At 42.3% G+C, this 125,234-nt stretch overlaps 1 protein-coding gene, 1 non-coding gene and 1 pseudogene across 2 annotated transcripts; all 3 read right to left on the bottom strand.

Annotated features, from left to right (window-relative positions):
• Nucleotides 1-18,461: 18,461 nt before the first annotated feature.
• ARHGEF38 (Rho guanine nucleotide exchange factor 38) lies at nucleotides 18,462-98,983 on the bottom strand. Its single transcript, XM_075286158.1, has 14 exons — nucleotides 98,782-98,983; nucleotides 63,732-63,919; nucleotides 60,119-60,242; nucleotides 55,771-55,918; nucleotides 47,373-47,390; nucleotides 44,891-45,090; nucleotides 43,140-43,270; nucleotides 33,376-33,480; nucleotides 33,092-33,214; nucleotides 27,943-28,263; nucleotides 23,767-23,907; nucleotides 21,687-21,885; nucleotides 19,655-19,917; nucleotides 18,462-18,647 (listed from the first exon to the last, which is right to left on the bottom strand). Exons 1-14 carry the CDS (start codon nucleotides 98,981-98,983, stop codon nucleotides 18,462-18,464), a joined length of 2,349 nt encoding a protein of 782 aa, XP_075142259.1.
• A 14,810-nt stretch (nucleotides 98,984-113,793) lies between these two features.
• LOC142190902 (U6 spliceosomal RNA) lies at nucleotides 113,794-113,900 on the bottom strand. Its single transcript, XR_012714550.1, has one exon. It is a non-coding gene; the product is annotated as a U6 spliceosomal RNA (small nuclear RNA).
• Nucleotides 113,901-115,722: 1,822 nt separating this feature from the next.
• LOC142195471 (ubiquitin-like FUBI-ribosomal protein eS30 fusion protein) lies at nucleotides 115,723-116,205 on the bottom strand (annotated as a pseudogene).
• Between the last annotated feature and the right edge of the window lie 9,029 nt (nucleotides 116,206-125,234).

The raw sequence follows: 125,234 nt of genomic DNA, 5'->3' as shown, positions 1-125,234 counted from the left end.
AGAATATATGAAAACAAGCTCTAAAATAGTCACTTTTTAATTTTGGTATTGACATTGCTGATGCTCCCACTCCCTGCCAGGTCTTTTTCACTAAGGCAGAACAATCATCATATTAGACCAGTGGTGCCCAATACGTCAATTACGATCTACCGGTCGATGGCAAAGGAAGTATAGGTTGAGTGAGAAAATAGAAAGTAAAAAAATAGGGCACTCACCAGTAAGCGGATCTAAAAACAGCAAACTTTTATTTCATCCTTTAAAAAACAAGGTCAGCCATTTCGACCATCAGGACAGAGAAGATGGAATGATACAAAAAATATGAGCGACGATCGTTTCGTGCAGGGGAAGCACGGGGAAGCCTGACGAAGTGCTAGATGCACGAAACGATCGTCGCTCATATTTTTTGTATCATTCCATCTTCTCTGTCCTGATGGTCGAAATGGCTGACCTTGTTTTTTAAAGGATGAAATAAAAGTTTGCTGTTTTTAGATCCGCTTACTGGTGAGTGCCCTATTTTTTTACTTTCTATTTTCTCACTTGTAAAATGTTGATATATTCATAATAGTGATCACCACCAGGGATCTTTTTGCTGAGCCCATATGCGTTTTTTTTACCTCAATCTGCATATAGTGCAGCTCTGTCTCAGCTGCAGTAGTGCCACTCTTTTTGTTTTCTTACATGCATTATGGAAGTATAGGTCGATCGCGTGACATTTATTTTTTTGTTTACTTTTTTTTTTGTTTGAACCAGCACAGGAGAGCTGCCGCTCTCCTTACACTGGTTCAGACGTTTACTTTTCAGTGTAGGCGGCGTCATCACGCCGCTGTCGCTGATATGCAGACGTCTGCCAGGAGAAAAGGATGCGTCAGTGGGAGCAGCAGCAGCATCGAGGTCGGTGAGTATGAGAACTTTTTTATAATAGGCCGCTACCTGCTGGAGTATCCTCAGCAGGTAGCGGCCTATTTACCAACCTCCCCAGACCTGTTCACTGCCGCCCCCCGCTTCCCCTTGTACTATAGGCCGCGGTGGGCAGCAGTGAATAGGGCCAGGCCGCGATCCCACTACCGCTATTATTATATTCAGATATAATATATTTCAGACTCCCGAGTATAATAATCGGAGGCCCAGGGGAGGTGAGAGAACATAATAAACACTGTTACTCGCCTCTCCAGGATCCGATGTCAATCTGACAATGTTGCGGCAGAGGCCCCGCCCACAAGAAGTGGGTAGTAGATCTTTTGACTTGGCCATTTTATAAGTAGCTCGCATGCGGAAAAAGTGTGAGCAGCTCTGTATTAGACACATGAAGACAGCAGAAGACAATCATGTTTTGTATTTTATTTCTTAATGTTTCTTATTCCCTATTCATTTGATTTATATTTGACCTCTATTATATATCGCTAGTTTGATCAAACCCCAAAGTGATAATCCCTCGTGGGGCACAAGAAAAGGAATGTTGCAACTTTGTCGCAATGGTTTCATTTTAAAATCAACAGATCCATTATTGTCAATAGGGTCAGTCGGACTCTGTGTGTTCCCACTATTTTAGCAGTACACCTCTTCATTGTTCTGGTCCTCCAACGGAGGTGACGCTAGTGTAAACCCAGTGTAAAGTTTACACAGTGTCTATAATCTCCTGAGACAACTCTCTCCTTAGCTTTCTTTGGTCCATGTTGAGTGTGGTACACACCATGATACTAAACAGTGCAGTGACTACTATTCACCCCTTACACAGGCAGTCTGACTGATTATAAGACACACCATAGTTTAACATGTCTCTATGGTCAAATTATTTTCCGTCTTTTATGGGGGTTCCTTCATGGTTGCCCATTCCAGTTTCATCAGTTTGTTTTTCAAAAATGATTCTGTTGAGCCAAAATTGAAAAGCAAAGTCTGATTTTTATTAGTTAGTATTTAGTAAATTTAAATGTATTAAGATTTTTGTCAAGTTATTTCACTGGCAATTGTTTTTTTTTTCTATACCTATACATGGTTTTTCTTAAAGAACTAGCTGGTACCCGCGACTTCGTCTGCGGTGATTGTAGCAATGGGTATATACAGGCGCGGGTAAGGTTTTCGTACTGTGTATAAGGTATGGGATATGAAATGTAACTTTGTATCTTGTTTTTTCTGTAATTCAGAGAATACGTGAGACTTTTGTGTTGCAGTTACTTTGTATTTGAGCTGCTATACGGTGTTGTGAGAAACTTTACATAGTGACTTTGGGACAGAAGTATTTGAAGTTAACCCTTTCTCGCCGATGGCATTTTTTGATTTTCGTTTTTGACTCCCCTCCTTCTAAACCCCATAACTTTTTCATTTCTCCGCTCCCAGAGCCATATGAGGTCTTAATTTTTGCGGGACAGATTATTTTCCTGATGCCGCCATTAATTATTCTATATAATGTACTGGGAAGCAGGGAAAAAATTCAGAATGGGGCGGATTTGAAGAAAAAATGCATTTCTGTGACTTTCTTATGGGCTTTGGTTTTACGGCGTTCACTGTGCAGCCACAATGACATGTCCCCTGTATTCTGTGTTTCGTTACGATGCTGGGGATACCAAATTTATATGGTTTTATTTACATTTTGACCCCTTAAAAAAAATCCAAAACTGTTAATAAATTATTTTTTGAAAAGTCGCCATATTCCGACAGCCGTTACTTTTTTATACGTGCGTATACGAGGATGTTTAGGGCGTCTTTTTTTGCGGGACCGGGTGTACTTTGTAGTTCTACCATTTTCGGGAAATGTTATTGCTTTGATCACTTTTTATTCCAATTTTTATCAGAATCAAAACAGTGAAAAAATGGCGGTTTGACACTTTTGACCATTTTTCCCGCTACAGCGTTTACCGAACAGGAAAAATATTTGTATAGCTTTGTAGAGCGGGCGATTTCGGACACTGGGATACCTAACATGTATGTGTTTCACAGCTTTTAACTACTTTTATGTGTTCTAGGGAAAGGGGGGGTGATTTGAATTTTTAATCCTTTTTTTTTATATATATATTTTTTTTACTTTTTTTTAAACTTTTTTATTTGCATTTATTAGACCGCCTAGGGGTATTGACATGGGTGGGCGGTTTCGCGGATTGTCAGAGCGGTGGGGGTCGGCAAACATGGCTGCTCCGGAGCATTAAAGAGCGCCTCCTAGAGTATCGTTAAGGTGAGGGGCAAAGTGGTAAAGTATATGTGAATGTGATTGTGTGGGGTTAGGGGCGAGGCTGTAGAGGGCAATAGGAATTTTGTGGCTTGCTATGGTCCAAAGTGTGTGAGATTGCAGAGATGGTGGTGTGAGTTTGGGGTTTGTGGGGGTCCTGGCACAAATGTATGTGCGCTATTGTGACGAAAAGTAGCCTATTGTTTAATCGGGTGTATTAACTATGTTTGTGGAAACTTTCAGCCAAATCGGTGGAGCGGTTTTTCCATGATTGAGGAACAAACATCCGAACATGCAAACATCCAAACACACAAACCCACAAACTCACAAACTTTCACATTTATAATATTAATAGGATATAATGCAAAATACAAGGTCTTTTTCTAGTTCCATTGAAAAAGACACAAACGGTATGACTGCTGGAATACAGAGAGGAGAAAAATGTTACAGGTCCTTAACGTTAAAAAACCTTAAGGATTTTCCAGGCTAAAGATTTAGATGAGCTAACCTTAGGATAGGTTGTTGGTATCAGATTCTTGGGGATCAGACACCGGCACCCCCACCTATCAGATGCTCACAGCTACAACATACACAGAGAATGGGGTGAGAAGTAATTGGTTTAGTATTGTGTGTAGGGTACTGAGTAACTGCAGGTTATCTCACATTTACTTTACTGGTAACAAAGCTCCAGTGACTTGGCGTGGCCAGGTCCATTCTCTGTGTATGTTCAGGCAGCCATGATTGCTGTGATCAGCTGATCGGTGGCAGTTTCTGGTGTCAGACTTCTACCAATCTTTAGCCTTGAAATTCCCTTTGAGCCACTAAGGGAAGAAAATGCAATGATAGCATTGGAGCTATGTGCCAACTACACTGAGTAGCCAAAAGTGATGGGAAGGTACCGGATGCACCATTAATAGCTGGTCGCCTCTCCGCGAGCCCTGATAACTGTAGCAAGACAACGAGGCATGGACTCCACGAGGTGTTGGAAGAGTTCTAGAGGGATATTGATCCACGCAGTCTGCACTACAGCCCACAATTGGTCCTGTGCAGTTGGCGTTGGGTCCATGGAGTGGACACTGATAGACAGAACATCCCATAAATGCTCTATGGGGTTGAAGTCAGATGAGTGAGCAGGCTAATTGAGGGTTGTGAGGTCACTGGTGTATTCATTAAGCCAGTCCCATGCCACCAATGAGCGATGGCATGTGGCATTGTCCTGTTGTTACACAGCATCCCCATTAGGGAACTCCAACACCAGAAAGGCAGGTGGTCTGCCATAAGTTGCACGTATCGAACACCAGTCATTGATCCCTGCACCTAGACAATGGAGCCCAATTGCGACCATGTGAACATGGCCCAGACCATGACAGAGCCACCTCCCGCCCCAGACACGTCCCTGTTGACATGCAGGATCCATGGCTTCATGGGGCATATTCCACACTCTCACACGCCCATCAACTCTGTACAACTTGAATGGTGATTCATCAGACCATGCCACATGCCGCCACTGTTCCATGGTCCAATGAAGATGGTCGCAGGCCCATGCCAGTCTTTGAGGTCTGTGTTGCGGCTTCAGCAAAGGGACACTGGTCGGGTGTCGACTGTTTAAGCCTATGCAGTGCAGTTCTCAGCGTACGGTCCTGGTGGAAATAGGGTCCTGGCGCCCCACATTCAAATTGGCATAATTTGACCCACAGTAGACCGTCGAGAGCCCCATACAACTCTGCGGAGGTGACGTGACGTTTGTTCATCAAACACTTGTTGTCGACCGGTGCGCCAGTTTACGCAGCTGCCAAAGTCGATATTGCAGGTCCACCCGAGATACTGTTGACCCCAGAAACCCAAATTCCTCGGTAATCTCCAAAATTCTATGCCCTGTGCGTGTTGTACCAATTATCATCCCACGTTCAAAGTCACTTAACTCTTGATGTGCTGCCATGTTCACGAGACACCCATCTGCATCAGACTGCTCTGATATCTTGGTGACAATAGCGCCATAGGCTGCATCGCGTCACACTGTTTGAGCGTCATATCCGACGCAACCGGCACTGGGACACGCCTTATAGTATATACTTACATTTGACTGTATACTGACATAAATTTAAAATAAGTGTGTTTTCAGGAGGGTTATACAACTTGAATGAAGACGTAGCAAAACAATTTATAAAAAAAATCAAATATGACAGCCTTCTATTCTAAAATATGATTGTATAAAGTTAGAGCCCAAAGCCTGAGGCTGCACTACTGAAAAAAAGAGTGTTCAGATAACAGTTGTGCGGATGTGGGGGACATCAGTTTATTTGGTAAATTGACTTCACACTAGGTTTCCATGACAGCAGCAGCTGACAGAAATCAGAACAGGAAATGTTGTCTGTAGAATCTCCGGCTTTGAGCATGTCACCTCAAGCAATCAGATCTCATTATAGAAGAAAGATATTAAAAAAAAAAACAACTGTTTTCACATTTAATGTATACTAAAGAGCCAATTTTCTATTTACCACTGCTAGTTATTTTAACCTCTTCCTGACAGCCATTTTTGCTCTTGTTTTGTTTTTTTTTGCAGGACAAGTTTTTTTTTTTTTTTTTTTTTTTAAATTGAGTCATTTAAAGGGAGTCTGTCACCAGAACCCATAATATCAATTCAGCTCTGAAGGTGGATAAGTTAAAGGGATTCTACCACTAAAACACTTTTTTTTCTAGTTACCACGTCGGAATAGCCTTTAAAAAGGCTATTCGTCTCTTACCTGTGGAAGTGCTCTCCGCCGCGCCGTTCGTTCAAAATACCGGTTTGTACCAGTATGCTAATGAGTTCTCTCGCTGCGATGGGGGCGTCCCCATCGCAGGAGCAGCGATGGGGGCGTCCCCATTGCAGCTCGAAAACTCACCGCAGCGCCGCCTCTCCGGTCTTCGGTGTCCTCCCCTTGCTTCTTCAGCGTACTGTCGGACGCCTGCGCAGTACGCTCTGTTCGACGAAGATTGCCGAACGTACTGCGCATGCGCGAAATAGCGGTCCCAGCCATAGTGCGGGCATCGCACTTTCGCGCATGCGCAGTACGTTCGGCAATCTTCGCCGAACAGAGAGCATACTGCGCAGGCGTCCGACAGACGCTGAAGAGGCAAGGGGAGGACACCGAAGACCGGAGAGGCGGCGCTGCGGTGAGTTTTTGAGCTGCAATGGGGACGCCCCCATCGCTGCTCCTGCGATGGGGACGCCCCCATCGCTGCGAGAGAACTCATTAGCATACCGGTACAAACCGGTATTTTGAACGAACGGCGCGGCGGAGATCACTTCCACAGGTAAGAGACGAATAGCCTTTTTAAAGGCTATTCCGACGTGGTAACTAGAAAAAAAAAGTGTTTTAGTGGTAGAATCCCTTTAAGGTCACCTGAATTATCCAGGAAGATGAGGGGTGGGAGGGGCTAAAAATGGATGGGATCGATTGACTTGGTGAGATAGGATGGGAGGGGCTAGTATTGGGTGGGATCGCTAGTCAGTGAGCGTGGGAGGAACTAGCCTTAGTGAGAGAGTGAGGATAGGAGGGGCGCTTACTGAAACGGAGGGAATTGTAACAGAGTGAGAGGGAGTTAGTGCAGCAGCTACACAGGAAGTCTGCACAGCAGGAAGGTAACACCATGCAAACAAACACAGAGAATGCAACAGCAACCAAAGACACCCAGAAATCACTCCAAAAGCTGTTAGGTATATGGTACTACTTATTACATCACTAGCACTAACACACCTTTCTAAAAAAAGATTTTATGTCCGCAAAACCTCTTTAGGCTAAGGCCCCATGTTGCGGAATCACAGCTTTTTTTTTTGCAGAATTTGTTGCGGTTTTTTGAGCCAAAGCCAAGAATGATTAGAAAAGGAATAGGGAATACTTATGAAGTTCTTATATGTTTCCCTTCTACTCAATCCACTTCTGGCCTTGGCTCAAAAAACTGCAACAAAAAATGCTGCGTTTCCACAACATGGGGCCTCAGCCTAAATGTCCCACGCAGCAAGCTGCTGCCAAGAAGAAGTGCAGGAAAACATTTTCGGATCACTTTTAATAGAAAACCTGCAGAGTTTTTCCTCTGCGGATTTTCTGTTTCTGTTATACCTATATGGAAACTGCCATAGGTTAAACTGACATGCTGCAATGTGCAAAAACAGAAGAGATTTTCAAATCTCAACATTTCTGCTGCGGATTATTTTTTGTAAGGTGTGGATGGGATTAACCAGAATCCCATGCACTTTGCAGTTAATGTGAAATGCACAATTCACTGTGAAGGATAAATAACATTACATAATTTCTGGAAACAGTGTTATCAATTATGTGTATTTTTATGCTTTATTGTTATTACTTATTATTAAGTGTTACTTATGAGATTTTTGGGTTTTTTTTAAACTTTTTATTCTTTAATAATCTCCCAAACGTGATACCTGATAAAATAAAGCAGTGTTTTGATTCATGTTATATATACCGCCCAACGCCGAGAATCTGGCCATGGAAACCTCCATGGGAGACCAGCAATTTATGGCCTTGCTGCTGCAGAAAGTGCAGTCAGAGGGGAATGGCTGGCATCTCTGCTCTCTGCAAGTTGGCACCAGTTCCCCTCTTTCTCCACAGCCTCCAGCAGCCCCTGTTCATCCAACTCGGACAGCGAGTTCCCGAGTAAGGCACTCCCCATGAGCTCTGCTCCTGGCACAAGGGGCCTCTAATTCCAGGAAGGGCGCCACCTGGCTGGAGCTGGGTGGTGTGGGAGTTCAGCCACGTGGAGGACTTGTGATCGCCATCCCACTGCTATGCAGACAATCTTTTTAGCTCTGCCCCCATTGGCCATTTTATAGATCCCTGCTATGGTCTGTACACACCACTACCTCCTCATTGCTGGTTAGCACAGCTATACTTTAAGTGCACTAGCGGCTGGGGCAGTTTCCCAGCTGCATGAGCGTGCCTCTATTATGTCCTGAGTACCAACCCCAGTTGTTTTACCTCTTCCTCCAACCCTTGGCAGGTTTGCCAGGTGGTTTGGCCGTGTGGTTGCTAGACCGGCTATGGAAGAGACAAGACACTCTTCTTGGCCTGTGGCTGGTGTCGATGGCTCAGAGTGGGTTTCCATGCCTAACCCCCCACCTGCCAGCCTTTTGACAGTGATCGGGAGTTGTTGTTTTTTTAAGCTAGATTACATATCCAGTACTCCTCATGCACTTTTATGTTTTTTTCCATAGATCATGCTTCCTGGACTCTAGTTACTCTGTATCCCATTCCTACAGGATGTATAGGGCTGATTCTGCTTGAGTTTGGTCTCGTAGCTGTCATCATAGATGTCACGGTATTGGTCTGGACGCCTCCTCAGGCATCGCCATTCTCGTAGTCATTCGGTTTCTAGGAGTCATCTTTGTAGTTATAGCTCCCATTCTTCAAGGCGTGTTCAGTCGCTTCCGTAGCTCACAGCTGTCTTTGAGGTCTACTTAGGTTGACTTATGCTTACCTATCCTGTTTAAAATTCTCCAGTGTGTTGGAGGTTACCACGGGCAATGAGCTTTCTGGGGTGGCATTCAGCCTTATGCTATTAGACTTACCCAACGTGATTAAGGACATTGCAAAAGCGGAGAGAAAAGTGCTGCTTACAGGTCTTTTCTCTCCACATATTTTATGCGGATAGGAAAACGGAATGGCCTGAATGCAGATGTGAATCGGGCCTAACTTGGAGGCATTTTTAGATTAATAAGATTGTTTTTCAGTCAGAATCTAGACTTCATTTCACAATACTGTACTAGTTATGAGTAAACTAGTTATGAACTAGACATAATACATACAGACACAAAGAGGTCAGAATATAAACATTTATTATATATTAGCATCTATACATAAATCATATCTGTAGTAAATTTCTATCTGTACATTTACAGCTGCAGGTATATGACAAAATATACAAATCATGCCCCATTTTTAAACACGCCTTTTGCTGTCCTATGGTTTACATCTCAGCAACCATCTAGCAGGATATATGAATAGTGAGTGAGTGTTGTTACATTAAACTGGCTACTAAGTCCCATCTGTAAAATGTATCATCTCCGTTGTATACTGTATATTCATAACCTTTTTATCTTTATTAGATTTTTCCTTATTTTGCAGTTAATTTTTGAGCTACTGCTGACAGATCTTTTTATAGCTCCGATTCTATTTATGGCCTCTGTCATGTCTCGCACTTTTCTTTTTTACTTCTTGGTAGAATTATATATTTGCCACCATCCCGCTGCAGGTTATCATGAGTGGCGTCAACAAGACTATACTTAGTTGCTTTCACAGTCACCTAACATCTTGTCCCTATGAACGAAACCGGGACAGGAGCATTGGCTTATCCAGCAGTAGTATCTTGTAGTCAATCTCTGACGAGGAAAAGGAAATTTCTTCTAGACTGTACCGAGTAATACTAAAAAATATGTAAGAAGAGCAAAAATAAATATGCTAGATGTTGCATTTGCTGACTATAATATAGCTGATGTTTATTAAAGTTGAAAGGGGTTGTGCCATCAATACAAGTAGCAAAAGTAAACTGAATATGTATTTTAGGCTAAGGTCCCATGTTGCAGAAACGTGACATTATTGCTCAGGAACTTTGGATCTGCATATAAAAGGACACTGGCTGGTGACGGTTCATACAGCTTTATTTATTAGTAGAATTATAGGAACCTTTTTCATAAAAATGGCTGGTCCACTGTATAAGCTTGTAAATTCTTGCCTGCAGGGTCTTCACTCCTGTTGTGTCAATTGATTTAGGACATTGTAATTTCTCATTTTGACTGTACATGAACCCTATGATTTGTAAAGTGTTTTGCAATATGTTCGTGCTATATAAATGAAAAATTATTATAATATTAACCACTTCCCGTCATCCTGTAATAGTATGGCAGATGCCAGGTCGTAACCCCCCCATGTCACTGCATGAGAGTGTTTCTGTTAAGAAATGTGTTTGTTTTGTCTTTAAATAAGAATACTTTACAAAGTTACTCTGCAATGCAAATTGAGCTTACCTATTGCCATTTGTATTGATGCCACAGCCCCTTCAAGTCCCAAATACATTTATGCAATGACAAATTTCACAGAATTTCTGGAATATTGCTGCGTCTCAGCACACCGCACATACAGTATGTGTTACAGACGCCAATGTGCTTCATTCTGGCAGTTACAGTGTTACGAAAACCTCAGTGTACATGCATCTGCTTTTGTCTCACACATGAATAATCTAAAAATATTGCAAATTAATTATTAAGCTTCTGACCGAGACTGCAAGTCAAAAGTGTGTTAGGAGGCCCATTAGAAGGCCAAGAGTCTTGTAACAAAGCCGCTTCAGCTTCATGACTTTGCCCGAAGAGTTATTTTCTAACCACACAGGCAAATATCAGCGACACAGCACAGCTTTACAAGTAATTAATGTGTAGCTCAATAGGTTGTTTGGCCTTTGCCTCTGCCGCAACCATGGCAACAGTGATAAATGGTGACCGCTCGCTTCTTAGACCGCACTGTTAATCATGGGCTACACGTCTGAACGAGAAATTGTCAGGACGAACAACACAGTCTGCCAAATATAGCAGGTCAAGTCTTGTCTGAATAGGAAGCAAGCAGGAGGGAAAAAATTAACTCATATCATCAAAAATTACATAGACACGCTATCTTACTCCCTCATAGATGTGACTTCACTGGTATAGCTGCCATCTACTGCCCTAAGATACACTTTATAGTCTCTCTGCCAGCTTAGGCTCTGTTACCATATCATCCAGGAACATACCGTATTTTCCGGACTATAAGGCGCACGTAAAAACCTACGATTTCCTCAGAAATCGTAAGTGCGCCTTCTAGTCCGGTGCGCCTTATATATAGATGGAAGCGGCGGCAAAGTCTGCGTGCCGCTTCCATACATACATACATAAAAGGCACCGTAAGTGTGCATTCACACTACGGAACGCCAGCGTGTATCACAGCCGTACACGCCGGAGTTACAGCAGGGCTGCCGGACACTTCCCACTCATTTCTATGGGAGCCGGCATGCGAGCGCTCCCCATAGAAATGAATGGACTGCTTTTTTCCATTCATTTCTATGGGGAGCGCTTGTATGCCGGCTCTCATAGAAATGAATGGGAAGTGTCCGGCAGCCCTGCTTTAACGCCGGCGTGTACGGCTGTGATACACGCTGGCGTTCCGTACTATGAATGCACCCTTAAAAGTTATATTAAACTATCCCCCCGTTTTAAAATAAAACCCTGAAACAGAATGTGAAACTTACCGAGCGGTGCAGGGCGGGCGGGCGGGCATTCAGGCCTCCTCTTCCTCCGATGTCCTGACCACTTCCTCTGGCGCTCGCGAACTGATAATGGCCTGGGCGCATGCGCAATATCATAATGCTTCTACTACGGCTACTGCACATGCGCCCAGGCCATTATCAGTTAGCGAGCGCCGGAGGAGGAGGACGGAACATCGGAGGAAGAGGAGGCCTGAATGCCCGCCCACCCTGCACCGCTCGGTAAGTTTCACATTCTGTTTCAGGCTTTTATTTTAAAACGGGGGGGGGGGGGGGGGGTAGTTTAATATAACTTTTACGGTTGGGCTCTATCAGCATGATTTTGCTGATAGAGCCCCTCCTCGCCTGCCGAGCGCTTCCAATAGAAGCGGCTGGCACGCAGGGGGGTTAAGCAGCCTCTGGCAAAGTCTGCGTGCCGCCGCTTTCAATAACATATAATGCGCACCGGACTGCGCCTTATAGTCCGGTGCGCCTTATATATGAACCGAGACGGACTATAAGGCACTCATGGGCAATGCGCCTTATAGTCCAGTGCGCCTTATAGTCCGTAAAATACGGTACATCAAACAGAACCCCACTGACCTGATGTACGCCAATTGAGTGCCCTTTTGGCATACATCTGTTATATACTGATATATACCTCCTTGGGAATCCTCCATTGACTGAGCAGTGCAGTATGAAGGAAGGCTTGTCAGTCAGCTACTCTCCACCAATCTGCTGACATGGTCTACTACATCTACTGGATGTCAACTTATAAAACAAAATATATCACCCTGGGGTGGTATAACATATGATGACTTGTATGGTGGACCATAAGTTTCTTAAAATCCATAAAGGAAATGCATCCCCCAGAACATGTGTGTAACGGAAACTTTATGACTGAGGCTGGGGCCTCACAGGCCAGATTTCGTGGCGATTTTGCGGCGTTTTACAGTACTTGCAAAGTGGAGGGGATTCATGAGAATCCCATGTCCACTTTGTGGTAAAAACCGCACCGCGGACACACTACGATTTCCAAAACTGGTTTTAGAAATTGCAGCAGGTCAATTATGTCTACGGAAACACCAGCAGCATTCCAGTAGATATAATGGTAATAGAAAGTCGATGGAGGAAAACTTTAGACCTTAGCCTTACTCTCAATATCACCATATATCTATAACACTCTGCTTTAATACTTAACACAAGCACCACAAAAGCAGGCATCTAGTTTGGTTTCAATCTGTGCACTAGAGCCATAGCTCTTTCTTGCAATTTGAGCTGTGTTGGGCCGCCTTACATGGCCACATACATAAAAATATAAATCCTTCAACAATCATTTAAATAATGACAGCAAATAACCATTTATTGTGGTCGATGGCAGACTTCTGTCTGTCTAAAAACCGATGCATCATATTGGAAATTTTTAGCCACTGAATGGATGAAAATATAAGTGTATAGCATGATCAGCCAATTATTTGCTATTCTGTACAGTCCCAGTGCATTTTCTTCTCCTAAACTACCCTCAGAAGCAGCAGTTTAGTTTGTTATGTTCATGTCAGGATCATTTATACAAACAATCCCCCCATCGATCGATCAGCAGCATCACGGCTGACTTTTATCTTTGTGTGTAGACTCTCTCTAGACTAGATTGAGGAAAGTACTTCTATCTTTAATAATAGAAACGTTTTACTTCTTTACTAAGTTCACGTCCCTTCTATTTTGGTTATTTTACTTTTTGTAGAAGCCATGAGTAAGGGACATACACTAGAGATTTACTCATAATATCTTATATATATGGCCACCTTAAGAATAAAGCTGACTAGAGATGAGCGAACAGTGTTCTATCGAACACATGTTCGATCGGATATCAGGGTGTTCGCCATGTTCGAATCGAATCGAACACCACGTGGTAAAGTGCGCCAAAATTCGATTCCCCTCCCACCTTCCCTGGCGCCTTTTTTGCACCAATAACAGCGCAGGGGAGGTGGGACAGGAACTACGACACTGGGGGCATTGAAAAAAATTGGAAAAAGTCATTGGCTGCCGAAATCAGGTGACCTCCATTTTAGACGAATAGTGGATTTCAAATCCGGGTCATATGAGAATGTGAACTTTGTGACTATGAGACAGGGATAGCTGTACAGGCAGGGATAGCTAGGGATAACCTTTATTTAGGGGGGAATGTTATTAAAAATAACTTTTTGGGGCTCTATCGGGTGTGTAATTGTGATTTTTGTGAGATAAACTTTTTCCCATAGGGATGCATTGGCCAGCGCTGATTGGCCGAATTCCGTACTCTGGCCAATCAGTGCTGGCCAATGCATTCTATTAGCTTGATGAAGCAGAGTGTGCACAAGGGTTCGAGCGCACCCTCGGCTCTGATGTAGGAGAGCCGAGGGTGCACTTGAACCCTTGTGCACCCTCAGCTCTGCTACATCAGAGCCGAGGGTGCGCTTGAACCCTTGTGCACACTCTGCTTCATCAAGCTAATAGAATGCATTGGCCAGCGCTGATTGGCCAATGTATTCTATTAGCCTGATGAAGTAGAGCTGAATGTGTGTGCTAAGCACACACATTCAGCTCTACTTCATCGGGCTAATAGAATGCATTGGCCAGCGCTGATTGGCCAGAGTACGGAACTCGACCAATCAGCGCTGGCTCTGCTGGAGGAGGCGGAGTCTAAGATCGCTCCACACCAGTCTCCATTCAGGTCCGACCTTAGACTCCGCCTCCTCCGGCAGAGCCAGCGCTGATTGGCCGAAGGCTGGCCAATGCATTCCTATGCGAATGCAGAGACTTAGCAGTGCTGAGTCAGTTTTGCTCAACTACACATCTGATGCACACTCGGCACTGCTACATCAGATGTAGCAATCTGATGTAGCAGAGCCGAGGGTGCACTAGAACCCCTGTGCAAACTCAGTTCACGCTAATAGAATGCATTGGCCAGCGCTGATTGGCCAATGCATTCTATTAGCCCGATGAAGTAGAGCTGAATGTGTGTGCTAAGCACACACATTCAGCACTGCTTCATCACGCCAATACAATGCATTAGCCAGTGCTGATTGGCCAGAGTACGGAATTCGGCCAATCAGCGCTGGCTCTGCTGGAGGAGGCGGAGTCTAAGGTCGGACCTGAATGGAGACTGGTGTGGAGCGATCTTAGACTCCGCCTCCTCCAGCAGAGCCAGCGCTGATTGGTCGAGTTCCGTACTCTGGCCAATCAGCGCTGGCCAATGCATTCTATTAGCCCGATGAAGTAGAGCTGAATGTGTGTGCTTAGCACACACATTCAGCTCTACTTCATCAGGCTAATAGAATACATTGGCCAATCAGCGCTGGCCAATGCATTCTATTAGCTTGATGAAGCAGAGTGTGCACAAGGGTTCAAGCGCACCCTCGGCTCTGATGTAGCAGAGCTGAGGGTGCACAAGGGTTCAAGTGCACCCTCGGCTCTCCTATATCAGAGCCGAGGGTGCGCTTGAACCCTTGTGCAGCCTCGGCTCTGCTACATCAGAGCCGAGGGTGCGCTTGAACCCTTGTGCACACTCTGCTTCATCAAGCTAATAGAATGCATTGGCCAGCACTGATTGGCCAGAGTACGGAATTCGGCCAATCAGCGCTGGCCAATGCATTCTATTAGCCCGATGAAGTAGAGCTGAATGTGTGTGCTAAGCACACACATTCAGCACTGCTTCATCACGCCAATACAATGCATTAGCCAGTGCTGATTGGCCAGAGTACGGAATTCGGCCAATCAGCGCTGGCTCTGCTGGAGGAGGCGGAGTCTAAGATCGCTCCACACCAGTCTCCATTCAGGTCCGACCTTAGACTCCGCCTCCTCCAGCAGAGCCAGCGCTGATTGGCCGAATTCCGTACTCTGGCCAATCAGCACTGGCTAATGCATTGTATTGGCTTGATGAAGCAGTGCTGAATGTGTGTGCTTAGCACACACATTCAGCTCTACTTCATCGGGCTAATAGAATGCATTGGCCAATCAGCGCTGGCCAATGCATTCTATTAGCGTGAACTGAGTTTGCACAGGGGTTCTAGTGCACCCTCGGCTCTGCTACATCAGATTGCTACATCTGATGTAGCAGTGCCGAGTGTGCATCAGATGTGTAGTTGAGCAAAACTGACTCAGCACTGCTAAGTCTGCATTCGCATAGGAATGCATTGGCCAGCCTTCGGCCAATCAGCGCTGGCTCTGCCGGAGGAGGCGGAGTCTAAGGTCGGACCTGAATGGAGACTGGTGTGGAGCGATCTTAGACTCCGCCTCCTCCAGCAGAGCCAGCGCTGATTGGTCGAGTTCCGTACTCTGGCCAATCAGCACTGGCCAATGCATTTCTATGGGGAAAAGTTAGCTTGCGAAAATCGCAAACTGACAGGGATTTCCATGAAATAAAGTGACTTTTATGCCCCCAGACATGCTTCCCCTGCTGTCCCAGTGTCATTCCAGGGTGTTGGTATCATTTCCTGGGGTGTCATAGTGGACTTGGTGACCCTCCAGACACGAATTTGGGTTTCCCCCTTAACGAGTTTATGTTCCCCATAGACTATAATGGGGTTCGAAACCCATTCGAACACTCGAACAGTGAGCGGCTGTTCGAATCGAATTTCGAACCTCGAACATTTTAGTGTTCGCTCATCTCTAAAGCTGACCATATACGTTAGATGTGTATTGACTAAACCTACTGATTATGATGGCGAGAAAACCATCTGTTGCGTACAAAGGTCTCCAGGCTCTCCCAGATGTTGGGGAAGATAAGGTAATGATCAGATTTGCTATTAGGCCTTTGCCCCTCTCTGATTCAGTACACAATTCGGTACCCTACTCAGTGAAGCCGAGCGTGCTTATGCAGGGGGAATCGGATGAGTGTTCTTCCGACAGCCATCTAAATTGCATGGCCAGTATTCTAGTAACAGTAGAGGCAAACCTCAATGCCTTCACCATCTAAATTGAGTAGTTTTCGTTACCGGCCAGGAACAAAATATTATGAGTATGTTTTCCGATAAATCTAGGATTTGGGGTTCAAATAGTATCAGTAAGTCTATGAATCCTGATCACTTCAGAGATGTTTAAAGCAAAACTCTGAGCACATTATTCGTATCCGTAAGTGGAGTTACTAGGCTCATGTGACATACCAGGACTATTAAATCTTTCATTCTGGCTTCTCAAATGCTCTGTTAACACCACTGCAAATGACAAGTTGACTGCATGGAAGGAGCCACAATAAACCTATCTTCTGACATGACTTCCTGCTCTGCAGCCACTGGCTCAAAGAAAGTCTGCTTTCCAAATATATGATTTTTTATTATTATTATTATTATTATTTTATTATTATTATGCAGATTAGCTGAAGAGTGCTTTGGGGGGGGGGGGGGTTCTTTCTCCTGCTGAGACTTCACTCTCTGCTCTGGATAACCATCCCTAACTGATGCCTAACTTCACCCCCATTTGCTTTTGACTTGTTCTCCCCTGAGCTCATTGTGTTGGTCAGCCATGGCTAGAACAGTAGTGTACTATGCATGTATGATGACACGAGACTGCATCCGAAAGAGCAGGAGGCATAATGAAAATCTGATGACGAAGGAGACGTCACTCAAGCAAAGGGTAATAGATTTAGGTGGCCGATAAGGGTAGCAAGAACAGAGAGCAAAGCCCTAGCATCAAAAGAGATTACCCTAAAGCACTTTTCAGCTAATTTGCATATGAATAAAATGCAGATTTTCATGAAAATTGAACCACAATGCAGAATCAGAAAGGCATCTTTTGAACGTGTAGAAGCTGCCCTGCAATGTGCTGTCATTAGTTTGATGCCTTTTTTCCTGTTAACAGACTCCCTCTGAGCCTCACCTCAGAGATTTCCTCCTCTTTACACTTGTATATAATAATGAAAAGTACTTTAAAGGGAACCTATCATATTGAAAATGTAGTCCAATGCACAGGCTTCATGGTATAGACCAGGAGGAACTGAACATATACAGTATATACTCTCTATATATTTACTCACATACATGTATATGTATGTGTGTATACATAGCCCACATGACTACTAAGTTCAGAATAATCAAAGAGTTAAATGTTCACTAAATTATCAATATACTTTTTATACATCAATACTAGAAGTGATTATATGAGAAAATTCGTAATATATGTTATCAGAGAAAAATGCTTCTTTCTCCATTTATCAGGGTCTCCCCTTGCCCCCTCAACCTCACAGAGGTATCACACAGGCATCAGATAACATGTCTGTAGAGGAGACACAAACAAAGGCTGATGAAGCTAAATGGAAAGTTGTTATCTCACCCCAAGTGCTTTAGTCACATCAGTACTTTTCTCTAATGCCCTATACAACCGTACTGTAGCTTCTGAGTGAGAGAGAAAGCTAGTGAGCAGATTTCCACCATTTTCTGTGTGCATTGAATTGAAGACATCATAGTAGCTTCTCTCCACTCAGCAGCCATCTTAATCAATCAAACAATACATCTCTTAACGTCTTTTATATCCTATAACATGCATCCTATCAACTGCACTGTATTTTGTATGTAAGAGTACCACTCCACCCCTCCCTTGGTAAAATTAGATTTTTAAAACAAACAACCCCTTTAGCTATTCCCCTGTGAAATGTAAAAATGCAGACATTGAAAAACATGAACAGCAGCTTTTTTGGAGTAGATTAGAGACGATTTTTGTCTACGGTCTGATTTACCTCTAGCTGGATAGCGCTTATGTTTGGATTGTTACGTACATACATCATATTTATATAATACATATTATACTGCAATCATGGACATCATATATTAATAAATCATATACGTGCTTTAAAGAAAAATAGCTCTGCTCAATAGAGCTTACAATCAGTTAACCTGTCAGCGGGTCTATGCATTGACTTCAGTTACCGTGTCAATGTCACATTATTTTATGCTTTGCAAACCTAAAACACAGTAAATAGATCCTTCATATTGGACATATAGGACACTTCTGAAGAGGAAATCTAAGCATCCACTGTCATATAAGAGAAAATAAGACGTTGTTAAGCGTATGTCATCTTCCCAAGATAATTGGCTGGCACATAACCTCTTTGGCCATGTGCTTCTCCAAGCCACCACTCCTTGTTTCCACTTAGGTCACAAAACTGAAGGATTCTGACCCTCTGATTCTCCTCAAGAGTGAGTTCCTGTTGACTACGAGCTTCAAAAGCATATACAGCATAGAAAATCTGAAATAAAGACACAAGGGAAAAAAAATTACATAGATGGTTATATATAAAAATTAAGAATTGAAAAGGGATACAGCATTTTTATTCTATTTTTTGTATATCATTGCCATCTTGCCGGTGCTTCTCTTCTGCTGTGTTAACAGCATTTAGTGATATGCTTTACTGCATCGTAGATAAGTGGTGATTAATGATATGCTTTACAGCACATTAAATAACCTGTGACTTTATCTTTTTAGTAGCACATGCAATGATTGGGCACTATGAGTGTTATCTGTATTAGGTGTGAACTTCTATTGCAATCCTGTTTAAGATGTAAATTAGGTGACTGCTGCCCAGTGGCGTAACTAGGAATGGCAGGGGCCCCATGGCGAACCTTTGACATGGGGCCCCCCCGATCGACGCCGAAGACCCCGACCCCCCCCCCCACATTCCTGCACGCACTATTATGCCCCATAGTTGCCCCTGCACACAGCATTATACCCCATAGTGGCCCCTTCACCCAGTATTATGCGCCATAGTGGCCCCATCACCCAGTATTATGCCCCATAGTGGCTCCATCACCCAGTATTGTGGCCCCATCACCCAATATTATGCTCCATTGTTGACACCCATTAACAATTATTATACTCTGGGGTCTTTTCTTTTAGTAGTGATGTAAATTAGGGTACACTAGTCAAGTAGGCAGTAACACTGCATGATATAGAGCACACTGAGACCCCTGAGAAACCACAGTTACCACCCATTTGCATCAACACTAGCAGGACCAAGGAATGGCTGAATGGATTTGAATAAACAAAACAACAAAATCCTCGGGGTGACAGCATTTATTGAATGATTTATATCTTTGGGCTTTTCAGACCTGGGGACAAATTATAATAATATCATATATAATATCTCTTGTTTTAACACATATATTCTTTTAAAGCTCGAAATATAATCTTTTAATACAAAATATAAGATGTCAATGCCATATTGGTCGCTAAATAAATTAATAAAGAGATATTTACATGACAATCCTCGCTGTTTTGGTAGCTTTCTATATCCGATTCATTAATGTCATGTTTTTCATCGTCTCCATTGGAGGATGGGCTGCTGTCTCCTGCACTTCCTTGTGATGCCCGACTGTTTCTATCCCGAGAAGGCCGAGAGGAGACAAACAAACTTAAGTCATCAAAGTCTTCTTCACAGAAAGCGCTGTCTGATGAGTCTTTCTGTTGCCGTCCTGGGTTATAGGGTTTTAGGAAGGATGAGTACACATAGCCTTGTAGAACTGTAAATTGGTAAAAAAAAAAAAAGATTGTAAGATTTAGTACCACTGTACAGTCTATCATCACGTAATATCACAATATTGCACAGGGCAACATATTAAATACAAGATTGACAAAAATAAAATAAAATGGGAAATTAGTAGATAACACCCTGTGCTCAGTCAGATCAAATATTTAACCCCTGGGAAATTGGTCCCTCCTACTAACCCAAAGCCAGATAAGGTTAAGATTAGGATTGAATCAATAGACTTTAACAACATAAGGAACTGAATCACAAATATTCACTACATATAGCTATGGAAAGGCAGTTGGAGCCAATGGAGGTGACATTTCCCAAGGACCTCTTGTCTCAGCATGTGCAGCATTCCCTCACTAAGATTTCTGTTACTCAAAAATCAAGTTATATGAGTTTAACACCTTACATTGGCATATGCAAATTTACCTTAACTAGCCAAGGAGAGGAAAGGAAAGGGGGGGCAGCTTCATCCAGTCAAGTAGTCATTACACTACATCTCACCTTGTGCTGACTGACATGTCCCTCAATGTCAGAATTTGTATATGCCAATCAAAGTACTTAAAACCTTATCATGTGACTTTTAGCAGCAGAAATCTTAGTGAGGGATGCCATAGGAAAGGCCATTACTTGAAAAAAAAAAAAAAAAAAAAAAAAAAAAAAACACTTGACAGGTTTCCTTTAAATAGAGACAGACTGATCTTTTTCAGGTTCCTGCTACAGCAGAATATTACTGGAGCCTGGGGAGGTTCACTGCCCTAGACTACCAATAGCCCCTTATCTTTAAGGCATTGTATGGAAGTATTTGGACACTGAATGGCAGTTGTGTAAAATGTGTGAAATCTACAAAATATTGAGTATTTATGCATATGTATCCTTAATTAGTCAAGTAATTTGAGTTGGACCCACATTGCATTTTGCAAGGGGTACTATTAGCACCTATATAGCACTATCACTGTGATACTGATATGACAGATAGGAATATATGCATTGCACTTATATGTAAGATTAATCAGACTGAGAAGCTATTCCTCTGTTTCCATGTGGCTTTTTCAGGTATACGTCAATTATACATAAACTGTACAACCAATAATGGAGATTTTTTTTTTTTATTTGCTGTTAAGGTTATATCTAAAGTACAGAATCTCATTGAAACTATGAATCTATTTTTCCCTTTTTGTATCCCATATTTTACACTGTTCACCAGGCTGACAGCTGACGTAGGTGGGATTTTTACAGGTTAGCAATTTAAAAAAAGAAAAAAAACAAACATTCCGCTTTCTGTTTTTATTCCTTGAATAATCCCTTAACATTCAGTAATATGATATTGACCCTCGTGCCAAGTTTCAGTAATATAATGACCTCTTTGTGGATGCTACAATACAGTGTCAATGCTGGGAAGTCACATGCAGGGGTCTCCTGAACCAATAATTGGGTGATATTACTGTGTAACATCATTGCTTAGAACATCACACAAATAAGTACAGGACATTGTTTTTCTTATGTTTTAGTAACCATTTTTTTTTTTTTAACTTTGTGACTTAGTACAAAAAGCACAGCCCTCATACAGACATTTTATGGATGAGGTGGTAACTTTACATGTAAGGGACACGGCTTAAGATGTTTGCTTTTGAAGTCATAAAAATAAATATTCGGAGAAGCAATTTTCTAGTTGCTTAGTAAGAAGGAAACCACTGTGCTGAGAGTGTGGATCACACAATAGAAAGTCAATATTTGATTGAGTGTTCTTCTACTTACTTCCTGTGTCCACAAACCACCTGCTAGTACTTCCTAAAGGGTCCTTGTATTCCACAATAGCCACCAGCTCCCCCTCATACAGATCTATATCAAGGTCCTGGGAAGCGTTGCACTTGCGCTTTGCTTGGTAAATTTTGTCCGCACCATAGGTAGACAATAGCTTGCACCTGTGGCTCTCAGTCTGTCGAGGTAGTTCAGGCTTAATGGAAAACAAACAGGCAGGTTATTGACTGACTGAAGGGTTTGCAAAAAAATGCTAATGTAAATTGTCAGTTTATAAAGTGCTTTATTCTGGCTGAGAGCTTAAAGTATGGTTAACCATTCCATTACCAGAAGACGGTGCCATAATGTGACACGACATAGATAAAAGTGTTAAAGGCAGAGTAGTGTGGGACATGGGTAGAGTATCTGGTAATAAATTATTAAATACATAGTTTACTACAGTTGAAACAAGTGCTAGGTAGAATAGGAAGACACCTGATTTTCAGGATCTTTCAATGCGGCACAAAGGCCAGTGTCAGTCTTAAACTGGGGTTACATGGGTTTTTTTGGGCTGGATTTTGACGCGGAATCCGCGTCAAAATCCGGCTCGAAAAAACCGCCTCCCATTGAATTCAATGGTGTTCTTTTTCTGCGAGTGGTTTGTTCCTGCTTGCAGAAAAAAGAAGCAACATCCCCTTTCTTCAGGCGGATTCCACGGGTGACCACGGACGTCTGTGGCGCAACGCTCCCTCCCAACTAGCCCATTCATTTGGCCCTAATCCGGAGTGGAATGCTGTGGAGTGGAGTGCACTGGCATCCAGTCGCAGCTAGCCGTTTTTTGGACCGGATTGTGACGCAGCCTCCGCGTCAAAATCCGATCCGAAAAAATCCCAGTGTGAACCCAGCCTTAAAAGGGTACTGCCACTTTTTTGAAATGAGGACCCACGGATGATCAGCTGATAGCTGAAGGTTCAGCAGCTGGATCCTCTGGCATTCAGCTCCTCTTTTTTTTTTTTTTATTTAGATTGTGAGCCCCACATAGGGCTCACAATGTACATTTTCCCTATCAGTATGCCTTTGGAGTATGGGATGGAAATCCACGCAAACACGGGGAGAACATACAAACTCCTTGCAGATGTTTTTTTGCCCTTGGCAGGATTCAACACGAGGACTCAAGCGCTGCAAGGCTACATTGCTAACCACTGAGCCATTGTGTGCCCCTCTGCTTTTTGTTTATTGACTAAGGAAAGCTGCAAATGAATATATATTTCTCCTGCAGTGGCCGCTGCAGGGAAAATGTGGTATTACATGGTGCACATTTCAATGATTGAGCGTCCATGTAATACCTGGCACATTGAGTCCTCCAGAACAGAAGACATCCTTGTCATGGTTCTCTTTCTTGATTTATTGGGCTTTCTTGGGTTAAAATACTTGACCTATCCTTGGTATAGACCATGAGTATACAACCCCCAAGACCACTCCAGATTAGCTTATCAAAGCAATACCAATGCTCTGTAAACTCCACTTTAACTTCCCAGGCCATGTGATACCACTGTCTTTAGCCACATGGCCTGTATGTAACTCAGTTGCCTCCCCTTCCACTTCACCAATTTGATATTGATGACCTATCCTAAGGATAACTTTGGTCCTTCTGCTATCCTAAGGGTATCAATATCTTAGTCCTGGAAAAACGCTTTAATAAAAGGACCCTCTTTATGACATCCATATGCCTTATTATATCCTAATACAACCCATTTAAAGATTTAAAGTTTAAACTTGGTTAATGTGTGCTACAGGCGATGTGTTTGGCAACTCAATTTAAAGGGGTGACCTACTTTGACAGTGTATACTAAGCAACCATTTTAAATGATAAACTACAGAAATACTAGAAAGCTAGAGAACAAAAATCTGTAACTATTATGGCTTAATTCAATAGAACAAATAATACTGTACATCTTATTCTCTCTTTTTAGTAGTAGTACCTACTTCTGACCTTTAGGTGTCACTACTGCTTTTCATGAAGGCAGTATAACACGTATACACCCATACGCACACTTGAGTCGACACCTATCATGATGTTTTATACAATGTCGCTTACCAGTGGAGATAATGTCTTCTTCCTCTCAAAGCTCAGCTTTCTCTCGATAAATGTGCCATTATTATTTTCCTTCATAAAGTTTAGATTCTGAAGTTCGTCCATGATTCGTTGCTGAACTTCATTCACGTTGGCAGCAATAAGCTGTCAGTAAGTGATAAATAACATGAGTTACACGCAAAATTCTTTCAATCCAACATTTATGTCCAGAAATCCAGTGTTACTTGGCATAATCTAATATACCCACCAATCTGCGCCTAAAGATGTTATGTGTCCTGGTCATAGCTGTAGTCTACACATTTAGAAGGGGTGCAGAGCTAGCAATTGCTGCTGGGCCCTGGAGTCTCAAAGGCCTCTATACAACCTTAGAAAACACCGCTTTTATTATATATATTTAAGGTAAGTGTGGGCCCATTATATAGAAATATAGAAGACTGATTGCAAAAAAAGACCACATGGTCCATCTAGTCTGCCCTTATATTATTACCATGTTATTTTAGGCCTCATGCACATGAACGTAAGTTTGATCCACAATTTTAGATCAAAGTACGGACACATGCATCTCAATTGATCCAGACAAATAGATAGTTTTTGCGGTAGTATGCCCGAGCTGAATTGAAGAGCCGCAAATTTTGTAGCAGGTCCTATCCCTATCCGCAATTACTTATCTGTCATCTCATCGGAATGTTTGGGTTAATGAAAACCATAGATGGCACACATATACCAATATGTGTGTAATCCATGCTGTTTTCACTGATCCTGACCTGTTCCTGTGCAGGAGGCCTTAGGATAGACATGTGTTTATCCCAGACATGCTTCAATTCACCTACTGTAGATTTCCCAACTACATCTGCTAGAAATTAATCCAAGCATCAACTATTCTTTTAGTGAAATATTTTCTGACATTGCTTCTGATTCCTCCTCCAACTATATTTAGATAATTGTGTCCCAGTGTTCTTCTGGGTTTTTTTTATTAAAAACATTTCCCTCCTGAACCTTATTTATACCTTTGATATATTTAAATGGGTCATCCAAGACCTGAAGATTTTTGATACTGATGACCTATCCAAAAAAATTAGTATTAGGGTGCATGCACACTGAGTAACGCCGGGCGTGTATGAGAGCCGTACACGCCGGCGTTACAGCAGGGCTGCCGAACACTTCCCATTCACTTCAATGGGAGCGCTCATAAACGCCGCTGTTACGAGCGCTCCCATTGAAGTGAATGGGAAGTGTTCGGCAGCCCTGCTGTAACGCCGGCGTGTACGGCTCTCATACACGCCCGGCGTTACGTAGTGTGCATGCACCCTTAGTTTGGTTTCTGTCCAACACCCAAACCAATCTGCTGATGCATTCACTGGAAGTCATATACTAATTATATGGTCAGGAGCGTCCCTGGTCCTATTCAAGTGAATGGCAGCATGGCTGCAGTTCCAGGCGCCACTGCTATACTGTATAAGCTCTGTACAGTGTATGGGACACCGTGCACCCTAGTGGTGCCACCTGGAACTGCTGCCCAGCTCGCAGTCACTTGCATAGGAGCATGGCTGCTTCCGGCTGTATACTTTGATTTAGGGAAGAGCCTGTAAAACCACACAAGGAGTAACAATGCAAACTTTTCCCTTACTGCCGAGATAGCAATAACTGCTCCTAAATTCTGACCCCATGGGGTGGGACTTATAGGAACAGCTGAGCATTGCTAGTCTATGCTGCTTCCTTAATTCCTATTGAGGAGAATGGGAGCCACAGAAACAGGACGGCTCAACTGTGCTATGCTGTTTCCATAAGTCCCATCATAGGGACGAGGACTTAGGAGCCGTCATCCTCATTCTCTTCTATAGGAGTTATGAAAACAGTGTAGAGCAGCACTGCTTCGCTTTTCCCAAAAGTCCTTCACTAAAGTTTGCTGAGATAGGAATAACCCTTTATGTTAAAGCATCGGTTGCCTCAGCAATGACTGTGGTTGTGCAATGATGGATATCCCATGTGGCACCAATCTTAATGAACCTTGCCTACCAGGTTGGCCTTAGTAAAGACTAATACGCTCTATTAAGCTTATTTGCACCATTCTGTATCACTGCCACTTTAAACAATACCCTTTTGGTGTAAAACAGAAGAAGAATGAAAAAACCATGGCGCTAGGGCTGAGGGTAAGTGAACTGCCTGCCGTCTGTGCTGCTTTATAACTAGTGCCATGTGTGATATCTTGCATGCAATTCCAGCCACATGCACATTATATGCACACATATAGTCTCTAAAGCGTATTCTGCAAGCAGCTTCAAGTCTGTCTCCTGAAACTGATTTTCGTTTCTGGGATGATGATCTGCTATGAATAAATGTCAAGTAAAATAAAAGGATTCACGCTCCACGGACAGAAGATATATGAGCAAGGTGATTGGCTGTGGCTGTGTGGATACAGAGGTGTTTGGAATTCAGCTCAGCTCTGTGGGGATTGAGCAGGATATAAACTGGAAGCTGATAAGCTTGAGGCAACACAGATAAGCTCCTTCTTTTTGTGGCTTATCAGTATACTAAGACCCATGTGACTGCTGATACCCCTTGCATCCTATTGTTTATCTCCCTTGCTAATACAAAGCCACAGAAGGCATTGTTGTGCTAATTATCATTCCCTGCCCAGGTTCTCTGGGATGCAGGGAGTTAATCCAAGCCTGGAACCCAACAGATGTGAACATACTGAAATGTGTTTGAGATGGCCAACATGCTGGAGATGAGAAACACATGCTGGCTTGCTATATTGGTTTATTTCTATTATCACTGGAAATTTACTTGCAAGGCTTATAAAAGTGAGACTCACCAATGTCAGCATGTATAAAATCCATTCCCGTATTACATTTCGGGACCCTATTGAGATGGTGTATAAATATACTGTATTTTTGGAACTTGGCCTTTTAAAGGGGCACTCTCACTATTTTAATTCAGGAATATTGTGATACTGCTAACTATGGGGTGACAAGCCTTCCATGTACACACAATGATACAGGGCAAATCTATGTGTGCATTACTTTCAGAATCAGAAAAAATCAGAAAGCCGACACATGAGGCCTCCATTTTTATTTTAGTATGGAAGTCAATTAGGACAGAAACCAAAGGAAAGTCAGAGGAGCTTTAGGGTGACTTCACACGAAGGAAAGAGCCGCGTGATGTGGCACATATACGGCCGCAAAATAACACCGCGTCTACGATCCTCACTCCCATTGAAATGAATGGGAGCTTTTGCGGAATGCAATCTGCCGACATGTGTTTACGTGCCATATTGCGCTCCACTTTACTCCGTGTGAACCCACCCTTACTGTGTAATGTTCTGATGTACTGAAGTAGTGTGAACTTAGACCATGTGTTCGCCACTGGCCATGATTGAACAGCATGACATCCGTACACCATCCATGTTTCCACGACCCCATTCATTCAATGAATAGGAACCACGGAAACATGGCCACAAAACCGAACAGGAATATAACTTGTCCTGAGTTTTGTGGCCTGGACTGTCGCCCACACACTGATCTGTGTAATTCATGGTCGTATGCTTAGGCCAACAGAAATGAATGGATCAGTGTGCTACCTGGTAAAAACCTGAATAGCACACTGAACTACACCACGGTTGTCTGCAAGGGGCCTTAGCTTGAGAAAAAGAGAAACTGGAGGTCCATTTTAATCTCAGTGAATGTAGGAAATGTTAAATGAGATATTCTATCCTAAAACCAATCCACCAAATAGATTATACTTGGTGTATTGGTGGGGGTCCAGACATTGTAATTGGCAGAATGGGGAACCCCAACTGCAAGACCACAACTAGTAGGACTTTTAATGGAGCTGCTGCCAACATTTGTCTACTCCATTCAGTGCTCAGTTGCTCCTGTCAATGACACACAGCGGTCCATTGAAGCTCCTCTTAGTTCCAGTCATGTGGTTGGGGGTAACAGAGTACCCCTTTCTTATCATTAGTCAGGGTCCCATTCTAGCATTTATCCAGTGCAAATATTTTAGGATGGAATATCCTTTTAAGTTCTGCAAAACAAATGCTGGTAGTTCTTCCTCTAAAATGCATTGTCACGTGTATCTGATAGCCCTGGTAGACAACGTAATGTGCACAAATTGATGGCATTAATAATCTATGAGCATAATTACAGGATTAACAGTAATACAGATTATGTTACTTACAGGAAAGTGGTCAGAATCCTGTGAGTATGAGTCCATTGCAGCAGCCATGACATCTCTCACAAGAGTGATAAAGAAATATAGGCAGTTGACCAAGATGCTTCTTGCTGCCTTGTTAAACACTTGCAGTTCCTCCACTAGCTGCGCATTAAGTGCTTCATAGTCCTTTTTGGCCTGATCCAGCTGAGAATCCGCCGGTTTCTGGAGGTAGCTGTGGTAATCCAGGAGTTTATCATAGCGTTTCTGTATCAGCTTCTGAGGCATTGGGAACATGGCCTGCAGAGCACTTAGTGGCGTACAGACTAGTCGCTCCAATTTTCTTACCTGCAATACAAAAATGATATAAAAATATAAGATGTAATGATAAATACCATTTACCATGACACTACAGGGCTACCATAGGATTTCCAGTTATTCTAAAAACTAATATGTGCCCAGGATCTCATACTTGAGTGGAACAGCCATGGGTTAACATAATAAATGGAGAAAATACGAGAAATACATTTTCTAGAACCGTGAGGGTCTTGAGCATTGCAAGTTGTATTAAACTTCAAGGAAAGTGTGGACATTATTTTACAACTTTTAAAACTATAAAGGATACTTAAAATTACAAGCTACAAGACATACAAGATGTCCTAGCAAAGGCCCGAAAATGAACGATAAGAGAGCATTGCAATGCATTGTGAAATAAGGGAACCATAAAATATTGTAAATGCATCCATTTTACAGTGAATGAATAACAGAATTGAAAATGTCTAAAATACATCTAAAGTTCAAATGCATACAAAAGCAAAATATGGAAGTTGGTCATTTTTATTGTGTGCTCAGCTACTCTGTATCCTTCAACTATCAACCACATACTGAACCCAATTGTGTTTATTCTTTGGCTTTATTTTCTATTATTGTGTGCGGGCTGTGAAGGGGCCAGGCTAACCATGGCCATCGGGGGCATGTTTCGCCGAAATGTAGGAAAAAATGTGAAACACAAGCTGACAAAGGTTTAGATATGAATGGGCCATAACACTATACCCATATTATTTCAGATGAAATATGATCATTTCAGGGGTCATGGCTGTTGACAATAACTGTTCTCATACATTTTATACAGATATAGAAGTAGAAGATTTATGAAAATATTATCTAGTTTTTATTCAAAGTACTTAAAGCTGCCCATGCATATTGGAATTAAGTCAGGTGAACTTGCCAATTTTGGCAGGATCGGCTGATTTTAAAAAAAAAATGTTTATGGGGGTGTCATAATCCTCCCCCTAACAGTAGATTAGGACAGATAATGACATTTTTCCATAACCTGTGGGCAAATGCATCTAACATAACTTATAGCTTCACAACTGGCTAAGCGCCTTAACACATGTTCTCATCCCTAAGTTGGTGGGTAGTCATGTAGGCCTCGGAAAGCTGCGATATACCTCCGGCAAATAAATGGACAACCATAAAATAAATGGAAGTGTTAAAGGACTTTACACAGGAAACTGAATAAATGTCTAGTTGCTGAAGGTTTGTCTACTGGCACAACTAGTGAAGAGAATGGAGGACTGAATGTTCCCATGAATACTCCTATGTTCCTATGTAAAAAGAGCAGTGTTGCACAGTGCTCTATTCACATCTATGAGACTGCTGAGATTGCCTTGGCCCAAAAGCATATACTGTAGAGAATAAGTGTCATTAGTGGTACAACCCATTTAAGTCTACCAAAAAGGGACTAATCTTTCTAGGATATATGTAATAGGGATTTTTGAATGTGTTATTCTCCTGTTTGGAGATTCTCTATGACGCTATTTGACTTCAGACTTTAAAACTAAATGTTAAAAGCAGTCTGTTAAAGTAACCCCAGTATCTTGTAGTGCTCATTACATACTTTCCATATATGCCATTGTTATTCAGAATTGCAGTTCCATTCTTGAGAAAATTCGGATTCAAATTAGATAACAAGGGCTTTTGGGGTGTTGTAGAGTACCTCCCTTAACTGCAGCATCAAAGAATGGCAGGTTTAGCTGCATGGCAGTTAGGGTATGTAATCCACAATACAGAGTGAAGCTTGGGGAAAATAAGAAACACCTCGAAACCCTTTCACATAATTTACATAGAAATAAAACAACAATTTTCTTAATAATGGAGCTGCAGTGCTGAATAACAAAGGCATATTTGGAAAAAGTGTAGAGAACACTACAAGGTTCTGAGATAACTGTGATTGCCATTTTCCTGCTGAAAGACCAAACACGCTGTTTACAAAGCTTGCTCAATATAGTTAGATAATATTTCTTACCATGCCTGTCTATCATATATTAGCATGTTCATTAAAATGTAGATCACTGTGTACATTTGATTGTGTGTATAGGTCAGTAATAATCACATTCATCTAGATAGGTCAAGCCTAATCACATTCATTGGACTCTCAAATTATCTATGTTCTTATGATTTGTGTGTATCATTAATTCAGATCCCTATCTAGAAATCAGATCTGCCTGTTCATTAATCTAGCTTTATATTTATCACCCCAAGAATAAAACACAGAGATTCTGTCTAATAAAATGGTATCGTGAGTGGATAAATGATATGCAAGTATGATGAACTGCAAATCTGCTTTGAGACTACGTCTTGGGAGGTGGGGAGGATGTAAATTAGGATTGTAACTGACTATGTCAATTTCCAGCATGGTGCAAATGCCAACCAAGGTGGTCAACTTCTACCTTAACAACAAGCTGTTGGCCAGAAGGGAGCTAAAAATGGAAAGAAAAAGGCATTTGGGAGTGGTAATAGAAAAGCACTGAAGGAAACTCAGAGAGAACTCCGGGCCAAATTGATACACTGCAAACTAACTTACAAGGGAAGGGTGGAGAGTAAACTACACCTGAATGATATGAAGGAGAATAAATGGACTGGAATGGAAAAATTGGCCTGGACTGCTGGAAACCAAACTATACTAGTGCAAAGTTATCCGATAATCTAGTTGGTCAGATTACCTCACAGACTCCTCAGCAGGTCAAGTTATGATCTACCTTCTGAAGCATTGTGATGAGTGGCTTTTGGACGCTGGCACCATTCCTTTGCACTGCCTATATGTCTGACTTCTAGTACAGATCAAGCACATGTTTCTTGTAGAATTTCTAAGTCGACTCAGCTTTAGTTGGATGTGTTACTAGAGGGATTAATAAGGAATACAGGGAAGTGGTGGGGTCCTTTGTAGTTCAGAGCAAGGAAAATGGACTTATTCTGAATATGTGCAAAACCTGTGAATTGCTATTGGACTTTGGAAAGGCCAGGGCGGTGGTTACTCAAGTCTGTCATCCAGATAAATCCCAATTAATCCTTAAACCTCCTGGCCCTCACTACAAACTGATTTAGCATGCAGTTCCCAATGAACATGCAATGTTCTGCGGGAGAGAGGTGGAGGGCTTCTTGCTGCGCTCTGGCCCCATGGTGTGCGGAACTACGTTCTGGTGATGGAGACGCACCCTTCCTGCCGGCTATCCCAGGCCAACCTGGGCTCCTCGGCACTGCACTTGGCTCAAGGGATGACTTTCAATAGATCGCAGTGAGGTAGCTGCTCTGCTACGCACGAAACCCTGACCCATAATCAGGTCATCTACGAATGACTTAGCAACGGGTTCCCAACGAACATGAGATGCGAGGCACTATGGGAGAGAGGCAATACAAACTGATCTGGAGGCAGGCAGAAGGTATACAAGAGAGGGACTAGCAGGCTGTTTTCCTCCATCAACTGTGGTCTTTGAAATATGTTAGGAATAGGGGGTATCTAGAAAAGACTTGGCCCTTTCACACAGTATAATGTCACATAGTGGCCCGTCCACACAGTATAATCTCCCATAGTGGCCCCTCCACATAGTAAAATATTCCATAGCAGACCTTCCACACAATAAAATGTTCCATAGCATCCTCTCCACACAGTATAATGTTCCATATTGGCCCCTCCACAACCTGGCAGTTCTGTTCAGACTTAATACATTTGAACTAAAACTGCTATTATTATACTCTGGGGTATTATACCCGGGGAGGTGACAAACATAGAAACCAGTGTTATCTCTCCTGGGCTCCGGCATGACTACCTGCTGTGTTCGGCCCTCTTCAATGACAAATATTCAGAAGTGGATTACACCAGCGTCATTATGTGTCATGATGCCAGCCTGACCCACATGACCTTTCTGATGTCACTAAAGATGCCCAAAAACAGCATGGAGTTGTGCTGGAGCCAAGTAGCGGTGTGTAACACTGGTTTTTATGTTTTCTCATCTCCTGTAGGCCTCTAATCATTATACTCTGAGGTCTGAAAAGACCCCAGAGTATAATAATAGCAGATTCAGTTTGAATCTTGCGAGGTTTGCCCAACTAATACTGTTGCTGCAGGGAGGTGGCATTACTTACCGCTCCTGCTCATGGCTGCCTCTGCTTCCCCTTCTACCCTTCAGGGGGCCCCGCGCGGTCAGCGATGTGATATGGGACGCATGGGGCCCCCTGGAGAGCAGAAGGGAAAGCGGAGATGTCCGTGAGCAGGAATGAGAATTGGTAAGTAATATAGCCCATTACCTGCTGTGGAGGGGGAGGTAATACTAGGTATGTGGAGGTAATACTAGGACGGGGGGGGGGGGGGGATAAGAAAGATGTATAAACTGATCACTAGGGAAGATTCCATTTCAGGGTGTCAGTTTGACAACTGGGAAGCTATCGCAAAGCAGAGGTCCCTGGGAACTGTCAAGCTGATCAAGGAAAATACAACAAACCCTATCCGTTGTATTCTCATGGGTCAGCTTAGCTTCTTCAGTGGTAGATTCTTATAGCTTTGTGTGGCAAAAAAACTGCTTAAAAGGTAATTTTTCCCAACAGCCATCTCATTCTTCAACAGTTTATGTTGAACTCATGGGGCAGTCAAATCAAAAGATGAAGTGGTGCTCCCACTAACTGTGGACAGCTGTCTGATACTAAGACTCGGTACCGAAATCCAATCTGTATGTATTCTATGGTAACCCTACTCCTGTACTGTGAGTTGTTAATGTTACATAGTGTTACTCAGCAGTAAATTGACAATCTTTAGAAATATGAATTGGTCATCTAGTATTGTCATTTTATCTAAGACCCTAATTGCTGAGCAATGTTTATGTTAAGAGGGTAAACTCACCAGTTGCTCATACTGTATTCCCACGCTGCTTTGCAGGTTTAAATCTTCATGACTTTCTTGGCTGTCATCACGCAATAATTCTTGTAGCCCAATAACATTTTGGTCAGCCAAAGGCAAAGCATCCTAGAAAAATACAAAAGATGGTCATGTAACAGTGATCCCGAACATCCTCCACAAAACCACTGTGCCAGAGCTATGGCTAGGCATCTCTGTTCTGCACATTGAAATAATGGGAGAAACATAGTATCTCAAATCATAAATAAATGGCACACATCATAACCCACCTGCATAAGCTGCAATGTACATGAAATGTTCTTAACATAGGATCGGACTGTCTTCTCTAAAGCTCTGAATATCTTTTCTTCTTTGTCAAATATCTGGTCTTTCACCTGCAATTTATTACAATGTATCAGCACGATCACATATTTTGTATACATCATTTTTTAATACACATGCAGCATCAACTTCTCAAGCGAAAGAAAAATTCCGTCATACTCTCTTAAATGTGAATTGTTAGGCGGCGTTAACACTGCCGCTGCTGTCTACCCTGGGGTGTCCGCTGTAAACCCTGGGGAAACTGGACAGCAGATGGCTTGTGAGTGGTCGGCTTTAAAACCCATTCATTTAAATGGGTTTTAAAGTTGACCGCCCATGAGCCTTTTCAGCCTCTCCACCTGGAAACCGTTTTTTTTTCAGCGGACACAAAGTCCTACATGCAGAACTTTGTGTATGCTGAAAAAACGGTTTCCAGGTGGAGAGGCTGAAAACATTCACGGGCGGTCAACTTTAAAACCCATTTAAATGAATGGGTTTTAAAGCTGACCACTCACAAGCCATCTGCTGTCCAGTTTCCCCAGGGTTTACAGCGGACTCCCCAGGGTAGACATCAGGGGCAGTGTCAACGCCACTTTAGAAGTAGATTACAATTGTAATATACAGTGAAATGTTCATACCTGTGCTACTCCAAACTAATTTGACCATTCAGACAATGGAAATCAAACTCATATTAATGGGATTCTATCATTAGAATCACTTTTTTTTTTTTTTTAGCTACAAACACATTGGAATACCCTTGAGAAAGGCTTTTCTTCTCTTACATCTCTTTTTCTGATCCGTGTCACCGTTCCTGAGAAATTTGTTATTTCTTCCAAATGTAAATGATCTTTCAGACAGCACAGGGGGCATTCACTTTTGCTCAAACAGCACTGGGGGCGCACTGGGGACATTTGCGCGCTCTATCCAAATATTCCACACCAAGAAGCATTAGATGCGCTTGCACACCATCTTTACAAATATGGCAAGTTGGTGGAGCCAGTATGCGAATATATAGTCTCGGTTACATCATATCTTCTTAAACACAATTTCTTTTTATTTCAGGATATTTTTTATCAACAATTATGTGGAGCGCCAATGGGCGCTCCATTCTCTCCATCGCTCGCCAATCTCTTTCTTTCTTTTTGGGAAGAAAAAAGAATTTTTTCTGACACGAATCCATATTTGTCTTCCCTTCTCTGGTATGGGCGCTACATCGACGACCTACTTATAGTGTGGGTCGGAGATGTAGCGCCCATACCGGAGTTCATCAATTATCTTAATGGTAATCAGTATGGCTTAAGTTTTACTTTCTCCCATGATAATAATTCCATCAACTTCCTCGACATCACATTGACTGGATCAGTGGAAGAGGGGATAGTGTACACTTCCCTCTATAGAAAACCCTGTGCTGGAAACAATATCCTCAAAGCTAGCAGTTCTCATCCCCTACATACCCTTAAAGGTATTCCAGTGGGTGAACTTACTAGAAGTAAAAGAGCTTGCAGTAGATCCGAGGAATTTAAAGAGATTGAAAAAGTGACCTTGGATAGATTGAAAACACGAGAATATCCCACCTGGATGCTAGAAAGAGCAAGTAAGAAAGTATCCAGTAGAGATAGGAGTGAACTTTTGTGTGATAGAGTCAGGGAAGGAAAGGACAGGAAGGAAAAATTGACATTTAGCACACCATACAGCCCACAATTTCATGTGATTAAGGGGTTAATCAAAAAGAACTTACCTATTCTTAGTATTGATAAAACTACAGAAAAAATTTTAGAGGCAGGGATTCAATTTGTAGAAAGGAGAAGTAGAACAATAGGGAATATGATAGCTCCTAGTTATTTGCCCGGTGAAGATAGTCTTAAAATGAAGGGAAAAAAAGGCACAACAGGCTTTTCAAAATGTGGCAATCCAAGATGTATGACCTGTAGCAAAGCTTATGTCACTCGGGAAATAGTCATTTGTGCTTCGGATTTCCATATGAAAATTAAAACACAATTAGACTGTAATTCAACATCAGTGATTTATTGTATCCGGTGCATCGGATGCAATAAGGACTATATCGGATGCACTAGTAGAAAAATTAATGTGAGAGTGCAGGAGCATATAAGGGATAGTGGTAAAAGACACACAGAACATATGTCTGGTGTTGCACGACACTTTGCAGAAATACACAGTGGTCAAGTGCAGACATTGCGATTTTGTGCGTTAGAATGGGTGAAACCATCAGTAAGAGGAGGCAATTTAAAAGAAAGATTACTACATCGTGAAGCCTTCTATATCTGGAAATTTAATTCAAGGATACCCAACGGTCTTAACATCAGGACAGACTTGACTTATATATATATTAAAATAGGTGCATATTCTGTATATTCTATGACACTCTTCCTTCTATGTCTACCTTCTTCTCACTCCTTTCTGTATTTCTATATGCCCATTACCTCCCTTCTTTTTTAGCTCAGAAGGTGGAGCTTGATATCCCTCCTACCTTCTGGAGGGAGTGGTCTATAACTTGTCATGTGATCCTTGTGTATGTTTACCTTTACCCCGGAACATGTTGAATCAAAATTCAGAAGGTGGAGAGGGAGGATTATGCATACGCATTGGGACTATTTAAAGGGATAGGAGGCATACTGAAGATAGGAGTATAGATAAGATATTTTCATCCCTTTTAAAAGAAAAGGTAAGCTCACTGGATAGATTGTTTAAGTTTCCTGGGTTGTCAAGGTTACGCGCTGAAACGTCATAATTGATATAATATGAAATATATAGTATATGGACACTGGTGGAAGAGGTGAAATATACATATTTATTATTTATTATTTATTTTGTATGGTTTTTATTACTAATGTGATATAAATGAATCGTATATATTTTAGTATAAGTTACGGAGGTCACGGGGTACCACACAGGTGATTCCAATTAACATAATGGTATATATGGAGAACAGCAGCATTTGTGTAATGTCTATGCCATGAATAAGAGGTCTCTGCCTCGAAACGCGTTGGCGTTTTTTATTGCCATGGGCATGTGATTTTTTCTTTTTTGTCCTTGTCTGTTCGTGAAGTATGTTTTTCTTTTTTGTCTGCTGATATGTTTTTTTTTTTAAACGAACCATTAAAAGTTAATTTTTATTAAAAAACGAGCCGTGGACGTTGCGGATCAACTTTATTATATTGTTCAGACTGAAAGCCAGACCCTCTCGGACTCGGGATCTATGTGATCGTGCACACCTTGGGACTCGTATGTACTGGTGAGTCTACAGCTTTAAATCCTTCTTGTATAGCACTGGGGGCGTCCCCTGTGCTGTCCGAAAACTCTTCAGCAACGCCTTTGTCTTCTTCTGCCAGCCACCTCCCCGGCCGCATCGTCATCTAAAAGCGCTGACTGCGCATATCCATCAATCATTTTCCTGTGACCTCTTACACGAGCACCTGGTCAGCCACAGGAAAATGGCTGACGGACATGTGCAGCCAGCACTTTTGGATGAAGATGCTGCTGGAGACATGGTGAAGAGGTGGCCAGCAGAAGAAGACAGAGGCGTCACTGGAGAGTTTTTGGACAGCACAGGGCATGCCCCAGTACTGTTTGAGCAAAGGAGAGCGCCCCCTGTGCTGTATGAACACTCATTTAAATATGGAAAAAATACAAAATTTATCAGGAACAGCGGCGCGGATGAGAAAAAGAAAGGCAAAAGAAAAATAGTTTCTTAGGCCAGGGCCCCACAGGACGTAAACGCCGCAATTTGCCCGCAGCAGAGACGCTGCGGGAAAAATTGCGTCGTTTTACAGTGCAAGCAAAGGGGATGGGATTCATGCCAATCCCATGCCCACTTTGCGGAAAAAAACGCAGTGTGGACACGTTGCGATTTGCAAAGCCGTTGTGGCTTTGCAAATCGCAGCATGTGAATTATATCTATGGAAATGCTGGGGGCTTTCCCATTGATATAATTGTAACAGAAAGTCCGCGGCGGAAAACTCAGCGAACTTACTGTTTAAAGCGCTGCGGAAAGAACTGCAGTGCGTACACGCCGCGGTTCTTTCCGCAGCGCTTTAGCCCTGCGATTACGGCACGTGGGGCCTTAGCCTTAAGGCTATTCCGACGTGTACTTGCTTAAAAAAAGCATTCTAATGATAGAATCCCTTTAATCCTTGCCATTTTGGATCTCACGTATATCTAATAACAGGGGTGTGTTCTTCGGCACTTAATCTGCTGTAAATTTTAAAATGCAGTATTGAAAATGTTGGAGGAGATTTATTAGTTCTCAGTTTATGGCATAAATGATTTCAATATTCTACGCTAGCAAGGAGTTTAGGTGCATGCAGTGTTGGACTGGCATGTCTAGGACCCAGCGGCTCTGACTCTACCACTACTGGCATCACGCCTTTTTCCTAGTCCCAAAGATTTATCATCATTTACACCAATTTTCTGGCATAAATTATGCCAGATTTCTATGCCAGCAAGGATCTAATATGGAATTCTGCTCAAGTTTGTCTAATTTATGAGGAGGCGTGCACGTCACTATAAATTAAGTGCAAACTCCAGCAGGTGGAAGACATTGTTCTTGATAAACCATCCCTTCTATTTTCTATATTACTCAGAAGTGTCACAATCTGTTTTCATTGTGGCATCTGAGGGGTTAAATGACTGAGATTGTTGTCTCAGCCATTAGAGCAGGTACTATCGCCGCAGCATAATGGTACAGTGGTTAGCAAGAATAAAACTACAACTGTCAGCACAACCTGCTGGGGGGTTGTAGTTCTCAGCAGGGCCGTATTGGTGGTCCCAGTGCAAAGTTTCACAAGTGGACCCCTCTATCACCACCACTTGGACATACCTGGCCCACCTAAGTTAGAATGGCCACCACATAATATAATTCCTTCTTAGTGGCCCCATACAATATAAGTGGTCATGCCCCTGCACTTATAAATAGTAGTCCTTCCTTATAAATATATCCTATTCACAGCTAACTGCCCCTTATCAGTAATATTTATAAGGCAGTCATTATTTATAAGCAGGGACTATTATTTAAAAAGATGGCATTTTTCTTTATAAGGGAGGGCTAAGATTCCTTGCTTATAAATAATAATGCCCCCTTATAAATAATACTCCCTGCTTATGAATAGTGCCCCTTATGAGTAATTGTCACTTCTCATAAATAATAGTCACCCTCATCATTAATAGGCCCTGATTATAAATAATAGTTCCTCTTTATTTAGAAGGGAACTATTAATTCTAAGGGAAGAACTATTATTCATACGGAGGGCAACTATTTATACGGGGGAATTGTTATTTTTAAGTAAAGGAACTATTTTATATAAGGGAGAAGTATTATGAGGGGGAAACCTTTTAAGGGGGGCTTTTTTAAGAGTGAACTATTGTTTATTAGGAGAAAAATTTTATTTTTAAGGTGGGCTATTATTTATAATATTTTCCAATTATAATAGCCCTCCTTAAATAAAAATAGTTCACCCACTATAAATAATACCCCCTTATAAATAATATGTCCATGTTCAAAAATAAGTGCTCCCTCAGCAGTAATTGTTCCCTTTATTTTAACCCCACCCCCAAAAAAAACAAACAAACAAACAAACAAAGAAACAAAACAATAAATCTTATACTCAAATTAGCACAATTACCCAATAAGTGGACCAGTTTACACCTTTTGTTGCACTCTGGTGCACGTACAGGGCAGGTAACACGACACAGTGATGTCATCACCTATGATCTCTGAAAATGCTCCCACTCTTCCTTGACCCTCTGAGAACTGTAGGGAAATGGTGCACTTGCATTGGGAAAGCTCCACTTACAACATAGTATGCCGATACAGTTGAAGCCTAAACCTACAGTTCTTAGAGGGTCAAGTCAAAGTAGGAGCATTTTCAGAGAGTGGAAAGCGAAATGAAATGGAGGTAGACTTCTGACTCAGATTCCTCTTTATTTTCCAACCCTCCAGATCCCTATGGTGGAAAGCCAAAGCAGAGCTTCACCCTCTGATCAGCCCATTAAAGGCTTATTTAAAAAACTAGCAAGAGACCGGCCAAGACCCCTAATGGAGTGGGGCCCTCCAGGGGATTCACCAGTACTCCGATGGGCCTGTCAAAGCCTGGGTGCAGGAACCTGTGGGTTTCTGATGGGTACACTTTTCATATACACCTCAGAAGAAAAAAAAAACAACTATACTCACCTGTTTCCCAGATAGCAGAATCTGAGGTATTTTATCAAAGCAGCCAGTGAGTAGCTGAGTGAGTTATTTCTTTTAAAGAACATTTTATCCATGGGCATGTCCAACACAGTCCAGTCATAGTAATGTGACCACCGCCTACTTTTGACGTCAACGTTAAATAACCAATCGCAGAAGGCACATGTCATCAGCCATCTGGGTGCACTCATCATTGTGGAAGGCACGATGGATCAACAAATATGCATCTATCCTTGCGGACCATGTTCACCCCTACATGCAAATTTTTTTCCCTCAGGATGATGGCATCTACCAGCAAGACAATACAACGTGTCATGAAGCTCGCAGTGTACGTGCGTGGTTTGAGGAGCACCAGGATGAGTTTACTGTACTCCCTTGGCCAGCAAATTCCCCGGACTTGAACCCAATCGAGACTCTGTGCTACCACCTCAATCGGGATGTTTGTCCCATGGATGCTCAACTGAGTAACCTAGCGCAGCTGGCCACGGTACTGGAGTCGGCATGGCTCATCATGCCAGTGAACATCATCACAACATCCCCTCTCTTCCTGCACGTCTCACAGTGGTCCGCTCTGCCAAAGGTGGTTATTCTGGATTTTGACAGTTGGTCACATTAATGTGACTGGACTGTGTAATTGTATTTTGGTATTTGTATTGGTAGACAGTGGCATATGTCACCTATTTGTATCTAGTGCGGCATTAATTTTTTTCTAGAAGCCTCAGTATAACAGCATACGCAAGCATGATTTTGTATATAGTTTAAAAAAATATTAAAGTTATACCAATGTATACTGAATGGAAGCCTATGGATACAGTTCACATATACTGTATGTCGAAAGGCCTTCCCAGTGTATATGCTAAAATATATTGCTAGTGCAGTGTGTACCGTATGTGTCCTTAGTTTAATTAAGAAGAAACGCAAACAGTTGATGATGCTTTTTTGGAGCAAATATTGCTGCAATTTTTTAAAACCACAGCCAAGAGTGAATTCAGCAAGGAGAAATACCTTCCTTTATATTTTTCATTCCTTTTGAATACACTCATGGCTTTGGATAAAAAAAAAACACAGCAAACTCAGCACCAGAAAAGAAAATCAACAAGATCTCAATGGTCGAGATTTATTAGGACTGGTGTTCTGTTCTCCAGTCTTAATTAAGTCTTGAATGGCACGAGATGCCTTTGATTTTTATTAAAAAAAATCCATCTTCTCCATGTGCAGGGACTCCAGGGACTGGCATAGATTTCAGGTATATCTCATGCCAGCTGCTGTAAATTTGTTGTGTCATAAAAATTTGCGAGTGAAGCGAAGAAGGAATAATGTGGCTCATCGTTCTCACAAGAAAGAGTTGCCAAAGATGCGCCATTTATATCCATCTACTCCAAAAAAACTGTTGTAGATGATTTAGTCTGCATAGTCAACAGGGGCATAACTACTAGCGGCTGCTACAGGGCCCATAGCATGAGAGGGCCAGGCCACCTAACATACAGTATATGCTAAGGTTGGGGGTTGGAGGAAGGGCTGGGCAGCTGCAGCTGGGCTTTACCAACAGCACGCAGGCGAATAGAGGGAGAAGGAGCTATAGCTGAACGTCAGACCCACGCTATATTGGGGGAGGGAAGCTTAGACTGCGCACAGCATTATTCCATGTCTGTTATTACAATCAGGGGCCAAACGCAATAAAAATGTTGCCCTTCTCCCATCTCAGTTGCCTGAAAACAGTAGCAGTCAGCTTCCCATACACATCAAACAACCTGGTTGCTAGGTCCTTCTGCTCCCTCCGGTGTCAGCAGTGTTAGGTGGTTTACATGCTGCATGTGTCTAGGAGGTGACAAATGGAAGCATGACTACAGCGTCAGAAATGTACTGCTCCGCAGGAGAATGTGGCTGCGGTTGTACTACTTCATTGTGCCCCCACCCATATACATATACAGCCCTGGCCAAGTTGTTCTTCCTCCTTCTTCTGAATGAGAACCACCATGAGTCATCATGTGTTTATTTTGCATTATCATTGGATCACCGAGTCCTGCTTTTAAACATCTTTTGTGAGACATTAGGATAAGGAAAAAGTATGTTTTTGTAGCCAGTGGGTAACAGTGCCGCACCTCCCATGAGGCGACCTGAAGCGACCGCTTCAGTCAGCGCTATGTCAGGGCCCCAGGGAGGGCGGCATTTTTGCTTAGCTAAGCCAGTCCAGGACAAGCTGTCCTGGACTGGCTTACCACCGAGCGGTGGATTGGGGAGGCCCTCCCTCCAGCGGCCTCCCCTCACGCTCAGGCAGAGAGCAGATCCTTTCCGTGCCTGCGAACACAGCTAAGCCCCGCCCCCTTCGTGTTGCCACGCCCCCTCCGCTCCGCCGCCTCCTTCGGGGGTGGGGGGGGCCCCGTATTTCTGTCGTTCGCCTCGGGCGGCGAAAGAGGTAGGTTCACCCCTGGGTATGAAATATAAAAAAACAAAAAACTTGAGAGTCTTCAGTAGTTGATAAGGGCCTTGTGAATTGGTGAATTGTTTACTTGTATGTACCAATGACCATCCACCCTCCCAGCTAACATTCTATTCTTATGTGTCTCTTTTTACATAAATATGCATCCTTCAGAAATTGTTTTTAACTATACCTGAGGAAGAGGCCGAGAGTCTCGAAAGCTTGTAATCTGTCATTATTAGTTAGCCATTAAAAAAGGTATCAACTACTGAAGACTATCAAATTTTTTGTTTTTTTATATTTTATATGAGACATTAGGATACAGAGATCATGTTACCACCTGTACGAATAAGTTCTGCCCCTGGTACTTAAAGAGGACCTTTCACCATATCCGGGCACAGGCAGTGTTATATACTGCCAGAAAGCTGACTGTGTGCTAAATTCAGCGCACTGTCGGCTTTCCCGATCCGTGCCCGGTGTAAAGCGCTATCGGTCCAAGCTGTGTGAGCAGAGGGAGGGGGCGTTCCTGGCTAACAGTCAGAAACGCCCTTCTGACCATAGAAGAGCTACGGTACCGGGCCGTAAGCTCTTCACACCGGGCACAGATCGGGAAAGCCGACAGTGCGCTGAATTCAGCGCACTGTCAGCTTTCTGGCAGTATATAGAACTGCCTGTGCCCGGATATGGTGAAAGGTCCTCTTTAAGCCACACTGCTCACTTACCGATCCCAGGTCCTGCATAGGGCCTCCTCTGTTTTCCTTTCGGCCTTCACAGGGCACCGCACATTAAATAAGGGCAACTACTGTGTAGGGACCAGTAAAGGGAGCAGCATACTGTGTGGGTGGCCAGTAAAGTTTGATATTATAGGATACTGGGCAAGGGGATCAATAAGGGGGTTATTATAACATGTGGAGGTGAGTAAAGGGAGGCGTTATACTGATGGAGGAGAAAAGTTTGCTATCTGGGTTGTAACTAATAAAGTCTGGGCCCAATAGCAAAGTACTATATGCCCCACTGACTGATGTTTTATCACAGGGAAACTTTCTAGATGGTACATTGTTTGATGCACTATGCCTTGTGTAAAAACTCTCAATCCTGTAAGTGGTACATGCCTGTTCTCGGCCAGTCAATATCTTCAGGTGGCTGGTCACTCTCTTTGACTTCTTTGTAATTGAGTGAATACTGAGCTTGGAAAGTTTGTCTTTCAGAGATTCCTCTTCATCTACCCTCCTGTACTTCAGCACTGAAAAAAATATCAGATATCAAAAGGCATGAAATATTACCACACAGATGTTAAAGGGCAAACTTCTTCTGTAATGTTATATTGACATCAACGTCAAAAAACACCTAGGCTGGACTCATAGAAGAAGATTAATCAATTGAGAATCAAAGGCTGGCGGGAGAGGGAACATTTTTTTGGCTGCAGACTTTAGGAAAGAGCTGCAAAAACTGTGAAGAAGCTTGTGGTGTTGTTTCTTTTGTGCTTTGCTGCTCAACAGACTCGTAGTCAAGGTATGAGACCAGAGATGAGCATATAATGACACTAGAGATATAGGCAATTACAATGACTATATTATCACAAAGATTCAGGGTTTGGCATTGCCATGGCTAAAAATAAAGATGTGACACCATACATATGTCTGGCAATGGGATAAAGATGCAACAGGGGGTGTAGCAGCAGCAACTAACGCCTAAAAGGCCAGTATTGTATACAACACATGGTAGGCTGGGTCTACTACAGTTTTGACTTTGGATTCAAGAGCTTCAGGATATGCTCACGTATTGTGAATCCTAAAATATCACAGCAACATTATTAGTTATGTATATTTGCAAAAAATGTTAAATTTTTAGCTGCCTTGTCCCACCCCGCTCTTTGTGCCACCCCACCCACATGCAGAAAGTCGTGCGCAGTACAGGGATGTGGTGCATCTCTGGCACAAGAAAAGGCCTACTTCAAAGATGCGCCACATTATTCACCCATCTGTGATAGAAAACTGATGCTGATGGGTTGATAAATTCCCCTCTTTGTGTTACCTGTGATTCTCCATTAGAGCTGAATCATCACAGTGAACAGAACATCTTTATGACATATTCAGATCTGCAGCATTTATCTACAGTAGTTTTTATTTTAGGGATTGTATATTCCATATGTAACTATTAAAGCTACATTTACTCCACTTGTGGAAAAAAATACATAGTAAAAAATTGAAGTTTATTTTTCCAGGAGTTATCTTGATGACGTTGAAAAGGTTGATCCCACAAATAATGCGCCATCTACAGAAAGTCTCTTTTAGAAGATGAATTCTGAAATGATGCTAAATGTTCTTATCTGGATAAAACACAGCTCCATGCTGGGGTCAGTATATAATACAGAGTCCTGGCCAGAAAATGAATGATTTACATGAAGCCCTTCATATCAAACATCTGCTCAGCTCCTTCTATTTATAATGCTTCAGATTGCAGGGATTTTCCCGATGTCTGGTTCTCTTCAGGAATTACAATATTTCTGCAGGGCCCATTCAGATGCATGGGGCAGTTACAGAAATGTTAACAAATATGCCATGTGTGAATGTACCCTTATGGCACACACTTCAAGTTATGACTTTAAATGACTGACATAAGCCCACTCCTATGTCTTTAAAAAGCTGTCAAGATGTTGGAGCAGAGTACTGTAAAAAGAGGTAAAGCAGATGCTGCAGAAACTCTCTCATATCAATCAGAATTGAGCAACAGTGAGATTTAACAGTGGAGCAGACAGCTATCTGTAACATGGTATAGATGTGCTGTATACATATTGCTTTATTTCTGTATGTAAATGAACATGGCAATAGAAACTCCATATAATGTGTAATGTGTATTGTACCTAAATCCTTCCTCCTTTTCAGCTCATTGATGTTGCCATTCATGTCTTTGATGGCTGTGAAGGCTTCCTGTAGTGTCCTGTAGTCTGGATGACATGACGGAGTGGAGTTCAGCAGTTCACACAGCAACAGGGGATATTTCATTACTCTCTGGATAGGCTTAATCATCAGGGATCCCATGTCCAGAAGATTTGGTTTGCCTCTGTGAATGAAAATAGGCACATGTATACTACTGACCAGTCATTACTAGTATATATATATTTTTAAATATTTTTATTTTTATGTATTTAAAGAAGTACAACGTGAAGCTGATATAGCAGCCTGAGAGGATGGTGGGCACTTTACAGAAATAAAGATGCGAATGGGAATTCGGAGGATTTGTCAATAGATTCGAGACTATGTGGAATACGTGAAAACAGATGCCCCATGGAAGCAAAACAGCTGTGAAATAAAATGGTGCATGTATTTATCATGGACATTTTTTTTTCAGTATTCACGTGCAAGAGCCCTAACATTTCTATCTTATTTTACTCCACTTTTTTTTTTTATCAAACCCAACCATTGGAGTCAGATTATGACAATTTTTGCGCCGTTTTAAAGGGATTCTATTATTCAGTTGGAATTTTTTATGACTAAAACATCGGAATAGCCTTAAGAAAGGCTATTCTTCTCCTACCTCTCGTTATCTTCTCCACTCCGCCGTTCGCCCGAAATCCCGTTTTTTGTCGGTATGCAAATTAGTTCTCTCACAGCACTGGGGGCAGGCCCCAGCGCTCAAACAGAACTGGGGGCATCCATAATGCTGCAAGAGAACTCTCTTCAGCGCTGCCTCCATCTTCGTCAGCAATGGCCTCTTCATCTTCTCCTTCCGGCGCGCAGTGGCTAAAATTCAACACATGCGCGGCCCGCTGGCAGAGCCGACTTCACATGCGGGCGGCCATGCGGGCGGGCGGCACAATACACTCCTGTAGTTCTATGGAGTCCAGACCGTACTGCGCCTGCTCGCGTAAGCGGCAGCGCCGCACCTCCCATGAGGCGACCTGAAGCGAGCGCTTCAGGCGGCACTATGCCAGGGCTGCAGGGAGGGCGGCATTTTTGCTAACCTAAGCCAGTCCAGGACAAGCTGTCCTGGACTGGCTTAGCACCGAGTGGTGGTTTGGGGAGGCCGCTGGCGCAGCGCTGCTCCAGCAGCCTCCCCTCACGCTCAGGCAGAGCGCAGGCAGTCTCCGGGCCTGCTCTCTGTCGGCGAACGGCGCTAAGCCCCGCCCCCTTCGATTTGCCACGCCCCCTCAGCTAAGCCATGCCCCCGCTCCGCCCCTCCCCCGGCGGGGGGGGGGGCGGCTTTCTGTAGTTCGCCTCAGGCGGCGAAAGGGGCCGGATCACCCCTGGTAAGCGGCCACAAAAAAAATGGCTGCCCGCATGTGAAGTTGGCTCTGACCCACTGCGCGCCGAAAGAAAAAGATGAAGAGGCCGTTGCTGACGAAGATGGAGGCGGCGCTGGAGAGAATTCTCTCGCAGCATTGGGGACGCCCCCAGTGCTGTGAGAGAACTCATTTCCATACCGACAAAATCCGGGATTTCATGCGAATGGTGCCGCTGAGAAGACAACGAGAGAGAGATAGGAGAAGAATAGCCTTTCTTAAGGCTATTCTGATGTTTTAGTCATAAAAAAATGCATTTGAATGATAGAATCCCTTTAAAATGCTGTACTTGATAAATCTGAATTACAGAGAACTAGAGAGAGCACAGAGAAGGGTGGCCAAGATTATTAGGGAAATGGTTGGATAGGAGTACACTATAAATTACCAAACTTGGGGTTATTCAGTTTAGAAAAAAGACGTCTACAGGAAGACCTAATAACAATGTACCAATACATGTAGGCATGAAGAGACAGCACAAAAAACTTTCTACTCTTAGGTTGGTGACAGTGACAATGGGACATTGTCTACACCTAGAGGAGAAAACATTTCACCAGCATAATTGAAAAGATTCTTTACTGTAAGAGCAGAAAGGCCATAGAACTCATCAAAGGAAGCAGTGATGGTGGATACATTGTGCATGTTCAAAGAGGTCTTAGAGGTCTTCTTGAAAGGAAAAATATTACGAGTTATGGGTTTTAGATTTTGGTAAGGACTCAGGGTTTGATACTGATTGCTGGATTTGGAATCTGGAAGGATTTTTTTTTCTCCTGACATGGAGAAATTGTCATCAGCCTCATGAGGTTTTGTTCTTTTTTGCCTTCCTTGGGATCAACACTGTATGGTTATAGGTTGTACTTATACAACCTGTGTCTTCATCCATCATCATCTACTATGTAAATATGTTTGCATTCTCATGACCAAAAACTACAGTGGCCTTGGGAACTGTTGTCCTTTTGTGAAAATATAACAGCTCAGCAAATCCACAAAACTGCCCCCTTTGACCTTGACCCAGTACTATCATATGTAAAACTTCTACAAAAAGGATAAAAAGAAAAATACTTACTGCTCTTCGTATATTTTCCTGTGGAGTAAAACAAGAAAATGTAGAGGGTTAGAGTAAATAACTGCAACATTCTGTCTATGGATAGAAGACACAATATCATGACGTCATGTCATACAAACATGCATTCCTGGTTACAATGAAAGACTATTTCTTATTGCTGTAAGCTGTTACAGGAGGCCACAATGTCACCTACAGTAGTATGTATACTGAGATGGTTAGGGAACGGCCACCACATATAGCCGAAGCCCTGACCCCTCTGCGGTATCTAATACCCATATGATTTTTCAGTTAAGACTGAGGACAGGCTGATGATATATAGTGAACCTACAGATAACTTCAAGATATACCATTATATGAGAATAACCTTGAGTACAGTTTATAAAGTGTGGAGAGGACTACGTAAAAAACTGGGTCTTAATGTATTACACTCCCAATGGCTTCAACTAATAAATAATCTGAATTTCAAGGTCTCACATATTTAGATAGTGGTACCAATTGGGGGTTAGAAATTTAAGAGACATGTGCAAGGACAACTTGCTCCATATGCGATCCTGGGCAGAATTGGGGGGTTTAATGCTATAGGGTATGTCAGAAGACTTCTAGAAGATGAACCCATAGACCAATAAACGTTTTTTTTTTTTGTGGAGAAGGGAGTCCTGTCACTCAATTAGGATGATATATTCCATTGCAAAATAGTATACGTGGAAATTACCCTCTCTGGGATACATGAGATTCTCTTATGCTAGAGATGGGCTACTTGGATACAACGATTTGTATTATAACTAATTTAATAGTTATTTGTGTATCTATAATTGATACATTGTATATGTTCACAAATGTTTGTATTTCTTGTTATACATTTTATTGACTGAGACAATAAAAGAAAGACCATTATAAGAACCCTGTACCAAGTTAGGAAACATATTGCTTTGCACTAGATAAGCTTAATATGCCAGTATAGTAGTAGACAGTAAGCTACCGGTAAATACAAGATATCATGTCTATGGTTAGACTAGGGGATTTAAATACAGACAGTTCTCGGACTTTGGTAAAGTACCAAATGTAGAACTCAATTGTATGATATGTTAGGAAGTGATTTAAAAGGAACCTAAGAGTTGGTTAACATCTGTATTGGTATTCGTTCTGGGGAGTCTGCATGTGGACCCCCCGAACGGACTACCAAACGCAATTGCAAGCGTTGTGCAATGAAAGCTAGAATATAATGGGGTGCGTGTGTTTGCTGCGAGATCTCTGCAGGGAACATGCAGAGAGGAAAGTACTTCACAATCTACTTTCCTCTCCACATGTTCCCTGCAGAGATCTCACGGCAAGCACACGGACCCCATTATAGTCTATGGGGTCTGTGTGCTTTCACTGCACAGCACTTGCAAATATATTTGGTAGTTCGTTCGGGAGGGTCCCCATATGGAATCCCCGAACGGATTGCCAAACACAGATGTGAATGAGGGGTTGCACCATGAAAATACAGTGCAATCTGCAGTCAGCATGCTATAGAGTAGGGGGAAGTAAGTAGATTCCCACATAGTGTTGTTATTATAACTTACCATTTATTCATTAAGACCTCTGCTTATTCTGGGGTTAGGAGTCTAGTGGGCGGTTCTATTGGGTAATTCACAGCTGTATATTGAATGAAGACTGGGAATCACTAAGACTACCCACTGGACTGGATGCTCAAGAGCCTTGTTAAAGCGGAGGCAGAGGTCACTTAAAGGCTCTGGAGCTTCAGGAGGCCCAACGGCCTCTCTACAACTTAAGAAGACACAATTATTAAAGATAGCACATGGTAATATGGGGGCCCCATTATATATTTTGCATTGGGGACCAGGAGCTTCAAGTTACACCTTTGCCTGAGCCCAAAATCAGCAAAAGGTATAAATGAAAAAAATCTAAGTTCTACGGAATCTTTTCTCACAAAACTATATATCAATTTGCTCAGCTCCTCCTCTATAACATGCTTCAGATTTCAGGTATTTTCACGGTGTCTGGTTCTCTTCAGGAATTACAATATTGTATGTACAGAATAAAAACTGCATATGGCTAAGACCCCACGTAGCGAAACACAACCTAAAGGCGCTTTGGAAAAAACCTTGGCGGAAATAAATCATGTTTTTTTCTGCAGTGCTTTTAACAAATTCTGCAGAGTTTTCCTGCAATATGTGAATGGGATTAGCCAGAATCCCATACACTTTGCAAGTACTGTAAAATGCAGCGTTTATGCTGAGGCCAAAACGCTGTGTTTTTGAAACATGGGTCTCCATTTTTCGATGAACAACAGTTACCTATCCACAGGTTAAATACACAGTGTCTTATTGCTGTGAATCTCATCGCTAGTACCCTGCCAATCATGAGAAAAGAGATCTCATGTCCACAGATCTCTGTCCACTCTATGGGTCTGATAAAGATAACTGAACACATAGCTTGGTTATGTTTAGCAGCCCATACAGAATAAATGTCGCAGTACTGTACATGGTCGATCAGTGCTCCGATCAAACAGGGAACATGAGATCACTGATCTCATTATTGTAGTGGCCAGGGTCCGTGGTATTAATCACCTTTCTTCGTCTAAAATTCCCTTCAATCTTTCAATGTTTCTCGCTACTTATGTAATTTCCTAATCTGTTTTTATCTCTGTGCCAATATGTCTGTGTTATGTAGAAAAATCCTTCTGAAAAATCTGTTCATTGCTTAAAGACTAGACTTTGAAGCAGAACCTACCTAGTCATGTATTCTGAAATAGTCACCATCTATCTGCTAAGATAGATTGCCTTACCATCTATTTGTTTCATAGTGTTAAATCCTTTGAATTTTGAGTCATAATTTTCTAAACAGGAATGAAATGAGATGAACATTTCTGGATGTTTGGTATAGGAACCACTTTTTCCAAGACAAATTTTTCCCCAATTTGGCCACAATGGAGCCTTGGTTTCCAGTGACTGTACTTAGAAATGCACAGGCTTTACAGAAGTCATGAACAACATATTCCACTGAATACATGATATCAATAGGCATTATACTGTGGTTAAATAGCCATAAATGCTGCTGTCATCCCCCCATGCACCTGTGCATATACAGTGCAAGTGAATAGCTCCTCATAGGGAAAATGTTGGCTCATTATGCACCAAATTCTAACAAAGAAGCAACATATTTTTAGGATATGGTGCCTTTAAAAGTAAATAATTAAAAGGCTTTCAATAGGAGCAGCGTTCCCTTATTCCTTGTGGTAAAGCCTGTCTTTTCTGTGTCATTCAGTATCAGATAAAAGCATATTCTAGGTTGAATAACCATTCTGAGCATCTATTTAACATTTTGCTCAATGCCTGCAATTCAACATAATTAGCTTTTTTTTCTCATATTCTTTGACTTCAATACCAGCCGGGCTGTGGTGTCAGACGGAGGCAAATTTTATGCGCTCAAGAGAGAAAGACATTTTAGAACTAGAGTATGTGAGAAAGGCCGGGCAGTTCCTGTGATGTGGTTGGAGACAGCAGATTGTTTGTTTTAGGAAGAACATCTACGGGCCATTGATCAATGTTATAGTTTTAAAAATGCTTTCCCATATACAGTCCTATGAAAAAGTTTGGGCACCCCTATTAATCTTAATCATTTTTAGTTCTAAATATTTTGGTGTTTATAACAGCCATTTCAGTTTGATATATCTAATAACTGATGGACACAGTAATATTTCAGGATTGAAATGAGGTTTATTGTACTAACAGAAAATGTGCAATATGCATTAAACCAAAATTTGACCGGTGCAAAAGTATGGGCACCTCAACAGAAAAGTGACATTAATATTTAGTAGATCCTCCTTTTGCAAAGATAACAGCCTCTAGTCGCTTCCTGTAGCTTTTAATCAGTTCCTGGATCCTGGATAAAGGTATTTTGGACAAACAATTCAAGTTCAGTTAAGTTAGATGGTCGCCGAGCATGGACAGCCCGCTTCAAATCATCCCACAGATGTTCAATGATATTCAGGTCTGGGGACTGGGATGGCCATTCCAGAACATTGTAATTGTTCCTCTGCATGAATGCCTGAGGATTTGGAGCGGTGTTTTGGATCATTGTCTTGCTGAAATATCCATCCCTGGCGTAACTTCAACTTCGTCACTGATTCTTGAACATTATTCTCAAGAATCTGCTGATACTGAGTGGAATCCATGCGACCCTCAACTTTAACAAGATTCCCGATGCCGGCATTGGCCACACAGCCCCAAAGCATGATGGAACCTCCACCAAATATTACAGTGGGTAGCATGTGTTTTTCTTGGAATGCTGTTTCTTTTTGGACGCCATGCATAACACCTTTTTTTATAACCAAACAACTCAATTTTTGTTTCCAAAATGAAGCTGCCTTGTCCAAATGTGCTTTTTCATACCTCAGGCAACTCTATTTGTGGCGTACGTGCAGAAACGGCTTCTTTCTCATCACTCTCCCATACAGCTTCTATTTGTGCAAAGTGCGCTGTATAGTTGACCGATGCACAGTGACACCATCTGCAGCAAGATGATGCTGCAGCTCTTTGGAGGTGGTCTGTGGATTGTCCTTGACTGTTCTCACCAATCTTCTTCTCTGCCTTTCTGATATTTTTCTTGGCCTGCCACTTCTGGGCTTAACAAGAACTGTCCCTGTGGTCTTCCATTTCCTTACTATGTTCCTCACAGTGGAAACTGACAGGTTAAATCTCTGAGACAACTTTTTGTATCCTTCCCCTGAACAACTATGTTGAACAATCTTTGTTTTCAGATCATTTGAGAGTTGTTTTGAGTAGCCCATGATGCCACTCTTCAGAGGAGATTCAAATAGGAGATCAACTTGCAATTGGCCACCTTAAATACCTTTTCTTATGATTGGATACATCTGGCTATGAAGTTCAAAGCTCAATGAGGTTACAAAACCAATTTTGTGCTTCAGTAAGTCAGTAAAAAGTAGTTAGGGGAATTCAAATCAATAAAATGATAAGGGTGCCCATACTTTTGCACCGGTCAAATTTTGGTTTAATGCATATTGCACATTTTCTGTTAGTACAATAAACCTCATTTCAATCCTGAAATATTACTGTGTCCATCAGTTATTAGATATATCAAACTGAAATGGCTGTTGCAAACACCAAAATATTTAGAACAAAAAATGATTAAGATTAATAGGGGTGCCCAAACATTTTCATAGGACTGTATACACAATCTTGTGGCTACTACATAAGTTCATAATATCCTTATTGGGCTAAAGGCAATACCATAGTCTTTGGCCCACTATCAAGCATCTGGGGCCCCAAGTTGATGGGTGTGTGAGGTCTTCTGGTTCTGACATTACATCTCAGTATGCAATGACTGACAAAACTTCGGCAGATAGACACAGTTAGGATTGACAGTCATAGTTTGATGTGAGGGACAGAGTACTTTGTGGAATTGTAACTAAAAACACAAAACTACTAAGATTTCTGAAGAACTGAATGCAAGTTTAAGGGACCAGGATCACTGAAAAATGTCAGACATGCACTGCACAAATATGATATGCATGGGAGTGCTGTAATAGCCAAGATAAAGTCAAAGTCAAGTTAAAACAGGGTGCTCAAGTTATCTTGTTCAACCTCTTTACACCCATTAGTGGCCCTCTCACAATATGATGCACCTTTAGTTACCCTCACATACTATAATGACCCATTAGTGCCCACACAGTATTTCCCACATCTGCGCCATGTGTTTTATAACTGATCGCTTCGTCCCTATTCTGTTATGCTCCGACATCTGCACCGTCCATAAATTGGCTGATGGGGACTGTACATGTCACCCAACCTCCTCCACTGCTCCTGCAGAGAACAGTGTGCTACTATACCAGAGACTGAGTGATATGTAGAGTCACAGGGTCCTCTGCTCACTGCCAAGCTATGGATAGTGTCCGTTCAAAATCTCGCACGGACATTAGGAGCGGACACTAGCTGTGTCCGTGACACTTGTCATTCATTTAAATGGCGATCGGATGCATTCACTGTCCGCTTGTAAAGATGTCCGACTTTTCAAGCGGACAGAAAAACCCGACAGGTAGGTTTTTTCTGTCCGCTTGAAAAGTCGGACATCTTTACATGCGGACAGTGAAGGAAGGGCACGGAGTGCAAAAGAACGCACCCGATCGCCATTTAAATGAATGACAAGTGTCACGGACACAGCTAGTGTCCGCTCCTAATGTCCGTGCCAGATTATGAGCGGACACTAGGAGCGGACACTACCTGTCGGACACTGACGGTAGTGTGAACGCCCCCTTACCTTATGATGCTGGAAAATGGACAAGTGGTTGCAAAAGAGGGCTACAAAGATCATGAGCAAGATTTACTACTGTAAAAATGTAGACTGAAGACTAAAGACTCTCACTGAGAGCTGGAAATGTATGATATAATAATGTGACTGTAATGAATCAGAATAGTAATAATAAGAAGCGTCATGGCAAAATCTGCATAATAGCAAAAAATCTAAATCTCTATAGAAACTAATTTAAAAAATTCAGTACCATTTGTAGATTCATATTTAATGGCGCTTTACCCTCAGGACAATTGTTTCTTCACTGAATACACTTATATAAGAAGCAGTACACATTGCTTTTTCTTTTACAGTTATGCTAGGTTCACATTAGTGCCAATAACCACTAAAATACACTATCGGAGCCAGCCAACATCAAGACAACAAAAGAGCTTGAGGGACCCCATCATGGGAACTGTCAGATGTCTGTCGAATATCCGTTCTTTTTAACTGAAATTCCTGGAAGTAAAATCGGGCTTGCAGGACTTTTCATCTTGCGATTTTACAAAGATCTGCAGCAGACAGACATCCAGTGCAGATGTGAACTGGGACTTATTTATTTAAAGAAAAAACTGTGTGTGTCGCATTAAATAACATACGTAAAGTGCTTAACATTAAAGGGAGTCGATCAAATTGAACCACAATGTTGTATTGGGCACTTTAATAGCTTTTCAGCGACATTTTACAGAAAATTCACTTTTTATCTCTATGTAAATTGGCTCCTTGGTGACCCCGAAGAATGGCCGGGCCTATTGGTACACCTGTGCTCTTTCTGCCTCCTTACTAGGGTTGAGCTGATCTTGAGATTTCAGGATCATTTTTAAAATCCGATTTCCACTCATTTTCCATTCGAACCCGATCCCGATTCCAATTCCAATCCTAATGCAAGTCAATGGGATTTTTTTAATAATCGAAGATCAGATTTTAAAAACGATCCTATTCACTACACAGCATGGAATCTAAAAATTGAACGCTTTAATTTTTAGACTCCACGCTGTGTAGTGATTAAAAAAAATCCTCTGGCTATTTAGTCCCCTCTGGTGTCCACTTACCTACACAGATCGCTGCCTCTCCCCGTTGTTCTCACTCCTCTTCTCTCTCATTTAGAGGCCTTCAGAGCGCTGTGCGTGCCCCTGCCTCCCTAGGCTAGTGTTAGAGATGCTGGGAGTAGGCGGGGCTTGTTGTGACTTAGGAGAGTGTGGGCGGGTACAGGGCGGGGAGACGTAAGTGCATCACTCACATTTCCCCTCCCAGGGAGCCTCGCTAGGGGCGTGCACAGCGCTCTGAAGGCCTGTAAATGAGAGAGAACCAGACTGAGAAGAACGGGGAGTGGCAGCGGATCTGTGCAGGTAAGTGGACTATTCTGTTTCTAGTGGACTATACTATTCTGTTTCTTCCCTGCTGTGCTACATCTGAGATGTAGATCTCAGATGTAGCAGAGCTGAGTATACGGTAAAGCAGGGATGAAGCAGAAGAGTAGATAGACAAGTAAATGTACAGTAATGCAGATGTTGCAGAGTCTAGTATACGGCACAGCAGGGAGGAAACACGCTCCCATAGGAATGAATGGACGCAGCCAGCAAGCAGGGGGTTAAGTGGCCGGATGCTGGCACAGGCTGTGTGCCGGCTGCATCCATTCATTCCTATGGGAGCGTGCTATTCGAAACGGCAGTTTCTAATAGTACTCGCTCATCTCTAGTAGCTAACATTGTTAGCTTTTCCCACAATACTTGGCCAGTAGCAAAGCATTGTGGGAAATAACCTCCGACCTCGATCCCACCTAAAAAGATCGGGATCGGAATTCCGATCGCGACCGTGAAATTTACTCATTTTTCCGATCCTGATCACTCAACCACTCCTTACACAAAGATCATAGTCATGGCATCCTTTATGGGCAGAAAAGACAATGGTAAAGGGCGATCTTTAAGGAGTAATGCCACAAATAATATTTATCCTTGTATTTTAACTCTGCTGTCAATAACAGATGTGAGAAAAGTGGGCGAACCCACACTGGAAGCAGTCATACAAAACTAAAGCATGAAATGTTCAGAAGAAACAGGAAAAAACTATGTGAGCATAGTCTTACTTTAATGATTGTATGCACTGTCTTAAATAGTCCCTCATTTCTGGTTCTTTCTCGTAGGACTCCAGTAGAGTATGGGCTTCATCATGGTTATAGCAGTAGACCTTGTACACATCTTCTAGTGGAAATTTAATCTCCAGAAACAATTCACCTGCAGACAAGAATCAACACTTCTATGAGGACAATGACCCACATTTACTAATGCTCCCTATCATTTATGTTGTGCAATCTTAGATCAAGCTGTCAAAAAATTCTCCAAATTTATCACCATGGTGCACACTATGTGATAGACTTGTCAAATCTTCATAGACTTTGACAAAACCTCATTGCCTTGTCTGGGTACTTATTAAAATCTAACATACAAGAGGCAAACATTTGTTTCTGACAAAAATCAATACATTTATCTTTTTTTTTTTTTTTTTTTAAATGTGCAATTTATTTCAAAATTCTGGTGCAAAGACCACAGTGAATTGAACCAACAAGGCGCAAACATGTGTTTGGACACACATCAATACATTTATTTAAAAAATAAAAAAGTGTGCAATTTATTTTAGAATTCTGTTGCAAAGATCACAGTGAATATGGACCAATACCCTGCTGTCATCATGTACATACAATATGTTATTGTCTTCTAGCTGAGTCTAAAGAGAACTAGCAGGTTAATAGCGTATTAAACACAGTGACAAAATAAATAAGGAACATTTTCAGTGCTTTCCTATAATATGCCTTTTTTTTTTTTTTTTTAACACAGACATAGTGGGAAGAATTGCTTAGGTATGAATAGCCTTATATTCAGAATTTAAGCAGAATTCTGAGACCTGACACCAGCTTGGCTAAGCTGTTAAGTAGTTTGCTAAAATTCTGATCAGGAGAAAGGCAAAACTGTTCGGGGGTTAAAGTGATTCTCTGGATTTTGAGATTAATAAACCATTCTTTACTTGAATGGGAGCTTTGAAGTAAACCAGCTTGGCTATTACACAGTGTACAGAGCTATAAACCTTCTAGACTTCGGTCTCATTACACCTGGGGTATTCCTACTACTGTAGCTGCTACAATGAGCTGGTTGGTGAGGTGCCACGTGTCAGACCTCCACAGACCTGATATGATGGACCTATCTAAAGGATAGGTTATTATTATGGAAATCCTGAAAAACCCCTTAAAAACAGTGTTCTTGGTACTTGGTTCTTCGAACTATAGTGAGAGGGGAAGTAAAGGGGATCAGTAAAGGAGCACTGCATGAGGGTACATAAAAATGGGGCAGTATATTGTGCAAGAGCCAGTAAAGCGGGCATTATACTGTGCTGGCCTAGAAAAAGGGACATTTTACTTTGTGGGGCTTAGTAAAGGAGGCATTATACTGTGTGGTGACCAATAAAGGGGATGTTAGACTGTGTTGGGACTAGTATACCATAGAGGGACCAATAAAGAGGGCATTATGATGTGTGGGGTCATAAGAAGGGGTGTTATATTGTGTAGAGGACTGTAAAGCTCTGTATCTGCTCTCATAGCCTCCTTCAGATGGGGTAACTATGCACAAACTAAGTGCCCTCCAAAGACCTAAGATCCAGGCAGGGAAGGATGGCCCGGCCTGATTTTTATTTATATTTTCTGGCTGGCTAGTTTTGTTTCCTTGACACCTGGGCCTGAGGCACAACCTCTGCCTCAATGGAGTATTACTTGGCCTTCCACTTAGGTCTTAGTACCCCACGCACCTCCTGTAGTACCCTATGTTACCTCATTACATGATTATAGAGGAGGCCACATTCTACATGTCCCATAGTGTCCTCACTCTAGGGATTTATACCAAATTTTACTCCCAGTAGCTGTCCATCAACTACCTCAAACTTCCTTTGATAGATCTCTTCAGCTAAGGCATGTACTCAGAGACCAGTTCCCAGATGCGTAGGGCATTATGTCTTACTATCCTATGATCTCAAGGCCAGTGGGGAATAATCTCAGCCCTGTACACCCATCTTCTGGGCACTAAATTGAAATACGCGCAGCTGATAGTGGAGGGTAAATGGCAATTTCATGACTTTACTTGGAAGACTGGGTTGACACCCTAAAATCACTGTTTTTTGTGACCCCTGCAATTAATAACATAATGATTCAACTGTATTTTGTTCATCATTATTTTATCTCCCTGATGTACCTATACAATATGCACCATGTCCTGAATAATAAATTTCTCAGATGTGCCAGACTACACACTAATTTCCACATGGTCTGGGGTCTGGGACTGCCACAGTGTGGGCTTGTTACGGAAAGAAGGTATTGCCACACTGTCTAACATTACTATGATACCGATGCTGACTGCTCCAAGGGTCTGCCTTTTGGAGGAGATGACTGGCCACACTATATGCATATATTCCTATAAGAGTCCCTGATTCTTGCAAGAAAAGCTATTGCACTTAGCTGGATGGGAGATTAATTCCTGATAGTAGAACAATTGAAGAAACTTGTTACTGACCATCCAATACAAGAAAGTGGTGTAAAAACCTAGAGGTTGTCCCTAGAAATTCTCCAAAGTATAGTGTTTATGGTGTGACTTTCCACTAACCCTTTCTTCTCCCAAAGTATTATGGGCTAATCTTTCAACTAGACTAGGAAATCCCTGATAAATACTATCTGTAGTACTGGGCCGCTCACCAAGACTTCTCCCCGTTCTGATGGTTTCCTTAACTACACACTCTTGATGCTATTTCTGTAAATGTGCAATACATGTGCCTTTTTTAGTTAGATATCTTTACTGTATGTCTTAAGTGCTTTACACAATGTACTAGATGTACTACCTGTTTAGGGATCATTTAGTATTCCCAGCAAATGATCCACTGCTTCTATTGGACTGAAACATTCTATTCCTGTACTTCATTATTTATCTTACACTGTTTCATTTGCTTTTACCAACTGTATTGGCATGTTTTGTAATATATATATCACTACTGTGTGCACGCTGTATTGGATTTTGAGTTCAATATCACAATGTAAAAAAAAAAGCCCCCGTATCTACAACATTTGGGCAAAGGGGTGAGTGAATGATGATGTGTAATATCTGATTTCCTAGGGGGGCCCAATCAAACGTTTGCTATGGGGCCCATTCTTTCCTAGTTATACCCTTTTATGGACGTTAGCCATAGAAGTATACTCATAATTTGCTGTTGCTGATGCTGTCACCCATGACTAGTACCACTACCCATGATGTTGTCACCACAGGTCCTATAGGCTGCTGATAACACTGGGGAAGGTAATGGGGGCTTGATCACTATGAGAAAGGAGGAAACTATGGGCAGATGGTGGGTGAAGAGGACTAGAGGGAGAATATTTTGAGAGAGGTAGACGAGAAGCAGGGATGCATTTTTGCAGTAGAGCTGGAACAGAAGAGCTGGTCAACAGGACTCTAATAAATATGAGTTCACATGGTAATCTCATGCAGCAGAGACAGCATCGTACATACTCTATGTACTAAATAGCCAGATTTCCATTTTAAGCAGGCTACAATAGTAAGATGAGCCCCACATATTTGTAGCCTATGAACTTGTGATTTTAGATTGGTGGGAATTTGCTCATCTCAACATGCCATAGCTGAGATGGGAATTCTCGTGTCTAGGCCACCTGAGTTATTTGGGAGGTAAGGAAACCGCTAAATGCAGCTGTTCCGCAATGTTTTCATAAGTCCTATGATGGGCTGAGTATGCCGTTTCTGTAACTCCTCTTTACTTTTCCATAAGCAGCATAGCACAACTGTGTTCAACTGCTTACAAAATTCACAATCTCCTGGACAAGACCGAGATCCTTGTATTCCCATCTCAGCCATATCAGCCCCTGAATGTCCCTGAATTGTTGTCTTGACACCTTAACTGGCACCTAAAATGGTATAAATTTAGAGAAAAAGATGCACCACCCTTTCCAATACAATTATTAACTCTACTCGTATTGCATTGTATCATAAAAGAAAATTTAAATAGACAGCATTCTCTTATAAAACTTGTAATGTTTTTCTGTCCTCATACTCCAATGCAATGGCCAGATATTTCCAGTAATATGAATTACTGATGTAAATAAATATAAATTAATTTGCAACGTCTTAAAGAAGTTTCATTAAATAGTTTAAATCCACATAGCGACAGGTTAAACTTTCTTTCCATGTGAAAAGTTGTCCTCATTTTAAAAACATGAAGTCATGAATTTAATGACATTGAGTACTAGAGTTACACTGTGCTTCTATAGTATAATAGGGTGGCTCGCCATACAGAGTTCCTTTGTATAGAGAAAACTAGGAACTGACACATGACCAGCGCAGCCTGAAAATGGATACCTGCTGCATATGCAAGGAAAGCAAAAGTGTAAATACCTATCACTTGCAGCTCCGGCTCCACATCTGTTGTGGCTTCCTCCAACAAGGACACCATTTTGGCTGATATCTGGCAGACGGATTCAATGTTACTGAATAGTGCATCCACATCAAAGCGGTCTGACTGGGGAAGAAAGGTTTATAGGAGAGGTTTATTGAAAGTATACTACATATTGTACTTGGCTTACTTGTAGTCTGTATTGAAGTTGCTTTAACTCAACACCTAAAAGTCATATGGTTAATGAAGGGATCATATAATACTAGTGAGAATACTGAAAAGACAAATAAACTGAAAAAAGGCTCCAGTTGTCCATGTCCTCTAATCCATTGTGTAGAAAAGCTATGACTAATGGAAAGCTGTGGAATCACTATGTGCTTCATTGAATGCTGGAACTGAAGAAGGACATTGGATTGTATTCATTTATTGGTATGGGTGCCTTTTTCTCATGTGGTAAAGTGTGGCTCCAATTATATACACTGCTCAAAAAAATCAACACTCAACACCTCCTAGCTCCGAATGAATGAAATATTCTCATTGAATACTTTGTTCTGTACAAAGTGGAATGTGATGTCCACAAAATAACACAAAAATCATCAATGGAAATCAAATTTATTAACGAATGGAGGACTGGATTTGGAGTCACCCCCAAAATTAAAGTGGAAAAACACACTACAGGCTGATCCAACTTTGATGTAATGTGCTTAAAACATGTCATACTGAGGATCAGTAGTGTGTTTGGCCTCCACGTGCCTGTATGACCTCTCTACAACGCCTGGGCATGCTCCTGATGAGGTTGCGGATGGTCTCCTGAGGGATCTCCTCCCAGACCTGGACTAAAGCATCTGCCATCTTCTGGACAGTCTGAGGTGCAACATGACACGCTACCAGGAGACAAGCCAGTACTCCACGAGACGTGGAGCAGGCCGTAGGAGGGCAACAACCCAGCAGCAGGATTGCTACCTCCGCCTTTGTGCAAGGAGGAACAGGAGGAGCACTGCAAGAGCCCTGCAAAATGATCTCCAGCAGGCCACAAATGTGCATGTGTCTACACAAATGGTTAGAAACTGACTCCATGAGGATGGAATGAGGGCCCGACGTCCACAGATGGGGATTGTGCTCACAGCCCAACACCATTGCGGACACTTGGCATTTGCCACAGAACACCAGGATTGGCAACTTCGCCACTGGCGCCCTGTGCTCTTCACAGATGAAAGCAGGTTCACAATGAGCACATGTGACAGACGTGAGAGTCTGGAGACGACGGAGTCTGGAGACAGTGTGGAGAGCGATATGCTGTCTGCAACATCCTTCAGCATGACCGGTTTGGCAGTGGGTCAGTAATGGTGTGGGGTGGCATTTCTTTGGAGGGCCACACAGCCCTCAATGTGCTCACCAGAGGTAGCCTGACTGCCATTAGGTACCGAGATGAGATCCTCAGACACCTTGTGAGACCATATGCTGGTTCGGTTGGCCCTGGGTTCCTCTTAATGCAGGATAATGCCAGACCTCATATGGCTCGAGTGTGTCAGCAGTTCCTGCAAGATGAAGGCATTGAAGCTATGGACTGGCCCGCCAGTTCTCCAGACCTGAATCTGATTGAGCACATCTGGGACATTACGTCTCGCTCCATCCACCAACGACACATTGCACCACAAACTGTCCAGGATTTGGCAGATGCTTTAGTCCAGGTCTGGGAGGAGATCCCTCAGGAGACCATCCACAACCTCATGAGGAGCATGCCCAGGCGTTGTAGGGAGGTCATACAGGCACGTGGAGGCCACACACACTACTGAGCCTCATTTTGACATGTTTTAAGGACATTATATCAAAGTTGGATCAGCCTTTAGTGTGTTTTTCCCCTTTAATTTTGGGGGTGACTCCAAATCCAGGCCTCCATTGGTTAATAAATTTGATTTCCATTGATGATTTTTGTGTGATTTTGTTGTCATCACATTCAACTTTGTACAGAACAAAGTATTCAATGAGAACATTTCAATCATTCAGATCTAGGATGTGTTATATGAGTGTTCCTTTTATTTTTTTGAGCACTATATACAGTATATATATATATATATATACATATATATATATATATATATATATATATATATATATATTACATGTGACTATACAAAACTTTGTAATATATCTTATTTTAAAAATATGTTTCCTTCTTCAATCAAGCTACTTTTTATATTAATATATGGAGAAGTGAAGGAGGCTGCTGAAAAGCACAAGCGGATAACTGCTGCTGCTACACTCTGCTATTCTCTGAGTCAGGCAGCTCTATTAAAACTGCTTTGCTAGAGATGACAGGCTAACAGTACACAGAATGAAACATTGGTAGTCTGTTTTCTCCTTCTCTCACTCCTCTCTCCATAGAGTTCTCTGTGTGAGCTGGATACTGACTGTATGTTAAAAAAAAAAAAAAAGAGGAGGAAAGAAGCTTCATAAGTGAAAAAGGAAACAAATTTCTTTAACCCCTTCCCGACATGCGCCGTAATAGTACGGCGCGTGTCGGGTCTGTAACTATGGTGACCGCCCGGGAGCCGGGCGGCCGTCATAGCCGCCGGGTGTCTACTGCTTTAAGCAGTAGACAACCAGCTCTAAAAAAAATTTTAACACCGTTTTGGAATTTTTTTTAGGGGTCAAAATGTAAATATAACCATATAAATTTGGTATCCCTGGAACCGTACCGAAACACAGAATATAGGGGACATGTCATTTTGACTGCACAGTGAACGCCGTAAAACCAAAGCCCGTAAGAAAGTCACAGAAATGCATTTTTTCTTCAAATCCACCCCATTCTGAATTTTTTTCCTGCTTCCCAGTACATTATATAGAATAATTAATGGTGGCATCATGAAGAAAAAATTGTCCCGCAAAAATTAAGACCTCATATGACTCTGGGAGCGGAGAAATAAAAAAGTTATGGGGTTTAGAAGGAGGGGAGTCAAAAACGAAAATCAAAAAATGCCATCGGCGGGAAGGGGTTAATAAGATAGATTACAAATTTTCTTATATTCTTATACATGTACTGTTAATTTATGAAAAGTTTCATAATTAGATATATACTTTAAGCATAATAAAATCGGCTATCCTGCCTGATTGGTGGGGGTCAGATCTCTGGGACCCCAACAATCCCGCAATTGAAGGGGCCAAGGTTACTTCAGCTTTCTTTCTACACAGCAGCACTCCCATGTGTCCACTGTCCAAGGAACTGCAGAACAGCTCCTTCCAGGTGAATGTGGATGTGTAGTATTTGTATGTATATATGCCAGTGGACAGGAGTGATGCTCTGCAGACAAACAATGAAAAGGTATTGCAACTCTGCTACTCCTTTAGTTTGACGGAAACTGAATGGGGTCATATAAACAGGAGTTATCCTAATGTGAATTTCTCTTTCATTTTCTGTCCCATCAAAGACTGATCTTTACAAATATAAAATTTTCTTACTTTGACAAGAACTGCATTGTTTGCTATAAGAAAATTAAAGTGTTGGTTCTCCTTTGGGAATTGCAAACCAAGCAGTAAGAAACTTGCATATCTAGGTAAAGTTACTATGTGACTATACAGTATACTGGACTACTTAGTGAGAAAGTCATTACTCACATGGTGTTGTCTAAGTGGCTGGACAACTTCTCTGATGCAGAGCTCCAGGTCCGTCAGATAATCCTTTTCTGTTTGTATCAGCTCAGCAATAATTTTAGCCCTCTTGTCCATCTTTCTCCTTTGGACCTCCTCTGGGTCTTGAATTGGGGAAGTTGGAGCTGATGCTGCAATATTAGGTGCCATCTTTTCTGTATACAGAAATGAACATAATATCATCAGATATAAGATAAGAGTGCTGTTATATTCATTACACCAGTCTTAGCATAGACAAAGGTTTCTAGTATCAATTTATCTGGATCACTGAACTGCAGGATGGACCTGCTTCAATACGGTTTCACACACTCAACATGTACAACATGGCAATTTGATATGTCATAAAAGTTTGACTGCAGGGGATTTGAATGGTGAGGCTCCCAATGATCCAGAAAATGGGTTCAGGGTCACATGTGGGGACACATCTACACAACACTTCTCATTTTACATTACAGTTTATGGAGGATTCTGGAAACTTTGTCAGAGTGACAGACCATATGGCCAACTCTCTGCGGTGAATGGGAAACTTGTCACCACCGACTTTAGAACTGATGGTGATCTGGTGATGCTGGTACATATGAATTGTAGTAAACTCTCCGGTATGAGTAGTCTTAGTTCTACATATCCTTTATGGATGTAAACAATATTCCCATTCATTGCCAGAAAAAAAAAGGAAATAGCAAGGCATTAAAAAACAACATATATTAAAAAAGTTACATAACTTAAACTTTGTTTGCATAAAAGTGAAACTCATCTTTAAATGTCGTCACTATAGATGGGATCCTTGTTATCTGTAGTACAAAAAGCATCCTACACCTAGTGCCCCTCAAACCTTCACAGAGCTGTGCTACATACATGTACATATATGTCAATACAATTATAGCAATGCTGTTTGTACAGCATCTAACATGTAAAGTGCTTTTCCATTGCAAATTGTAGGATCGGAGATGTGGCTTTGCCTTTGTTTATGGTGTGAAGAGGGGTATAGAAGGCCTTTTTTCTTTCCAGGACTAGTTGTCAATCTATTTGGTAACAACTTGCACATTCTCCATCCAGGAGATCTTACAATGAATATGATGCATCTATTCAATAGGACAACTGTGGAGCGTAACAACTGCTTTATTGTACGTGGGACACTAGATGGAATTGGAGACCTTTCTTTATGAAGGTGCTGCCTGTAAGCAGATTAATTCTGCTGGGAAATTCAGTTTATGCTTCCTCAGCATAGGTTGCTGTATTTGATAATAAAGAACATGCATGATATCTTGACATTTAATTAGCCCAAATATGTGCCCATTTTTGTTTTTTTATCCTTGCACACAGATCCCTACAATACCTACCTGTAGCATAATAAATACCTATAAGTATAGACCTTCTAAAATGTGTTAATGGCTACGCTCACTAGTTGTCATGAACTCGTTATTATATAGTTAGATAGGTGATAAAATTGAGGAAAGATACAGGTGCATCAAGTCCAACCTATAGTCCTACCATTGAAAGGTACAACAGTCCCATGAAGGCACATGCTAAATGACCCATGTTATAGGGAATTTTCTGACTTCAAATATAGAAGTTAGATAATATATCCCTAGATCAAAACCCCAATCCCAGTAATCTAGTTCCAAAATGTTCATATTAAATCCATGAAAACTATACTGCCCCCCTTCCCTTAAATGGGTTGTGCTGTTATGGACACTTTTCCACTATCCTCAGGACAGGGGATAAGTGTCCAATCGATCGGGTTTGATTGTCAGTTTGCCCAATGATTACGAGGACTGGGGAACCAAAAGTCTTCTTAAAGCTTCTTTGTGAATGGAACACCATTGTGCTTGGGTGCCTGGTGCTCCATTGACTTCTATGGAGCTGCGTGCACTGGTAAAGATAACAGTGAAGAAAGCATCGCTCATGCAAGTGCACTGGCACTCCATTCCTCAAGGAGGCTTTAGTGAGACTGATCACTCCTGATCACTGGGGGAACTGCCCATCAGGTCCCCAATGAGTGAACACTTATCCCCTGTCCTGTGGATAATGAACAACCCCTTTAAGTTTGTTTAATGGATTAACCACCACAACCCAATGTATTAGAGAGTTCTATAATCTAGACATAGAGGATGCTCCTTGTCATTGTTACAGGCAAGATGGCTATTCTTAAAGGCTATTCACAATAATACAGTAATATTGTATAACTATAAATTTAGTAACAGAACTTTTTTCTTTTGCTATATAATCTATTCAGATTAGCCATTGATAAAGAGTTGATATTAAGAGCTGATAAATTATAGGGCAGAGTGTATTGGGTTTCTACATTAACCAATTTCTGTTCACCTCGGATGCATGAAATATAAGCGATGATGTAATCTTATCTTTTACTTACAGAAGGTATAGAAGACATAATGTTTCAGATAGTTAGTATAAGGCCTGAAGTTTTCTTGGAAGCTACAGTATGGTTTAGATTTGGAAATTGTTTACTGCGGAAACATTGAGAGGTGTAATGCTGAAAGCTATGTCCTGAGGTGATATGAGCTCATGTTTTCCTACACATCGCATGAGATTTCAAATCTTCTTTTCTTTGAGTCATACAACTTCCTAGTCACATAGATACATGCATCTGATGTTACATTCCTAAATATGGAAATACAGATCAGTACAGGGAGGAAAGACTATAGGATACAGGGCGTCCAAATAAGTCAGAATATTGGGGTCTGATCTGTACTTCAGGTATAGAAAACAATTGCTTATAGATAGATTTCTGATGTTGGTGATACTTGTTATACTGAATAGTAATTTATACTCATATTATTATTTATTCATGTTTACTGACTGTTTGACAAAATTAAGTTGTTTTTTCCATTTAAAATATAGACCAAACAAAAAGTTGCAACAGCAATCTGCTTGCACCAAAACTCTCTCTCTCATATATATATATATATATATATATATATATATATATATATATATATACAGTCCTATGAAAAAGTTTGGGCACCCCTATTAATCTTAATCATTTTTAGTTCTAAATATTTTGGTGTTTGCAGCAGCCATTTCAGTTTGATATATCTAATAACTGATGGACACAGTAATATTTCAGGATTGAAATGAGGTTTATTGTACTAACAGAAAATGCGCAATATGCATTAAACCAAAATTTGACCGGTGCAAAAGTATGGGCACCTCAACAGAAAAGTGACATTAATATTTAGTACATCCTCCTTTTGCAAAGATAACAGCCTCTAGTCACTTCCTGTAGCTTTTAATCAGTTCCTGGATCCTGGATGAAGGTATTTTGGACCATTTCTTTCTACAAAACAATTCAAGTTCAGTTAAGTTTGATGGTCGCCGAACATGGACAGCCTGCTCTCAAATGGTCTGAAAACAAAGATTGTTCAACATAGTTGTTCAGGGGAAGGATACAAAACGTTGTCTCAGAGATTTAACCTGTCAGTTTCCACTGTGAGGAACATAGTAAGGAAATGGAAGACCACAGGGACAGTTCTTGTTAAGCCCAGAAGTGGCAGGCCAAGAAAAATATCAGAAAGGCAGAGAAGAAGGACAGTGGGACTAAGGCAATCAGAGGCAGTGTGATGTTCTGGGAGGAAATCTATAGTGGCCAATGATATAATGTCTAAAATCTGACATGTTTATGTTAAAGAAAAAAATTAGAAGTTTTCTTCTTCCTATTCCTTATAAGGACATGGCTGCTGTATTTGAAAGACAGTGTCCCATCTGTTCATTGGTTGTGTCTGGTATTGCAGTCCAGTTTAAGTAAAGTAAACAACTTACCTTATCTTATTACATACTAGCTTCTGCCCGCGACTGCGTCTGCGTGTTGTCAACGTCAATGATCTGCCTGCTCCGGCATTTCGGCAGCAATCAAGCTGGCCTGCCGCTGAACTTGTTCCTCATGTCATGCCTGTGATTGTTCCGGTATCTCAGCAGCTTGCTGGGACACCATACAATGAGCGTGTTGGTGGTGGTGATGATCTGCCTGCTCCGGCGTTTCGCCTGCTCTAAGAGCCGTTTGACGAGCTAGCTTGCTCAATCCTCCTCAACTCCGCTTGAGGAGAAATCTGTTGCCTTCTGGCTACCTTCATAGTTGAAAAGTATAGAAAAAAATGTTCCAATATGCCACAATTAAATAAAACGTAACCTTTACTTCATATCAAAAAAGGTAAAAAGAGATATTACATCACCCATTCCGGACACATGATCATGATGGAGCTTACGCGTTTCAGGACACATACACGTCCCTTAGTCATTTTGGCTATGACTAAGGGACGTGTATGTGTCCTGAAACGCGTAAGCTCCATCATGATCGTGTGTCCTGAATGGATGATGTAATATCCCTTTGTATCTTTTTTGATATGGAGTATAGGTTACATTTTATTTAATTGTAGCATGATGGAACATTTTTTATATACTTTTCATGTCTGTTGGCTCCTTTGCAGTCTGGAGCAGTTCCCTAGTAGCCACACCCCGTCTCTGTAATTAACTGCCATACCAGGTTCTTTGTTTTTCTGTACCTTCATAGCTCTCATTTTCTGAGAATTTTGCAACAAATTATATTTTTGTTTTCCCAGCAAGTTTAAAATTGGGAAACTGCCAATTTGGATTAAAGGGGTTTTTCCATCTCAGTGTCTCAGCAGGCTGCCTGGAGTGTCTGCTTCATACTTCCTGTATTTGTCTCCCCCTTCCCTCTGGCAGAACAGGACACAGAACACATACAGATCAGATATGCAAATGATTGTTCAGAATGGACTCAGTATTATCTATATGTTTGCATATAGAGATAACAGACCAGGCTTTATCAGCAAACTGCAATTAGCCTGCCGGCAAGAGCAGTTTATTTAAATGTAGATTGTGAGCCCCACATAGAGCTCACAATGTACAGCTTTTCCCTATCAGTATGTCTTTGGAATATGGGATGGAAATCCATGCAAATATGGGGAGAATATATAAACTCCTTGCAGACGTTTTTTTGCCATTGGCGGGATTTGACCACCAGGACTCCAGCGCTGCAAGGCTGCAGTGCTAACCACTGAGCCACCGTGTGGCCCCTAAGAGCAGTTTATTATTAGTAGGATACACAAATTGATAATAGTCGTGAGGCCATGTCATTTACCGGGATAAAAAGTAGCCTATGTGTTAATCGAGGTTACAAACTATCTATGTGCCAAATTGCATCCAAATCCGTTCAGCTGTTTTTGCGTGATTGAGTAACAAACATTCAAACTTTCACATTTATAATAGTAAGGATTATAATAGTAAGGATAATAGTAAGGATTTATTATTATTATTATTATTATTATTATTATTAGAGGAAGGATTCAATAAGTGCATATCTTATGCATAATAGTAATAACATATATATTACATCCTATTAGTAGTGAGTATATTTTATACATGTTGAAACAAATATTTGGTGCTTATGTAATTTCCTCTCATTCAAGATTTGTGCAAGAATATTATTATAACTTTGCTACCTAAATAAATATTCATCATATTTCTAAAAATAACTATAGAACCATATAATGATTACGTAATGATAAGTCATATCTTTAACAGGTTACATCTTCAGACAGTTTCCAAATTATCTTTTTATTCTGGTCTATCATTTCAACCATTAAATAATATCTTGTATCCTTGTATTGGCAATGTGCTATCTACATGAAGTTCAGCTGTGTTAAGATATAACCAAACTTTTCCATTAAAGGGCAACACACATAAAGAGTCTAGTGATGTACACACATTAGACAGTAACATATGCAGATGTAGTAACCTATATTCCTGTATCATGTTGGTCTGCTATGTGGTTTATCTATCGTAGACCTAACTTTAGTTCTTCCAGAATTTCTACAAATGCATAGCTAACAAAGCTTCAATATTATTCAAATTAATCTATTGTTTTAGGGACTAAACTATGTGGGAGATGCCAAACAAAAATGAAGTTTCTATAGCAATGTGGCATATCAAAGTAGCTGAATCTAGAAATTATTGCTGACAATCTGCAATCACAGAAACACATCTTCCACATACGGAAATTGTCAGTTATTGTGGTTAGATGGGATTTGTAATACATATTTTAACAGAATTTCTAGATAGATATCTTTATATATTGTTATGCAAAAATGAGCTAACAATTGAGTTCCTAAGCTCATGTGAATGTTGTGATGATTATTTTGGTAGCCTAAAGATTATTCGATTTGCTGCAATTTTAACTTGTTTCTATTTGCAGCCATTGTATTTGTTGTGCTTATTTTAGAGGTTTAAGTAGTCGAACCAGGTGGATGTTAAAAGCTGTGACAGCTCTGTATTATTTGCTTTAATTGGTGATTTGCCAGGTCTCTAAATAGTCTTCGTTATAAATGTCCTATTATTTTGCTGCTGTAGAACCTTTGTAACTCCTTCTCATAGATAACTAACCTGCTGCTTATAACAAAGATCCCAAACCACAATGTTCCTGGCTGTGTCAGCTCTGCCTGCTCTCCCCTAGGCAAGGGGAAATGGTTTTATATGCAGAGCCAAGAGAGGAAAAGGGTCCAAATCTTTAGGGTAAGCAAATTACACAGGCTGAACTGTATCAAATTGTAGCTAGAAAGGAAAGTATGCACAACATAACTTGTCAACAGGGGACAATGGGACAATGGTGCAATCACATATGCTGTGTAACAGTGTAAGGGCAGGGCTCCATGTGGTATAAACAACGTGATTTTCCCGTGGCGGAAACTCTGCGGAAAAAAATCGCAGCGTTTTACAGTCAGAGCAAAGTGGATAAGATTCTAGTGAATCCCATGCCCACTTTGTGGTAAAAACCACAGTGTGGACATGCAGTGATTTCCAAAACTGACGTGGATTTCGAAATCGTAGCATGTCAATTATACCTACCGAAACACCAGCGGTTTCCCCATTGGTATAATCGTAAACTCTGCAAACTTTCTGTCTAAAGCGCTGCCGTCGCAGTTTTTCTTGCAGCGCTTTTTTGCTGCAGGACACCATGTGGGGCCTTAAACCCTAAGCAGATGCTAAAAGAAACCTTACTCTTCACCATAACTTTCTGTTAGCAGAAGGTAGAAGGTCTTTCATGGGCTGTAAAAGGGAAGCCAGGATCTGAAGCTGTGCTTATACAGGAGAGCCAGTGAAGATGGCAGAATCCTGAAGACACAAACCTCACATCTATTACTTACAGGTATATGTTCACATATCTAAAATTTAAAGAAGAAGTTAAAGGGATGCTATCATTAAAACACAATTTTTTTGTGACTAACACGTAGGAATAGCCTTAAGAAAGGCTATTTTTCTCCTACCTTTAGATGTCTTCTCTGCACTGCCGTTCGGTACAAATCCTGGTTTTTGTCAGTATGCAAATGAGTTCTCTCATAGCACTGGGGGTGGTCCCCAGCGTTCAAACCACACTGGGGTGTCCTCAATGCTGTAAGAGAAATCTCCAGTGCCGCCTCCATCTTCTTCAGGAATGGCCTCTTCACGCATCTTCTTCCACCGCCGAGGGTCAAACTTCTAGGCCTTGGGCAGGGCCGATTGCGCATGCCCGCAGCCACAAGAACAATCACAGTTTACACAGTAAGTAAGCGGCCATTTCCCTTTTAGAATAGCCTTTCTTAAGGCTATTGCGACGTCTTAGTCACAAAAAATTGCGTTTTAATGATAGGATCCCTTTAAGAATGCAGCCTAAACCTTTGCTGCAAGATTATAACTAACATGTAACATATAATCACTAACAAATAAAAATGTTTTACCAAGACAAAGGTGTCCATAGCCTTAGAGAGAGTATCCTGCATTAGGCTAAAGCTGCAACAAAAAACCTCTGTTTCTGGAATGTGGGTCTGTTGTCGAACCGCATTGAGCCAAAGCAAGTTGTGGATTGTGCAAAAAGGAGAAGTATATATGCTTCTTCTGTATTCCCATTTCTTTTTGTATCCACACCTGGGTTTGGCTCAAAACATGACAGCAAAATATGCTACAAAAAAGTAGCTTTTCTGCAATGTGGGACCTGGTAATATTTATTCTTTTGTGACAGTTCCAGTTCCCAAATAAGTTCTTCACATTAAAGCAGATGAGGTGCAGCCCAGTATCTACAGCACTAACCACTTAGTGTCTGTACATAGCAGTATAAAGAAATGAATAACACTTATTTTAATATATTTCACCCCCATGTCAACTGACCACTTGTTCCAGCCTTATGTTTGGCGAAGTTTGGTGTATTTTAAACAGATCGGTTAGTTTTTTAGGCTAAAAAATGCTGTGGGAATAACCATGGTGCATCATAGTTTTTCCCACAGTGCTTTTCACAGAAAAGGGAGGAAGAGGTTTCCTCTGCAGACCTTCAGCTTCCATTATACGTATAGGGAAACCGCCGGCTTTTCCATAAGTATAATTGACATGCTGCATTTTCCAATACTGCAATGGTTTGGGGGATTGCAGTATTTCCACTGTGCATGTATTCATTAGAATCCCATCCACTTTGCAGTGACTAAGGTCTAGCGAATCCCGTCCACACGTTGCAGAAGAATATGCACAGTGGAAATACTGTGATCTCCAAAACAGTCACGGCTTTGGAAATCACAGCATGTCAATTATACATATGGAAATGCTGGCACCCTATAGGTGTAATGGAAGAAGAAAGGAAACCTCTGCAGACTTTGTGTGAAAAGTGGTGCAGGAAAAACTGCCATGTGTTGCTGCTGTGGTTTTTCCCGCATTGCTTTTTGCACTACATGGGGTCTTAGCCTTAAAGAGTTTTATTGGCTTTTTTTCAGATTGATTCATATAAATACCATATTTCTGGCTCTGTCTTCTCGTGTAAAAAATAATGAATGCCATTTAGGGGGACGAAAGGCATCTTTTACATTTTATCACAATTGTTCAAAAATTGCTAAATTTTGCAGAGACTTGCAGTAAAACCTCATACTTGTTAAACATACAGTCCTATGAAAAAGTTTGGGCACCCCTATTAATCTTAATCATTTTTTGTTCTAAATATTTTGGTGTTTGCAACAGCCATTTCAGTTTGATATATCTAATAACTGATGGACACAGTAATATTTCAGGATTGAAATGAGGTTTATTGTACTAACAGAAAATGTGCAAACTCAATAAAAATATTAAAAAAAAAAAAAAAAAAAAAAAGAAAATGTGCAATATGCATTAAACCAAAATTTGACCGGTGCAAAAGTATGGGCACCCTTATCATTTTATTGATTTGAATTTCCCTAACTACTTTTTACTGACTTACTGAAGCACAAAATTGGTTTTGTAACCTCATTGAGCTTTGAACTTCATAGCCAGATGTATCCAATCATAAGAAAAGGTATTTAAGGTGGCCAATTGCAAGTTGATCTCCTATTTGAATCTCCTCTGAAGAGTGGCATCATGGGCTACTCAAAACAACTCTCAAATGATCTGAAAACAAAGATTGTTCAACATAGTTGTTCAGGGGAAGGATACAAAAAGTTGTCTCAGAGATTTAACCTGTCAGTTTCCACTGTGAGGAACATAGTAAGGAAATGGAAGACCACAGGGACAGTTCTTGTTAAGCCCAGAAGTGGCAGGCCAAGAAAAATATCAGAAAGGCAGAGAAGAAGAATGGTGAGAACAGTCAAGGACAATCCACAGACCACCTCCAAAGAGCTGCAGCATCATCTATATGCATGGCGTCCAAAAAGAAACAGCATTCCAAGAAAAACACTTGCTACCCACTGTAAAATTTGGTGGAGGTTCCATCATGCTTTGGGGCTGTGTGGCCAATGCCGGCATCGGGAATCTTGTTAAAGTTGAGGGTCGCATGGATTCCACTCAGTATCAGCAGATTCTTGAGAATAATGTTCAAGAATCAGTGACAAAGTTGAAGTTACGCCGGGGATGGATATTTCAGCAAGACAATGATCCAAAACACCGCTCCAAATCCTCAGGCATTCATGCAGAGGAACAATTACAATGTTCTGGAATGGCCATCCCAGTCCCCAGACCTGAATATCATTGAACATCTGTGGGATGATTTGAAGCGGGCTGTCCATGCTCGGCGACCATCTAACTTAACTGAACTTGAATTGTTTGTCCAAAATACCTTTATCCAGGATCCAGGAACTGATTAAAAGCTACAGGAAGGGACTAGAGGCTGTTATCTTTGCAAAAGGAGGCTCTACTAAATATTAATGTCACTTTTCTGTTGAGGTGCCCATACTTTTGCACCGGTCAAATTTTGGTTTAATGCATATTGCACATTTTCTGTTAGTACAATAAACCTCATTTCAATCCTGAAATATTACTGTGTCCATCAGTTATTAGATATATCAAACTGAAATGGCTGTTATAAACACCAAAATATTTAGAACTAAAAATGATTAAGATTAATAGGGGTGCCCAAACTTTTTCATAGGACTGTATCTAAACCTGTCAGATCTATGAGATGACAATCACAGCATACACGAGTCAAAATGGGCTTTAACTGGGGCACAGACATGGCTTGTGTGTAAAATATTATCTTCTGTTTGATGAGACAAATACATCAAAAGCCTAAACAAATGTAGTAACATGAGATTAGCTCCACGAAAGGACATCTAGATTAAACAGAGGTAAACAGATTCTGCCTCCCCAGATTGTGGTATTGTCTGTGTCATCCATCTATTTGTCCTGCACAACAACAAGCAGAGCCCATACCAGTTTATAAAGTCCACCTTGCCTAGCCAGTTTGGGCATATTTGGATACACAGGTAGTCTGAATAATTTCCCACAACTCTGTTTACAGTATGCTGCTGACAGGACGGCTCACATAGCATGATGCAAATATCCTCCCTTGGTACACACATTACAAACAGGAACTACAATGTCATCTCAGTGTACTGGGCTCTGCCATAAATGAGTGCGTAATAGCAAATGACATCCGCACCTTACAGGCATATGAAATGGAATAGTAACATTTGGTGCAGGATACAATCCTCATTATGTTCTAGCTCTGATGGTGAAAAAGCAGTAGTCAGAGATAGTGAAATGATTAACCTCTTCCTCACCATTACAATGCCCCATCATTGTCTCATCATGAAAACACAGATGACACAGGTAGATGTACTTGTCTGATTCTGTATTTCTTCTTAGGTAGCATCATAAACATAGGTTTAGGGTCCAACAACCCAAGGGGGGCTATTCTCATTACAATTATAACATTATAGTAATGTTCTTGGTATTGTATGATGTCACCGGTGTACTCATTGACCATTTTGTGTGTGCATTATTGCTATGCCATGAAGTACTACTGGGCATTATGCCAGTACTTTGACGTCACTGTATTTATTAATACTGAGCTGTCATATCACTGTGTGCATTATCCTGGTATAGTGAAATTATTGTGTGCATTATTTCTTTACTGTGACATCACTGTGTTCATTATCCAGGTACTGTGACATCACGGTACGCATGACCTGTACTCTATAACCACTGTGTGCATTATCCAGGTACTGTGACATCACGGTACGCATGACCTGTACTCTATAACCACTGTGCGCATTATCCAGGTACTGTGACATCACCGTATGCATGACCTGTACTCTATAACCACTGTGTGCATTATCCAGGTACTGTGACATCACGGTATGCATGACCTGTACTCTATAACCACTGTGTGCATTATCCAGGTACTGTGATATCACGGTATGCATGACCTGTACTCTATAACCACTGTGTTCATTATCCAGGTACTGTGACATCACGGTACGCATGACCTGTACTCTATAACCACTGTGCGCATTATCCAGGTACTGTGACATCACGGTACGCATGACCTGTACTCTATAACCACTGTGTGCATTATCCAGGTACTGTGACATCACGGTACGCATGACCTGTACTCTATAACCACTGTGTGCATTATCCAGGTACTGTGACATCACGGTATGCATGACCTGTACTCTATAACCACTGTGTGCATTATCCAGGTACTGTGATATCACGGTATGCATGACCTGTACTCTATAATCACTGTGTTATCCAGGTACTGTGACATCACTGTATGCATGACCTGTACTCTATAACCACTGTGTTCATTATCCAGGTACTGTGACATCACGGTACGCATGACCTGTACTCTATAACCACTGTGCGCATTATCCAGGTACTGTGACATCACGGTACACATGACCTGTACTCTATAACCACTGTGTGCATTATCCAGGTACTGTGACATCATGGTATGCATGACCTGTACTCTATAACCACTGTGTGCATTATCCAGGTACTGTGACATCACCGTATGCATGACCTGTACTCTATAACCACTGTGTGCATTATCCAGGTACTGTGACATCACGGTACGCATGACCTGTACTCTATAACCACTGTGCGCATTATCCAAGTACTGTGACATCACGGTACGCATGACCTGTACTCTATAACCACTGTGCGCATTATCCAAGTACTGTGACATCACGTGACGCATGACCTGTACTCTATAATGTTATGTCAGTCCAGGTAGCTGCAACGGGGCTAAGGGATAGCAGTAGGGAATCTCGCCCTGCACTACTCCCACTAGCTATCCCGGTCCCTGCCTCATGGGTGTGGGTCGGCTGTACTCAGGCTAAGCCTGACCCCGACAGCTCCTCTCTCACTGATTCCGTAGGCCTAGAGGGAAGTGGGAGAAGGAATGCCCTATAAGATCTCTAGGGACTGGAGACTAAAGGGGGTCACCCCTAACGAACAAGTGAAGCTGCTACTGACAGGGACTGACAAGGGTGTGCGCTGACTAACAACACAAGCAGCACACAGGAAAAATGTGGGAAAGGATTCCCCCAAACCAATATGGGAAGGAACCATACACTAGGAAACAAACACAGGGAAACTGAGTAGAAATCAAAGGATAAGGCAATTCACTCACACAGTCAATTATACACAGAGGGAGGATTGGTGAACACAGAAGGGAAAACACACAAACCAACTCGTTCGCCCAAACCTCCCAAAAATCAACCACGGAACTTCCTCTATCCCAGAACACCACCTACTCCTCCTGCTAAGGCCTAGCTCTGTAAAAGCGACACTCAGCACAGAACCATGGGAGGCATGGGTTTAAATACAGAGTAGAGACCACTCCTCCCAGGTGCAAATGGGAGGACAGACTAATCAACCAGGAGATAAAGCTGCCTACCATCAGTGCGCACGTGCAAGTCAGAAGGTGTGCACCAATACTCACGACAGGACAACCCCACAGCGCCAGGATGCCACCCCAGACACTGCGCAGCCAAAAACTCCCCAGGTAAGAAAAATAGAAATTAAAGAACCTAAATACTCCTAACAGGATCCTCCCCTCAAGGAGAAGACTCCGGATTCTCTAGGAGCATCCTTCTTCGGGAACTCCTTGTGGAATTTCTCCACGAGTCTGGGAGCTGACACATCCGACTCCAGGACCCAAGAATTATCCTCAGGACCATATCCCTTCCATGCCACCAGATACCATAGCTTCCCCCGAACATATTTGCTATCCAGAACTCGGGATATCTCATACTCCCCGGACTCAGAAACTGGTGGAACCTTAACTGGAGACGTTCCCTTCTTGGCCTTCTTTAACAAGGAGACATGGAAGACCCGGTTTATCTTCCACCTTTTAGGTAGTTGCAGCTGCGCCGCCACTTCATTTACCATCTTGATGATCTTAAAAGGACCCACAAATCTGGGACCCAGCTTCTTGCTAGGAACCTTCAACTTGATATTCTTGGTGGACAACCAAACCATCTCACCAGGGAAGAACTGCAACTCTCCTCTCTTCCGATCCGCCTGGACCTTAGCCTGGTGCGACGCCCGCACCAGATTCTCTCGGATACGGGACCATACCCCTTGCAGCTTTTTAGAAAATAGCTCCTCCTCCGGAACTGGGGAAGAAATGGAAGAAAATACTCCGAAAACAGGATGTCTACCACCGGAGCAAAAAAAAGGTGTGGTACCTGTGGCATTGGAATCATGGTTGTTTAGGGAAAATTCTGCCAGGGGGAGAAAGGCAGCCCAATTATTCTGGTTCTCTCGAACAAAACACCTCAAAAACTGTTCCACATCCTGATTCTTCCTCTCTGTTTGTCCGTTAGACTCTGGGTGAAACCCGGAGGAAAACGACAGTGTAACTCCCAACCTGCTGCAAAAAGCCCGCCAGAATTTAGCCACAAATTGCGGTCCCCTGTCCGAAACGATCTCCTCAGGAAGACCATGCAACCTTACAATCTCTTTAATAAACGCCTCAGATAGTGTCTTGGCACATGGCAGCCTGGAAAACGGGATCAAATGGCACATTTTCGTGAAGCGGTCAACGACTACCCAAATGACCGTGAAACCCTTAGACACCGGAAGGCCCGTGATGAAATCCATAGACAGATGAGTCCAAGGTGCCTTAGGAGGTTCCAATGGATTTAGAAGACCGTGGGGACGGGTATGCGACGCCTTGGCTCTTGCACAGACCGAACAATTTTGAACAAACTGCCAGACCTCCTTACTCCACCCTGGCCACCAAAAATTCCTAGACACCTGTCACGGAGCAAAGGTATACGTCTTCCTCCGGATGGTCTTTTGAATCAACACGGACGCAAGAGGTCGGGAGACAACAGCAATTTATTGTAATCCACAAAGTTAGTAGCCAGCGGCGGTCACATCAACCGTAATAACAATAAGTCCACAGAAGTCACAATCCAATGATAACTTTGGTTCCTTGGTCCTGTAACTATATCCTGGCTCTCTGCAGAGCTGTGCACAGGCCGGCTAACACATACTAACTGCTAGCTACATCTATATACTAAACTGTTACTTCCTATACCTGGGGGTGGGAAGGGCTGAGTCACAGATCCTTCCCCCCTCACCTATACCAAGGAGAGCAGACTCCCTGTCTACTATGGACAATGCACCGTCCAACATCTTCTTGGAGACACTGATCAGATTATCTCCACCCATTGTCCTCACTGGTCCTCACTAGTTAGAGGGATTTGCATACAATGTGCTAACACACTAGACCCCAATCAGCCAACTACACATTGATGTATATAACAGGTTAGAGAATACATTCCACATGAAATATATATTCCACATTGCCTATAGTATAGACTCTAACCATCCCGTGACAACCCCTCCCCCTCTCAAAACATGTGCATGACACAATTGGCCTACACAGGTAAATTGGGGAATGCACATCAGTCTCTATAGCTCATATGTCCTCCTGCCGGGATAACCCATCTGCGTTCTGGTGTTGGTTCCCTCGGCGGTACTGAATGGTAAAGTTGTAGGGTTGAAGGGCTGGCATCTGTCAGAAAATCCGGTGGATCCATGTTGGCTTCTCTCTGAGCTTGGCTTCGGGTCACTGCTCCCACAAAGTGGCACTGTAGATTTCCAACATCGTTGCCTAACAGAACATCGGCCGGCAGCCCGCTCATCACACCAATTGTGCATCGTTTTGGTCCATAACCATAGTCGAGTTCCACGGTAGCTTTAGGAATACGTTTCCGAGTACCTCCTGCCAACTTGATAGAAATGCCAGGGCCCTCCTCTAGGGCCTCGGGTCGCACAACTCGGGGGTCCGCTACCGTTAGGAAAGCTCCCGAGTCCCGGAATCCAACAACTGTTCGGCCATCCAGTAGGACCTCCTGCAAGTGCTTCCTCTGAAGGTTTGCGGGATGTGTGGCGGAAGGCTGAATCCCATAGACCCCTGGAGGTGGAACAGATGGGTCATTCATGGAGTCATCTGGAAATGGGGCCAAACTTTCTGTCCTAGGGGTGGTTCCCAGGTAGTGAATAGGCCGGGATGCCACGGTGGCCCGTGCCCCCATGTTAGCAGGGCAACTAGCTTGCAAATGTCCAGGCCGCCCGCACCCAAAACATCTGCGCTCTAGCATTCTTCCAGTGGGTCGTTGTCTAGGGACAGGGTTGTTCATAGCTGGAGGCCGATGGGCTGGGGCAGGGGTAGAGGGGGAATTGTAATCCTGAGGCCGGACACGAAAGGTGGGTGGCTGGCTGAAGGGTGTCTGGCGGACTGTGGTAGTTTTCCGCTCCTCTGCAAACAACCTCTTCCACTGCGGCTTGATGGTCAGGCCCTCATCTGCAAGGGAAGCAGCTTGCTCCACTGTGGCTGGGTTCCGTTCCAGCACCCACTCACGGATCTCAGCGGGGCACTGGGAAAAGAACTGTTCCTTAAGTATGACTTGGAGGATCTTATCGACTGTGTCAGCCTCCTCTCCTTCTAGCCAGCGCTTGCATGCTTGCTTCAACTTGTGGGCGAACATGTGGAAGGAGCTTCCCCCATTGTAAGACAAAGAGCGGAACTGAACTCGGTAGGTCTCTGGAGTGACTGCATAATACTTCTGCACCGCTCTTTTAATGGCCTCATAGTCCCGCTGATCACTAGGGTCCATGGCTCTGAGAGCTTCCGCAGCCCCATCTCGTAGGTGTCCCACCAGATACCGGACCCAATCCTTCTCTGGGACTTCCATCAGGCGGCACTGGTGTTCGAAGTCCTGAAAATATCCATCAACATCCCCAGCCGCTTCCTCAAAGGTCTTGAAGTGTTTATGGGAGACATATGGTGGTTCTCTCACTGTTGGGCTGGGGGTCGACGTTTGATTATAATTCCGCGTAGTTATCTCAGCCATTCGCATTTCATGCGCCATTCTTTCCTTTTCATGCGCCATTCTCTGTTCCTCCTTCTCCGTTTCCTGAGCCCTCTGTAATGCTCTACTCCTTTGCTCTGCAGTTGCTCCTAGCCCCAGCACTGCCAATTCCTCCTCATACAAAACAACCCATCTGCTCTTTTGGGTCTGTACCTGCCACTCCCGTATCTCTACTGTCTCCTGGGGGCAGCCCTCCTCATGGTCGCTTTGCAGGGTCATCTCCTCCAGTGCCTCGATCAGTTGCTCTTTCGTTCTTCCCTGGTAACTCAGGTTTAGTTCCCGGGCCCTTACTTGTAGACTTGCCATAGTCCAGTTCCTGTATTCTGAGGTTGTGGCTCCATTAATCGCTGGGCTGCTGTAGTCCATCTCGCTGTCCGCTGTTGATCCCACCGCTGCCAACCAGTTGTCACGGAGCAAAGGTATACGTCTTCCTCCGGATGGTCTTTTGAATCAACACGGACGCAAGAGGTCGGGAGACAACAGCAATTTATTGTAATCCACAAAGTTAGTAGCCAGCGGCGGTCACATCAACCGTAATAACAATAAGTCCACAGAAGTCACAATCCAATGATAACTTTGGTTCCTTGGTCCTGTAACTATATCCTGGCTCTCTGCAGAGCTGTGCACAGGCCGGCTAACACATACTAACTGCTAGCTACATCTATATACTAAACTGTTACTTCCTATACCTGGGGGTGGGAAGGGCTGAGTCACAGATCCTTCCCCCCTCACCTATACCAAGGAGAGCAGACTCCCTGTCTACTATGGACAATGCACCGTCCAACATCTTCTTGGAGACACTGATCAGATTATCTCCACCCATTGTCCTCACTGGTCCTCACTAGTTAGAGGGATTTGCATACAATGTGCTAACACACTAGACCCCAATCAGCCAACTACACATTGATGTATATAACAGGTTAGAGAATACATTCCACATGAAATATATATTCCACATTGCCTATAGTATAGACTCTAACCATCCCGTGACAACACCAATCTCATGGTCTCTGAAACCCCCGGGTGACCAGCAAGAACCGACTCATGACACTCCCTCAGGAGACTTTGTCGGAGAGTAGTTGGGACAAAAAGCTTGTTTCTAGGTATCTTGGAAGGTGCAGCGTGTTGCGCTTCGATCAAGGCCTTCTCCAATTTCGCGCCCAATACTGCTACCACCACTCCATCCCCAAGAATAGTGGCAGGCGCCTCTCGTTCCTCCTCAGTCGACATATACCGGGATAAAGCATCAGCCTTAACATTCTTTGAACCCGGCACATAAGTCACGTTAAAATGGAACCGCGCAAAAAATAGAGCCCATCTGGCCTGCCGTGCATTTAATCTCTTCGCCGACCCAAGATAAATCAAATTCTTGTGGTCAGTAAATACCTGGACTGGCCTTCTGGCCCCCTCCAGGAAATGACGCCAATGTTCGAACGCTAGTTTTATTGCTAGTAGTTCCCTATCTCCGATGTCATAATTCCGTTCAGAGGCAGAGAATTTCTTAGAAAAGAAGGCACAGGGATGCGTACCCTCCTCGAACTCCTGAGAAAGTACTGCTCCCACCCCCACCGAGGAGGCATCCACCTCCACTCGGAAGGCCAACCTCTCATCCGGCTGTCTCAAAATGGGAGCGGACGAGAATCGCTTCTTCAGTTCTTCAAACGCAGCTAGCGCCTCTGGCGACCACTTAGCACAGTCAGCCCCCTTCTTAGTCAAGTCCGAGATAGGTTTCACAACCTCAGAAAATCCCTTGATAAACTGGCGATAATAGTTGGAGAACCCCAAGAACCGTTGGACCGCCTTTAGGTTCTCGGGTCGCGGCCACTCCAAGACTGCCCTGACCTTCTCAGGGTCCATCTCGAACCCCTTGTCCGATAGGATATAGCCAAGGAAACATAATTTATTGACCGCGAACACACATTTCTCCAGCTTAGCACTTAATTGGTTAACCCTCAGGAGATCTAAAACCTCTCTCACTCTCTCCCAATGAGTCTCCAAATCCAGGGTGTAAATGAGTATATCGTCCAGATAGACCAAAACCCCCCTCCCTATGACGGCACTTAGTACATCATTAACAAAATTCTGAAAAAACGCAGGCGCATTGGTTAGACCGAAAGGCATCACAAGATTCTCAAAGTGTCCTAGGGGTGTGTTAAACGCTGTTTTCCACTCATCCCCCTTCTTGATTCTCAGCAAGTTATACGCCCCACGTAAATCTATTTTACTAAACCAGCGGGCTCCCATAATCTGGCTGAATAGATCCGAGATCAACGGAATGGGATAGGGATTCCGCACCGTGATTTTGTTAATCTCCCTAAAATCCAAACAAGGGCGCAACCCTCCATCTTTCTTCTTTACAAAGAAAAACCCCACTGCTACTGGGGACTTAGATGGGCGAATATGCCCCACCTCTAGACTCCCCTCAATATACTCTTTGAGCGCCTCCCTCTCCGGAATAGTGAGATTGTACAACCTTGTCTTGGGTAACACTGCATTAGGTATAAATTTAATCGAGCAATCATAGGTGCGATGTGGTGGTAATGTCTTGGCTGCCCTTTCCTCAAAGACCTCCCTGAACTCACATTTCTTGAGGCAAATTGTCTATAGACAAAGACATAATGGATATGGGCAGACATCGACCATTACACCCCTGCCCCCAAGAAACTACTGACTCGGTCTCCCAGTTGATAATAGGGTTATGCTGCTTCAGCCAGGGCCACCCCAAAACTACTTGTGCTGGTAACTTAGACAACAAGAACAAGTCAATCTCTTCCCTGTGGCCACCCACAATAAACTCCAAACCCTCCACCTGTTTGGAGATGACAGCTTGCTGTAGAGGGGTCTTATCAATAGCCCACACCGGTATCTGAGACTCCAAGACCAAAGGACTCACCCTTAATTGCTCACAAAACTCTGAGTCAATAAGGTTGACTGCCGAACCACAATCAACCAAAATCCGGCACTTCTGCCCATTTACCCATCCTTCAAGGGTCAACCCGGCAGTCTGAGTACAGGAAATATGCACACCTCCCTCCTTAGTAGGTTTTCTCCCTTTACCCTCAATAGACCTGGGGTTATTACTCTCCTTGGCGAACCATTCTCTGGAGGGGCATACCCTTGCTACATGTCCCATCCCTCCACACACAAAACAGCGTACTGTGCGGGACCCTTCACTCTTGGGTCTTGCACTTCGCACAGTGGCCCCAATCTGCATGGGTTGGTCCCCCGGGTCCTCTCTAAAAACAGAGAATTGAGGAGGGCTAAGCCCCCCAGGACTCTTGTCTCCACGCTCCCGGAGGCGCCATCCAACTCTAATTGCCAGCTGCATGGCCTCATCTAGATCTCCCGGAACAGGGTGAGAAACTAGATGGTCTTTAACCTGGTCCGAGAGCCCTGTCTCAAACTGACTAAGTAGAGCGGGGTCATTCCAATGTACTTCTGCTGCCCACCTACGAAACTCTGTGCAATACTTCTCTATAGCGTGATCCCCTTGCACCACACGTCATAGGTTATACTCAGCCGTGCGTACCCTGTCTGGGTCGTCATACAGTAACCCCATTGTGGAGAAAAACGCCTCTACAGTTAGTAAGCAAGCTGAGTCGGCTGGTAACGAATGTGCCCAGATGAGGGGATCATCTCTCAATAAAGTAATAATAATCCCAACTCTCTGTACCTCAGAACCGGAGGAAAACGGCCGTAGCCGGAAATACAAAAGACAGTCCTTTTGAAATCGGAAAAAATCTGACCTCTTACCTCGGAAGGGTTCAGGTAAGCTGACTTTTGGCTCCAGAGGCCGACCCACAGGGGCGCTACTCACCTGCCTCTGTATGCCCTCCACCTGAGAGGCTGTGTGTTGAGCCAACTGCTGTACTTGAGATACGCCAGAAGCTTGGATGGCATCCATTCGTAGCTTGATCCCCTCCATCTCAGTGGAAATCTGCTGCACCGCCTGGTACAACTGTTTCAGGTCCGTCATAATGCAAACGAACTTTTTTTTTTTTTTTTTTTTTTTTTTTTTACCGGCTGAGTGTACTGTTATGTCAGTCCAGGTAGCTGCAACGGGGCTAAGGGATAGCAGTAGGGAATCTCGCCCTGCACTACTCCCACTAGCTATCCCGGTCCCTGCCTCACGGGTGTGGGTCGGCTGTACTCAGGCTAAGCCTGACCCCGACAGCTCCTCTCTCACTGATTCCGTAGGCCTAGAGGGAAGTGGGAGAAGGAATGCCCTATAAGATCTCTAGGGACTGGAGACTAAAGGGGGTCACCCCTAACGAACAAGTGAAGCTGCTACTGACAGGGACTGACAAGGGTGTGCACTGACTAACAACACTAGCAGCACACAGGAAAAATGTGGGAAAGGATTCCCCCAAACCAATATGGGAAGGAACCTTACACTAGGAAACAAACACAGGGAAACTGAGTAGAAATCAAAGGATAAGGCAATTCACTCACACAGTCAATTATACACAGAGGGAGGATTGGTGAACACAGAAGGGAAAACACACAAACCAACTCGTTCACCCAAACCTCCCAAAAATCAACCACGGAACTTCCTCTATCCCAGAACACCACCTACTCCTCCTGCTAAGGCCTAGCTCTGTAAAAGCGACACTCAGCACAGAACCATGGGAGGCATGGGTTTAAATACAGAGTAGAGACCACTCCTCCCAGGTGCAAATGGGAGGACAGACTAATCAACCAGGAGATAAATCTGCCTACCATCAGTGCGCACGTGCAAGTCAGAAGGTGTGCACCAATACTCACGACAGGACAACCCCGCAGCGCCAGGATGCCACCCCAGACACTGCGCAGCCAAAAACTCCCCAGGTAAGAAAAATAGAAATTAAAGAACCTAAATACTCCTAACATATAACCACTGTGCGCATTATCCAGGTACTGTGACATCACTGTATGCATGACCTGTACTCTATAACCACTGTGCGCATTATCCAGGTATTGTGACATCACGGTATGCATGACCTGTACTCTATAACCACTGTGCGCATTATCCAGGTACTGTGACATCACGGTATGCATGACCTGTACTCTATAACCACTGTGCGCATTATCCAGGTACTGTGACATCACGGTACGCATGACCTGTACTCTATAACCACTGTGTGCATTATCCAGGTACTGTGACATCACTGTATGCATGACCTGTACTCTATAACCACTGTGCGCATTATCCAGGTATTGTGACATCACGGTATGCATGACCTGTACTCTATAACCACTGTGCGCATTATCCAGGTACTGTGACATCACGGTATGCATGACCTGTACTCTATAACCACTGTGCGCATTATCCAGGTACTGTGACATCACGGTACGCATGACCTGTACTCTATAACCACTGTGCGCGTTATCCAGGTACTGTGACATCACGGTATGCATGACCTGTACTCTATAACCACTGTGTGCATTATCCAGGTACTGTGACATCACGGTATGCATGACCTGTACTCTATAACCATTGTGTGCATTATCCAGATACTGTGACATCACGGTACGCATGACCTGTACTCTATAACCACTGTGCGCATTATCCAGGTACTGTGACATCACGGTACGCATGACCTGTACTCTATAACCACTGTGTGCATTATCCAGGTACTGTGACATCACCGTATGCATGACTTGTACTCTATAACCACTGTGTGCATTATCCAGGTACTGTGACATCACGGTATGCATGACCTGTACTCTATAACCACTGTGTGCATTATCCAGGTACTGTGACATCACGGTATGCATGACCTGTACTCTATAACCACTGTGTGCATTATCCAGGTACTGTGACATCACGGTATGCATGACCTGTACTCTCTAACCATTGTGTGCATTATCCAGGTACTGTGACATCACGGTACGCATGACCTGTACTCTATAACCACTGTGCGCATTATCCAAGTACTGTGACATCACGTGACGCATGACCTGTACTCTATAACCACTGTGAGCATTATCCAGGTACTGTGACATCACGGTATGCATGACCTGTACTCTATAACCACTGTGCGCATTATCCAGGTACTGTGACATCACGGTACGCATGACCTGTACTCTATAACCACTGTGCGCATTATCCAGGTACTGTGACATCACGGTACGCATGACCTGTACTCTATAACCACTGTGCGCATTATCCAGGTATTGTGACATCACGGTATGCATGACCTGTACTCTATAACCATTGTGCGCATTATCCAGGTACTGTGACATCACGGCACGCATGACCTGTACTCTATAACCACTGTGCGCATTATCCAGGTACTGTGACATCACGGTACGCATGACCTGTACTCTATAACCACTGTGCGCATTATCCAGGTACTGTGACATCACGGTACGCATGACCTGTACTCTATAACCACTGTGCGCATTATCCAGGTATTGTGACATCACAGTATGCATGACCTGTACTCTATAACCATTGTGTGCATTATCCAGGTACTGTGACATCACGGTACGCATGACCTGTACTCTATAACCACTGTGCGCATTATCCAGGTATTGTGACATCACGGTATGCATGACCTGTACTCTATAACCATTGTGTGCATTATCCAGGTATTGTGACATCACGGTACGCATGACCTGTACTCTATAACCATTGTGTGCATTATGCCTCTGTGTAAAGGAGACCTACATATTTACACACTTTTCAAGTTCTGAACTTAAGACTGAGATCCCACGTAGTATCCCACAGTGGCAATGTATCGCATTTTTTCCCACAGCACTTTCTGTTTCAATTATACCTATAGGGAAACCACTGCACATATTTTCCCACATGATGGGGATGGGATTTGCTAGAATCCCATCCACTATACAGTAACTGTAAAATAATGCTTTTTTTTCCGCAGTGTTTCTGCCGCAGCCAAACCACGGCAGTTACACTACATGGAGCCCCGGGCTCAAGAGGACCTTTTAGCACCTCCAACAAGTCCAGCTCTTTACATCGATTAATATGTGCTGCTCCACTATCTCTGGCACAGTTGTAATTTTTTCTTTAGCCCCCACCATTTCTGAATATCCAGTGCTGTTAGTTTTGGTGCCTGATGTGCTACTTAGGCTCTTTACTGTCAGGGCGGTGTCACGCAGCAGCAGACAAGGGGTGTGAGTCATGCCTCCCTTCTGCCTGACACTGTCCTTCTGATATTACAGAGCTTAAATAACACATCAGGCACCAAAACTAACCACACTTGTTACTTTGGTGGAGACGGTGAAAGGTCCTCTTGAAATAAAACCCCCTATGCTCACTTTTTTAATTTCCTGCTGCTCCAGGGCTGATGCTCCTTTTGTCCCCATCAGTCTCTGCTTACTTTCTGCCGTGATCATGTGCCATACCTCATTCACGTAACTACAACACACAATCATTGGCCTCAATGGGAAGTATGTTTACGGCCAGTTATCGACTGATGTTCTCATGTAAACAATTTACAGAATTAACCCATACTCTGCTCTGATACATTTGTATAAATGCTGGAAAAGTTATTTAATGAAACATTTTCTTCCAAAAGTGTAATCTTAATCTCCTGGTCACCAATGCAACCTACCGTGTATCATTTATAAAACTGGTGCCCTTGGGCTCTCTCAGACACTCACGTATGGGTGTCTCTATATCTGTACTGCTTGTGCCACGGATTTGGGGGTAGCAGTGCACAGGCTCACAAAAAGTATATGAGTCTGCACACCTCTCTGGTTCCATCTATTAAGAGGAAGTGCTTTGTTTCAGCAAACGGTGAGATCTCAGCACCAACACCCTATCAACTTCTATCAGCACCCGAAATTTGGGTGTTGTACCACTTGATCTGGGTCAGCTGAGGGGCCCCCACTACCATAGGGCCTAGAGCAGATGTGTTGTTTGCCTTATGGTTACCAGGAAAACTGACATGAGGTAAGAGAAAGGCAAATAGAAGCCTCAATAACAGTGCATTGTCTGGTGACATCCTCAGTTACACCCATCATAATGAACACTATATTGACAAATTATCATGAGACTTCCTTCTTTTTAAACTGTGATATTGTAGACCAATAAAACTATATGTAACTGGATACAGAAAGAAAAGAAAGGGAAGAAACATTACCTAACCAGGTTGTTTTTATGACCTCTAGAATAATCACTAATACTTTTTGCTATCCTGTGCTTTGATTGATGACGGATTTTAATCTTTTTACATTTTTATTTCTAGATGAAAGTAATAAACTACAACCCTAACATCTAATAGACACAGACATATCTGATTTGAATCAGGCTCGGAATGGCCCAAAGGTGAGCAAATGATCATGTGCCCAGTGGCCCCTGACAAAGGGTGTACCCATAACATGCATGAGTGGGGCACAGCAAAGTGCACACAGTACAGTACAGTACAGCACCACAATAAGCCTATGAGTCTATCTGAAAAACTAGGTACATTATTCAACAAACTACTCAGTTTATTACTATATCACAATGAGTGACTGACATGACATCTAGGCACAGAAGCAAATTGATCAGTATCCTTCCATCCTGGTCCCTGTCTTTTCGACATAGCTGAGGGGTGCAGCCTGCCAACCATGTTGCAGCATTTTCCTGCTACCTAAAGTTTGCTGTTGTGTGAGTTCATATCCCCAGCTCTCAGAACTATGAAGGCAGCAACCAGCCAACAGGCTACTAACTAGTCCTTCAAGGCACAAACTGTCTGAGGCATTAACTAAGCGGCAGAATACTACTGAAAATATTGTGTGCTGGTGCAGTTTTAGGAACTTGAGAACAGGGTCAGGTAATATTTCAATGTAGCTGTACAGTGGACCCCTATAAAGAATTGTACTTTTGGATCTAGACACCCTAGTCCGATACTGAGTGAAGTTCCTTCACTAAATTATTTTATTCATATACCCAAACTAACCCCAGCTAAGCATTAGATGTATCTATGTGTCCCTGCTGAAGGCATTGATGTAGGATACTATTAGATGGCCTATACTGTCAGCAAGTTGTTTATATCTGGTTATATTTAAGTCTATGAAAAGCAGAAGTGTATTATCACATTAGTACAGTCACAGCAAGACAGCATGCAAATAGCTTTACACAAGAAATGACTATATTTTTATATATCCCCACTAAATGTCTTCTAGAAGTTCTTAATGGGATTGTTTACACAGGTCTGTAAATGTGAAAAATGAAGGTTGGTTGTAAGATTACAGTGGGACAAGTATATATTCATTACTAGGCCTAGAAGTCCAACTGTAGGTTGCAAAATGACCAGTATATAAAGTTGGAAGACATGCTATTTATATAGGGATACCTTTGGTGTATCAGAAGTACAACAACATTTACCATGGAAGTAGTTCTAAAGGCAATACATAGAACTATGTGTAAAAATATATAAAGAGCAGTGAGAAAGATATAGCAAATCCTGAATATTAACAGCTACATTTCTCTAAATGTTTATTTCCTTATTCAGTGTTTGGGTAAGAAGTTTTTTCTGATGATAATTCTGAAGCATTTAAGTTTCCGGGCCATTTTTATGTTTAAAAAAACCTGCTAAGGCCTGGTGTCCATGTGCTTTCCACACGGTCTCCGCATGGAACATGCCGACAGAAAAGTACTTCACGATCTACTTTATTGTCCACATGACTCGTGCAGAGACCATGCAGAAAGCACACGGACACCATTATAGTCTATGGGGTCCGTGTGCTTTCACTGCATACCACTTGCCAATGCGTTCGGTAGTCCGTTTGGGGGGGTCTCCATGAGGACTCCCCGAATGGATTACCGACACAGATGTGAACGAGGCCTAATATTTCTAGCGTATTTTGGTGTTATTTGAGCGCTCTTTTATTTTGCCATTATTTGAGCACACACAATATTTCCTGTGTTTTATATTTCTATAATGAAATCTAGGAAAATTGCTGAATATACGCCAGACACAGAACATGCTGAAATGTATATAAGACTATTCATAAATTCCTACTGAAAAATTTGTAACATCTAGCTGCAGAATCATTTTTGGAGGTCTTAGTGACATGTTTGATTTTTGTCAGTCGAAATGACTAACAATACCGAACAATCTGTCATGTAGAAAACTGTTCACCGGGGGAGGTGAACATGACCATATGTTCACTCTGTGGGCAGAAGGTGAAGTGGGGCCAGGGTGCCAATGTTAGCAAAACAGCCCTGCATCAACATATGCAGCGTCACCATAAAGTGGCCTGGGAGAACAGTGGCATGGAAACACTTTGAAGTTTCTTATCTTGGTTTAGTATATAATCCAATAAAAAATGTTCCATCAAATGCTCTACAGTATTACTTAAAGGGGTTGTCCCACGTCGCATATTCACCAGTCTTTGTTGCTATAAAATCTTCTGTCTTTGTTGCGTCATTGGTGGGCGGGGTCACATATGCAAAGCCAAGCAGCGAGATGCCGCTGGCCCTGTGTGCGCGCTCATAGACCAGTCTAGCCTTCACAATGCGAATACAGACCCGACATCCGCCTCTCTCTATTACAGCGGATGCCGGGTCTGTATTCGCATTGTGAAGGCTAGACTGGTCTATGAGCGCGCACGCAGGGCCAGCGGCATCTCGCCGCTTGGCTTTGCATATGTGAATACAGACCTGGCATCCGCTGTAATAGAGAGGCGGATGCCGGGGAGTGTAGACGCCGGCACAGATGCACAGACGCCGGCACAGATGCCAGCAACATCACTATGCTTCTGCCCTGCATGAAGCCAGCAGCGGCAGAAGCGATGCTGTTATTCCACTCCTCCGCCGCCCCCCCCCCCCCCCAGAATAGCAACATCGCTCCTGCCGGCTTCATGCAGGGCAGAAGCATAGCGATGTTGCTGGCATCTGTGCTGGCGTCTAACCCTCCCCGGCATCCGCCTCTCTATTACAGCGGATGCCGGGTTTGTATTGGCGGCCCCTTCCCCCCAAAGGGTAAGCAACTCCCCCCCCCCTCCAGGCTCGCTCCCGTGCACTTAGCCCTTCCTCCCTCAGAGCAGCAGATACATCACTTGACTTATGACCAGATAAGTCAAGGGATGTGTCCCAAAAAAATGAATAAAGTAATATAGTGGACAAACAAAGCAGTTTTGCTGAAGCAGTGTATTTAGGAAAAGTCTTACATTCACATTAACAAGCAGTATAGATAGGATCCTTGTGATAGGACAACCCCTTTAAGTATTCTTCCCTAGAATATGCCACGTTACAGAGGATTTGTATGACACATTTAGTATAATAATAATAATTTCTATTTTTTGGTGCAATATGGAACTTTCTCACTGGATTGGTGTGCATATATTGGAAGGTGAAGAACAGGAAGAAAAACAGACAGAATTGGCGGTAAAGACCGTGGTTAAAGATGCTGTAGTGTGTCTATGGCTACAAAATGTCAAACAGCATATCTAAATAATACCTCTTTTGTTGCACCCATTATATTTGAGTGCCGGGACTTACGAAGTAGAGTGAGTTCCTCTCTGAACACCAGCCTTATTGGTGTGCCTTGTCTCCTTGACTAACCAAATATATATAATATATACCTTAGCCATCCTGACCACCCACAGTAGGCCAACAATGCAGATGCTGGGGGTAATATCTCAGCTTTAGCTACATGAACATGTGGCTATTGGGTGGAAACAATGGGTTGCTGGACTGACAGACGCTAAGTGTGCCATCATCCTAAATGCACATTCCAAATACTACCAAAGCAAGACTTATTTTGACCATGAGGTCAGTGTACATTTGGCCATACTCATGACATATTTATAATATCTGCAGATCATTGGCAGATTCAGTTTATTTTAGTAGCATCTGTTAGTAATCTTATACTGTATGTATGAGCACCACAGATAGCAAGTTATTGACAGATTTCACCAAACTGAGCTGGTCTACAGGTAAATATCTCATGTATATATATAGCTAGCTTTAGTAGTAGAGCCCATTTGGAAAATGTTTGCTACTAGAAACAGGAGGATTATAAAGTTTACACACAGCTTGGAGGAGGCAAAGAGGCATAAGAAAATAATCAAAATGACGTTATTTTTATTGTCTTCCAATCAGTATGAACAATGATTGAATCTTCAGGTACAGTAGCATAGATCATGTGTACCTGCTGGGAAAAATGTTGAGGCTGTTTTTGAAACCACCTGGAAACCAAATCCCCAATTCCCAACCTAATTTGTTGTAAGCTTAGCAAAATCAATTAATTTCCAAGCGACTTGGCCATACAAGAAATGAACAAGGAGCATTATTGTAAAATACCAAGTGCACCCAACAGACAGGTATAGACACGTAGGCCCAAATTTACTTTTGTGGTTAGGACTATGCACTGGCATAAACGTGACACATCTTTGGTGCAATGTAGTGCATCTAGTTTAGGCTACAATGTTTTACTTGCTTTACTTAAGGTAATTTTGTTGATTCTCAAAAATAAATGTTACACTTATTCATTATTCCTCTTTCAGCTTTCCGATAGCAGCACAAAAACTTAAAACCTACCAGACACATAATATACAAGTATAACAAGGCTGGTAAGTAAAGGCATCAGTAACAGTAATGATAGTAAACAGGTTTAAAGCATGTTTTACAAGGATGTATACAACTTTTGCCTTGAGGCCTTAAACCATAGCAAAGTGAGTGTGTGTATACGGAGACCAATTGATAAGCATATGAAATATGCATAAAACAAAAACACAGTGTCAAAAAGGACAGCAACCTTTTATTCATTTTTGATGTATAGAAGAGGAATTCACTCTCAACTAAATAAGAGAATAGACCTCATCTTCATGTAGTGTTAAAATGTAACCATGCACCATGTCACCCATATTAATGTCTTCTATTGTTGTACTACCTGTACTTTAGGTTTGAGCTGATATTATTATTAATACTAAAACTTAAAAGGGTTTTCCAGGATGATGATATTGATGATTTATCCTTAGGAAAGGACATCAATATAGAATTGGAGGGGTTACACCGATAAACAGGTTTCAGCAACTGATACACAGAGAACAGAACGCGAAGCAGACAGCAGTAATAAGTCATTGCTGCTTAGTTCCCAGCTTAAGGCGGGTTCACACCTGCGCCCCGAGAAACTGGACAGAAACCCGCCAGATTGCACAAACCGAACACCGGGAGCAGATGTCAACCCGCCCTAAACTGATCTGGACATTACATAGAGAGCAGAGCTGTCTGTTTCTTGCTCTATTCTCTGTCTTTCAACAGCTGATCAGTGAAGGAGTAGGACTCCCACCAATCTAATATTGATGACTTGTCTTTAGTAAAAGTCATTATATTTTGTAGCTCAGAAAACCCTGTTAGGCTTAGGCTCCACATAGCAAAAAAAAGAAAAAAAAAAAAATGCTGTGGAAAAGACTGTGGAGGAAACACACTGTGTTTTTTTTTTTCTCACATAGTTTTCCTCTTTGAACTTTCTGCCCCTGTTATACCTCTATATGGAAAACGTCAGAATTTCCACAGGTATAATTGACATGCTGTGATTTTCAAAAACGCGGGTGTTTTCGAAAATGCAGCTTTGCAGATATTTTTCTGCAATTTGTGTTTATGAGATTCACTTTACAGATACTGTATAATGTAGTGTTTTTTGCAGCAGCATTTCCACAGCAGCAAAAGCTCAGCATTATCGCAACGTGAGGCTTCAACCTTAAGCTGGTTATCCCGAGTACAAAAAACGTTCTTTGAAAGGCTAAGGCCCCACAGGCCGTAATCGCAGTGCTAAAGCGCTGCGGAAAGAACCACTGTATGAACACATTGCGGTTCTTTCCGCAGCACTTTTAAGAGAAAGTTCACAGAGTTTTCCTAGGCCAACTTTCTCTTTAACATTATATCTACGAGAAAGCCGCCGACGTTTCCATAGATATAATTGACATGCTACGATTTGTAAAGCCGCAACGGCTTTGCAAATCGCAGCGTGTCCGCGCTGCGATCTTTTCCACAAAGTGGGGATGGGATTCACATGAATCCCATCCACTTTGCCTGCATTGTACAACACCGCAATTTTTCCCGCAGCGTCTCCGCTGCGGGCAAATCACGGCGTTTCCGGTCTGTGGGGCCCCGGCCAAATGCAGCTTTTCCACTGCAGATTTTTTCTGCAATGTGTGGATAGGGTTAGCAATAGTGTGATATGTGTAATCTGTCTTAGGTGTTCACGAACATTGTTTTGATTCAGTTTACATTTGCACATCAACCCACTGTAGAGTTTTCTTGTTGGTAACTTCACTGTTTCCCCCTCTTTATCTTATAATATTTTATTTTCTATTTTATTTCTCTTACTTGTGTAGCGTCGACATATACCACAGCACTTTACAAACACATTTTTGTAGGTGCCTTCTATTCCCTTGCCTACTGATCTCTGCAGCCTCTCATATTCAGTACTGTATGTTAATGACAATGCTTATGACTTGCTGTATCTATATGTGCTTTGGGATGGGTGTAGGGTTCTTCGTTTGTGTGGGAGGGTGGGGTTTGGTTTGGGGTTTTTGTTTATACTTGTTTTGTAATATAAAAAAAGAAAATTACCTGATTTAAAAAAAAAAAAAAAAATGTTACCCTTGGACTTAAATAGATGAGAGAATCTGATCTGTAGATAACCTTATCTAAGTAAGTTGGAGGAAGTTTCATACTTCCATTGTTCGCTTGTTGAACTAGTTCCCAGAGTCGGAATAGCTCTTGTCACTATGTGTTAAGTCATCTCCTTGGATGTGTTACTAAGCAAGTGTCTCGACTTGAGCTATGCACAGAGCAGTGACACACACCGTGAGCTCGTGTCTTACTGAGCAGAAGATTTATTGTACTCTGCTACATCCAGTTCACAGCCTGGAGCAATGAATCTCAAACACTGTGTCAATGAGACTCATCACAACCAAGAACCAACTGTCACCTATATAAGAATAAGTCACTGTGACATATGTACAGCTCTCCTATGGTTGTGTACATCACAACACGAAGCTTAGTACTTCTCAGCAATGTATTTCAATAGGGTAAACAGAACTTAAAGGGATTATACCATTAAAAACTTTTTTTTTCTCGTTGACACGTCGGAATAGCCTTAAGAAAGTACAGCAGTATGCTCCTGTAGTTCAACAGAGTACAGAGCGTACTGCGCATGCTTGCATAAGCGGCAACAAAAACATGGCCGCCGGCATGCGCAGGCATACAAGTGTGACCCCAGTGCCGGAAGAAGATGCATGAAAAGAATGTTCCAGAAGAAGATGGAGGCGGTGCTGGAGAGTTCTTTCACAGCATTGGGGACACCTCCAGTGCTGTTTGAGCGCTGAGGCCCGCCCCCAGTGCTGTGAGAGAACTAATTTGCATACCAATGAAAAACAGAATTTTAATCAAACAGTGGGGCGAAGAAGACATCTAAAGGTAGGCGAAGAATAGCCTTTTTTAAAGATATTCCGACGTGTCAACGAGAAAAAAAAGGTTTTTAATGGTATAATCCCTTTAACCAAATGACAAAATTCATTATAAGTCTTCCTTAAGCATTTGCCTAAAAAGTCTACTACACAAACATACCCAAAAGTCCTTAATGTTATTATAATTCAGTAGCTATGACATAGAAGCCAATGGGGAAATTCTGATACTTATCTGCACAGTGGGGGGGAAGATGTATCAAGCCTTGCCCTCCAGAATCCCTCCTATTGCAACTTGTTGATTAAAAATTTTTTTGCATCTTTTTCCATTTTTTCTGACATTCACTTCACTTTCAAAACATAGGTGGGGAAAAGGATGTGTCTACATTCTCCCAGGCATGTTATATATACAGTATAATATTATATTCACAGATCAGCTGTTCTCGATCATTTCCAATGGTATACAGTACATGGAGCTGGAATCAGATGGTTCCATGCTCTGTATAGTGGCTGGGCACTGTAACTGCACCTCAGCTTCCATTGTAGGATATGAAGCTGAGCTGCAGTACTATTATACAGGGCCAAGAGGCTATCTGCTTCCGGCTTCATGCAGTGTATAGTATGGGCATCTGAAATAGCCCCAAACACTTGATCTGAGTGGGGAGGGGGAGGCCTCCTGTTGACTCCACACCGATCACATATTTCTAGTCTCTGCCAAGGATTCTGAGCAAACACTTCATTTCTGCCCCAATATACTGCTTAGGCTCTCCACTATCAGGTAGGTACTGTAGTCTCTGTCTGTCTTCTTGAGGCTAGGACCACCCACTTGACAGTACAGAGACTAATTAGTATATCACCAAAACTAAAAGAACCAATTGCTCAGGAATGGTTGAAGTTTGAGAAAAAAACTTCAAATTCTCCAGAATCAGTAGAGCAGCTTTTATTAATGGATGTACATAGTAAGAGTTGGTGATAGGTCATCTTTAAAGGCCACAAAACCCATTTAAATTTGGCAATTTAGGTTATAGTGATCCTGGAGAGTATAAACCAGCCAAATGTATACCAAAAGTAAACTCTGATATGTTTAGCTATTAAAGTCTATGAAAATGTTGGCATATACGTTAGGAGATCGTTCTTGCATATAAGATGGAAATATGGTGGTATGAACTTAACTTTATAACTCCTCTGACTTCAGAAAAAAATGCTAAATCTGTGCAGATTGTTCTTTTGTTTAAGCCAATTTTTCTACTTCCTCTAGATCAGTACTGTAGGATTATAGATGGGACTTGATGGACTTTTTAACTCTATTAACTATTATGTAACTTACAATTTTCACTGCAACTTGTACAGAGGCAATATATTCCTTGTACGTTAGGGTGGGTTCACACGCTCTCCAGTTTAGCCAATCCGGCCAGTTTCCATCATCTGCCCTGCGAAACTGGACAGGAGACGGAAACCCGGCAGGTATTTTTTAAACCCATTCACTTGAATGGGTTTGCAAAGTGACCACCCATGTCCATCTTCTGCCTGTCCGTGGGGAAACAGTTTTTATTAACTGGACACAGAGTCCTGCATGAGTTTGTGTCTGGCTAAAAAAAAACGGTTTCCCCGCGGATAGGCAGAAGATGCAGACAGGCGGTCACTTTGCAAACCCATTCAAGTGAATGTGTCTGAAAGCTGACTGCCGGGTTTCCATCTCCTGTCCAGTTTTGCGGGGCAGAAGACGGAAACCAGCCGGATTGGCTAAACCAGAGACCGGACGAAGATGTGAACCCACCCTAACACTGTGTACATAAGCTTATAAGTTTATTATTTATTTTGCTTCCTTATATAAATTTACGCTAAATCATGAGAGGAATACAGTCCTATTGGGGTACATGATCTCAGATTGTGAGGAAAGACTTTTCTTTAGGAAAAGCCACTGCAGGAGTGCAGAAAGTACTTAGAAGCCAGTTTGCAATGGGATTGTTATATCAAACACATAGTTGCTGCAAAAAAATGTGCAAGTATCACCAGCTTCCCTTGGCAACAGCTAAACCCTAAGGATTCCAGCAGACAGACCCCTGGTGATCAGCTATCTGGACAATCTCTTTAACCCAAGAGCATTTTTCCCATAAAGCAGGAATTGTACTATGGGTATCCGGTTGATTTCAGACTGACATATACTGTTTACAGCATCACATGATTATTACTGAATACTCCTAGGGGCAACCCACTGAACATGAACGGACACAGTGTAAATCCTGTAGTATTACATCTAACTATAAGAAGCCTGTAATTAATAGGACTTGTTTACGCCATCAATATTGCATTGCTTGGTTGTAAACATTCATTATTACAAACAGCAAAACGTGAAAAGCCACAGTATGAGAAAGTGAAGTGAGACTTAGAGTCAATACAATAGTCCAAGATACAATAGTTTGGATACCCCTGCTGTGTACATACCAACAACAGACGGGCACATCAGCCCTCTCTGCTCTTTAGTCATGTGCATGTTGGATAAACTATAGCAGCAAATTCATGAAATCTATGTATATTGTGCTTGCTCCATGCCTTTTGGTACCTGATATTTGGTACAACATTAGTAATACAACTGTTATTGTCGATATACAGTATTCTTCCACTCTATACAAATATATTAGATAGATGTATGTCTTTCACATTATAACAGCTAATATGTCCCAACTAAGCATTTACAAATGAAGCAGAGCTGAGTTGGTCATTCATTACTTACTTAGGACACTACGGCAGGTGTACCTGCAGCATTTTGTGAACCAATGATGTCAACCTTAGACTTGTACTGAATGACAAATATATCCCCGCATATTAGTATTTGCCTAAACACGTGAAGGAGATCATTTTTTAAAGGTTTTTTTTTTTTTTTTCGTCTAGGCCTGTAAAGTAAATATAGGGGCATAAGACACATAAGTATCCATATTTTTAGTCAACAAAATTGTATTATATTTTTCTGAATAAACAGCATTAATGCCCCAAAGTGTTGGAATTTTTTTAGCACATGGTGCAACCCTTACCTTTGAGCTTCTGGTTATACTCCGTCCTGTCAGACTGACTCCGGCGCAATGTGCCTGTATTCCCATGGTCCACATTCACAGCATGTTCCACAATTGTATCTGTTTTCCTCCTCTCAAGCATATAAAGCCTGCTCTTGAGAAATGTCAAGTTCCTCTTCTTGAACCCCCCGCCATCTTTCCCATTGGGGTCTTTGGTGTCCATGGTCAATCATGTAGCGTAATTACCACTGCAACAGTTTGATTTTAGAAGCCCCACAATGCGGCAATGGAATGAGTCAGCGCTGCCAGAGATCAGCTGTACCCGTGCTAGTAACCTGTCTGAGACAGACACCTGTACAGCCCATAGCTCCACCCCAATGAAGTCATGTTACAGTCTACCTGAGGGCTTGTCACCTGAGAGCCTTGCACTACTAGCAGGCAAAGCAGCCCTCCCTGCTTCCTACCCTGGCAGAGGTGTGTGCTGTCTTCCCTTAACTCCTTCACTGAAAATGAAGTCAGGAAAGGTTAGACATAGCTTGACCCTTGGAGGGGGTCCAACCTCTGCATTCATTGCTTCTATTGTCCTTCCTCTATTGTGCCAGCCTTTCAGGACAAACACAGAAGTTGCATTAGGATCCATGCTAACTTAAGAAAACATATTAGACCCCAGGAGAAGGATTTATATATGTTATCTGGGTCTATAAGGTGTTAGGAAAATCATTCAATTGTGCTTTGTATGGTAATACCTTGCCAAGTTATGAGTATGTTATCTATCTTGTACTCCAATTTCCTTCACTGATGAAAGGATTGCTAAGGAGTAAAGCTAACAAACCAAGCCCCGTAACAACCCCCACTCACCATTCTTCTTCCGGCTCTTCTAAGTATCATGCTTAAGAAACTTGCTTGTCCAAATGCCTAATGCCCTGAATATTTGTCTCTGGTACTCAGATATAATATAGTATAATTGGACATTATTTTACAGTACACTCTGCATACTAAGTGACTCTTGACATGTATTTAAAGCCCCTCTCTCTACAAGAGGTGGAGCTTTATTAAAGGGTTAATCCCATCTTACTCTTTTATGGGTTAAATATGAATAGCTCCATCTCCTCCTCCTTGAGGTGGTTAGTAGTTATGGAGACAGCCGGCTGTTCTACCCTTTTGCCTTAACTTCCAAACTTATGGATTGTGTAGACCACTGTCCTACACTGTTTTCATAACTCCTTATTACTTCCATGGGAGTCATGCACATATTGCTTCTGGAACAGCCCTCGTATTCCCATCTCGGGCATGTGTGGCCAAAATGGGAGTACCTCTTTAAAACTGGTCATTTTAAAGATAGTCTTAGCCATAAGTCTGTTGCGTTGGTACAAGACTGATATTTGGCACAAGTTATAATAAATCAGTTTGCCTATGGAGGCAACATCTCCTAACTGCCGTAATATTGCAAAGCCCTGCCTACTTTTCTGTCTTCAGACATAAAAAATCATATTTTTTGTTTAAAACCAATTGTTTTATTGGTTGAGTAAATAGGGACATACAAATAAAAGTAACATATAGACAAAATGAAAATAATTGGCACAAATGGAATGATAAATTTACCCCAAATCTTAATTAATTTTTAAGCTACTGAAATTGCGTATGTGACTCAACAATGTAATATTACATGTCTGGTTTTGGCTGAATACTCCAGAAGTGAGATGACAATGATAGTCAGCTCACTAAAATAGGCAGAGGGAGGTGAAAAAAAATATAAAAATACTCATTTCTCCCCGATGCTCCAGCTGTGACTTCCCAGATCCCTTCCGCTGAAGCCAATCAGCGACTTCAGGAAGAGACCCCAGGATATCACAGATAGAAACGTCACATGCCCTTCGCCGAGGCCACTGATCATCCTCAGTGGTCACATGTGGCAGGGACCTCCGCCAGAAGACAACAATGGACTGGTAGGATCAATCTGCGCGGGGAGACACTAAAGTACTGGACCTATTTCAAATTTAAGATTTTTTGCCTTGGACAGCCCCTTTAAATGAAGGTCTTATCCACAGTTTAATATTACACTTCTCTCTTCTATTAGATCATGCAAAACATGTGTTGTTGTTAAATTCTTGTTGCAGTGCCCCCTGCTGTACTTTTCATTTCTTCCCAGAACATTCACCTTATTTTTCCAGGACTGGTGGTCACATCTGCCCAGTATCTAAGTTTCATCCTCCACTTGTAAATGGGCAGACGGGTGTTATTCCTGTCATTGAGCACGACACCCAATATGAATTAGTGTGCTAGCAGTAGCTTTTCACTAGAACTGGTAAGAATCTGGGAACAGGAAATTACCCCCTGTCCAAAGGATAAAAGGTATCTTGGTGATCCCTACTGATCATGAGAACCAGGGTGCTTTTCACCCCAGTTTGAATGGAGCGTTAGGTTGGGCAATGCCGCACTACCACTCCATTCATTTCAATAGAACCACTGGAAATAGATGAAGCACTCAGTTATGTCCAGATGTTCCCATTAAAATAATTAGAGTAATTTGCAGGCTTCCCAACCCAATTCTCAAGATAAAAGAGGGTCCCAATGGTCAGAGCACAACCAATCAACAACTATTCTGAGAAAGACATCCACAAACACCAGGGTACGTCATGATAAGTAAGTAATAGCAATATCTAAACACAGGAGCCTTTTGTTTTAATTTCCATTACAATTTTGTTATGTTTTATGTGGTCTAATAAATATATACAGTCCTATGAAAAAGTTTGGGCACCCCTATTAATCTTAATCATTTTTAGTTCTAAATATTTTGGTGTTTATAACAGCCATTTCAGTTTGATATATCTAATAACTGATGGACACAGTAATATTTCAGGATTGAAATGAGGTTTATTGTACTAACAGAAAATGTGCAATATGCATTAAACCAAAATTTGACCGGTGCAAAAGTATGGGCACCTCAACAGAAAAGTGACATTAATATTTAGTAGATCCTCCTTTTACAAAGATAACAGCCTCTAGTCGCTTCATGTAGCTTTTAATCAGTTCCTGGATCCTGGATGAAGGTATTTTGGACCATTCCTCTTTACAAAACAATTCAAGTTCAGTTCAGTGTGATGGTGGCCGAGCATGGACAGCCTGCTTCCAATCATCCCACAGATGTTCAATGATATTCAGGTCTGGGGACTGGGATGGCCATTCCAGAACATTGTAATTGTTCCTCTGCATGAATGCCTGAGTCGATTTGGAGCGGTGTTTTGGATTATTGTCTTGCTGAAATATCCATCCCCGGCGTAACTTCAACTTCGTCACTGATTCTTGAACATTATTCTCAAGAATCTGCGGATGCTGAGTGGAATCCATGCGACCCTCAACTTTAACAAGATTCCCGGTGCCAGCATTGGCCACACAGCCCCAAAGCATGATGGAACCTCCACCAAATTTTACAGTGGGTAGCAAGTGTTTTTCTTGGAATGCTGTTTTTTTGGACGCCATGCATAACGCCTTTTTGTATGACCAAACAACTCAATCTTTGTTTCATCAGTCCACAGGACCTTCATCCAAAATGAAGCTGGCTTCTCCAAATGTGCTTTTGCATACCTCAGGCGACTCTGTTTGTGGCGTGCTTGCAGAAACGGCTTCTTTCTCATCACTCTCCCATACAGCTTCTCCTTGTGCAAAGTGCGCTGTATTGTTGACCGATGCACAGTGACACCATCTGCAGCAAGATGATGCTACAGCTCTTTGGAGGTCATCTGTGGATTGTCCTTGACTGTTCTCACCATTCTTCTTCTCTGCCTTTCTGATATTTTTCTTGGCCTGCCACTTCTGGGCTTAACAAGAACTGTCCCTGTGGTCTTCCATTTCCTTACTATGTTCCTCACAGTGGAAACTGACAGGTTAAATCTCTGAGACAACTTTTTGTATCCTTCCCCTGAACAACTATGTTGAACAATCTTTGTTTTCAGATCATTTGAGAGTTGTTTTGAGTAGCCCATGATGCCACTCTTCAGAGGAGATTCAAATAGGAGATCAACTTGCAATTGGCCACCTTAAATACCTTTTCTTATGATTGGATACATCTGGCTATGAAGTTCAAAGCTCACTGAGGTTACAAAACCAATTTTGTGCTTCAGTAAGTCAGTAAAAAGTAGTTAGGGGAATTCAAATCAATAAAATGATAAGGGTGCCCATACTTTTGCACCGGTCAAATTTTGGTTTAATGCATATTGCACATTTTCTGTTAGTACAATAAACCTCATTTCAATCCTGAAATATTACTGTGTCCATCAGTTATTAGATATATCAAACCGAAATGGCTGTTGCAAACACCAAAATATTTAGAACAAAAAATGATTAAGATTAATAGGGGTGCCCAAACTTTTTCATAGGACTGTATAACATTCAGAAATGGCACATTTTAGGCATCTTATAAAAGCTAAATTGAAAATGAAAAACAAAATATTAAAGGGGTTGGCCAGGATTATTTTATTTATGGCTTATCCTTAGGATTTATCCTTGGTCCTCAGCTGTTGGGCCACTTCTGAGCCCTGACTATATACAACACTCAGCCAGAAGCAGTTGGTTCCATGCCCTGTGGCCAGGCAGCAGTACTGCAGTTTAGCTTCTATTTGAGTAACTGAGAGCTGAGCTGTAGTACCAGTGCTCAGACACTATACAGAGCCAATTGCTTCTGGGTTTGTGTTGTATATAGTATGGGAGACGGAGGTGGTCCTGTACAGTTGATCTATGTGGGCGTCATATGTTGGCCCCATAACAACCAGACATTTATGGCCTATCCTAAAGACAGGGCATAAATAAAACTTTTCTTGCCAACCTCAGCCATTGGTGAATTTGGTGTCTCTCACTTTACACTAACTATAAGTAAATCTGGGCCTCTATGTGACAAATGGAGCACCAAAATGTCCCATTTTTTGTCAGAAACTAAGTCAACTAATAGTTGGTGAAAAGTTAGATAGACTAAAGGTGCAGCAGATTTATTATTTTGCCTAATCTGGCGCAGTTTAAGACTGTTTTCTGTCTTCCTCTCAATATTGTATATGCTGTATATTCTGTACGTTTAGCTAAAAAGTGCTCTCAAAGTAAACTCTGAAAGTATTTTTATCTCTTCAGCCACACGAGAATAAGTCACGTACCTTAGAACAACTAAGCCAGCTGTCACTGCTCACATAACTCTTGTACAATAGGGTCGCCATGGTCCTCAATCTCCGTCTTTACGTATGTCACATCTGGGTGGGGCAGATCATGCAAGGACTCAAGAAAAGACATTAGTTGGTGGAATTCTTTGTGTGCAATGACAAATTCTCCACTCTGTGAATTTAGCTGCCTCTGAGACTGGAGATATCTCCATCTCGTTCATCTTATTGAGCGGTATATATTTTGCACTGAAAATAAAGGCAATGACAATTAAATTGAAGGCTAAAGCTAATTAGGTAAGTTAATTGGTCATAAAAGTCTACACAAAGCCCCTCAAATTAAAATCACTCCCCTCTATGAATTCTGCTGAATTCAGTTAAATGTTCTCAAAACTACTGTGAGGGGAAAAATATCTGAGTAAAGAGAGAGGTGAGCTTTCCGCCATCTTGTCTGCGTGTATCTTCCGTCCATCTTGCTTGCACTAACGTACTGTCTCTCTCATGCAGCTACTGTAAGAGACTTGAAATTGTGTTTTCTTACCATATTTAGGAAAAGGTTGGAGTGTTACTGAGATTCTCATAAAAAATACAAAATATCCATTACGCTAGGTTCACACCTGCGTTCTACTCTCCGTTCTGTGCTTTCCGTCTTCTGCATGCCAGAAGACGGAAAGCACAGACCGGGTCCGGCCGTGAGCGGTGGTGAGCGTTTTATGCTCTCCGCCGCGAAACCGGATTTTTTAATCCGGACACAGAGTACCGCATGTCCGACTCTGTGTCCGGATTAAAAAACCCGGTTTCGCGGCGGAGAGCATAAAACGCTCACCGCCGCTCACGGCCGGACAGCTTTCTCACCCGTTTAAATGAATGGGTGAGAAAGAGTCCTGCAGGTTTCCGTCTCCTGCTCTGTTTTATGCAGGAAACAGAAACCTGCAGAATGGAGACCAGGCGCAGATGTGAACGAGCCCTTAGATATAAGATCTAAACCAGTCTAAACCAGTTCTAAAGATCAAGGACAAGAGCATCCATATTAGTGTTCTGTGCAGATACTTTCGTAAAACTAAAATGGATGACACAGATAACCATGTTTTAACTCATGAATTGTTTATGCACGTATTTATAATTTGTAAACCCCGATTATATACTCTGACCAATGATAATTCATATTTCTATGTGATGTAGTTTGTTATGCCTAAATTAGCATACAGCCATTATTCCTCTATAAAAGCTAACAATTTTTAATAAACATTTGAACACCTATGATTTACAGCATCTAAGCATGTTTCTGTGTGTGTTTCCTGAGCTCGGCGGCCATTTTGTTTTAATTTGGAACCTACAGCGTATTTCCTTGGGGTGTTCCCCCACACTACTAAGGTATGTTCAGACATAGCAGTTGTTCTAAGGTTCTTACCATACAGCAGAAAACATACATAATTATACATGCAGTGAATTGTTCTGCATCTAGCACTGATGAAGTTCATTAACACTAAGAAAATTGCAGCAATATGCAGTAAAACTACATGTGGTTCTTTTATTTATTTATTTATTTAGCTTATATTGTGACATCATGTTTTGTTGCATTTTACAGACATTGTCCGTCACTGTCCTATATAGGGCTCACAATCTACTTTCCCACTTTCCCAGGGGTGCACCTCTAATGAGGCAAGGTGAGGTGGCTGCTTCAGGCGGCACTTTTGGAGGGGCAGCAATTTTACCATTTTTTTATTTTACTTTTTTTTTTTTTCTAAACTAGCCCAAGACAGGCCGCTCTGAAAACATGAATGGTGGATGAAGAGGAGGCAGCATTGGCGCAGCTCCAGCTCAGGATCGCAGATAGGTGAGTGAGGATAATTTTTTTTTTTTAATAGGTCGCTACCTGCTGGAGTATTCCCAGCAGGTAGCAGCCTATTTGCCTACTTCCCCAGTCCTGCTCATGGCCGCCCCCCCCCCCGCTTCCCCTTCTGCTATAGGACGCAGAAGAGGAGAGCAGACCCGGGCCCGTAAACCCCAACAACTACCGCTATTATACACCAGGGTCTTTTCAGACCCTGGAGTATAATAATCAGAGCCCCAGGAGAGATGAAGAAACATAAAAAACAGCATTACTCACCTCTCCTGGATCTGGTGTTACTCCTGGCAGGCTTCAGGCCTTTATGATAATGTCCCAGACGTCACCTGAACGGTCCACTTGACGTCTGGGACATTACCATAAAGACCCGTAGCCTTTAGTAACAATGTTTATTATGTTTTTTCACCTCCCCTGAATCTCTGATTATTATACTCTGGGGTCTGGAATGGGTGGGCTACTATGGGGGATAATTTAGGTTGGGTGGGCCACTGTGGGGTATAATAGAGGCTGCAGGGGGCCGCTGTTGGGCATAATAGAGGAGGCAGGGGCCATTGTGAGGCATAATTCCTCATCCAAGGGGCATTTATAAAAGCATTCATTAGGGGACAATATGAATAGAAGGGGCAATATCTATCTATCTATCTATCTATCTATCTATGTATATGGGGGTTGGGTGTGTGGAGAAGCGAAGAGTCAAAAATGTCTGTTTTTCAAACTTTATATAGACAAGTCACAGCTGGAAGAAGTGTTCATATCAGTCCAAAGGGAAGAGGCGGGAAATGTGAGCAGACGTTTCCTGTAAATCACAAAATGTTACTGCACTGTATTCACTGTAATGTTACCACTAACTAGTCCTATATCTTCTTACCGCATTCATGTCCCGCATGTATCATCATTCACCAGCTGACTCAGCACTGACTACAGCTATGGTGCGGCTGGTACATAGGATGGCAGCACCCTTACTCCTCTAAACACTATGTAAGAGTTCTACTCTCTTCCACACCGCAGATTGATGTGCTTAGTTAATGCCCACAAGGTTTTGCAGGTAAAGCTGCTGAATACTTGCAAAATCATTTAGCCATTATGTGGCTATCAGCAATTGATTTGACAGTTGCTCTGAATTACAGTGAAACCCCATGTCGGTACGCCTTTAGGTCATCCAGCACCTGCTGGTTGAGCCCTAAGAACCAGTAGGAAAATCCTCTAAAAAGTCACTAAACACCTGAAGAAATTTTAGGACTGCAGTTTAAAATGCAAAAATGCTGATTTTTTTTCTGTTTAATATGAGATATAGATTTTTAGATGCAATTTACTCTGTTCTTTTCATTCTCATCACTGATCCAAAATCAGTGGGAAGCGCTACTTCATTTAACTAAGTACTTGATATCATCCAAAGATCAAAACAAACTCTCAGCAGCACACTACCTTGTTACAACACAATCCTGCCGAGAGGCTTAAAGACCTCAGACTTCCTTTTTGTTATAAACAGCATTAATATGAAAAGGATTAAATACATTTACAAGGACATGTTTAACCCATTGGAGCCAAATAGACCTGTATATGTTCATAAATAACAACTTCAGTAAAAGTCCATTCATGGGGCATCTAATGGTCTGGAACTCTGGATTACTTAAAACCGTCCATGGCCCGCAGCGGATTAGGTATAATTATTTTGTTTAGGCTTCAGATCCCAATCCTATATACACAAACATGAATGTATTGCACAAACTCTAAGGGTGCATTCACATGGAGGAAAATGGTGCTGAATTTGGTGTGGAATCCGCGTCCGATTCAGCGCTGAAAAAAAAGCCTCCCATTGACTTCAATGGGTTCCTTTTTTTGCTAGCTTTTTCTTTGCCGATCATCATACAGCAGCAACTGGTTGAGGGCTTATTTTTTTTAGATATTGTGAGAAGGTGACAGGCAGAGTGCTGGAGTCCAGATATATCAGCCCCAGGTGTCTGACATATGTGTGGTCGAGGGCAGATCTGGAGTAGGCCTCAGCCCAGGTGTAGATCCTTGGCTCATTACTGGGCCAGAAAAGCTGCAGCTCCTGCACTGTGTGCAGTTCCATGAGGTGAGAGGAGGTGTGCGGTTCTGTCCTGTAACCCTGAGTCCGGTGAGACAATATTGCTCCTGTTTTATTCATGTGGCTGGAAGTAACGTATAGTTAGCAGTGGCGTAACTACCGTGGTAGCAGCAGTAGCAGCTGCCACAGGGCCCGGGCCATTAGGGGGCCCGGTGACAGCCGCTACCGCTGCGGTTTTTTTTCAATAGGCAGTTACGGGCCCTATTCACTTGCCGATCCTGGCTGGGCCGGGATCGGCAAGTGACACCGCGGGCCCCACAAGGGCTATCATTATACTCGGGGGTCTTTGCAGACCCCCGAGTATAATGATCGGCGGACCGGAGAGGTAAGGGAACATAAAAAACTGTTACTTACCTCTCCGCGATCCTGCCAGGCCTCCGTCCTACTGCTGTCTGACGTCTCTGACGTCACATGAACCCGGCATGCTTCCCGGGTCATGTGACGTCCGACGTCATTAACGAAGGACGCGAGAGGAGGACAGCACAGCACAGGAGCCGGGGAACAGGTAAGAAGCAACAGTGTTTTGTTTTTTTTTATGTTTTTATTTCCCGGGTCTCCGATTATTATACTCTGGGGTCTGAAAAGACCCCAGAGTATAATAATTGTTTATGGGTGTCCACAGAGGAACATAATACTGTGTACAGGGGACACTATTGGGGTTAATACTGTGTGTGCAGGGGACACTATTGGGGTTAATACTGTGTGTGCAGGGGACACTATAGGGGTTAATACTGTGTGTGCAGGGGACACTATTGGGGTTAATACTGTGTGCAGGGGCAAGTAAGGGACATAATAGAGTGCGGAGGAGGGGGTCGGTTGAGGTCTTCGGCGTCAGTTGGGATGGGGGGGGGGCCCCATGTCAAAAGTTCGCCACGGGGCCCCGCCATTCCTAGTTACGCCACTGATAGTTAGGATATCCATTTTGTTAGCTAGTGGCTCAGACGAGCAGGTTTTTATTTTTTTTTTTGCCTGAAGTTAAGGCTGTATTTTGTTTTGTTTACTTTGTGCCTGAAGTCAAGGTTTATTTGTTTTCCTGTTTTTTTTTTCTAAATAAACCAGTTTGCTGCACATTTTGTGTCTCTGTCTTGACTGTTTGGGTCTGAACCACTGCTTTTACCAAGTTAACTTCCCCACAACATATATACCTTTTAAAAATACAAACACAATAAATGAAATAAAAAAAACTGTGTCATCATATTGTAACACCTGTTACTTGTTTGAAATTTTCATGTATGGAGCTGTGTAAGGAGTCACTTTGCCAACATTGCAGTCAGGTCTCAGCTTTGCAAAACTACAGAGATCCCACGCCTATGTTGTCTACCCAAGCGAAAACCACATTTACAGTCCCAAAATCCAGTGTACTTATGGTGGATGTGGGAAAGGGTCAAAAGAAAATTCCAGTAAACAGCAGAGTTTTCCATCAGGTTATAGTTATACAGGACAATACACAAACAGTACAGTACAGGCAAGAGAATAGCATTTTCAACATTTCTACTGAGACACTGTAGAGGAATAGTTGCTTGGACATCATGGATTGATGTAGATATTGTAGTATACTCAGTACTAATATGGTCAAGTGTGCATTTATATGCATGTGTTCTAATTTCTCAAAAAAACGGAAATATTACAATTCAATATGATCCATCACTTTGACTTCTATTAGATACAGCAAAATACACTCACCGGCCACTTTATTAGGTACACCTGTCCAACTGCTCGTTAACACTTAATTTCTAATCAGCCAATCACATGGCGGCAACTCAGTGCATTTAGGCATGTAGACATGGTCAAGACAATCTCCTGCAGTTCAAACCGAGCATCAGTATGGGGAAGAAAGGTGATTTGAGTGCCTTTGAACGTGGCATGGTTGTTGGTGCCAGAAGGGCTGGTCTGAGTATTTCAGAAACTGCTGATCTACTGGGATTTTCACGCACAACCATCTCTAGGGTTTACAGAGAATGGTCCGAAAAAGAAAAAACATCCAGTGAGCGGCAGTTCTGTGGGCGGAAATGCGTTGTTGATGCCAGAGGTCAGAAGAGAATGGCCAGACTGGTTCGAGCTGATAGAAAGGCAACAGTGACTCAAATAGCCACCCGTTACAACCAAGGTAGCCAGAAGAGCATCTCTGAACGCACAGTACGTCGAACTTTGAGGCAAATGGGCTACAGCAGCAGAAGACCACACCGGGTGCCACTCCTTTCAGCTAAGAACAGGAAACTGAGGCTACAATTTGCACAAGCTCATCGAAATTGGACAATTGAAGATTGGAAAAACGTTGCCTGGTCTGATGAGTCTCGATTTCTGCTGCGACATTCGGATGGTAGGGTCAGAATTTGGCGTCAACAACATGAAAGCATGGATCCATCCTGCCTTGTATCAACGGTTCAGGCTGGTGGTGGTGTCATGGTGTGGGGAATATTTTCTTGGCACTCTTTGGGCCCCTTGGTACCAATTGAGCATCGTTGCAACGCCAAAGCCTACCTGAGTATTGTTGCTGACCATGTCCATCCCTTTATGACCACAATGTACCCAACATCTGATGGCTACTTTCAGCAGGATAATGCAATGCCATGTCATAAAGCTGGAATCATCTCAGACTGGTTTCTTGAACATGACAATGAGTTCACTGTACTCCAATGGCCTCCACAGTCACCAGATCTCAATCCAATAGAGCATCTTTGGGATGTGGCGGAACGGGAGATTCGCATCATGGATGTGCAGCCGACAAATCTGCGGCAACTGTGTGATGCCATCATGTCAATATGGACCAAAATCTCTGAGGAATGCTTCAAGCACCTTGTTGAATCTATGCCACGAAGAATTGAGGCAGTTCTGAAGGCAAAAGGGGGTCCAACCCGTTACTAGCATGGTGTACCTAATAAAGTGGCCGGTGAGTGTATATACAATGTTTTTAAGGATCAGTGGGAGGAACTTATGAAGCCTCTTATGCCTTTTTTCTTCATATCCTTGCGTGTGTGCAGGACTTTTTAGGGTGAATTCACACTGAGTAAACGCTAGCTTATTCTGAACGTAAAACACGTTCAGAATAAGCGGCGTCTAAAGCAGCTCCATTCATTTCTATGGGAGCGGGGATACGAGCGCTCCGCATAGAAATGAATGGGCTGCTTCTTTCACTCCGTGCAGTCCCATTGAAGTGAATGGGGAGTGCCGGCGTGTACGCTCCGAGTGAAAGAAGCAGCCCATTCATTTCTATGGGGAGCGCTCGTATCCCCGCTCCCATAGAGATGAATGGAGCTGCTTTAGACGCCGCTTATTCTGAACGTGTTTTACGTTCAGAATAAGCTAGCGTTTACTCAGTGTGAATTCACCCTTAGATTGTAACAATTTTTGCGTAGATATTGGGACTGCCAGGAATGTTAGGTGATTTCAGCCCTGATGCCTGTAAAAGTGTAAATGTAGCCCTGGGTTATACAACAGAAAGAATATACAATAAAAATATTGGCAAATTATACTCAGTCTTCAATGTAGAATTAGTTATACAAGTTTGCCATGAGCTATATACGGTACAAATCGCTAAGTATGTTTGGTAGTTCGTACACACGCCCTTGAAAACCATAAAGGAAAGGATTTTCATATGCTTCGCTTATTAAAGGTAAGATTTCATACTGCAATTCTAAAGTGGAAACATAAAAAAAAAATTAGTTTTCATCTGAAGCTCTTGCAGCTCTTCTATTTGTACGGAACGACTCTGAACGAACTGTCAATATTTTCTTCTGCCTTGTGTATTTAACTTGTTTTAGGAGACGTTATTTTCCCACACTTTTATCCGCACCCTTGGAGCACAGAGGAATAAATCATTACTGAGCAGGGCTGCCGAATAGGCTATAATATCACCTTATTGATTCTTACTGAGTGTTCATCATGATACCCATACACACAATTACTGACCAGAATAATAAAACAACCATAGGCTTGCATTGTATTTTTTGTCTTGAATACAATAATATTCTGGACTGAATGTTATGGCCATATTATGGGAAAATAAAATAATATAGATATATATAGGTATATGTTTGAAACAATGTTTGACCTATGTGGAGAATTAGGACTACACACCCTGCTTTCTGCCTGGTAAAGACGCAACCATATAAAAGGTGTAAAAGGAAAGGAGAGGTAACCACATATATGCACAGCTCTCCCCATTCACTTCTATGGGAGTTACAATATAGCTGGTTGCAGCAGAATTAATCCCCATTGCATTGTCTCCAAAGAAAACAAGGAGTGCCCAACTATCCTATCCTATTAATATTATAAAAGTGAAAATTTGTATGTTTGGATGTTTTTTACTCAATCACACAAAAATGCATGCATACTGTACCTTCGATCACCATGATATATAACTGTTTTCCATTATGCAGTTTTCTTAAAAGGAGAAAGAAGCATTATTCCTCTGATAACGTTTCTTTGTACTATTAACTGTGCTATAGATTTATGCAAAGTTTGTTAAAACAACAACATCTCTTTAACAAGTGAAATTAATCTAATCAATGATTAACAGTTTATCGTTTTATCATCTGAACATATTAACAGGCGTAGATGGTCTCCATTTCACAAAAGGATACATACTATGCATGACTTAAGAGCTGCACATCAACTGCAGCTTTTAACATCACATAGAATATATTACCTTTAATTTACTTAGTATTTATTAGGATTGCACTAGCTGTTTAGCAACACAATCCTCTGACTGCAATAAAAGTCATGCCGGCTTCTATACCGCAGATAGTTCCGGGTGGAGTTGCCAGAGTAACCATTAGAATTCCTTACAAACTCCTATGTGTACTCTTGAGGCAGGCACATCATAGTCAGTGGGGCACTTGGGAGCCATTCAAATTATGTGTGTGTGGCAAGGGAAAAACTACCTAGGCAATAGGGAAAATCTACTTTACTATGTTATAAGTTTAGGAAGCCAGTTTTAAGTCTAATATCTGTAGTATTTGCCTTCTTAATTGAAGCTATTTTTCTTCTCAGTGCTGCACAGTACCCTGGAAAGGTTGACATTGTTATTTCTAAATGATTGGTAGTTTAACTGGAGAAATGATACCGGTTTGTTAAAATGGGTTTTCTGCCAAACCCCCCCCCCCCCAGGTGGTTTTTATACTGATGATCTATCCCATACTGGCAAACTTTTGAAAATGGTTTTCAGGTAGTGTGAACAGTGCGCAGAAATCCTTCCGGCCACACCATCTGCTTCCATGCCAAATTCCCTATTTATATGTGGAAAAAAAATTCTGAGAAAACAGTATGGCATTCTGTACTATTATGTCTTGTAAAATGCTAAAGTTCCCTATGGTTCACTCACTCCTCCATATTTTACACAGGGCTGCTGTGCACAATCTCCATATTTTATTCATGGACAAGTTTATTTTGAGATCCAAACCCTATCCAGGCCCACTTTGACCCTGAATAGGCCTAGTCCATTGTACTGTACTTCCTCACAATGCCACTTTGGAGTACCACACAGTATAATTTTCCATTGTGGCCCTTACACACAGTATGATGACCCTTGTGGCCTCATACACAGTCTAATGCTAACTTACAGCCCCCACACAGTATGTTATCCCCTTGTGACCTTCTTATAATGTAATGTTTCTTGTGGTACACGCACACAACATAATGCCCCCCCCCCCCCCTTCTGCTGGACTGCTTCTCCCATTCGGTGGAAGAGATGTGTGATTGACAGCCTGTCTTCCAATCAAGTCTGGGGCAGGTTCTTTCTTCCAATATAGTGTTTTCTCACACTCACCTTTGTGCTTGCTATTGCCTTGTGCATGCTGGCTTTATACTCTTTGCCACTTGTATTTATATTTTTGATCATTGGCTTTTCTTCTGACTACTCTCTTGGATTCTGACTCTGTAACTCGCCACTCAACTGGTTTCGACCCCTTGGCAAGCTGACCTCCCGTTTGTTGTTGTTTGTCTTTTCTTTGTTTTAAAATATGGAACACTTCATGAATTTGCGTGTCATCCTTGCGCAGGGGCCATGCTAATCTTCTCTGTATTGTTCAAATTTTAGTATATGTGCTGCCAAAGCAGGCACTGTTGTTTGTCTTGTCTTCATTCTGTATTATCACCTATACCAAGAAGGGACTGTCGCCCAGTTGTCCTCTGCCACCTAGGGCAGTGAGGCAAGTAGACAGGGACAGGGGACGGATTCAGTTTAGGACTCACTGTCTTGTCGTTCCCTCCCTCCCAGGGTTCACCAGCAATACAGCCCACAGCTGGTCCAACAAAGGGTCCCACAGCTTCTATAAAATTATCAGAAATTTTAATTCTTACCATTTTCCTTACCTGCATGCTCCCATGTCTGTTTTTTGTAACCTGATCTGTCTGTGGGTGTTCAGTAAAAATGTATCTGGCAGTGAATTAAACAGTTTAGCAGGCAGGGAATTTATTTTTTTAATGTAGATTGTGTTCCCGATATAGGGATCACAATGTACATTTTTTTCCCTATCAATATGTCTTTGTAGAATGGGAGGAAATCCAAGCAAACATGGGGAGAACATACAAACTCCTTGCAGATGTTGTTCCTGGCAGGAATTGAACCTAGGACTCCAGCACTGCAAGGCTGCAGTGCTAACCACTGAGCCACTGATTGCCCCGGCAGGAGATAATCTTGCTAGCTCATAGAAGCATTTTCCTGATATAAGGTATATTACAATGTTTCGCTTGAACTATATGTCTCCAAAAAACCATATCAAGTAACAATTACAGTGTAATGAAAAACATATCCAAAGTCAGCAATCAGGTTAAAAGGGTTACACAGTTTCTAATATTGATTTATAGACCATATGCAATATTGGGTCTAATACCAGAGACCCCCACTGATCACCTGTACTAAGACAGTACAGTAACGTGAACATACAGTGAGCTGCGCTGCTCCCTTGCCGTACAAACTGAGCAGTGAGTGTAGGTACTAAGCGCTGTCCCTGGAGAATACAGTTTCAACAGCGAGTGGCAAGGCAAGGCTTGTGGTATGTAAACATTAACTAGAATCACGCTACCTCTATACATTTCCCCGGGATCTAAAATTTATGGTCTATATTAAGGAAATATAGAAAAGAAATATTAGAAAGCAGATAACCCATTTACAATAAAAAAAAAAAAAAAGATATACTCACTGATTATATTCTCCAAAACCAGTGCTGCTTTAGTCCTCCATCCAGGATTGTGAATTTGTCAGTCACAACTGCATCAGTCACATGGGTTACATAGCTGATGCTTCGCAAGAAATAAAAAAAAAACAAGTATGACGGGGAGGATCAAAGTAGTGACACAGGATGAGATAGGGTATAGATATTTCCATTTTGGACTATGGTTACCACTTCACATTCGAAAAGCTGGAAACCCCTTATGGGCTTAAAATGTGCTAAATTATGTACAAACCAAATTAACATAAATTCAATTTTTGTAGTAATAACTTTTGGATACTTTAACTTACCTAAGTCATTTTGAGACTGTTTTTTTGTGACACCTTGTACTTCATGTTAGTGGCAAACTATGGTTGATATTTTTTTCATATACCATATTTATGCAATAGGAAATTTGGGGAAAATATGAAAAAATTCACAATTTTTAAAATAGTCAAACCACCCAAATTAGTTAGTACATATTATTTACCATTTGTTTTATGTTGGCCTCATCTTTTAATCAACTTTGAATTTACTTCAGACGCTAGAAGGTTTATAAATCTAATAGCAATTTTCCAAATTTACAAGAAAGATTCCCAAACCTATTTTTTTAGGGATCACTCTAGATCTGTAGAGGATTTCGAACACCTATATATTAGAGCCCACCTAAAAAAATACCCTATTCACAAAACTGCACCCCTCAAATAATTTTAAACAGAATTTAAATTTTTTTTTCAAGTTCTAAATTTTTATTATCTCTTTATAACAAATTAAGATTTGGCATTGGGTCCCTTCTTCTTGCCAAAGCTGGGAACCACATTGACAAAACGCCTGTTGTACTGCATGCGTCTTTTGGCCCAGTCAGTCTTCTTTTTGTTCTTCTCTTGCTTGGCCACCTTTGGAGTCTGACCTTGTACTTTTCTGGCACAAGCTAGAGAACCGTGGACTTTACCTCCCAAAAGACCGGCAGCTAAATCCAAGGTGCTGAGTTCACACATTCTGCTCTCTGGATAAGGGTGGCTTCATCAAAGAGAGGGGTACCAGCAATGAGAATCACTTGGTCCTCAGAGGAAATTCCCGCAAGGGAGGAGATGTGAGCCTTGTTCTGGGAAATAGTCTCCTGTCCAGACACTTCAAGGGTGTGCAGATTCTGTGTTCTCACAAAAAGCTGCATGGTTTTGGCCGCTCTCCATCTCCCAAAATGGAGGAAAGGAAAGAGGAACACTTTAAACAGAATTTGAGAAGTTTTTTTTCAATACTATGTTCATTTACCCCTTCAATTTGCAGATTCACAAAGGGTTAAAGGAAAAAAGCAGTCTACATTGTGTTACACAATTTCTCCTGAACATGGCAAAACCCTATATGTGGTCATAAACTGGTGTATAGGTAAATGGTGTATGGGGAGAACCTAACCTCTCTGCTGCCTGAGGCAAACTATGGTGCCTACCCCACCAAAAAAATACTGAACCCAAGGATCTTTGGTTGCATGATGGGGCCATCATCATTAAAATTGTAGGCCACACATTTGCAGGTCAAATATCACTTTATTTGGCCCACACATAGTAAAACGTTCCTCTGCTGGTCCCCTCAGTATACTGACCCTGACATGGTATAACACATACTTTATTGGTCCCCATACAGTATATTGCCCCGTTTACTGGCTCCCACACAATCTATTTTTCCCTTTTTTTTTAGGCCCCAACACATAATATTGCCCTTTCCTTTTTAGCACACAGTATATAGTTCTTTTTAGGCTCCCGCACAATGTTGTCCCCTTCTTTTTGACCCCTACACAGTATATTGTTCCTTTTTAGGCTCCCAAACAATTATATGTTAGCCTTACACATACCTCCCAACCTTTGAAGAACACAATGAGGAACAAAATGTGCTTTCCCCGCTCTTATTGCAGTTACAACATTTTATCTGTTATAAGAGCGGGGGAAAGTTTTTAATAAGTAAAACACTTCAGGGACATAGTGGGACATGCAGGGAGCTGTGCGGGACAGTAGCATAAAAGCGGGAAAGTTCCGCTAAATGCGGGACACTTGGGAGCTATGCTTACATTCAACCTGAATTTTCCAAAAGTTTTGAGCTTAGACCGAACCCGAAACTTTTGAGGTTCGTCATTCACAAAGCACTACTCAGTATACTGAGACTCGAGAGTATAATAGGTGGAGACCCTGGTGTAGTGAGTAAAAATAACAAGCAGTTATACTTGCCTTGTCTCATCACTCCTGGGCATCCTTGCAGTATCCACCAAGGATCCAACATTAAGCATCCAGGTCACCTAAGGGAGACCTGTTATTGGGCCTCAGTGGTCACATGGGGTGCATTGACTTCATGACACTTTGACCTAGTGGTGCACTCGGTGTGCATGTCATCAGCCAGACGGCGGAAAAGGACGCCTGGAGAACACCAGACACCTAAGAGAACTGAGTGGTACTGTTTGTTGTTTTTACTCAACTCTCATGGTGCTGCACAAGCTCAAGGGCAACCTATTGTATTATTCCAACAGGTAGTGGCCAATGTTTTAATCACCGATCCCTGCTCCAGTCATGTATGGCTTCCCCTTGTGCCTCCAGGGCACAGATGCTAAAGAATAATATAGCACTCTCTGGAGGAAGTGGAGGTCGGACTGGACAAGAGCCGGGATGGGTGAGTAGAATATCCGCTGCTATCTACTGGAATAATAAACTTCACTCTGATAAATGTTCCCATTTAATTTAGGTCTAAACTATCCACATGTCTAAGCAGTCTTTTAAAGGGGTTATTCATTGTTTTTAATATGGGCTCAATAACAGAATGCATCAATGCAAAACACTTCCTTGCTAGTTGAAGCTAATCACCGTGGATGTGGGATTAATTTAATACCTGGTCAGATATGCAGTGCTGCGTGGATTGAAGACGAAATGTGACACAACACAGACCCCAGGGAGGAAATATGCACACAAGTAGTTTGTGTGAACTGTGATTTTATTCCAAGGGAGAGAGGAGAAGAGAGTGAGAGCAGGAAGATGAATCATGGGAAAAGTTGTTTTTCCACATGTAAATAACCGTGATGCAAGGAGCAACAAGTAAAATGAAGCCAAGCAAGGGAACAGTGAGTATTTAGCAATAGTATTTAGCTTCTAATTTTTAGAAGTTGGATGACCCCTCTAATACTACATGTGTGTGGTGTGTGTGTATATATATATATATATATATATATATACATATATACACATTGATATAGCACTGCTAAAAGTTACATACTTCCTCCTTGTATTGCCTTTTCAGACTGCACAGCAGCATATATGTGCACTATATGGCAGTGGACATGAATGGGAGTTAGGGAACCAATATGCCCTTGAATACAGTTATAGAGTGGAAGGCACATACAAAGACTTCTCTGTATGTAAAGTTTTACTACACTGCCTTACAGGATATAGGTCTCAAACAGTACAGTGTAGCTGTCATTAAATCCACCATCTGATCAAATCTATTGAGATGACCCTGCTCATACTGTTCCAATCTATACAGCAAAACTGTAATAGAGCTAATGAAAATGTCAGATTATTATTTGTGTGGCTGTGGCTAATATGAGCTCTGAAATACTTCAGAATCTCTCTCTCTCTTTCTCTCTATAGTCACATAAAAATCATATTGTCAAATGCAAACATTTTGTTACTATAGTATAAATTTTTTCAGAAGTAAATATTAATCCTGTAATAAATGTCTCCTGTAAGAGATGTGAATTTTGGAATTATGTATGATTTTCAATATACCAGACCACATCTATCATTACTACCAACGCTGTACAACACAGGATGTGTTGACACAACAGAGCATCTGAGTGAAAAACCTGCAAGAACGTGCACAGACTAAGCAAGAGTCGTCATTCTTCTCTGCCATAAATATTTATGTATAAACACTTAATGAGCCCAGAGTTCTCCTGGTTGCTGTTATTCATTATAATAAAGGTTTGGAGTGGTATGAGCCTGATAGATCATTAGAGGTGTCATCTATGCAGATTGCTTGCAAAGCTGAGTAATAAACCAAGCATTATGGCGTTGTGTAGTAACTATCTTGGTGATTTGCCACGCTTCACTAAGCAAGACAAATAATATCGGTAGGCCATTTGGAAGACTTCATGGAAAAACCCATTACACAATGCAAACCATTTATGAATACTGTGGCAAGCAATAAAATAGCGACAAGAAAGTCATTATATTCTGATTGGTTGGGTATAGTACCAATAATAAAAAAGTATAAGGCTGTATTAACACCGTATAATCATGATGGCTAATAGTCCTAGTTTTTATACATATCTATGACTCCTCTGGTTGTTTGACCACACTAGCTATGGAATTCCTGAACCTTTCATGTCTATTTGCCTCCAATCATATATGTTGGCACTTGGAAGCTGTTAGGAAACAGATGCAGCACCGAGCAAAATAGTGAGTCCCAGCACCAGACACTGATCAAATTTTACAAGAACTGCACTGAGCATCCTGTGCTCCCCGAGCTGCACCAAACCCAACCCTCCAGAGATGTTCAGCAGAGCCCCTGATGTTGGGATGGACTTGAAAGCTACCGTTGGGCTGGGCAGTATGGATCAGAGAGCGAGATACGCACAGCGCACCACTAGTCACAGCAGACTCAGAAATTGGAATCACTTACCAGAAGGTTTTCAGCATTGAGGTGAAGGTCAGAAGAAACAGAAGGCAGCGGATGGTGGTAGCCAGTAGATGGCAGCAGAGCACCAAACGTGTAGTCATCTAATCTGGGTTGTCAACGTGAGGTCAGCGCAGTATAGAAGGTAACCCAGAGGAGAAGTCAAGCAGGCCAGGTCAGTAGAAGAGCAGAGAGGTATCAAAATTGTGTTCAAGGAGCAGAAGTCTGAAGGCAAGTCAGGATTGTCAACAGGAGAAGGGGCAACACGGTGGCTCAGTGGTTAGCACTGCAGCCTTGCAGCACTGGAGTCCTGGGTTCAAATCCCACCAGGAACATCTGCAAGGAGTTTGTATGTTCTCCCCATGTTTGTATGGATAGGGAACTGGGTACTGATAGGGGAAAAAAAATGTACATTGTGATCCCTATATGGGGCTCACAATCTACATTAAAAATAAGAAAAAAAAAAAAAAGGATTGTCAACAGGAGAGAGCAGAGTACAAAATCGGGAGGCAAAAGCAAAGTCAAAAACAGAACCAGGAGATCAAGGCAGAGACACATGGAACACAGGCAGAGGAGAGCGAACTTCCAGAGTGGACAGAATAGACAGCAGTGAGCCCGGAGTGGAAGCCAAACATATATAGGCTCCGGCAGGCTCTATAACCCCTCAGGGACAGGAGAGGGTCGGCAACCCCTGCATGCCGCCACAAAGGTTCTGGCCCGACTGCTTAAAAACTGGAAGGAGAGGGCCAACAACCTTTGCATGCTGCCGTGGAAGTTCCGGTCCGACTCCTAATAGAAGCTTTTCTTCTTATACCATGAAAATCTATAACACACAAACTGTGGCAAATCCTGATGTATAAGATTGTAGAGAAATTCTCTCTCTTACCTTTCCGTGTCTCCTTTTGCCACCAGGCTCTCTATTGTAGTCTGTGCCTTCTGTGATCTGAAAGGGCCTGGAATATGTCAGCAATTTGGTGTGCTTAGGACCTTGGATTATCTGAAGAGGACTTGTCACCAGGTCTAAAAAACCCAAAGACATAAGGCACCAACAGCATTTAGGTGTTTTTTTAGAATCTAAGGGAGCCTTCACATGTAGTATACGCTCCACTCATTCTGAACGTAAAACTCGTTCAGAAAGAGCGCGTAAAAACCAGCTCCCATTGATTTCTATGGCTGCCGGCATACGTGCGCTTCCCATTGAAATCAATGGGAGGCTTTTTTCCCTATTGCTTTCAATGTGATACGCACGTATGCCAGCACCCATAGAAATCAATGGGATGTGGTTTTTATGAGCTCATTCTGAATGAGCTTTACGTTCAGAATGAGCGGAGCGTATACTCCGTGTGAAGGCTCCCTAAATTTGTTGAGCCATTCCAAAAAAATATATAAGCCCTTTTGGTGTTGATGCAAATTAGCCAGGTAAACTAGCCAAGTGGGTGGTAACTATGTGTTTTTTTCTCAGGGTAATGTCTATGTGTGTTATGCGGCGCAGAGTTACCACCCACTTGACTAATAAACCCTAATTTGTATAAACAGTAATAGGGCCTATATCTTTGGAACGGTTTAATAGATTTGGATACACAAAACACCTAAAATGCTCAAGGTGACTATGAGGAAATATTTTATTGGGTTTTAAAGACCTGGTAACAAGTTCTCTTTAACAGGGCTTTTAAACCTTTTTAGAAATGATACACTAAAATTCCTGTTTATTTGTGAGTAGGTTTAAGCTAAAGTTACACACCAACATGTGTGCACCATTGTTACATCATATCTAGTTATGGTCAATTGACATGTCTTATCTGTAGTACAGAAATTCCAAAAATTGCAACCATGATGAATTTTTAAAGGATGCATACTGCAATCACAAACTGCAGCTGTAAAATGTTGTGCAACAAGCTGTAGACAAATGGTTTTGGGTTACGCAACTATGCTGAGACTCGCAGGCACATTACACATCTCAGTGTACCTCTAGACTAACTATTGCTCTGCATTTGAACAGTTTTCTGGCACAATATTTTCTTCACTGCTTGCCCTGACCCATATCTATATTATCATGAGCATAAACAAGGGAGTGTACACTTGTGCTTATGTTTATTGTTTGTAGTACTTAGAAACTACTACCTGCAGGCCATTGGCATGTGCATTTAGAGACCACCCCAAGGACTTGGAGATTCCCTGTGCAAAGTCCATTTCTGGCTAGGGACTTTTGGCTAAATTAATTTATCATATCTTATCTTACTGCTAGAAGTAAAGTGTTGTATTTCATTATTATATCAATTGTATAACATGCTTTGTGCTGTTTTGCAACGATTTTTGCACTTTTACAGCTTTATACTAGTTCCTGAAGTTACTTGGCCATTCCTATGGTGCTGTGTACAGTACACAGGAGTGGCTCCTGGTTTGGATTTTCAAGAAGGTGGGAGAAATTAGCTGTTACTGAGTGACTCCTGCCTTTAACCAGTTCTGGGCCTGTTACAGTTGGCTAGATGTAGTACATTGTAGGCATACTTGAAAGATCACCTTCAGCTTTCTGGGTTAGTTGGTAAAGGTTACGCCAAAACAGGCAGTCCCACACTAATGTAGCACATATGCATAGCTCCCAACCATCCCGTATCCAGTGGGACATTCCCGATTTTAAACTCCTGTCCCGCTCTGCTCCTGAAGTGTTTTGCTTATTAACAAACTTTCCCCCGATCACCACCTGCTCTTATAACAGTTAGAAGGTTGTGACTGCGTTAAGAGCAGGTGGTGATGGGGGAAAGCTTGTACTACAGTACTCAGAAGAACCTGTCTGACATCACTGTCACGTGACTAGGTGGGCATGTCTTTGTATCCCGTGCAGGGAGGAAGAGGTGGCGAGATGTGTGGTCTAAGGTACGGGCTGGGGAGATTTGGGATGCAGGGTGGACTGTGTGTAGGAGAGAAATCTGGGTTTCAGGGTGTACTGTGTGTGGGGGAGAAATATGAGATGCAGGGTGTATGGTGTTTGTGAGATGCAGGATGTACTGTGTGTGTGGGAGATGTGGGGTTCAGGGTGTAATGCAGGGTGTACTGTGTGTGTGGGGGAGAGATGTGGGGTTCAGGGTGTACTGTGTATGTGGTGGAGAAATGTGGGATGTAGGGTATACTGTGCGTGGGGGAGAAATGTGGGGTTCAGGGTGCACTGTGTGTGGAGAGGAGAGATGCAGGTTGTACTTTGTGTGTGGGGGAGAGATGTGGGGTTCAGAGTGTACTGTGGGTTGTTCAGTGCATGGGGGAGAAATGTGGGATGCAGGGTGTACTATGTGTGAGGGGGAGATGTGGGGTTCAGTGTGTACTGTGGGGGGATGTGAGATGCAAGGTTGACTGTGGGGGGAGAGATCTGGAGTGCAGGGTGTGCTGTGGAGGGAGAGGTGTTGGGTGCATGGGTGTACTATGGGGGTAAAATGTGGGGTGCAGTGTGTACTGTGTGTGAGATGTGGGGTGCATGGGTGTACTGTGAGGGGAGAGATGTGGTGTGCAGGGTTTACCCAATGAGAAATTGGTGGGAATGGGCGGAGTAAATTTAGAAGTGGGTGGAGCTAAATTTACCACAGCCCGCCTACATTTTGTCCCTCTTTCTGGCCTTTAAAAGTTGGGAGGTATGCATGCGTCACAGAAAAAACCTGCTTTTATAACTGAACATCTCCACTGCCATATCAGTGAGGTATCCATGGCCAAAATGTTCCCTTCATTTCCAACAGTGGCTGTAGCATAGGACCAAGTTCCAGGGCTGTCCCATGTTTGTCATGGTATAAATGACAGAGGTCCTGAGGCAGGAGTAAAGAGCAGATGCTACTTCAATCTGTGTTTGTAGAGTGCAAAAAAGAGTGGAAACTGCTTGTTGTATGTAAATTATGCCATGTTCCTTATAATGTGAAGAACCTGATATGCAATTTATGTGGTGAGTGTTACCTGTTCAACTGCCACTGTGTCTCCTATGTCTCATTCACACTTACCATCAAGGGTACCCGAGACACCAACAGGGCCTATAAGCAGATTTGGTGCCATAGCCCCACGAGAAGACTTTGGCCACCTCCCCTGTACCAGTTCCATACTGCTACATGTTTCCTGCGCCGCCTCCTTGTTCTGCAGCAACTCCGCCTCTTCTGGCCTCTCTTGCAGTTCCATACAGGAGCATAGAGAGGCCACTCCAAAATGTCCGCCAGCCGGCTCCTGTATTGAACTGCAAGAGTGGCTACCCAAAAATGTCCGCCGGCCATTTTTGGGTAGCCGCTCTTGCAGTTCAATACAGGAGCCGGCCGGTGGCCATTTTGGGGTGGGCTCTCTATGCTCCTGTATGGAACTACAAGAGCAAGAGAAGCCAGAAGAGGCGGAGTTGCTGCATAACAAGGAGGCGGCGCAGGAAAGAGCTCTCGGGCAGCAATGGGGATGCGCTCATCGGCCTTTCAGCACTGGGGCCCGCCCTCATTGCTGCGGTGAGCTCTTTTGCATACCGGTTAAAACCGGTATTTCTACGGAACGGCACGGCGGAGACCACGTCTAAAGGTAGGAGACGAATAGCCTTTCTTAAGGCTATTCCGACGTGTTCATTAGAAAAAAAAGTAGTTTAATGGTAGAATCCCTTTAAAGACTGTGTTGAGTGATTTTGACGGAACACCAAATTTTTCACTCGTATACAAGCTGTACACGGACTACTTTAGATTTTATCAAAGTATCATATCTTCAGTTATTACAAACGCGTAAAAAACAGATCCCATTGATTTCTATGGGTGCCGGCATACGTGCGCTCCCCATTGAAATGAATGGGAGGCTTTTTTCCCTATTGCTTTCAATGTGATACGCGCGTATCACATTGAAAGCAATAGGGAAAAAAGCCTCTCATTCATTTCAATGGGGAGCGCACGACCCCAATGCTGCGAGAGAAATCTCCAATGCCGCCTCCATCTTCTTCAGGAATGGCCTCTCCCTGCGTCTTCTTCCTCCTGGGTTTCAATCTTCTAGGCATGTGCAGTCGGCTCTGCCATCAGGCCTCGAACAGAGCCGCTTACATAGACCCATATGAAATTGGCGCAAATGCATTTTGTTCTCCAATTGCACCTCATTCTGAATTTTTTTCCAGCTTCCCAGTACATTGCACAGCATATTGAATGGTGCCATTACAAAGTACAATTTGTTTCGCAACAATAAGGCATCATGTGACTCTGTGAAATAAAAAACATTAGGGCTTTTGAAATGTGGAAAGTGAAAAAAGGAACATGGCCTGATCCTTAAGGGGTTAAATATCTAAATATAATGGATTATCATCATGCGTATTTATATTTATGAAGATAACATTTTTTTTTCTTTCTAAGAGCAAAGAAACATCTTTAAATGTTCATGAAGAAAAAACTTCCACTCCATTAAAAAGATGCAATACATAGTTGCAGTACAATGAACGGACGTGTTTGCCCTGGGCCACATGTTCCATGCCATCTTTTCATTAATAGAAGGTTGTGTAAAGTGTTCACAAACATCTACCCAGGGATCCATTTACCAGTGAGATCAATAATAGGATCAATATGATTCTTAGTTGATCAGGATTAGAAAGATAATATAATAATTTTTACATC

This window comes from Leptodactylus fuscus, chromosome 1 (assembly GCF_031893055.1).
Source record: "Leptodactylus fuscus isolate aLepFus1 chromosome 1, aLepFus1.hap2, whole genome shotgun sequence".
In the NCBI taxonomy this organism is placed as follows: domain Eukaryota; kingdom Metazoa; phylum Chordata; class Amphibia; order Anura; family Leptodactylidae; genus Leptodactylus; species Leptodactylus fuscus.
This window is presented reverse-complemented; position numbering and strand designations above follow the sequence as displayed.

Coding starts and splice junctions, on each gene's coding strand:
- ARHGEF38 (XM_075286158.1), bottom strand. CDS start 98,983: ATGGACACCAAAGACCCCAATGGGAAAGATGGCGGGGGGTTCAAGAAG. Junction 55,919..60,118: donor GCCGGAGCTGCAAGTGATAG/GTATTTACACTT, acceptor TCTTGTCTGCAG/GTGAATTGTTTCTGGAGATT. Junction 33,481..43,139: donor TATTGACTGGCCGAGAACAG/GCATGTACCACT, acceptor AATAAATTGCAG/GTGAAAGACCAGATATTTGA.